Source organism: Myiozetetes cayanensis, unplaced genomic scaffold (genome assembly GCF_022539395.1).
Source record: "Myiozetetes cayanensis isolate MyiCay16 unplaced genomic scaffold, myiCay2020 scf76, whole genome shotgun sequence".
In the NCBI taxonomy this organism is placed as follows: Eukaryota; Metazoa; Chordata; class Aves; order Passeriformes; family Tyrannidae; genus Myiozetetes; species Myiozetetes cayanensis.
The window spans coordinates 57304-172585 of record NW_026088031.1 but is presented as its reverse complement, the minus strand read 5'-3'; the positions used below and the strand labels follow the sequence as shown (position 1 = coordinate 172585).

At 57.9% G+C, this 115282-nt stretch overlaps 6 protein-coding genes and 1 non-coding gene across 23 annotated transcripts; 4 read left to right on the top strand and 3 right to left on the bottom strand.

Moving 5' to 3' along the window:
* Positions 1-1448: 1448 nt before the first annotated feature.
* Positions 1449-4482, top strand: LOC126652313 (oocyte zinc finger protein XlCOF19-like). The gene is made up of 2 exons (XM_050339030.1): positions 1449-2292; positions 3033-4482. The coding sequence occupies exon 2, from the start codon at positions 3236-3238 to the stop codon at positions 4055-4057; it is 822 nt and encodes a 273-aa protein (XP_050194987.1). The 5' UTR covers positions 1449-2292; positions 3033-3235; the 3' UTR covers positions 4058-4482.
* Positions 4483-11798: 7316 nt separating this feature from the next.
* On the top strand, positions 11799-25123 carry LOC126652310 (integrin alpha-L-like). Its single transcript, XM_050339011.1, is given in 32 exon segments — positions 11799-11860; positions 12136-12244; positions 12932-13026; positions 13639-13697; positions 13803-13917; positions 14172-14302; positions 14703-14848; positions 15632-15776; positions 16782-16926; positions 17416-17483; positions 17575-17689; positions 18300-18448; positions 18611-18742; positions 19142-19345; positions 19456-19513; positions 19516-19582; positions 20137-20267; positions 20364-20509; positions 20976-21089; positions 21723-21935; positions 22070-22177; positions 22265-22344; positions 22433-22519; positions 22607-22627; positions 22629-22680; positions 22766-22885; positions 23568-23648; positions 23851-23963; positions 24031-24121; positions 24547-24654; positions 24745-24822; positions 24824-25123. Coding segments are annotated over 32 exon segments (3639 nt in total). The 5' UTR covers positions 11799-11802.
* Positions 25124-28768: 3645 nt separating this feature from the next.
* LOC126652309 (antigen peptide transporter 2-like) lies at positions 28769-35989 on the bottom strand. The gene is given in 12 exon segments (XM_050339010.1): positions 28769-28963; positions 30060-30190; positions 30521-30677; positions 31514-31671; positions 31674-31686; positions 31760-31948; positions 32032-32160; positions 32818-32972; positions 32975-33014; positions 34269-34474; positions 35624-35754; positions 35829-35989. Coding segments are annotated over 12 exon segments (1665 nt in total).
* Positions 35990-37577: 1588 nt separating this feature from the next.
* Positions 37578-47343, top strand: LOC126652308 (antigen peptide transporter 1-like; the record flags this gene model as incomplete). Its single annotated transcript, XM_050339009.1, is given in 13 exon segments — positions 37578-38004; positions 38466-38489; positions 39479-39584; positions 39660-40005; positions 41041-41238; positions 42669-42797; positions 43448-43573; positions 43575-43655; positions 45485-45658; positions 46237-46414; positions 46823-46944; positions 46946-46960; positions 47104-47343. Coding segments are annotated over 13 exon segments (1812 nt in total), but the record flags the coding sequence as incomplete, so codon positions are not given.
* Positions 47344-52177: 4834 nt separating this feature from the next.
* LOC126652311 (tenascin-X-like) lies at positions 52178-87065 on the top strand. Of its 17 annotated transcripts, XM_050339029.1 has the most exons (32): positions 52178-52279; positions 53219-53331; positions 53602-53755; positions 54486-55454; positions 56006-56095; positions 56342-56635; positions 57312-57668; positions 58426-58782; positions 59435-59788; positions 60824-61177; positions 62294-62578; positions 63461-63811; positions 64935-65288; positions 66104-66457; positions 67911-68264; positions 69720-70087; positions 71062-71350; positions 71889-72273; positions 73176-73450; positions 74317-74604; positions 75462-75815; positions 76369-76725; positions 77555-77905; positions 78740-79093; positions 80722-81093; positions 81981-82105; positions 83051-83183; positions 83732-83883; positions 84311-84407; positions 85178-85339; positions 86016-86212; positions 86975-87065. In XM_050339029.1, the coding sequence occupies exons 3-32, from the start codon at positions 53611-53613 to the stop codon at positions 87053-87055; spliced, it is 8958 nt and encodes a 2985-aa protein (XP_050194986.1). In that variant the 5' UTR covers positions 52178-52279; positions 53219-53331; positions 53602-53610; the 3' UTR covers positions 87056-87065. The 17 variants fall into 17 exon arrangements, with proteins under 17 accessions (XP_050194986.1, XP_050194970.1, XP_050194974.1 ...); XM_050339013.1 differs by lacking the exons at positions 62294-62578; positions 69720-70087; positions 73176-73450 and having other exon boundaries at positions 67911-67970; positions 71039-71350; positions 71889-72245; positions 74257-74604; XM_050339017.1 differs by lacking the exons at positions 62294-62578; positions 69720-70087; positions 73176-73450 and having other exon boundaries at positions 67911-67970; positions 71039-71350; positions 71889-72245; ... (1 more) ...; positions 76369-76586; positions 77767-77905.
* A 2119-nt stretch (positions 87066-89184) lies between these two features.
* On the bottom strand, positions 89185-89268 carry LOC126652316 (small nucleolar RNA SNORD45). Its single transcript, XR_007631949.1, has one exon. It is a non-coding gene; the product is annotated as a small nucleolar RNA SNORD45 (small nucleolar RNA).
* Positions 89269-105000: 15732 nt separating this feature from the next.
* On the bottom strand, positions 105001-111254 carry QPRT (quinolinate phosphoribosyltransferase). The gene is given in 6 exon segments (XM_050339008.1): positions 105001-105186; positions 105574-105680; positions 105683-105704; positions 106821-107097; positions 107099-107378; positions 111233-111254. Coding segments are annotated over 6 exon segments (894 nt in total).
* Positions 111255-115282: the final 4028 nt, after the last annotated feature.

The following is a 115282-nucleotide window of genomic DNA, read 5'->3' as shown; positions in this document are numbered from 1 at the left end:
CCCTGCCGCCCGGCATCCAGGCGCCGCCTAAAGGGGAGGGAATAGTGGCACATATAAAAGACCATTGCACGTTTTTGGCAGGAGGACCGTTGGTGGAACGGGAGTTTCCTCCGGTCTCCCAGCGCGCTGATTTGCTTATTTGCTTTTAATAAATTTCTACTATATTTTAAATATATATATGGTCTTTTGACTATAACAACTCGGGCCGCTCTGCGGGACCAGCCCGTGTTTGTCTCTGGTGGCCGAACAGCCCCCCATGAGGCGAGGGGACTGTGTGGGACTACGACTCCCGTGGTGCCTCGCGCGGGGCGGGGCCGTGGGGATCGGGGGTTGGTGATTGGCTGCGGCGGGTCCTGTGGAGGCGGAGCGCGGGAAGGGCGCTGTGGCGGCCGCGGGGGAGCGGGGGAGGAGGACGCTGCGCTGCGGTGTGTGAGCATCGAGAGCGGGGTTCTGGGGATTCCCTCGGTGCTGCGGGGAGCGCGGCTGTGGGTGGGGGGCTCAGGGGCTCCTGAGGAGCAGAGCACGGGGCCTTGGATCCTGCTCGGGGGTGGGTGGGGGGTGTCTTCCCGCCCTGGGTGCACCGCTATCCGCCATTACCCCTCCCGCCACAGCGCCCCCTGCCGGCCCGGCGGACCTACCGCAGGGAAAGGGGATCGGAATCCGCCCCCGAGCCCCAGAGACCCCGAACACAGAGACGCCACAGGAGGGGGTGTCAGGGGTCCCCTAAAGCCCACCAGTGCGCTTCAGGGGGTCCCCAGCCCCCAGGGGAGGGGTTCTGGGGGTGCCCCCCCAAGTCTGGGGGGTCGGTGTACCACATTCGGGTAAGGGGGACCCAGTGCCCCCAGTATAGCCCAGGGACCTCCCACTGCCCCTCAGTATGGCCCAGTGATCCTCCAGTGATCACCCAGTAACCCCAGTATGGCCCAGTAACCTCCCAGTGTCCTCCCATGTGTCCTGGCAATCCCCCAGGAACTCCCTAGTCCCTCCCATGGTCCCCCAGTAACCTCCCAGTCCCTCTGAATGCCCTCTAGTTCCCCCCAGTGTGTCCCAGTATCCCCTAGTAATCACCCAGTGCTCCCCAAAGCCCCCCAAGTGTCCCCAACATGTCCCCAGATGCCCTTGGCCTTTCTGTGAGTGTGGGGTGAGGGGCGGTGTTTTTGGGGTCAGAGGGTCCCAGGAGGGCTGCTGAGGGAAGATGGAGGGTTGGGGATCACAGGGATGGGGTTTGGGGACAGTGACATTGGGGTGTCAAGGGGGGAACTGGGGACACCAAGAGGGTCTTGGGGACACCAGGGGGATCTCAGGACTCACTTGCTCGTGGTGCTGCCCCTCCTCTCCCCCCCAGACCCCAATAAGCCCCCGCAAATGTCCCCTAACTACCTTTTCTCATTTAATCCCCTCTCCCCACATATCCGTTTGACCCCCCAGTGCCCCAAGATCCCTTTTAGCTCCCCCAAATACACCCAAAGCTCCCCAAATCCCTTCCAAACCCCCCAAAGAGGGATCACCTGGCACCCTGGGAAGGGAACAGAGTGGGCAGCACTGGGGTCACTGGGCTGTACAGGGAGGCATGGGGAGGCACTGGGTTGTACTGGGAGACCCCTAATCCCCAAAGCCCCTCCTCATCTCCCCCAGGACCCTTCTGGACCCCAAAGCCCCTCAGGCCCCTGACTTGGTCCTGCTGCCCCTTGAGCATCTCCAGCTCCTGCAGAACCAGCAGCATTTCATGAGCAAATTGGCAGCTGACACCAAGCTGGGGAGGGTTGATGTGCTGGAAGGCAGGAGGGCTCTGCAGAGGGACCTGGACAAGCTGGATCCATGGTCTGATTCCAAGGGTTCAACCAGGCCAAGTTCCGGGTCCTGCCCTTGGAGCTGGAGCTGCTGCCACCACCCCTGCAGCCGCTCCCCCAGCCAAGGGAGCAGCAAAGGCAGGGCCAGGAGCAGGGACAGGGTCAGGGGAGCACTGGGGGGCCGGGAACCTCTTGGCTGGGGCAGGAAAGAGCTGCTGGCCACGAGGATGGGGTGTTGGTCCCAGCCACTGATGGGGCCGAGCAGAGCACGAGGCCTCCTCGGCCACCTCATGGGGTGACACTGTCTCCTACCTCCAGGGCACTGCTCCCAAAATCTTTGGGGAGACCTTTTGTGTCTGTTGCTGGTTGCTGCTTCATCCTGGGGACCTGAGGGCCCCTCTGCAATCCCATCCCTGGGGCACAATCTGCTCTCCAGAGCTCGACTGACTCCCTGCAGACTTTGCAGGGCAATCTGTGCTCGCAGCTGCATCCTGAGCCCGAGGTCAGTTTGTATCCCCGAGTGCTGATCCAGCCTGGGGACCCAGGGGATCCTGTGCCATTCCATCCATGGTGCAGGAGTCACTCTGCTGCCCTGGAGTCCCTGCAGAGGAACAAGTGCCATCTCTGTGTTTGGGAGCTGCCGAGGGTGGAGGGCGGAGCGGGCGATGCCGGAGCTGGGGGACCCCCGGCAGGCTGGAGGGGGGAGCACGGAGAGGGAGGAGCCCCGGGAACCTGGGAGCCTGAAATGGGGGGAGTGGAGAAGGGGAAGCCTGGAGAGTGGGGACCCCTGGGATCCCTGGGACAATAAGGTGGAGAACCTGGAGAGGGGGAATGTGTGGGAAGGCGGCACCCCAAAGGGGAGAGTCAGAGGAGAAGAGACCCTTGGGACCCCCAACACTCCCAGCATCCCTAAGTGGGATCCCCAACATCCCAGACAGGGGGGACCCTCTGAACCCCAGAGGGGAGAGAAGAGAGAGGGGGAACACCTGGGAAAGTTTGTTTGGACTGAATATTCATATTTTGGAATATTTTTTAGCTGAATCTCAACGTTTTGCAGTTTGGGAGGGCAGGGGCCTTAGTTCTTTTTCTGAGTTTTTGTTTGCCTGAATCATGGTGGTTTTGTTTTTTCTGGGCTGAATCTTGGAGGTTTTTATGGTCCCAGGATGCCTGGTGAGTTCTAGAGACAGACTTGGGCAGGAGGAACCCCCAAGGCAACACGCTCAGCCCTTGTTTCCCCCTCAGCAGGATTTGTCCTTCCCAAAGCTTGGGCAGATGGAGGAGGAGGCTGCAAGGAACAGGAAGATGCCTTTTGCCACTCAGGCAGGTGAGGAGGAAGTCAGTGCCCCTTTGGCCCTGTCTTGTGGTTCCTGTGGCAGCCGAGCATCGCCCCCGGCTGCAGGACAACCCCGCTGGCGCCGCCGTCCTGCTGGGGCTGGATCTGGGGGATGTCCTTGGCCTTCCCTCTGGGCCGGAGGCAAATCCCCTGCCTGTCCTTCTTCCTTCCTGCCCCAGGCCCCGAGCTGAGGACGGAGAGCACGGAGGACAAATCCCCCCGGCAGAGCCTGGTGGGAGAGGCCGTTTTGAAGGGCTCCCCGGTGCAGGAAGGCAGCGGGGAGGAAAAGGCCCAGAGATGCCCCCGGAGGAGGGGCTGCAAAGCCAGCCCAGGGAGCTCTGAGGAGGAAAGACCCAGCCTGTGCCGGGAAGGCGGCCGGAGCTTGAGCCGGAGCTCCGAGCTGGTGGTCCCTGAGCAGCCTCCCAGCAGGGAGAAGCCCTTCAGGTGCTTGGAATGTAGGAAGAGCTTCAGCCGGGGCTCCCACCTCTTCAGGCACCAGCACATCCACACTGGGGAAGGGCCCTACAAGTGTGGGGAATGTGGGAAGAGCTTCAGTGACAGCTCCAGCCTGATCCGACACCTGGTTATCCACACTGGGTTACGGCCCTACACGTGTGGGGAATGTGGGAAGACCTTCAGTTACAGCTCCACCCTCCGCACCCACCAGCGCATCCACACTGAGGAACGGCCCTACAAGTGCTTGGAATGTGGGAAGAGGTTTCAGACCAACTCCAATCTCGTCCAGCACCAGAGGACACACACAGGGGAGAGACCCTTCCACTGCACCGACTGCGGGAAGGGCTTCAACCAGAACTCCACCCTCATCACCCACCGGCGCATCCACACTGGGGAGAGGCCCTACAAGTGTGGGGAGTGTGGGAAGAGCTTCACCCAGAGCTCTACCTTGACCAAACACCAACGGACCCACCAGTAAGAGAAGCCCCACGAGTGCCCTGACTGCGGGAAGAGCTTTGGCCTCTGCTCCTACCCCAAATGACCCCCTGATGGTGAGGCAGCCCCTGGAGTCCAGTGACTGTCAGTCCAGCCCTTTCTACCAAAAAGGGCCAGTCCCCTTTCCCAGGGGCAGGTTGTGCCAACAGAACCCTTCTTGGGGGGTGTGTGGAGATTCCTGCCTTGGCTGGGACCCCCCAAGGTCACTGCTGGAGGTTGAGAGCAGAGATCTCCCCACGAGTGTTGGTCTGGGGGAGTTCCATCCATCTGTAATTCATAATTCTTGCTTTGGTGCCAGCTTGAGTAGAATTGCTTCAACAATTGCTTTAGTGTAGACCACTGTCCTATCTTATGCTGTAGTACTGGTAGTTTTAGTGTTTCTGTTGTGCAGTAAATAATTCTGATGGAGATCTTTTGTCTGATCATTTTTAACCCCAAATAATTTATTTCTACCAATAGATGTGATTTTCCATCCTTAAAACCTGGGGGACAAAAGAGGTTCAGTCCCACCTCTGTAATTCCTGTGAACTGAAACTGTTGGCATAACCCAGCAGCCCCTACACCCCACAGTAAATTGGGACCTCAGGGGAGCCACCCCCTTTTCCCAGCCCCCCTGTGCCCAAAGACCCCTATGGGACCATCAGACCTGCCTGACCACCCCTCCTTTTCCACCCTTCTCCCTGTTCATCCCACTTCTCCATGGTACCCTGCTATAATCTGCTTAAATATTGCAGAAAGAACTTCAGATTCAAATACTGCCTTAAGGAAAACTAAACCTCACACAAATTATTTTTTGATACCAAAACCTGATTTTTATTAATTGCTAAGAGGTGCAAAGAGAGCGGAAAAAATAAGAAAAAGTTGGAAACTGCTAAGATTATTTCTAGAAGCAGAGAAAAGTTACCACTGAAAACTGCCTTTTCTCACTGAGCTGGTCTGTATGTGGGGGAAGAGAAGGAGTTTCTGCCTTTTTTTCTCTGTCTCTGCAGCTTTTGGATGTTATCTCTGTAGCTGCAGGGGGTCTGACAGCTTTAGTTCTCTGCAATGCACCATGTGTGGTTTCACCGCTCATGCCCCTGTCCCAGGCCATGCAGGGTCTCAGCTCAGCTGAAGCTTTGGGCCCTCAGAAATATGGTCAGGGTAGAAGGATAAGGTAGAACTCTCATATGGGGCACGGTGGTCTCAGCTCTCTCCAGGCTGGCACAGTTCCAGTCTCCGGTGGCAGGCAGGCAGCACGCGGTGGCGGAGAAAAGGTGAGGGGAGGTGGGCAGAGATTCTCGGCTACAGTCACCAGTTCTTCTCCCTTTCCTCTCCCTGATTTTCCAAAATTAGGCCTCAACTTTCATAGTGTTCAAAGGAGGTTGAATGTGGTTTCTTGGCACGTAGCCAGTTCAGATGTTGGAGGAGATATGGTAACCATAAACAATGGCAGGATCTTTTGGCAGGAAAAGTCCTGTGGGAAGTCCTGGTGGGAACTTGTGACAGAGAGCTGACAGAGAATGTTTGATAGGAAGTTTTTGACAGGCAGAAACAATGGAGTAACATTTTTTGGCATTTCTATATTATCTGTGTGTTACAGATGGTTGCCATGGTAACCGACCTTTAGTGATGTGAATGTATGATGGTTGCCATGGTAACCTACATAACAACAATAAGAATGCAGAATGGTTGCCATGGTGACCGCTTGTAAAAATGAGAATGCATAATGGTTGCCATGGTAACCGAGGTAACAACGGGAATGCATTATGGTTGCCATGGGAAGTGACGTAACAATGGGATTGCATAATGGTTGCCATGGTAACCCAGTCACAATGAGACTTCATAACGGTTGTCATGGTAACAACTTGTAACAATGAGAATGCATAATGGTTGCCATGGTAACTGACATAGCAATGAGAATGAATAATGGTTGCCATGGTAACCAAGGTAACAATGGGAATGCATAATAGTTGCCATGGTAACCAGCCTAACAATGAGAATGCACAATGGTTGCCATGCTAAGTGACATAACAATGGGAATGCAGAATGTCAGGGGAGCTGTGTTCCAGCCAGGCTCTGAGGCTGTGGGTGAGGCAGTGGCCTGTGCTGGGCGTCAGGATGGGGGCTGACTGTTCCCAAAGCCCTCCCTGCCAGGGTGGGGCCTGGTGGCTGCCTGACCAGCTGCCCAGGCACGGAACTTCTTATCAGATGGAAACTGTGTCTTTCCTCCAGGCCCGAAAAATGCAGGTCCTCTTGCCAGACTTGGTGAACCTCCTGTGGCACAAACATTCACCTCTTGCAGTGAAGGCCCTGGGGGTCCTCAGAAATGTGCTGGGGCACCTGGAGAGGGAGGAGGGCAGTGCCATCGCCATGCAGGAACAGGTTGCAAGGCTGAGCATGGACCCAAAAAGGTGTGGGGGGGGGCTGACACCCCATAGGGGCTCTGGGCATCGGGGCAGGCCTGTTGGCAGTGGGCAGCCCTCCCCCCCCTGCAGCCTGTGGGGAGGGTCCCTGCAGAACCCGCACGAGCAGGGGCAGAGACGCTGCCACGGCCCTTCCCAGCACCTGCCCTACCTGCTCCACCAGGGCTGGGCAGCAGCCCACGGCCACCCAGGCCTGAATACGCGTGTCCCCACAGGTGTTGAGGCCAGGGCTTTGAGCCTCAATCCCTGTCCCCCAGGGCTGTCCCCAGACAGAGAACCCCAGATGCTTTTGCGGGGCGTGTCCCAGCTTCGTAAGGGCAGGATCACTGCAGGTCACCTTGCCCAGGCCCTGGTGCCACCTCCCAGCTTCTGCTGTTCTGCAGGTCTCCAGGGAAGCCCTCCTGGCTTCAGCAAAGCTCCTCAAGTGGAAGGAGCTCAAGCACCTGGTGGAGACGTTGCAAACACGGAGGATCGGCGAGTGCTTGGTGAGGACAAGCCCCAGGGCCCAGGCTGGGCCATGGGCTCTCCCTGCTCCGTGCCTGGGCCGGGGGCTCTCCCCTGCCCTTCTGCAGCGCACACCCCACAGCCTGGAGCTGCAGCCTTGTTGCTGACCTCGAGCATAGAGCCCCAGGGGCTCTTCTGCAGGCTCATCTGCCTTCCCTGCCCCCACTGGGAGGGAGGACTGGAAGGGACACTGAGGGGCTTTGTCGACAACAACAAACTGGGAGGATGTGGGGGAGCCCAGCTGGTTCTGGGTTCTCAGTAAACTGAGATACTGAAGATGGAACTTCTTACGCCTGGCAGAGGGTTAACCACGGACAGTAGGACTGTAACGCAGAGTGGGTTTCCTGTGAGGAATGTCAGCCTATTGTGTTAGGACATGTGGCTGTATGTCCAATCATAAGTTGTTATGAAGTGCTAAACCAATGCTGTGTGTACATGTGTCACCCCAGAACTGTATAAAGGTAGCTGCACTGTTGCAATAAAAAAGCTGCTGGTATCCTGAAACCCATGTCACCTCCCCGCCTCGACCACACAGGAGGAGCTGTTGGCTCCCTGGAAGGCAGGGGGTCCCTGCAGAGAGACCTCGACAGATCAGAGGACTTGGCAACCACCGACCACATGAAGCCTGACAAAGACAAGCGCTGGATTCTGCACCTGGATGTACAGACATGCTGTGGAATGAGACATTGGAGAGCAGCCCCGTGGAAAATGACCTTGGGGTCCTGGTCAGTGGCCAGGTTGACACGAGTCAGCAGTGCCCTGGCAGCCAGGAAGGCCAACCCTGTCCTGGGGGGCATCAGGCCCAGCAGGGCCAGGGAGGGGATTGTCCCGCTCTGCTCTGCACTGGGGTGGCCTCTCTTTGAGTCCTGGGGGCACTTCTGGGTGACACAAGAAGAGAGACATTAGAGAGCGTCCCAAGGAGGGCCATGGGAACAGTGAAGGGCCTGGAGGGGTGTTTTTCCAGGGGATGAGGGTTGGCACAAGACACACAGACACCAATTTTAAGGAACAAGGGTGTAATTTTACTACTGTGCAAAACAGTGAAGAATTAAAAAGGGATCATCTTTAACAAAACTACAAAAACTCTTAGGCAAATTCATTATTATTCAAATTCACCTGAAAAAAACTCCTTAACAGACCTTTGAAAACTACGAAAAACCTTTAAATTAAAATTGCCTCTGAGAATTCAAACCAAAGAAATTCGGCTTTTGCGGTTGTTGTAGTTTAGGAATGGCATTCCCCAGTTTGGTGTTCACCAGTTTACTGTTCCCACTGGAACACCCCAGACCACGTGCTGCTCACCCACTCCCTTCCCCTGCCCTCCCTCTGGGGAGGGACTGAGAGGAGAACTTGGAGGGACAAAAGGGAAAGATCCCAGCTTGGGATAAGAACAATTCCCTGGGAACAGCGATGCAGTCAGAAAACGAGCAGTGACAGCAACAACACCAACAGCAGAGTGTCCAGGACAGGCAAAGGGGTCACTCCAGTCGCTCCCCACATGGAACCGGCACCACCGGAAGTCTCTGCGTGCACTGGGCAGACGAGGGGTGAGCACACACGTGGTGCTGGTGTGGGGAGATGAACCTGAGTGGGCACAAACACCCACAGCTCCCTGGGGAAGGGGGGGGCACGAGAGGCTGTGGGACAAACAGTGCCTTGGGCTCACCAACAGGAACATTTCCTGGGAAAATCCCCCCAGGGTGCAGCCCTGGGATGTGCTTCTGTGCACAGAGCTCCCCGTGCCCACTCCTCAGGCCTCGGGGGGGCATCTCAGGCAGGGACAGAGCAGGTGACACCCTGTAGGGCTGGGATGGTTCCAGCCTGTGGAACGGAGGACTCGTGACACAGAGGGGAAACCACCCCAAAAAGCTGAGCTGGAGCCGTGATCCTGCAGGGAGGAATCTCTTCTGGCTGTCTCCTAAACAGGCCCAGGGGCCTGGCTGCTCTTACCATGAGACCTCTCCTGACTGTCTCAGAAAAGACAGAGCAATCAGGGAGGTTTTCAAGCCCTCAGAGAAGGAAAATGCCCAATCTGGCTTCAGGAGGGGGAATTAGGGACTGGATAGCTCTCCCTCAGTCCTTGGGAAGGTGACAGGACAAAGCCCTCCCACAGTCGTCTCCAGGCGCTTGAGGGCAAAGAAAAATGCAGTAGAAAGTGCCCCATTCCCTCCTTTCATTTGCTTCATTTTGTCTTTCCTTTCTCCCTTTTCTCTCTGCTACTGCTGGAAGAGCGGTTTGAGGGATAACAGAGCTTTTCTTGGCACTGGAAGGAGAAGGAAACCCACAAAGTGCAATTTCATAGAATCATAGAATCATGGAATCATAGAATTAACTGGGTTGGAAGAGACCTCCGAGACCATCAAGTCCAACCCTTGATCCAACCCCACTGTGATTACCAGATCATGGCACTGAGGCCACATCCAACCTCATCCTAAAAACCTCCAGAGATGGTGAATCCACCACCTCCTGGGCAGCCCATTCCAATGCCTGATCACTCTCTCTGTAAAGAATTTCTTCCTAATATCCAACCCAAACCTCCCCTGGGAGAGCTTGAAACTGACCCTCTTGTCTTACTGATAGTTGCCTGGGAGAAGAGACCAATCCCCACCCGGCTACAACCTCCTGTCAGGGAGTTGCAGAGAGTGCTGAGGTCTCCCCTGAGCCTCCTCTTCTCCAGGCTCAACAACCCCAGCTCCCTCAGCCTCTCCTCACAGCATTTGTGCTCCAGTCCCTTCCCCATTTGGAATGTTCAGACTGGAAGCGAGGAAAAAGAATCATCACTCAAAAAAAAAGCTCTCTCTCTCCCTGCCTTTAATGATCTTCAGGCCTCTAAGGCTTGATTGGAGTCTGTTTGGGGCGTCGTTGAGGAAGATTTCAAAGTACACATCATGAAATACGTAATTTTTTTTTTTTTATGAAAGGGAATATTTTGTCACTTTTCAGTTCAGAGAGAGGTGATAGATACATTTTCCATGTTGATGTTGATGCTGTCTCCTTGGGAGGTCTGGACAGTCCCTCGAGGGGGCTGACCCTGCTTGGAACAACCTTCCTCCTCACCTGCCCCCCCCATCATCCTCACCCTGGCACTGACATTGCTGTTTTTGTCTCAGGCTTCTCCTGAGCTCTTCAGGTGGATGTGACAGGCCCGTGACACCACCTCCTACCCGCTCTCCTCAGAGATCTGCCCAGCAGAGCTTGTCCTGTCTGCAACAAAAGGAAATTTAGCAGGAAAAAGGAAATTTGGGGGTTCACAAACCCCAAAACACCCCTGGGAACCACGTGCTCAGCACCAGCTGTCTGTAAAGTTCTCATCTTCCTGCAAGGGGTGATCTCATCAGAAAGGTTTTAGAGAGAGAGAGAGAGATAGGAAATATATATGTGGGAACATGAAAAAGAGCTGTCTGGGCAGGCAGGAGAGATTTTAACTGCTGGGATCTCGAGCTGGGAGGTGTCTGAAGGAACAAATCATGGTAATACAGAATATCTCAGATTGGAGGAACAGCTGTTGCCCTTTGAGAGCCTGGGCTGGCCGTGCCTGATGTTGACATCGCCCTCCATGGTGCTTTTAGTAGCACCCACTATCAGAGGATCAAACTGGAGGGGTTCATCAGGGATCCTCGAGTCCCTGATTTCATTTCAGGACCACGTAAAAATGAAATCACAGGACTAAGAGCATCATCCCTGTGCTCCTTGAGATCTGGCAGGCTGGGAAAACACTTCTCTGGGGAGCTTGTTCCAGTGAGCAACCCCAGCCTGTGTTTAATTCACCTCAAGGAGTGCACTAAAAGCTCCCCCCAGTTTTGGATTTGTGCTTCATAATGCTCAGAAACAACTTCAATCAGAAGCTCCCTGTATTCTCTGGGCAGAAAGATGAGGAAAACCAGAAAAAAAAACACTTTCTTGTTCTTTTTTCTTGGTGATCTTTTGACTTTGACAGCCCCCACGAAACTGCTCCCCATCAACCACGTGAGAAATGAGGAAATGAACCCCAGAGCTGGGCTTGTTGGGGCCCTTTGCCTGTTCCTGGTTGTCACTGCCCCTGGACTGTCCTGCTGTTTTCCCTGTATGCTTTAACCACCCCCCCCTCGCTTCCCAAAATGGGATTGCCCCAGGATGGGCCAAGGTTTACTGGTGTCTCTTTGTCATCAGTGGTTGCTGCTTCAAAAACACGGTCTGTGGTTACCTTAGGACTTCCCCAAACCTCTGAGTTTCCCACAACCCATTCCAGCTCTTTTAAATCCCAATTCTCGCCATCTCCATCACCCAGCACATCCCAGCCCCAAATTCAACCCCAACCCACACCCCCCCTTCACCATCCCCCTCCCAGCGGTGACAGGCAAGTCCCATCTGCCTGGAGAGACCCCCAGGGATGGGTGTCCCCCCCACCCAGTGCTGGATCCTGGGTTGCTGGGTCTCCACCCACCCACTTCTGTCTCCCCTGCCCCGTTCTACGTCCCCCCAACCCAGTTCTGTGTCCCCCCCAACCCAGTTCTGTCTCTTTCCCACTTTTGGGTCCCCCCTAGTTCCAGGTTCCACCCCCCAGTTCTGTCCCCCACTGGTTCTGTCTCGTTGCCCAGTTTGGGTCCCCCCCAATTCTGGGTCTCCCCCCCCCACCCCAAGGTCATCACTCCCTAGTTCTGTGTCACCCCCGTTCTGTCCCCCTCCCCAAATTCTGCCTCCCCCAGTTGTGTCCCCTCCCGTTCTGGGCCCCCGCCCGGGTTCTGTGTGGGAAGTTTGTCACCCTCTCACCACAGGAAGGAAGTGGGGGGTGACCTGGGGTGGCAGCGGCAGTGGCAGTGGCAGTGACAGTGACAGTGACAGCATGGCGGCTGCGCGGCACGGTGGCATCATCGGCGTCGCCATCAGGGTGCTGGTGGCCGGTACTGGGGGGCACTGTCCCACAGCAGGGGGGTTTTTCGGGGGACCTGACCCATTTTGGGGTGGGGGAAGCCCACCCAGATCCTTCCCACGCTCAGAGGGGGAAGGAAGTGGAGCCCCCACGTTGGGCCTGGATGATGGGGGTGCCCCCCACTTAGGGGGCTCAGCCACCCCCCCCAGTTACGGTGCTGGGTCCCCCTCTGTGTGTGGGTTTGGGGGGGCCGTGGGGGGGCTCCTCTCACCCCTGGCCCCCCTATCTCTCTCTTTGCCCCCCCAGCCCTGCCCTGCGTGGGGACCTTCAGCATCCACCCGATCCCGCATCGGATCCTGAGCCCTGGGCGGGGCCGCAGTTTTGGGCACCAGGTCCTGCCGCTCGAGGGGGCCCGGTACGAGATTTGGGGGGGGGGCTGAGCACCCCCAGTTGTGGGACAACACGTGGGATTGGGGGTGCCGGGGGTGGCCGGGACAACCCCTGGGATTGAGGGTCCCAGGGGAGGTTGGGACCCCCTGACCCCTGGGACTGGGAGGTTACGGGAGTGGTTGGGACCCCCTGACCCCTGGGACTGGGAGGTTACGGGAGTGGCTGGGACCCCCCCTGACCCCTGGGATTGGGGGGTTACGGGGGTGGCTGGGACGACCCCTGGGATTAGGGGTCCCGGGAGTGGTCGGGATCCCCCCTGACCCCTGGGATTGGGGGTCCAGGGGGTGGCTGGGAGGACCCCTGGGACTGGGGGGTCCCGGGGTGGTCGGGATCCCCGCTGACACCTGGGATGTGGGGTGCTGGGAGTGGTTGGGACGACCCCTGACCCCTGGGACTGGGGACCCCGGGGGTGGCTGGGACGACACCTGGTATTGGGGATGCCGGGAGTGGCTGGAACCCCCCCGACCCCAGGGATTGGGAATCCCAGGGGTGGCCAGGATCTCCCCCGATCCCTGGGATTGGGGGTCCAGGGGGTGGCTGGGAACCCCTGGGACTGGGGAGTCTCAGGGTGGCAGGGACCCCCTCGACCCCTGGGATTGAGGAGGTCCCAGGGGTGGGTGGGACCTCCCTTGACCCACTCCTCTGTCCCCAGGGTGCTGGTGGGGGCCCCGGCAGATGTGGGAGATGGGGGGGGGCTGTTCCAGTGCTCGGTGCAGAGCGGGGAGTGCCGGGAGGTGCCACTGGAAGGTGGGATTTGGGATTTGGGGTCGGGGGGGGGTTGTCAAGAGGGACTGGGGTGGGATTAGAAGTGGATGTGGGGTGGGATTGCAGGTAGGGCTGAAGTGGAATTAAGGGCCATTTGGGTGGGGGTCAGGGTGGGAGTGGGGTGGGGGTGGATTGGGGAGAACTTGGGGTGGGTGGGGGGAGAGCGAGGTGGGATTATGGAGTGCTTTTAGGGGTGGGTTTAGGGTGGGACTGGGGGTGGGATTGGGGTGTGGGATGGGGTGTGGGTAGGGTGCTTTTAGGGGTGGGTTTAGAGTGGGATTGGGGTGTGGGATGGGGGTGTGGGTAGGGTGGCTTTTAGGGGTGGGTTTAGAGTGGGATTGGGGTGTGGGATGGGGGTGTGGGTAGGGTGGTTTTAGGGGCGGGTTTAGGGTGGGATTGGAGTGTGGATGGGGGTGTGGGTGGGCTTGTTTTAGGGGTGGATTTAGGGTGGGAGCAGGATGAGATTAGAATGGGTGGGGGGGGTTGGGAGCAGGTGGGGTGCGATTTCAAATGGAGGAGGGGCGGGATTAGGGCGGGATCGAGGCAGAATTAGGGCGGGACCGGGACAGGGTCACGAACAAACCCCACCCCCAGGGAACAGCAGCCGGACCCATATGGGAATGGCCTTGGCCCGGGACGGCGACGTCACCATCGTGAGTCCAACAGTCCCCTCACCCCGAGGGGGAAAAGGGACCAATCCCACCCCCTTTTCCCCTCAGCCCCAACCCCTACCCCTTTTTTATCCCCCCTCCCCCCAGGCCTGTGGGCCCGGCTTGACCCACGTGTGCGACCGCAACGTCTACACCAGCGGGGTCTGCGTCCTGCTGGACCCCCAGATGGGAACGGGGCGGGAGCTGCTGCCGGGGTACCAAGGTCAGGGGGTGTTCCCCCATCCCACCAGAAATGACCCCCCAAAACCCCACAACCCCCCAGAGAACCTCGTGGTGGTGTCCCCGTGACGATCGACCCACAGGGACCACGAAAAGTCCCACTAATGAGTTGACCCCACAAAAGGTCCATCGTGGTGACCCCACGGTGGGATGGGGGGTATTAAAACCTTTCCCTGCGGCCCCCCCACGGGGGTGCTGACCCCAAATGTGACCCCCCCCCCCAAATGTGCCCCCCAGGGTGCCAGCGGGGCCCGGTGGACCTGGTGTTCCTGTTCGACGACTCGAGCAGCATGAGCAGCTCCCAGTTCGGGGCCATCCGCGACTTCATGGTGGACGTGATGGAGAAGCTGCAAGACAGCCCCGTCCACGTGAGCCCCGCGGGGTTTTGGGGGGGCACTGGAGGGGAAAGGGGGAGGGAAATGGCACCGGGGGCAGGATTTAGGGGGTGGGGGTTAGAGGGGGACTGTGGGGGGATGGGGGCTATAGGGGGCACTATGGGGCGATGGGATCTATAGGGGGCACTATGGAGGGATGGGGACTATAGGGAACAGTGTAGGAGAATGGGATCTATAGGGGGCACTGTGGGGGATGGGGGCTATGGGGGCACCGTGGGGCTGTGGGCTGTGGGGACACTGTGGGGCTGTGGGGACACCATGGGGCTGTGAGGACACTGTAGGGGCTGAGGGGACAACTTGGGGGCTGTGGGGACACCGTGGGGCTGGGGGGAAACTGCGGGGTGGGTACTCAGATGATCCTCTCCACCCCCAGTTCGGGGCCGTGCAGTTCTCAGACCGGGTCCACACGGTGTTCACGCTGAAGGAATTCGCAGCCCGGCCGCAGCCCCAGGAGCTGCTGCGGGGGCTGGAGCAACGCGGGGGCCTCACCGACACCTTCGCCGCCATTGGCTTCGTCGCGTGAGACACGCCCCGCTGCTGCCCCACAGCTGCCCCACAGCTGTCCCAATGTCCCCTGCTGTCCCCTGCTGTCCCCACCCCTCCTTATGCCCCACACCACCCTCTGCTCCCTCTCCCCACCATCCCCCCCAGCGCTGCCCTCCTAATGCCACCTCTGTGCCCCCACTGCCACCACCCCCCACAGCAGGGCAGCAACTGCCACTGCTGGCCCCCCAGAACCACCCCTCAATCCCCACTGCCACTCCCCACTGCTCCCACTGCCCCACTTCTGCCTCCGCTGCCTCACTCCGCTACCTCACCCCACTGCCCCACCCCACTGCACCGCACCACCCCACACCACTGCACCCCACTGCCCCACCCCACTACTCCCACTGCCCCACTTCTGTCTTCACTGCCCCACCCCACTGCCCTACCCCACTGCCTCACCTCACTGCCCCACCCCACTGCCCCACACCCCACTGCCACCCTTCAGCACCCACTGTTGTCCCTTTGCTGCTCCCCACCACCCCCCACCCTCCCGTCCCCCTGCTGTCCCCCCACTGCCCCTCCTCTGCCTCACTGTTGCCCCTCAACCGATCCCCCCAGTGCCACCTACTGAGCCCCAGTACCCCCTAACCTGCCCACTCTGCTACCCAGAGCATCCCTGCAGCCCCCTGTCCTCAGAACCACCCCCCAGCCCCCTAAACTGCCACCCCCAACCCCCAGCCACCCCCCAGCCACCCCCATGCCCCCATGCCCCCCCTATGCCCCCTGCCATGGCCCCACCCGTGCCTGTGGCCGCAGGAAGGAGCTGTTCTCAGCCGAGGCGGGGGCGCGGCCGGGGGCGCGGCGAGTGCTGGTGATGATCACGGATGGCGACGCCACTGACCACGACCCGCAGGCGCTGGAGGCAGCCGAGGAGCGTGGGATCCACCGCTACGTCATCGGGGTGGGCGAGACAGGGGGCGTAGCCGGGAGCGTGGCCATGAGGCTGTGGTGGAGCTGGGTGTGGTCATGTGTGAGCGTAATTATGGTGGGACTGGTAGTGGTGTGGGTGTGGCCATTGTGTGGGTGTGGTCTTTGTATGGGCATGGTCTTTGTGTGGGTATGGCCACTGTATGGGCGTGGTCGTTGTGTGGGTGTTGTCCTTGTGCGGGCGTGGTTATGGTAGGACTGGTAGGGGTGTAGGCATGGCCATTGTGTTGGTATGGTCATTTGTGTGGGCGTGGTCATTGTGCAGGCATGGTCATTGGGTGGGCGTGGTCATTGCGTGGGTGGTCATTGCATGGGTGTGGTCATTGTGTGGGTGTGGCCACTGTGTGGGCATGGTCATTGGGTGGGCGTGGTCATTGCATGGGTGTGGTCATTGTGTGGGTGTGGCCACTGTGTGGGCATGGTCATTGGGTGGGCGTGGTCATTGCATGGGTGTGGTCATTGTGTGGGTGTGGCCACTGTGTGGGCATGGTCATTGGGTGGGCGTGGGCATTGCATGGGTGTGGTCATTGTGTGGGTGTGGCCACTGTGTGGGCATGGTCATTGTGTGGGCGTGGCCATTCCATGGGCATGGCCGTCATGTGGGTGTGGCCATGAGTGGGTGTGATGTTGAGTGAGTCAAGCGGGTGTGGTCGCAGCGGGTGCGACCAGCGGTGGGTGTGGCAATGTGTTGTTGGGGGGTGGGGTGGGCGTGGCCGGAAGCGGGGTCTGCTGGAGCTGGATGTGGTCGGGTGCCGGCAGATGTGGGCGTGGTCGCGAGCGGGGGGGCGTGGCCCTCTGAGGGGCAGGGCGAAACCGGACCACAAGCAGGTGTGGTGAACGGATTGCAGGTGGGCTCGGCCCCGGGTGGGTGTGGCCGTGAAGAGGCAGGATGGGGACGGGTGGGAGGTGGGCGGAGAGGGACGGAACAACATCCACGCCCCCTTCCCACCCCGGTAACACCCCACCATGTCCCCCCCAGGTGGGGAACAACTTCGACAGCCCTGACACGCGGCGCTACCTGCAGCAATTTGCCTCCGGGCCGGGCTTCGTGAAGGTGCTCGAGAGCTTCGAGCGGCTCCGCGGCCTCTTCCAGGACCTGCAGGCGCGGCTCTATGACATTGAGGGTACCCCGGGAACCCTCCCCCACCACCCGTTCCTTCCCCCTCCCTCACCTTCCCTCCCCTTCTCTGCCCAGAAACCCTGATGGCAACGAGGAAGGGATACTCCAAAACCGGCTAAAGGGGGATTGGACCCCACCCGCCACCCCCCAATTCACCCCTTTCTTTCCCAGTTAGCCCCTCCCTCACCCCAGTTAGCACCTCCCCACCCCCAAGCCCAGTATCCCCCGGTCCCCCTTTCCCCTTCCCAGTTAACCTACCCCCAATCCTATTTTCCCCACAGGTACCACCCCTGGTCCCCTCCTCCTCCCCATTCCCAGTTAACCTGCTCCCATCCTGTCCCCATCATCCCCCACCAGGTACCGCCCTGGTCCCCTCCTCCTCCCTTCCCAGTTAACCTGCCCCATCCCATTTCCCTCCAGATACAATCCCTAGTCCCCTCCCCTTCCCAGTCACCATGCCCCCATCCCATCCCATCCCATTTCCCCCCCCCAGGGACCACCCAGCTGCACAGTTTCCACCTCGAGATGTGCTCCAGCGGGATCAGCCTTGACGTCATCCAGGTGGGATTGAGGGGGGAGGGAAAGGCAGGGAGGGATGTCCTTGTGCTCTCCTGACCCTCTCCCCCCCATCCCTGACCCTCTCCTCCCCCAGGGCCGGCGGGTGACAGGGGCGGTGGGTGCCGATAACTGGGCGGGGGGGCTGCTGGAGCTGCAGGGGGAGAATGAGACCTTCGTGCCCAACCCCCACCCCAAGGAGGGGTACCTGGGTAAGAGGCGTTAATTTGGGGGGGGACGGGGGGCGTTAATTAGGGGCTATGTGGATTGGGGAGGGGTCGATGGATGTGGGGAATGGGAGTTAATTGGGGGGAGAGGTTAAGCGGGGGGAACAGAGCAGGAGAGGAGGTAAATTTGTGGGATTGGGGGAGTTGGGGAGGGGTTGAATTTGTGGGATTGGGGGAGTTGGGGGAGGGGTTGAATTTGTGGGATTGGGAGGAGTTGGGGGAGGGGTTGAATTTGTGGGGTTGGGGGAGTTGGGGGAGGGTCAATCTTGTGGGGTGGAGACTCTGGGGTTGGAGGGTTTGGGATGGGTGGGAAGCAGGATCCTGGTGTGGGGGTTTTGGAGGGGGAGGTTCAGACCCAACCAGGGGACCAGCATGACCATGGTGGCCCCATCTCAGGGGGTGGGGTGAGGAGGGGGTGACCCAGGTCACCCCAACTTGAGGAGCAGGTAACAACGGTGACCCTAACCTGGGGTGACCATGGGGGGACACCACCCCCCTAAACGAGCTCAGGAGTGACCAGGTCGTCACATCTCGGTGACCACCTTCACCGATGTGACCCCCTGAACCTGCTGGTGGCCCCCCGACCCCCCCCCAGGCTACTCCCTGGCAGGGCTGCAGGTCCCTGGGCGGGCTCTGGTGGCCGCAGGTGCCCCCCGACACCTCTACATGGGGGGGGTCGTCCTCTTCGAGGTCCCCGAGGCTGCTGGGGACTGGAAGGTGCTGCAGACCCTCCAGGGGGAGCAGGTACGGGGGCGGGGGGAACGACGACAGGGTGACTCCTGGGTGTCCCCACTGCCCCCCCAGGTGACACGTGTCACCCTGTAGGTGGGGTCCTACATTGTGGGGAGGGGTCCCCATGGGTGCTACCCACCCTCTCACTGACGCAGATGTCCCCCCCCTCCGCAGGTGGGGTCCTATTTTGGGGCCACCCTCTGCACCCTGGAGCAGGGCGGGGGGACAGTGGCTCTGCTGGTGGGGGCCCCCACCCATTATGACGGGCGCCGAGGGGGACGGGTGTACCTGTACAGGTGGGATCAGGTAAGAGGGGGGTCACCTGTCACCCCTACCCCCCTGGGGGGCACCACCAACGACCCCCAGAAATGTGGGGTGGGACAGAATGCCCAGGGACACTGGGGGTGACCAGGAGGACCCTGAGCTGGGGGAGGGGTAGGATGAAGGTGACCAGGGGTGACCCCAACCTGAGGGACATGGGACTGGAGGGACCAGGGGGTGACAACAGCCCGGGAGTGACCCCAACCTGAGGGACGTGGGGCTGGAGTGACCAGGGGATGACAACCCAGGAGTGACTGGGGTGACCCCCAAACCAGAGATGTGGGGTCACCGTGGTGGCCACCAGCTTGGCGACCCCACGGGGTGACCTCAGCCACCCCCATGGGATTGGGGGTTGCCCAAGGTGACCCCCCTTGTCCCCCCCAGGACTCCCTGCACCCCTCTGGGCAGCTTTGGGGTGCCCCCGGCCACCCCCTGGGGCGTTTCGGGGCATCCCTGGCCGCGCTGGGGGACCTGGATGGTGACGAACTGCCCGAGGTGGCCGTGGGGGCCCCGCTGGAGGACGAGGAGCGCGGGGCCATTTACATCTTTTGGGGGCGGCCCGGGGGGGTGGAACTGCACCCCCGCCAGGTGGGACCTTTTGGGGGAGGGTGGGGGGGACACGAGGAGGGGGACAGACCCCCACCACGGGGGGAGGGGACATCACGGGCTGAGGTGTCCCCACCCCCCCATCCACCCAGAGGCTGCAGGGGGCCGTGGTGGCCCCAGGGCGATTTTTCGGGCAGGCGGTGGCCGGGGGCTGGACCTGACGGGGGATGGGCTGGAGGACGTGGCCGTGGGGATGGAGGGACACGTCGTGGTGATGAGGTGACACCTGGGGGGGATGGAGGGGACACAGGAGTGGCATGGGGGACGTCGGGAGGTGGAGATGGGGACACGGGGTGGGGACGTGGAGACGTGGGGGTGGGGACACAGGGTGGGATCGCGGCGTGGGGTCAAGGAGGGACACAGCATGGGGTCGGGGAGGGGGATGGGGACACAGGAGGGGCACGGAGGGGAGTCGGAGAGGGGATGGGGACGTGGGGGTGGAGATGGGGACACGGGGTGGGGACACGGGGACACAGTGCGGGGTCGGGGAGGCGGGTGGGGGTGTGGAGACGTGGGGGTGGTAACGGGGTAGCGGAGGTGGCAATGTCAGGGTGGAGACACGGGACAAGGACGGGGGGACATGGATGGTGATGGCGGGGTTGGATGAGGACAAGGGATGGGGACAGGGGGGTGGGGACAAGGGACAAGGGCACGGGGGGGTAAGTCGAGGGGGAAGGGCACTGGGGAAGACACAGGGTGGTGACACTGGAGGGACACGGGGGTGGTGACACAACTGGTGCCACCCTTGACGTGTCCCCCCTCCCCCTCTGCAGGTCCCGCCCGGTGCTGAGGGTCACTGCCAACCTGACCTTTGACCCTCCCGCCATCCCCACCCGCGGGGTCGACTGTTCTGACGTCACCGTTGTCACCATCGTCACCCTCCAGCTCTGCCTGCACCGCCCAGGTCCGGGGTGGGGAGGGGGAAGGCAGGGGTGGAGGGGGTCTAGGAGGGTCTTTGGGTGGTTTTTGGCTGAGTTTTCACCCTGACCGTGACCTCCAGGTGATCCCGTGACCCCTGTGATGTTCCGGGTGGAAGTGGAGCCACAGCGAGACCAAATTCGGGGGGATTTCGGGGAGGGGCAGCCAAGCTGGGAGGGGGAGATGGAACCAGGGAGGAGCTGCCAGAGCAGAGAACTCAGGCTGATGGTAGGGACCGGCCCCTGGGGGTGGGATCCAATTTTGGGGGAGTGGGATCCACATTTGGGGGATGGGATCTACATTTTGGGGAGTGGGATGGACATTTGGGGGGTTTGGATTGACACTTTGGGGGGTAGGATCCATATTTGGGGAGTGGGATTCATCCCTGGGAGGTGGGATCCACATTTTGGGGGTGGATGGACATTTAGGGGAGTGGGATCCACATTTGGGGGGTGGGATCCAAATTTGGAGGGTGGGATCCAGATTTGGGGCCAAGGGATCCATAATTGGGGGTGGGATCCACAACTTGGGGGTGGGATCCACATTTTGGGATCCACATTTTGAGGGGGAGGGATCCAGATTTGAGGGGATGGGATCCAGATCTGGGGGGGTGGGATCCACATTTGGGGGGTAGGATCCACATTTTGGGATCCCCATCCCCCCCAACTTCTCCCCCCCCTCCGCTGTGCTTCAGCCGTGCCTCGAGGACATCATCACTCCCCTCCGTGCCACTGTCACCGTCTCTCTGCCCCACAGAGACCCCCCAGGGCCCATCCTGCCCCCCGGCACCGGCCCCACCTGGGTGGAGGTAACGCCCACGGGGAGGGTCCCCCCAATCCTGATTTAGCCCCTTTTAATCCTGATTTAGCACTTTAAATCCTGGTTTAGTCCCTTTAATCCCGTTTTAGCCCTTTTAATCCCATTTTAGCCCTTTTAATCCTGAATCAGGCCTTTTAATCCTGGTTTAGTAATTTTAATCCTGGTTTAGTCCTTTTAAATCCTGGTTTAATCCTTTAAATCCTGGTTTAGTAATTTTAATCCTAGTTTAGTCCTTTTAATCCTGGTTTAGTAATTTTAATCCTGGTTTAGTCCTTTTAAATCCTGGTTTAATCCTTTAAATCCTGGTTTAGTAATTTTAATCCTAGTTTAGTCCTTTTAATCCTGGTTTAGTACCTTTAATCCCATTTTAGCAATTTTAATCCTGGTTTAGCCCCTTTAATACTGGTTTAGCCCTTTTTAATTGTGGTTTAGCCCTTTCAATCCCAGTTTAGTCCTTTTCCTCCTGTTTCAGCTCTTTTAATCCTGGTATAGTCCCTTTCAATCCTGGTTTAGTAATTTTAAATCCCGTTTTAGCCCTTTTTAATCCTGGTTTAGTCCCAAATTAACACCCCCACCCCCCCAAATTAACCCATTTTCCCCCAAAATTCCCCCCGCCCCACAGATCCCATTCGAGCAGAGCTGCGGCCCCGACGGGCTGTGCGAGGCCGACCTGGGGGTCCGGCTGGGGCCGAGGGGCTTTGCTGTGCTGGGGGTCCCCGACGCCGAGCTGGGGGTCCTGCTGGTGGTGGAAAACTCTGGAGAAGACGCTTATGGGGCAACCCTACAAATGGGGCACCCCCAGGGGGTCTCCTACCGACGCGCCAGGGCCAGCCAGGTACATGTGGGGCACCCCATGCGGGGCGCCCCAAAATATCGGGATGTGGGGGTGGGAGGGACACACAGGGGGGCTTGGGGGGGTCGCAGATCCCGCAGATCCCACGGATTTCAGTCCAAAATTTCCCATTCAAGGGCTCGGCCCCTGTGCCCATCACCTGCCGGGACGCCCCTGGCGCTGAGGGGCAGCCGTGGGGCCTGTCCTGCCGCCTGGGCTCGCCCGTACTGCGCGCAGGATGGCAGGTGAGACCCGCGTGGGGGGCCGGCGGGGGTGGTTGTGGGGTAATTCACCCCACCCACCCCACCCGGAGTCACCCCAACCCACGGCAGGTGGCGGTGGAGGTGACCTTTGACCTGCAGCAGAACGCCTCGTGGGGCGAGTCCGTAGGGCTGACGGCGGCTGTGAGCAGGTGGGGGGGCATCTGTGGGGATCGAGGGGGGGTTTGTGGGGTGGGGGAGGTGACACCTGTGGGTCTCTCCCCCTCCCTGTCCCCACAGCGAGAACGAGCCCAACGTCACCCTCGGGGACAACGCGAAGTCCTGGGAAGTTCCCGTGCGCTTCGCCCTCCCCCTCGTGGCCTCCTGGTGAGCCCACCACAAGTTCCTGCCCCACCCGTGGGTTCCTGGGGGGTCCCCAGGTGGGTGGGCCCCACTGATATCCCCCACACACAGGCAGGAGGACTCCACCCCCACCTCAACTTCACCCCCCCCAGCCCCACAACAAGACGCTGCAGCACCGCTACCGGGTGAGCCCCCCTGAGTGACTCCCAAAACCCCCCAAACCCCACTCCCCCCGTGACCCCCAGCTCTGTGTCCCCCCAACTCCCACAGCTGGAGCTCCTCCACGCCCCCACCCCAGGCAGCCCCAAGCCGTGGGCGAGGCCCTTCGTGCTCCTGCCCCACCTCACGCTGCCCCACGGCGTGGCCGTGGATGCTCCACGAGTGCATGTGGTGAGTGAATGGGGGGGCTTGAGGGGGGTCTGCCCCCCGTGGGGTGTCCCACTGAGCCCCTCCTCCCCCCAGATACAGGGGACAGGACCCCCTCAATCCCCCCAACTCAACCCCTGCCCCCCAACTCAACCCCTGTTGAGGGACTCCATATCCCCCCAATTTCCCCCTCAAATTTCCCCTTCCCTTACTGACCCCCCATCCCTGCCCCCCACCCCCTACCCCCCAACTCACCCCTGTCCCCCTGACTCTCTCCTGCCCCCCAAAAGCCCTTCCTACCCCCAGCTCCACCCTAAAACCAAATCCCCCTGCCCTTACTGAGCCCCCGTCCCTGCCCCCCCAACTCACCCCCTAGCCCCCAACCAAGACCCTCATCCCTCCAACTCCCTTCTGCCCCTCAAAAGTCCTTCCTACCCCTCCGCTCCCCCTGAACCCCAAATCCCCCAATCCCTCCTGCCCCCAAAAGTCTTTCCTACCCCTGAGCTCCACTCCTGAACCCCAAATCCCCCGACTCCTCTCCCCCAAAAGCCCTTCCTGCCCCTCCGCTCCACCCTTAACCCCAAATCCCCCAAAAATTCCCTCCTGACCCCCCAAATCCCTTCCTGCCCCTCTGCTTCCCCCTTAACCCCAATTCCTCCCCCCAAATCCCCCTCTGCCCCCTCCGACTCACCACTTTTCTGTGCAGGATCCGGGGGTCCTCTGTGACCCCGTGGAGCCACATTTGGGGGGCTCTGTGGGGCGGGACCTGAACAGGAGCATCACCCAGGTGAGGGGGAAGGTTTTTTTTGGGGGGACACCCCAATATTGGGAGTTTTTTGGGGGGGGACCCCCATAAAGGGGCATTCCGAGGCAGGTAGACCCCACCGTGGGGGTCCTCTGGGGGGTCCCACAGTTGTGGGGTCTTGGAGTGTCGTCCCCCCACCATGGTGGGGGAGGGGCAGGGCCCTAATTTTGGAGTCCCTCCCCAGACCTGCTCCACCCCCCACCTGAGGCTGTTCCGCTGCCCCCCCACCCTGCTGACCCCAGGGGTCACCGTGGAAGTCACGGTCAGCGCTGCCCTGAGGCCCCTCCCCCACAGCCAGGTACACCTCGCCCCTCCCCACCCCCTAAAGCCTCTCCCCCTCTGTAACCCCTCTTCCCCCCACCGCAGGGCCCGCCCACTCCCGCTTTTGCTCCACCCTCTGGCTCGCACTGGCCCCGCCCTTTGTGGAGGCCACGCCCCAATTGCTCAGAGCCCAGGTAATGGTGGGGCGTGGGGAGGGGCTCTGGATTGGGGAGGGTCTAGAGAGGGAGGGGTCCCTGGGTGGGGAGGGGCTCTGGGAGTGGGAGAGGGGCTGGGAGGAGAGGCCAATAGAGGGAGGGTCTCTGGGTTGAGGAAGGGTCTAGAGAGGAGGGGCTCTGGAGTGGGGGAGAGTCTGTAGAGGGAGGGGCTCTGGGGTGGGGAGGGTCAATAGAGGGAAGTGCTCTGGGGTGGGGAGGGTCAGTTGAGGGAGGGGCCCTGGGATAAGGGAGGGACTATAGAAGGAGGGGCTCTGGGGTGGGGAGGGGCTTATTTGGAAGCCACACCCTGATTCTTCCTCTCGGAGGTCAATGTGGGGAGGGGCTCTCCCAATTTATGGGGCAGCCCCTCCCCCACCTGACCTCGACCCCTCCCCACATTTTAGGGGGTCACGGAGGTCGAGCTGCTGTGGGAAGTGAACCCCCTGCCCAGCTATGTGGGGAGGGGTGGGGGGTTGCTGCTCCTCCTCCTCATTGTCCTCGGTCTCGCCAAGGTGAGGTGGGGGAGGGGCGTGGGGTGGGGAGGGGTGAACCCCACTTTGGGCGCACCCTCCCCCTATTCTTACCCTGCCCCTCCCCCACAGTGCGGCTTTTTCCAGAGGAATTACCGGGAGCGGATGGAGCGGGAGGGGAGGGGCCAGAGGAGAGGGAGGGGCCGGAGGAGGGGAGGGAGAGGGGGAGGAGAGTCCCCCAAGTGGGGAAACCCCCAAAGAGGGGACTCCCCCTCCTGACCAGCCCCGCCCCCTCCTTCACCGGGTAAAAGCAGTTCTGAGCCCCTTCCCCACCCCCAAAGGGGTTTCCAACCCCTCCCCCACCCCAATAAAAGGTTCTCATGCCCCTCCCCTCCCCCACCTTAATGGCTCCTCCCTGTTTCTCTCCACTGGTTTTACTGGGAAGCCCCCAGAAGAGGCTGGGGGAGAGGGGGTCATGACCTTGCCCCTCCCCCTCTCACTCCAAATCTGAGGGGTGGGAGAGGGGCTGGAGCAGCAGGAGTGGCAACTGGGAGATCTGGGTGGGCAATTGGGATGCTCAGTGTGGGGAAACTGGGAGGTTTTATGGGGTCAAATGATGGGTGTGCTGGCCCACTGGGGGGAGAGGGGCAACTGGGAGATCGGGGGGGGGGGGGGCAACACCCCCCCGGGGGGGAACACCCCCCCAAAACCCACCCAGGGCACCGTGGGGTCCAGGATGCTGACTGGGGGCAGGGCCCCTCTATCACTGCCCTGGGTTGGGGCCATCAAAGCTTTGTCCCCTGTGAACACCCACGGGAAGAAAAACTGCCACTCCATAGATCGCGTTGAGGGTCCTGGGGTTGTTCCAGGGTGAACTTCCATGGCATCGGAGCAAATTCCTGGACAATTTTCCAAGGACTTACCCGTGTCCTCTGTAGTGGGTTTAGCTCACCCTCCCCTCTCCAGCTTGGCAGAGGAGGAGGGGGAGAAAAAAAAAACCCGTTAAAGAATTCGTGAGCAGAGATAGGAAGTGGGACACAGTCATTTACCAGCGGGCAAAACAGACTCAACGTAGGGAATACAACTTAAATTCATTGCCAACAGGATAAAAGCTAAAAAAGTTGCTTTCCACGGGGTGCAGGATGGTCCTCTGTGGTCTGCATTACCAGAGCTTTCACCACGGGCTGGGGTGGGTAAAATGGCTCTGAGTCCTTCCCCTGTTTCCGTGGGATCCCTTCCCATGGGAGACAGTCCCTGCTGGAGTTCCTCCCTGGGGCTGCAGCTCTTCCTGATCTGCTTCAGCTCCAAGTCTTTTCCCCCTGCTCCCAGGGGGAATGGGGAGGGGGGGTGGAAAAAGGCCCCCTCTACCCAAAAACTCAGCCTCATAACTAAGCAGGATATTTTTCCCTTCCTTCACCGCCCACTGTGCCCACTGCGTGGAGGGAAAGTTAAGTGGGCAGTTAAGGAGCACCAAAGAAGCTGCCGGTGAGGCCACATTCCCAGTTAATGGCCCTCAGAATTTTACTTTTGGGGAAGGGGGAGAGGTTTTTTTTTCCCCTCTCCTCTCCTGGGAAAAAGGGGGGAGGAGTTCAGGTGGCTGCTGAAGCTGGAACAAGGTCGGAGTAGAAGCTCTGAGTGGGTTTTTGTTCTCAGCATGGCTCTGTCAGCTGTGGGTTCTGCTGGGATATTTTTTTTTCCTGTGTTTGTTTATTGGTTTGTGGTTATAGGAATATTGTTTGGTTGTTTTACTTGTTTCCTTTCGTCGTTTCTTCCAATGCACAGATATCTTTAAATAGAGGGCTGTTATTTTTTCCCTTTTCCACATTTTTTTCCCCTTTCCACGTGTTTTCCCTTCAATCAGAGCCTCTTAATTTTGGATTTACAATTGCTTAGAGGGAGGAGTTTTGGGTCTTCCTCATAACTCGTATTCAGCAAAACACCTGGGTCTCATTTAAACTGGGACAGAGACCCAGAGCACTGAATTCCCAGTCCCAGCCAGTCCTTTCCACCATTCCCTTCCAGTCCATTCCCCGTCCCTATTTGTTCATTCTCAGTGTCCCCCCCCCGCCGTCCCTTCTCTCCCAGTGCCCCCCAGTCCACCCCAGTATCTCCCCCGTCTCTCCCAGTGCCCCCAGCCCATCCAAGTGTCTCCTCCGTCTCTCCCAGTGCCCCCCAGTCCATCCCAGTGTCTCCCCCATGATGATGAAGAGGAGGAGGAGGAGGAAGGGGTGGGGTTTTTTTGATTTTTTTTGTGACCAGGGGCTCAGTTCTGGGAGGGGAGTCTGAGGGACGTCCGGTGGGACTGGCAGTTTCTGGGGGGTGGGTGTAACAGAAGATGGAATGGCAGATATTTTAGTATATAAAACTGCTATAGCACCTCTGTTAACTCCATGTTCCTGCTTTGGAAATGCTGTAAATTAAGTATCAGTACTGAAAAGGGGTATTAGAAGGTTCCTTCCACTCTTTTGGGCAACAAGATGACCGTGAAATGTCCGCAGTGACAGCTGCTCTGCCACGTGGGAGATTTGGAGAGTGCTGGCCGTGTCTGCTGATCTTATTTTCTCTGAGGGACGTGGTGAGATTTGGTTTGCTGGTTCTTTATTTTGCCGGTTCTTGGCTTTGATTGTGCGTATCTGTTCTGGTTTTTTCCCTTTTTGTCCCTTTTTTCTCCTTTGCCTCCAAGGGGTGTTTGGATTCCCTGTGCTGTGTACGCAGCGTCTTAATTGTGTATAACTATAATATATGTAAAAATATTTATTTTTATATAATTAAATTGATTTCAGGGGTTTTTTTATAGTTTTTTTTCCTTTGTCCCAAGGGAGAAAGGGAGGGGGAAGGGGTTGTCACTGTGAGTTTGGGCATTGGGAAGGAGCCAGGTCCAAACCATCACAGCCCATCCCTCAGGCAGCAGTTCTTCCATCATCTGCTGTCCCTCAGGGCATAAATAAGTTTCACCAGCGTGGATTCCCCCACAGGGCCACGAGTCCTATCCAGGACAACTCACCCCAGCACAGGTTTCTCTCTCCACGGGCCACAGGTCTCCAGCAGGACTCTGTTTTATCTCAGGCCTCCCACGGAGTCTCAGCTTCCTCCTGCATCCCCCTGCCCCAGTGCAGGCTCCTCCATGAGCTGCAGAGAGGGGTCTCCTCACCCCAAAATCTTCCACAGGCATCAGGGGGGCTCGGCTTTCAGTCCTTCCCCTGCTGGAAGGGGAGAGGGAGGGCTTTCTGGGCCTCTCCTCCTCCCCTCTCCTGCCACACCGGCCTTGGAGTCTCCATTCCTATCTCATGTTCTCCTCTGCTCTCCTCCCCAGCTGGAATTTCTTCTGTGCCACAGAATTCTCTTCCTGAGTTCTTCAATATGTTATCACAGGAGTGAATGCCACTGGCTGGAAGTAGTAGGAAGCCCACCCTGGAGCTGGCCATCCTTGGGTTTTTATGGAACAGCAAAAGCTGCTCGTAAAAGCTTCTGACCAAAATCACCTCCACGGCCCTCCTGTTCCCGAAAGTTCAGCCCCCTTGAAACACGACAGTTCTGGTTGGTTCCCTGTTTTTAGTAAATCGTTATTTCCTTTCCACACCTTGCTCGTTAAGTGTCACATTTTCAGATTTACAGTTAAGTCTGGGAGGGAGGGGCTCCTGTTCCATCGGAGATCCCATCTCCTGGAAGATTAAACGGGGGGCAGCTGTGTGGAAGGGGCCTCTGTGGGTGTGGGCAGAGGGGTTTGCCATCAGCCTGCAGGTGGTGAGCAGTTGCATCTCTTTTTATCATCATTACTATCATCATCATTTGCCATTATTATTGCATTTTACTTTATTTACAAGTTATTAAATGCACAAGGTTTACTTTGGCCCCCGTGTCCCTGCCCACCACATGTCCCTCATGTCCCTGCCCACCATGTGTCCCTGCCTACCATGTGTCCCCCGTGTCCCTGCCCACCATGTGTCCCTCATGTCTCCACCACTGGGGTTTTAAGCCCAGCTGGAAATCGAGCACTTCACTCACCCATCCCTGCTTCCCATCCCCAGTGGAACTGGGGAGTAGAATCAAAGGGATACGGGGAGGGGGGATCCAGGGGATGGGTGGAGGGGGGTGAGGGACCCACAGGACACGAGGATGGGACACCAACACCGGGAATGGGGACACCAACGGCCCTTTATTCCCTGTCTCCTCCCCCCTGGAGCAGGCGGCTGTAGGCGCCGCGGCGCTCCCGCAGCTCCGCCGGCGTTCCCTGCTCGGCCACGGTCCCGCCCTCCAGCAGCACCAGCCGATCGGCCCCGTCCAGCACCCGCTGCCAGTGCGACACCACCAGCACCTTCCGTGCCAGGCCAGCATGCACCCAGCGCTGCACCTGGAGCGGGGAGACCGGATCCCATCCCGTCCCATCACTGTCCCACCCCATCCCACACCCAGTGCTACACCTGGAATGGGAGAGCTGAGCCTGGCCCAGTCTGTCCTGTCCCATCCCAACCATCCCATCCCGTCCCAACCGTCCCATCCCATCCCATCCCATCCCATCCCATCCCATCCCATCCCATCCCATCCCATCCCATCCCATCCCATCCCATCCCTTCCCATCCCATCCGACACTCAGTGCTGTGCCTGGAGCAGGAGAGCTGAGCCCGGCCCGGCCAGCCCTGTCCCCATGCCACGCTCATCCGTCCATCCCATCCCATCCACATCCCCCATCTCCATCCCATCCCCATCCCATCCCATCCCTCTCCCACTCCTTCCCACTCTGTCCCATCCCATCCCATCCCTGTCTCACCCCTTCCCACTCTGTCCCATCCCATCTCATCCCTGTCCCACCCCATGCCAGCCCATCCTGTTCCACCCTGCCCCGCTCTCATCCCATCCCACCCTGTCCCACACCATCCCATCCCGCACCCAGTGCTGCGCCTGGAGCGGGGAGAGCTGAGCCCATCCCAGCCCATCCTGTCCCACCCTGTCACATCCCATCCCACCCCATCCTGGTCCATCCCATCCCATCCCTGTCCCACCCCATCCCACCCCATCCCACCCCACCCCACCCCATCACCACCCTGTTCTCTATCCCATCCCCCCACCACTATCCTGTCCTGTCCCCACTGTCCCCATCCCCACTGTCCCATCTCACCCCATTCCCACCACCCCAACCCCTCCCATCCCATTCCATCACTCTCTCCTCATCCCAACATTCTCAACCTCACCATTCCCCTCCCCTCCCATCCCATCCCATCCCATCCCATCGTTTCCATCCATTCACCTCAACTTCCCACCATCCTACACCCCCTGGTTTCCACCCCATCCTCCCCATTCCCATCCCACCATCTCGTCCCATTTCCCCACACTCTTCCCCCACCCCCAACTCCCATTCCCTATTTCCCACCCCACCCCACCCCACCCCTTTGCCCCCATCCCATCGTTCCCACCCCATCCCAACCCCCTCACGTCCCCACCCCACTCACCACACCCTTGTCTCCCTCATTCAGCACCTTGTCGAGGATGAGGACGGTGGGACGGCGGAGCAGGGCCTGGGCCAGGGCCAGGAGACACCTCTCGCCTGCCGCCAGCTGCCCCCCATGCTCTCCCACCTCTGGGGGGATCCCATGGGATCAGGGGGATCCAGACCCGGGGTCCCCCCCCACACATCCCACTTCCAGTCCCATCCCCCCTCCTCCGGCTCGCCCACCTCTGCAGGGGATCCCATGGGATCAGGGGGATCCAGACCTGCAGTGTCCCCCCCCACTTCCCACTGCCAGTCCTGTCCCCCCTACCAGCTCACCCACCTCTGCCAGAGGATCCCAAAATCTTCAGGATCCATTCCAGGGGTGCCCCCTGTGCCCCCAGATCCCACTGGTGTCCCAGTCCCACTCCAGCCCCTGGATGCAGCCCCTGGCCCCAGGATTCCTCCGGGATTCTCCCCTGGTGTCCCAGCCCTGCTCCAGCCCCTGGATGAACTCCAAGGCTCCAGCAGCAGCGGCCGCTTCCCGCAGCTCTGACTCCTCACAGCCCTCCAGCCCCAGCACGACGTTCTCACGGATTGTTCCAGAAAACAGGATGGGATCCTGCTCCACCAGCACCACCTGCCCCGGCCCCAAGCCCGTGAGCTGTCCCAGCTCCTTGGTGTCCCCACCCCTGTTCCACGGCCCGATCCCAGTCTTGGGGGTGTCCCCATCCCTGTTCCACAGCCCGACTCCAATCTTGGGGGGTGTCCCCATCGCTGTGCCCACTGTGTCTCCATCCCTAATCCCACTGTCCCTAACCCCATCCCTTGATGTTCCCAATCCTATTTCCCAGTGTCCCCATTCCTACACCTGATACCCCCATCCTTGTTCCTACTGTCCCCATCCCTGTACCCACTGTCCCTATCCCACCTCAATGTCCCCATCCCACATGAATGTCGCCAACCTGTCCCTGTTGTCTCTATCCCTGTACCCAGTGTCCCCATCCCACCTCAGTGTCCTCATCCCACCTCAGTGTCCCCATCCCACCTCAGTGTCCTTACCCTGTTCCTGGTGTCCCCATCTTTGTTCCTACTGTCCCTGTACCCAGTGTCCCTATCCCACCTCAGTGTCCCTATCCCAGATCAGTGTCCCCATCCCGTCCCTGGTGTCCCCCCCCCTTTTCCCAGTGCCCCCACCCCTGTCTCCCAGTTCCCAATTCCACTTCACCACCCATACCCGTCCCCGCTGTCTCTATCCCATCCCACCCCACCCCATCCCATCCATCCCATCCCATCCCATCCCACCCCATCCTGTTCCACCCCATCCCACTCCATCCCATCCCATCCCATCCCATCCCATCCCATCCCATCCCATCCCATCCCATCCCATCCCATCCCATCCCATCCCATCCCATCCCATCCCTATCCCACCCCACCCCATTCCTGGTGTTCCCATCCCATCCCTGCTGCCCCCACCTGCCGATGCAGGTAGCATTGCTCGAATTCCTGCAGGGGGATCCTGTCCAGCAGCACCTCCCCGCTCCCGGGATCCCGCAGCCGCTCCAGCAGCGCCACGGCCGTGCTCTTCCCACTCCCGTTGGGCCCTGCCAGCGCCGTCACCTCCCCAGGATACCCTCAAAGGACACATCCTGCAGGATAGGGGACGGTTGACACCTCAATTCCCACTCCTGGGAATCCCCACCCTCCCCACCGCAGACCCACCCTCAGCACGGGGCGCTCGGGATTTCTGGGATAGGTGAAGGAGACCCTCCGGAAGGCGACGTGGCCCTGGAGCTTGGGGGGCTCCAGCGTCCCCCCAGTGTGCCTGGCAGGTTTCTGATCCAGGTATTCCCAGATTTTCTGCCCGGCAGCCACGTTGGTGGTGAAGTCGTTGAAGACGAAGAGCAGCACCTGTGGGGGAGGGGAGGGGGTGGCACCAGCAGGGACTGGGAACAGGGCATGGATGGACGAACACGTGGATTCCATGGGATCACCTTGACATGGTGGCCAACCGTGTCCTGGTACAGCAGGAAGGTGACGAGCACCCCCGGAGTGATGGATCCATCTCGGAGCTGCTGGTGGCTCTGGAAGAGCACCAGGACCCGGATGGCCAGCTGGAGCATCTGCAGGTGGTAACATGGATACTGGTGTCCCCATCCCAGTCCTGGTGTCCCCATCCCAGTCCCAGTGTCTCCATTCCTGCTCCTGGTGTCCCCATTCCAGTCTCGGTGTCCCCATCCCAGTCCTGGTGTCCCCAGCCCGGTCCTGGTGTCCCCATTCCCCTTGTCTCCATGACTGCTCTTGGTATCCCCATCCCTATCCCCACTCCCCCCACTTCCTTTCCTGGTGTCCCCATCCCAGTCTCAGTGTCCCCAGCCCAGTCCTGGTGTCCCCATTCTCGCTCCTGGTGTCCCCATCACAGTCTCGGTGTTCCCAATCCCGCTCCCGGCGTCCCCATTCCCATTGTCTCCTTAACTCCTCTTGGTATCCCCATCCCTGTCCCCACTCCCCCCACTTCCTTTCCTGGTGTCCCCATTCCTGATCCTGGTGTTCCCATCCCTTGTCCCAGAGTCCCCATTCTGCTTCTGGTGTTGGCATTCCCATTCCCGGTGTCCCCATCCCTGATCCCAGTGTTCCCTGTTCTTGTCTTCCCATTCCTCTTCCCAGTGTCCCCATCCCTGATCCTGATGTCCCCATCCCAGTGTCCCCACCCTGCTTCCAGCACCCCCATCCCAGTAGTGTTCCCATTCCCGGTGTTGCCACTCCCGTTTTCCCCTGACCCTCTGGATGAGAGTGAATCCCGCCAGCTCCAGCTCCATCCGCTCCTTCAGCCTCAGCTCCTCGTCCAGGTTCCAGCCGTGCCGCTCCTCCTCCTCCTCCTCTGCCGAGAAGATCCAGATCATCTCCAAGACAGCAACAAATTCCTGCACCCCGAGGCCGTCCGGGTGGATGCTTCCAGCATGGAGCGCTGCAGAGCCTGTGGAGCCACAGGCAGATTCTCAGCTTTCCCAGACTACCTTCCTGGCCCACCGTCCACATCCCATCCCCACCATTCCCATCCCATCCCATCCCATCCCATCCCATCCCATCCCATCCCATCCCATCCCATCCCATCCCATCTCCCAGTCCCCCTCCCAAAGTCCTCATTTTCACTGTCCCATCCCCACCATTCACATTCCCAACATCCCATTCCTCTGGTCACCTTCCCCAGTCCCATCTCTCTGATCCCCATCCAGCCATCCCATCCCATCCCATCCCATCCCATCCCATCCCATCCCATCCCATCCCATCCCATCCCATCCCATCCCATCCCATCCCATCCCATCCCATCCCATCCTGTTCCGTCCCATCCCATCCCCACCATTCCCATCCCATCCCTCTTTTCTCATTCCACTGTCCTGTCCCCACTGCCCCATCCTGTCTCCATCCCATCCCATCCCATCCCATGCTCCCATCACCCTGGTCCTCCCTCATCCCAGCATTCCCACCCCCACCATCCCCACCATCCCCATCCCATCCCATCCCACCATTCTGTCCCATCTCCATGGCCTCATCCCACCACTCCCAAATCCACCAATTCCATGCAGTCTCTTCCCAGTTATCCCCATCCTGTCTCCACTGGCTCATACCCTGACACACACCCCATTCCACCATCTCATCCTATTCCACCCCATCCCTCTGTCCCCATCCCACCCTTCCATCCTGTCCCCATGCCAGCATTCCCACCATCCCATCCTATCCCATCCATCCTAACCCATCCCATCCCCTGTCACACGATCCTGCTCTCTCTCCCATCTTGGCCATCCCATCCCATCCCATCCCATCCCCACCAATCCCATCCCATCCCATCCCATCCCCATCACTCCATCCTGCTCCATCCCCAGCATTCCCACCATCCCCATCCTATACACCCCGTCCCATCCCATCCCACCTCATCCCATTCCACCATTCCCATCCCCACCATTCCATTCCCCTGCTCTTCATCCCATCCCATCCCATCCCATCCCATCCCATCCCATCTCATCCCATCCCGTCCCGTCCTGCCCCATCCCATCCCATCCCATCCCATCCTCACCATCCCGTTCATCCCATCCCATCTCACCCCATCCCACCATTCCTATCCCCACCATCCTATTCCCATCCCCACCATCCCCTTCCCCCACTCTCCATCCCACCCTGCCATTCCCACCCCGTTACCCCCCTCCCGCCCATCCCGTCCCGTGTTCCCGACCCATCTCCGGGTGCTGTGGATGCGCTGGGCGGTGATCCCAAGGGGCAGCTCCAGCAGCGCCAGCAATGCCAGCCCCGGCACCAGCCGGATCATGGCCATGCCCTCCACCAGAGCCATTCCCAGGCTCCGGAGCAGCAGGTTGGTCCCCCTCGGCACCGCCATGGACACCAGCGGCACCTCCGCGGAGAACCGTGCTGACAGCTCGGCTGCAGGGTGGGAAGGGAGGTTGGGATCATGGACACAAGGATGGGAATGGTGGGGAAAGATGGGACAGGTGGGATTGGGATGGTGGGAATGGGGTGATAGGATGAAGGTCAGGAGATGGAATGGGATGGCAGGATGGGATGACGGGTGGGATGGGATGGGAAAGAGGATGGTGGGAACGGGAGTGGTTGGAATGGATTGATGGGGATGGGACAGTTGGGATGGGAGTGAGAATAAGGACAGGACAGTGCGATGGGATAGTGGGATCAGGATAGTGGGAACGGGACCAGGGAAATGGGATAGGATGGAAAGGGATGGGATGGTGGGATGGGAATTGTTATAAGTTAGTATAAGAATTTAGACAACTCAATTCCAATTAAACATTGATAAATTTATTAAGCAAGCGATAATAAAGCAAAACAGTGCTGGGTGGCCTGGAGGGCAAGTGCCCTGCCGAGACACACATAAAATGTAGTAAGTGTTCCTTTTTATACATTTCCAAGTTCCGAGCTTTGAATGTGGCTGCATTGAGGCTTGAGTTCGTGGCTCATTGTTAAGTAGTCATCTGGCATTTGTCAGAGATGAAAGGTGCAGTTTCTTATCAGTTGTAAATTTTACTGATACTGATACTTGTTTGTTTAGCAAGATGCCTGCAATTATTTTTACTGACGCTTGCTTGATTAACAGGATGTCCATGAAACTTATCTTGTTGAATTATAACAACAATTCCTTATTCCCTCATACACATAAGATTTTATGAACAAAGTTAACCCTTCTATTACAGGAATGACGGGGATGGGATGGTGGGATGAGATAATGGAGAGGTGGGATAGGATGGGATGGGGATTAGGGTAACAGAATGACAGGGAAAGGATGGAATGGTGGGATGGGAACTGGAATAATGGGATGGGATGGGAAGGATGAATGGGTGGGGTATGATGGGATGGAGACTCGGCTAACAGGATGACAGGGAAAGCGTGGAATGGGAGGATGGGGACTGGAGTGATGGGATAGGATGGTGGGATGGGATGGTGGGATGGGATGGGGACTCAGGTAACAGGATGACAGGGAAAGGATGGAATGCTGGGATGGGGACTGGCGTGACGGGATGGGATGATGGGATGGCACCGGCCTGAGCCACGCCCCGTTACCTGCTGGCATTCCCTGGAAGAAATCCAGGTCCTGGTGCAGCAGGTGGGAGAAGAGTTGGAGGTGCAGGCTCTGCCGGAGACGCACCGCCGCCAGCAGGAAGAGCCACCCGTGGCACCCGGAGAACAGGACGCTGTGGGGACACGGGGACATCAGGGACGCTGGGGACACTGGGGACATGGGGACACTGAGAACGCCATGACCCACCTGGCTGCAGCCAGGAGGGGCAGGCGCAGGGCAGCCTCGAGCCACGCGCCTGCCAGGCCCAGCCACGCCAGCTCCGGCACCAGCGGGCCCAGTAAGGACAGGTCCAGGGCATCGGCCGCCAGCAGCGCCCCCAGGAGCAGCAGGGAGGGAGGCAGCGCCATGGGGGGATTGGCGAGGACCAGTGCTCCCAGTATGAGTCCCGGTATGGCTCCCAGTACAGCTCCTGGTGTGGCTCCTGGTGTGGCTTTCAGTGGGGTTCCCAGTAGGGCTCCCAGTAAGGCTCCCGGTATGGTTCCTGCTGGGGCTCCCAGTATGGCTCCTGGTTGGGGTCCTGGTATGGTTCCCAGTACAGCTCCCAGGGGGGATCCCAGTACAGCTCCTGGTCGGGCTCCCAGTACAGCTCCCAGTACGGCTCCCAGTAGGGCTCCTGTTGGGGATCCCAGTGGGGGTCCCAGTACAGCTCCCAGTACAGATCCCAGTACAGCTCCTGGTGGGGATCCCAGTACAGCTCCCAGTGGGGATCCCAGTACAGCTCCCAGTGGGGCTCCCAGTATGCTTCCCAGTGGGGGTCCCAGTGCGGCTCCTGCACTGGGGTTCAGCACCCTGTGAACTCACCAGTTAACACCAGTTAGGGTTTGGGTGCTCCCCAGTCCACACCAGTGCTCCCAGACCAACTCCCTCAGCTCCCCAGTCCACGCCAGTGCTCCCAGTCCAGCTCCCTCAGCTCCCCAGTCCACACCAGCCCCCTCAGCTCCCCAGTCCACACCAGTGCTCCCAGTACAGACTGGGCCACTCCCCAGTCCACACCAGTGCTCCCAGTAAAGCCTCCTGAGCTAACCAGTCTAAACCAGTGCTCCCAGTACAGACTACAGTGCTCATGAGTAGAAATCAGTGCTCCCAGTACAGCCCTTCAGCTCCCCAGTCCACACCAGTATCTCCCAGCATGGACCCCTGAGCTCACCAGTCCACACCAGTGCTCCCAGTACAGCTGTGCCAGCTCACCAGTGCACACCAGTGCTCCCAGTACAGACTCCTGAGTTCACCAGTCCACACCAGTGCTCCCAGTATGGCTCCCTGAGCTCCCCAGTCCATACCAGTGCTCCCAGTTCAGACCGGGGCACTCCCCAGTCCACACCAGTGCTCCCAGTTCAGACCGGGGCGCTCCCCAGTCCACACCAGTGCTCCCAGTACAGCCCCCTGAGCTCACCAGTCTGCACCACTGCTCCCAGTACAGCTGTGCCAGATCCCCAGTGCACACCAGTGCTCCCAGTACAGCTCCCCAGCTCCCCAGTCCACACCAGTGCTCCCAGTACAGCTGTGCCAGCTCACCAGTCCACACCAGTGCTCCCAGTACAGACCGAAGCGCTCCCCAGTCCACACCAGTGCTCCCAGTCCAGCTCCCTCAGCTCCCCAGTCCACACCAGTGCTCCCAGTCCAGCTGTACCAGCTCCCCAGTCCACACCAGTGCTCCCAATTCAGGCTCCCAGAACGCTCCGTTCTCCCCAGGCCACGCCCACTCCCGCCCAGGCCCCGCCCCCTTTTTGATCCCGCCCCTCCATTTCACAACCTGCTCCGTCTCCCTCTGCCCGGTAACCGATGACGTCAGTGAAACATTGACCAATCAGCGCCGCAGTGGCGGGCTGTGGGCGGGGCCAGCCTGGGATTCCCGGGGATTCCCGGGGCGGAGCCTTCGGCTTTCCGGGAAACGGCGGCGGCTGCCGGGAAAGGACCGGGAGGAACCGGCGGGAAACACCGGGGTACACCGGGATACAGCGGGATACACCGGCGTACACCGGGATACACCGGGGTACATCGGGATACACCGGGACTCGTCAGGATACACCGGCACTCATCAGGATACAACGCAACCGGGACCGGGACCTACTGGGAGCGGGACCGGGACCTGCCGGGAGCGGGACCGGGACCCACCAGGACCCACGGAAACCCACTGAAAGCAGAGCCAGGACCCACTGGGACTCACGGGGAAGAGAACCAGGACCAACCGGGAACCACCGGGAGGGGACCGGGACCCACCGGGACCCACCAGGACCCACTGAAAGCAGAACCAGGACCCCCCGGCACCGGACCGGGCCCCCCCCCGTGATGTTGCCCCCCGCCAGCCGGCGGCTCCTGGCCCTGCTGCTCCCCGAGCGCGGGCGGTGGGTGCTCGTAGGGGTGCTGATTGTAATAGAAGGGTTAACTTTGTTCATAAAATCTTATGTGTATGAAGGAATAAGGAATTTTTGTTATAATTCAACAATTCAACAAGATAAGTTTCATGGACATCCTGTTAATCAAGCAAGCGTCAGTAAAAATAATTGCAGACATCTTGCTAAACAAACAAGTATCAGTACTAGTAAAATTTACAGCTGATAAGAACTGCAGCTTTTATCTCTGACAAATACCAGATGACCACTTAACAATGAGCAACGAACTCAAGCCTCAACGCAGCCGCATTCAAAACTCGGGACTTGGAAATGTATAAAAAGGAACATTTACTACATTTTGGTGTGTGCCTCAGCAGGGCACTTACCCTCCAGGCCACCCAGCGCTGTTTTGCTTTATTATCGCTTGCTTAATAAATTTATCAATGTTTAATTGGAATTGAGTTGTCTAAATTCTTATACTAACTTATAACACTGATGGCGGCCACGGTCCTCGGTATGGGGGGACTCCGGCTCAAGGGGGGGGCAGGACCCGATTTGGGCGGTCAGGGCTCAATTTGGGGGGGGCAGGGCCTGACTGGGGGCGGCAGGACCCACTTTTAGTGGGGTAGGACCCGACTGAGGGAGTGGCAGGACCCCACTGGGGGGAAAAGACCTAATTTGGGCAGGGCAGGACCCGATTTAGGAAGGGAAGGACACGACTTGGGGGGGGGCAGGAGCCAATTTATGGGGGAACAGAACCCGACTAGGGGGGGCAGGAGCAGATTGGAGGGAGCAGGACCCAGTTTGAGGGGGTAGGACCCAACCGGGGGGTCGAGACTCAATTTGGGGGGGGTCAGGTCTCAATTTGTGGAGGTGACAGGGCCCAATTTGGAGAGGCAGGGCCCGATTTTGGGGGACCAGAAACCAATTTTGGAGTGGGTCAGAACACATTTTTGGCTGGTCAGGACCCATTTTGGAGACAATTTTGGCAGGTTGGGAGCAAATTTTCAAGGGTCAGGACCCAATTTGGGGGGATGACACCCAATTTTAGAGAGTCAGACCCAATTTAGTGGCTCAACACCTAATTTTCAGGGGTCTACAGATAATTTTAGGTGTGCAGGACTCAATTTGGGGGCTCATTACCCAATATGGGGGATCAGGACCCAATTTTCAGGGGTCAACACCCAAATTTGGGTTTTCCAGACCCCAGCTTTGGGAGTTCAACCCCCAAGTTTACGGTCTTAACCCGCAAGGAGGGGTCAACACCCAATTTTCAGGGGTCAACACCCAATTTTCAGGGGTCAACACCCAACTCTGGGTTTTCTGGACCCCAATTTCAGGAGTTCAACCCCGGGTTTAGGGTCTTAGCCCACAACAGGGGGGGTCAGCACCCAATTTCGGGGCTGAACCCCCCGTTTTGAGTGTGGTCGGTACCTAAAAAGTGGGGCACGCCTTCACGCCGGGGGCTGTCCCCCCCACCCTGGGGGTGTCCCCTCTCCGCAGGTGAGGTGGCCGGCCTCTACTTCACGGGCCACGTCGCTGACCGGGTGATGCGGGAGGAGGACGCGTGGGCGGCCGTGTGGCCCTTGGTGGCGCTGGGGCTCGGCAGGTGGGTGACAATAGGACCAGGGAGGGGACACCCCCGGAGGTGGCGGTGCCCGCTGACCCCGCGCTGTCCCCGCAGCGCCCTGGCCGAGCTGGGCTGTGACGGAGCGGCGGCCGCGGCGCTGACCCGGGCTCGGGGGCGGCTCCAGCGCGGCGCGGTGGCCGCGGTTCTGCGGGGGGACGTGACCGGCCCGGGGGGCGTCCTGGGGGACACTCCGGCCGCGGTGGCAGCGCGGGTGACGGGGGATGCGGCGGCGGCCCACGGGGCTCTGGCCGACGAGCTGGTGCCGGCGCTGTGGGCGCTGGCCCGGGCAGGGGCTCTGCTGGCCGTGATGGGCTCGCTGGCCCCGCTGCTGGCCCTGGGCACCCTCCTGCTGCTGCCCCTGCTCCTGCTGCTGCCGCACCGCGTGGCCGCCACCCAGCAGGTACCGGGGTGTCACCCCTGTGTGCCCAGTGCCACCTTCCTGCACCCCCTGTCCTCGCCAGGCTTCCCCTCAGCGCTTCCCCCGAGCCTTTTAGTCACCTCCCTCTGTAACCTGTACCTTTGTCCCTGCACACCCCGCCCCACGCCGGTCACTCTTCTTGTCCTCTCCTCGCAGCCCATGTCACCTCCCTGGGCCCCTTGTCCCCTCCCCTGCACCCCTGGTCACCTCCCTGCGCTGTGTGCCCCATGTCACCTCCCAAAGCTGCTTGTCCCCTCCCCGCGTCCTGTCCGAGTCCCTCCTGTCCCCTCCTGGTGCCTGCTGTCACCTCCCTGCGCCCACTGTCACCCTCTCCTGTCCCCTGTGCCCTCCCTGCCTCCCATCTGCGCGTGTGGTGACCTCGAGGTGACCTCCCTGTCCCCAGGGTGACCCCCCCCATGATCCCACGTGGTGACCCTGCAGTGACTCCCGTGTAACCCCCGTGTGCTCTCTGTGACCCCCCTATGACCTTGTGGTGACCACTCTGTCCCCCTCCTTGTACCCACCCTCCATGCCCTCCATCCCTGTGGTGACCCCCCTGTCCCCCATGTCCCGAGGGTACCCACTGTCCCCCCTGTGGTGACCCCTGTGGTGACCCCCATGTGGTGTCCACTCTGTCCCCTCCCTGTCCCCACCCTGTCCACCCTCCATGTCCTCCATCCTTGTGGTGACCCCCATGTCCCCAGAGTACGCAGGGTACCCACTGTCCCCCGTGTGGTGACCCCAGTGGTGACCCCCCGTGGTGACCCCATGTCCCCAGGGTACCCCCTATCCCCCGTGTGGTGACCCCCCGTGGTGACACTGTGTCCCCCATGTGGTGACCCTATGTGGTGACCCCCGTGGTGACCCCGAGTGGTGACCCCTGTGGTGACCCTGTGTCCCCAGGGTACCCCCTGTCCCCCCTGTGGTGACCCTCCGTGGTGATGCCGTGTCCCCCATGTGGTGACCCCATGTGGTGAGCCCCCGTGGTGACCCCTGTGGTGTCCCCCATGTCCCCAGGAGCTGGCGCGGGGGGCGCAGGAGGCTCTGGCCGGTGCCACCGCAGTGGCCCTGGAGTCGCTGGGGGCCCTGGGGACTGTCCGGGCCTTCGGCCACGAAGCCGGAATGACCACCCGTGTCCGGCAGCGCCTGAGCCACGGTCACCACCTGGAGAGCAGAGAGGCCCTGGCATACGGGGTGGCACGCTGGGCCAGCGGGGTACGGGGACACGGGGGGAACACGGGGAGATGGGGACACATTGGGGGGACACACGGGGACGGGGGGCACGGGGGGACGGGGACACACGGCGGGGAGGCCCTGGCGTACGGGGTGGCACTCTGGGCCAGCGGGGTACAGGGACACAGGGGACACACGGGAGACAGGGGGCATGAGGGGATGGGGACACACGGGGGACACATGGGAGACAGGGAGGGACACGGGGATGGGGGCACAGGGGAGGGGACACACGGGGGGACACAGGGATGGGGGCATGGGATATTGGAGACCAGCGGTCTGGAAATGGAGGACTTGGTGGCAGAGGGATGGGGACACGGGGGTGGGGGACATGGAGGTGAGGGGCGGACTCAGGGGTGAGGACAGGGTGGCAGAGGGGTGGGGTACATGGGGATGGGGGACACATGAGTGGAGGACATGGGGTTGGGGGGGACACAGGGGTTGGGACAGGGTGGCAGGGGCCCGGGGGCACAGGGGTCGGGGACACATGGGGGGGGACATGGGGACGAGGGACACAGGGGGATGAGGACCAGCAGTCTGGAAACGGAGGACTTGGTGGCAGAGGGATGGGGGACACAGGGCAGGGGGACACGGGGGTGGGGGACGTGGGGGTGAGTAGGGGGACACAGGGTGAGGACAGGGTGGCAGGGGACATGGGGACACGGAGATGGGGGACACAGGAGGGGAGGACGTGTTGGGGGAGGGGACACAGGGTGAGGACAGGGTGGCAGGGGACATGGGGACACGGAGATGGGGGACACAGGAGGGGAGGACGTGTTGGGGGGAGGGGACACAGGGGCGAGGACAGGGTGACAGAGGGAGGGGGACATGGGGACGGGGGACACAGGAGGGGAGGACGTGGGGGAGGGGGACACAGGGGTGAGGACAGGGTGGCAGAGGGGTGGGGGACAAGGGGCAGGGTGACACGGGTGTGGGGACATTGGGTGTGTCAGCAAAGGGCCGGGGGACACGAGGGCGTGGTGATCCAGAGACAAGGAATGTGAAGACGGGTGGCACGTGGGGCTGGGGGTCATGGGGACAGGGTGGCATTGTAACAGGGGACATGGGGACATGGCAGCAGGGAGCTGGGGGACACTGGATGCAGTGGCATGGGGATGGAGACACGGGGACAGGGAACACAGGGAAAGGGGGCACTGGGATGGCGGACATGTGGCAGGGGGCTGAGGGACATGGGGGACAGGGGACATGAGATTGAAGTGGCAGGGGGATGGGGGACATGGGGACAGGAGGTTATGGAGACAGGGGACATGGGGACACAGAGGTGGGTGGTCCAGGGATGGGAGATGTGGTGACAGGGGCTGGGGACACAGGGGTGTGGTGGCATGGGACTGGGGGACACGGGGACACGGGGCTGGGGTGACACCCTGTGACCCTGTGTGTCCCTGTGTCCCCAGTTCCCCATGCTGGTCCTGAAGCTGGGGTTGCTCCTCGGAGGGGGACACTTGGTGGCTTTGGGGACCGTGACCCCTGGGGAGCTGGTCACCATCCTCATGTGCCACCTGCAGTTCACCAGGGCTGTGGAGGTGAGGAGCGTGTCCCCACTGTGTCCCCAACCCCTTCCCACTGTGTCCCCAACCCCTTCCCAGCGTGTCCCCAACCCATTCCCAATGTGTCCCCAACCTGTCCTCCCTGTGTTCCCAGTATGTCCCCACTGTGTCCCCAACCCCATTATTCCCCATGTCACTGTCCTCCCATGTCCCCCTCCCATGTCCCCGTGCCCTCCCAGCCGTGTCCCTGTGTCCTCCTGGCCATGTCCCCATCCCTGTCCCCTCTGTCCCCACCCTAACCCTGTTGTGTCCCCTCTGTGTCCTCAGGTCCTCCCCGTGTCCCCTCACTGTGTCTCAGCGTGCACCTGCCGTGTCTCCACTGGGTCCCCCCGTCCCCTGCCATGTCCCTGTGTCCCCATCCCTGTCCCCACCCCCATGTTCCCCCAGCTCCTCCAAGCCCCCCGATGTCCCCGTGTCCCCCCATGCCCCTCAAATCCCCCCAATGTCCCTTTGTCCCCCCATGTCCCTCAAAGCCCCCCTGATGTCCCCGTGTCCCCAGTCTGTGCCGTGTCCCTGTGTCCCCACCCCTGTCCCCACGCCCATGTTCCCCCAGCTCCTCCAAGCCCCCCGATCTCCCCGTTTCCCCCCATGTCCCTCAAATCCCCCCAGTGTCCCCGTGTCCCCAGTTGCTGCTGTTGCACCTCCCGGTCCTGGCCAAGGCCGTCAGCTCCTCTGAGACACTCCTGGAGCTGCTGCACGAGGCCAAGGAGGTGGCAGTACTGGGGACACCATCCCCTGTCACCCCCGGGGGCCAGGGGGGGCTCCGGGACGGCGGGACTGCATCTCGAGGATGTCTCCGTGACCTACCCTGGGCGGGCCGAGCCCGTCCTCAAGGTGACACCACAGAGGGGGTGTGGGGGGACATGGGGGGACACGAGGGGACGTGGGGACATGGGAGGACATGGATGGGACATGGGGGGGCATGGATGGGACATGGGGGGACACAGATGGGACATGGGGACATGGGGGGACATGGATGGGACATGGGGACATGGGTGGGACATGGGGACATGAGGGGGACACAAGGGGACATGGGGACATGGGGGGCATGGATGGGACATGGGGGGACATGGATGGGACATGGGGACATGGGGGAGCATGGATGGGACATGGGGACATGGAGGGACACGGATGGGACATGGGGACATGGGGGGGACACAGATAGGACATGGGGAGGACATGAGGGGATGTGGAGGAAGATGGGGAGATGAGGGACACGGGACATGGAGGGGAGGTGGGGGAGATGGGGGACATGGGGGCACGAGGGGATGTGGAGGTGTTAAGGAAATGGGGGAGATGAGGGACACAGGACATGGAGGGGAGGTGGGGGACATGAGGGGACACGGATGGGACATGGGGGTGTAGGGGGACATGGAGACAGGGTAGGGATATTGGGGGACACAGCGGGATAGGGGGATGTGGGGGGACATGGATGGGACATGGGGACATGGGGGGTGGGGGGACATGGGAGGTGTGGGGGGACATGGGGACAGGGTGGGGATATGGGAGGACACCGTGGGGATATGGGGGACATGAGGGGACAGGCTGGGGACACAGGGACAGGGTTCACATGGAAGTGCTGGTGCCATCCCCTATCCTGGTGCTCTCCCCATTCCAAGTGGGATCCCCTCTCCTGGTGCAATCCTTGTCCCGGTGTGATCCCCTTTGTTCCCAGTGAGATCCCCTTTGTTCCCAGTATGATCCCCTTTGTTCCCAGTGTGATCTCCATTATTCCCAGTGAGATCCCCTTTGTTCCCAGTGTGATCCCCATTATTCCCAGGGAGGTTGCCATTCCCACTGCGATCTCCCATTGTTCCCATGGCCATCCCCTCTCCCATTGATCCTGGTGCAATCCCTGTTCCTGCTGTTCCCATTCCCAGTGCGATCCCCATCCCCTCTCCCACCGTTACCATTCCCAGTATGATTCCAATCCCATTCCTGGTGCCATCCCCATCCCATTCCCAGTATCATCCCCATCCCCTCTCCTGCTGTTCCCACTGTTCCCATTCCTGGTTCCATCCCAGTCCCATTCCCAGTTCCATCCCATCCCCTCTCCCGCCATTCCCGGTTCCATCCCCATCCCATTCCTAGTTCAATCCCATCCCCTCTCCCGCCATTCCCATTCCCAGTGTGATCCCAATCCCATTCCCGGTACAATCCCGTTCCCATTCCCTGTAGGATCCCAGTCCTATTCCCATTCCCAGTGCGATCCTGTTCCCATTCCCTTAGAATCCCGTTCCCATTCCCGGTACAATCCCATTCCCAGTTCCATCCCCTCTCCCACCGTTCCCAGTCCCATTCCCAGTATGTTCCCATTCCCAGTACAATCCCATTCCCATTCTCAGTTCGGTCCTGACCCCTCTCCCACCATTCCCATTCCTGGTTCCATCCTAATCCCATTCCCTGTTCCATCCCATCCCATCCCCTTTCACGCAGTTCCCATTCCAGTGTGATCCCAATCCCATTCCCGGTCCGTTCACATTCCTGGTTCAATCCCCATCTCATTCCCATTCTCGGTCTGATCCTGTTCCCATTCCCGGTCCCGGTCCCATTCCCGTTCCCATCCCCATTCCCATTGCCATGCCTGTTCCCATTCACAGTCCGATCCCATTCCTGTTTCGATCCCATTCCCGATCCCAATCCCATCCCATTCCCGCCGCCAGGGGGTGTCTCTGTCCGTGCGTCCCGAGGAGCTCGTGGCGGTGCTGGCGCCCCCTGGCGGCGGGAAGAGCTCCCTGGCGTTGGCCGCGCTGGGAGTGCGCCCCCTGGCGGCCGGGGCCGTGCTGCTGGACGGGGCCCCCCTGGGCCCCCGCGCTGACCCCGCCCTGCGGCGACAGGTGACACCCCCGGGTCACTATGGCCACCCCCAGGTCACCCCCGGGTCCCCACTGCCACCCTCTGTCACCAAACACCCCCTGAGCCCTCCTGGGCAGGTCCTGCCTTGCAGTGACAAGGTGACACCCCGGGCCAACCCTTGAGTCACCCCCAAGCCCCCAGTGCTGTGCCCGGGTCACCCCTGGGTCCCCAGCAGGTTCCCATGGCCACCCCTGCATCACCCACATGTCCCCTGGGCCACCCCGGGTCATCAGTGGGTCATCAGCGGGTCTCCGTGGCCACCCCTAGGTCTCCAGTGGGTTCCCAACGAGTCCCCAGTGCCACCCCAGGGTCACCAGTGGCTCCCCCTGTGTCACCGTGGTCACCACCACGTCACCCTCTGTCCCTCACGGGTCCCCACGGCCACCCCCAGTGTCCTCTGCTGCCACCCCTGGGTCACCGCTGTGTCCCCAACAGGTCCCCGTGGCCCCCCCGTGTCCCCAGACGTTCCCTCCTTGTTCCTGCCACTGTGTCTCCCCCGTCCCGATGTTCCCCGTCCCCACGCCCCCCCCGCAGCCCCCCATGTCCCCTGTCCCCACAGGTGGCCGGTGTCCCGCAGTCCCTGTCCCTCCTGTCCCGCTCCCTCCATGCCAACATCGCGCTGGGCTGGGGACACGGGGAGGGGACGCAGGTGACACAGGTGACACGAGTGACGGCGGCGGCGCGGCGGGTGGGGGTGCACGCCTGGGCCACGCAGCTGCCACATGGCTATGACACGGGTAAGGCGCAGGTGTCCCCCCCGGTGTCCTCGCCACTTCCCTGTGGTGTCCCCAGGGTGTCCCCATAGCATCCCCGTAATGTCCTCTCACCGTCCCCAAGGTTGTCCCTGTGATGTCCCCAAAGCCTCCTCACCACATCCCACTCTCTCCCCTCCCCTCCCTGTTCCCTTGCTGTCCCTGTGGTGTCCCCTCACCATCCCCGTAGTGTCCCCAGTGTGTCCCCACTGTGTCCCCATAACGTCCCCTCATCATCCCTGTAGTGTCCCCTCATCATCCCCACACTGTCCCCTTGTTGTTTCCTCGCTGCCCCCTCCCTCTCCCCAAAGGTGGGTGCAGGGTGGGTGCAGCTCCCCGGCGTGTCCCCAGCGTGTCCCCACGGTGTCCCCAGTGTGTCCCCTCTGTCCCCAGAGGTGGGCCCGCGGGGGATGCAGTTCTCGGGGGGGCAGGCGCAGGGGGTGGCCCTGGCCCGGGCCCTGCTCAGGACCCCCCGCTTGCTGGTGCTGGACGAGCCCACGCGGGCTCTCGACCCGTGTGACCCGGCGCCAGGTGGGTCACAGCGCTGTCCCCGTGTCCCCTGGGTCCCCATGTCCCCCTGTCCCCTGGACCTCCCATGTCCCCTGGTTCTCTGTGTCCCCGTGTCCCCTGACTCCCCATGCCGTGTCCCCCCGTGTCCCCCCGTGTCCCCGCAGGTGGAGCGGGAGGTGCTACATCTCAGTGGTCCCGGGGCGGGGGAGGGGCCGGCGGTGCTGTTGGTGACAGGGCAGGTGGCCCTGGCCCGGCGGGCACCCAGGGTGGCCCTGCTGGAGGGGGGGCGGCTGCGGGAGCTGGGGGGGCCCGGGGAGCTGGGGACACCCCCCTGGGACACTGCAGGGGACAGCAGGGACACCAGGGATGGGGAGGGGGACTCTGGGGACACCGGAGACGGGGAGGGAGACACTGGGGACATTGGGGATGAGGAGGGGGACACTGGGGACAGGGATGGGGACACTGGGGACACACAGTGACCCACGTGTAAAATCGATCGATCAATAAATCAGCGAATCGATAAATCAGCGGATCAATAAATCAGCGGATCAATTGACAAACGGAGCGGGGGTGGAATCGGGACCCCTGTTCCTCCCCCCGCAATGGGGCCCCTCCCCTTCTCCCCCTTCCCCGCCCAGCTGGGCCCCCACGCCTCCTCCCCCCAATGAGCTCATCGTGTTGATGGAGAAAATTCCTTGGCGGGGGCGGGGGGACACGGGGGTCACAGGGTGGAGGGAAGGGGGACATGGGGGTCACGGGGTGTGGGGGACACGGGAGGAGACACGGGGGTCACGGCTTGGGGGACACGGAGGGACACGGGGAGGTGGAAATGAGGAGGGGGACACGGGGGAACACGGAGGGGACAGGGGTGGTCACGGGGTGGGGGGACACGGAGGAGTCACGGGGGGATGAGAAGACACGGGAGGGACACGGGGTGGGGGGAAGGGGGACACGGAGGGAAACGGGAGGGGACACGGGGGTCACGGCGTGGGGGGACACGGGGGAAGGGGAAGACACGGAGGGACACGGGGGGTCACGGCGTGGGGGACACGGGGAAGGGAAGACACGAGGGACACGGGGGTCACGGCGTGGGGGAAGGGGGACACGTGGTGGGGGACAAGGGAGGAGACACGAGGGGGTCACGGGAAGGACACGGGAGTGGACACGGGTGGGGGACACGGGAAGGACACGGGGGACACGGGAGTGGACACGGGTAGAGGGGGACGCGGGAAGGACACGGGGGGGACACGGGAGTGAACACGGGTGGGGGAGGGCCGCGGGGGAGGCTCCCCCAAAAGCGCTGCCCCCGCCCCCTCCTCCCCTCAGCCTTTGGGGGGTCCCAGGGGGGCCCCCCCGCGCCCTCCCCCCCGCTGTTGTTGTTGCTGCCGGAGCGGTGAGTCACGGCCACACCCGCACTGGGAGCACTGGGAGGGGCCGCACCGGGGCACTGGGAGCGCTGGGCGGGGCTGTGCTGTGTTACTGGGAGCACTGGGATGGGCTGTACTGGTGTTACTGGGAGCATTGGGAAGGGCTGTCCCGCGTCACTGATGTCACTGGGAACACTGAAATAGTCTGTACTGGGATGACTGGGAGCACTGGAAGCTGTAGGGCAGGTGGCACTGGTGTTACTGGGAGCACTGGGGTGGGCTGTGCTGCATTACTGGTGTTACTGGGAGCACTGGGCACAGTGGGATGGGCCACACTGGTGTTACTGGGAGCACTGGGAAGGGCTGTCCCACATCACTGGTGTTACTAGGGGCCATGGGTCAGGCTGTGCTGCATTACTGGTGTTACTGGGAGCACTGGCATGTGCCATACTGGTGTTACTGGGAGCGCTGGGATGGGCTGTCCCATGTCACTGGTGTCAGTGGGGCTCTGGGGGTGCTGTGTTATGTTACTGGGAGCACTGGGAAGGGCTGCCTCACATCACTGGTGTTACTGGGAGCACTGGGATGGGCTGTCCCATGTCACTGGTGTTACTGGGAGCACTGGAATGGGCTGTCCCACGTCACTGGTGTCACTGGGAGCACTGGGATGGGCTGTGCTGGTGCACTGGTGTTACTGGGAGCACTAGGACAGGCCATACTGGGCTTACTGGTGTTTCTGGGAGCACTGGGAGAGAGTATACTGGGGCTACTGGGAGCAGTGGGATGGGCTGTCCCACATCACTGTTACTGGGGGCCATGGGTCAGGCTGTGCTGCATTACTGGTGTTACTGGGAGCACTGGGACAGACTTTACTGGTGTTACTGGGAGCACTAGGCCAGGTCATACTGGGATTAGTGGTGTTTCTGAAAGCACTGGGACAGACTACACTGGGGTTACTGGGAGCACTGGGATGGGCTGTACTGTGTTACTGGTATTACTGAGAGTGCTGGGATGGGCTGTGCTCTTACTGGGAGCACTGGGATGGGCTGTGCTGTTTTACTGGTGCCACTGGTGTTACTGGGAGCGCTGTGACTGACTATACTGGGATTACTGGGAGCTGCGGATCATCCTGAGCTGCCTTACTGGGAGCACTGGGATGGGCTGTGCTGTGTTACTGGTGTTACTGGGAGCACTGGAATGGGCTGTGCTGTTACTGGGAGCGCTGGGACTGACCATACTGGGGTCACTGGGAGCTGCGGGTCATCCTGAACCTCCTTACTGGGAGCACTGAGAGCACTGTTTGGTTTCCATGGCGACGCCCCAAACACGGGCGGGGGCAGCTCCCCGGGAGGGGGCGGGGCGGGTGGGGCTCAGGCCACGCCCCCGGTTACACCCTCGGCCACGCCCCCTCCCCCGCGACCCCGCCCGGCCCAGAGCGAGAACCCAGCGGGACCAGGCAGAGGTACTGGGAGACCCTGGGGGAGTCTGGGGGCACTGGGAAGCACTGGGAGCGACTGGGGGAGACTGGGGGGATCTGGAAGGGACTGCGAGGGACGGGGGGCAACTGGGGAGACTGGGAGAACTGAGAGGGACTGGGGGGCACTGGGGGGACCTGGAAGGGACTGCGAGGGACGGGGGGCAACTGGGGAGACTGGGGGAACTGGGAAGCACTGGGAGAGACTGGGGAGGACCTGGAAGAGACTGCGAGGGACTCGGAGGGACGGGGGGTGACTGGGGGAACTTGAGGAGACTTGGGGAGACTGGGAGAACTGGGGGAACTGGGGACAGTGAGGGGCACTGGAGGGACAGGCAGCAACTGGGGAGAACTGGGAGGCACTGGGAGAGACTGGTGGAACTGGGAGGGACTGGAGGGGGGCACTGGGGAGAACTGGAGGAACTGGGAGGGACTGGGGGGCCCTGAGGAGGAATGGGGAACTGGGGGGCACTGGGAGGAGATTGAAAGGACTGGGAGAACAGGGAGGGACTGGAGGGCACTGGGGGAGGACTGGGAGGGCACGGAGGGGACGGGGGACTGGAGGGGCACGGAGGGGACGGGGGGACTGAGGGCACGGAGGGGACGGGGGGACTGAGGGGACGGAGGGACTGGGGGAACTGGGGGACACTGGTGGGCACAGTGGGGGATTGTAGAGGACTGGGAGGACTGGGGGGGGCACTGGGAGGGGTCACTGGAGTGAATGGGGTAACTGGTCTTGCCGGGGCAAGTGGTGCTACTGGAAGGGGTTACTGGTGTTACTGGGAGAGGGTGCTCATGTTACTGGTGTTACTGGGATGTGTTACTGGGGTTGCTACTGGTGGTCAGAAGGGCGGGGGTTACGGGGATGTGTTACTGGTCTTACTGGAGGTGTTACTGGAGTTACTGGAAGGTGTCCCCGGATGTCCCCACAGCTGTCCCTGTGTCCCTCGGGTGTCCCCACAGCTGTCCCTGTGTCCCCAACGGTGTCCCCACAGCTGTCCCCGTGTCCCTCGGATGTCCCCACAGGTGTCCCCGTGTCCCTCGTGTGTCCCCAAGCTGTCCCCGTGACCCTCGAGTGTCCCCACAGGTGTCCCTGTGTGCCTCGCGTGTCCCCACAGCTATCCCCGTGTCCCCCTCGGTGTCCCCACAGCTGTCCCCGTGTCTGCCTGTGTCCCCTGTGGGTGTCCCACGGATGTCCCTGTCCCCACTATGTGTCCCCCCGGTGTCCCCCTTCCCCTGTGGTGTCCCAGTGGGTGTCCCCCAGGTGTCCTCCAGTGTCCCCACGCCCCATGTCCCTCACGGGTGTCCCCCGGGGTATCCCTGTGTCCCCCGCGTGTCCCCTTACATCCCCAGGTGTCCCCCCAGTGTCCCCATATCCCCCTGTTCCCTCCACAGTGTCCCCACCCCCCGTCTCCCCAATGTCCCCACACGTTCCCTGTGTGTCCCCGTGTCCCCCCCGTGGGCGCCCCTCGGTTCCCCACTCGTGTCCGCCCCCTCCACGATGTTTCCCACCACCATGGGGGTTGTCCCCATGTCCCCCCGTGTCCCCATCGTGTCCCCCATCATGTCCCCCTCAGGACGATGTGTGTGACGCTGGAGCTGCGGCTGCTGCTCGTGGCGCTGGCGCTTCGGGCCGGGGGCCACTCCGCCGTGTCCCCCTCCACGCGGTGTCCCCCCCCACGGGGACGCCCCCACGAGGACGCCCCCGTGTCGTGCGCGGCGGCGCTCGCGGCCGTGCTGGGCCGGCTGCGCGAGCTCGAGGGACACGTGCGGGCCCTGCGGGGACACTGCGGGGACACCGCGGGGCCACAGGCGGGGACAGGTAACGGGGGACACGGAGGGGTACACGGGAGGCACACGGCAGGGCCACAAGCGGGGACAGGTAACAGGGAGGGGTGGAGACGGGAGGGGAGAGGGGGAGCCAGGACAGGTAATGGGGAAATGGGGAGGGGTCATTGAGGGGGGTCACAGGGGTCGTTGGGGGTCAGAGGGGTTCTTTAGGGGGTCGTTGGGGTCCTGGGGTCTTTGGGGAGGGGTCACGGGGGTTCATTGGGGAGGTCAGGGGAGGGTCACGGGGGTCGTTGGGGGGGTCACAGGGGGTCATTGGGCGGTCGTTGGGGGTCCTGGGTTCATTGGGGGTCGGGGGAGGGTCACGGGGGCCTTTTTGGGGAGGGGGCTCACAAAGGTCATTGGGGGTCACTGGGGGTCGTCGGGGACTCCCGGGGTCATAACCTCGTGTGCTTTCCCCCTCATCCTCTCCGTGTCCCCCCAGGCCGCTCGGTCCAGCTCTGCGCCCCCTCCCGGGGTTGGGGCTGCGCCTGCCCCGCCCCTCCGGCCTCGGCCCCGCCCCCGGCGCCCCCGCACTCCCGTGCCCGCGGGGCTGCAGCGACCAGGGCCGGTGTGAGCGGGGCCGCTGCCGCTGCTTCCCGGGCTTCGGGGGGCCCGACTGCGGCACCCCCGCCTGCGCCCCCGGATGGGGGGGCGTCCGGTGCGACATCGGTGCGTCCCCGGGGCCCCCGCGGCGTTCCCAGAACTGCCAGAGCCCTCCCAGTGCTTCCAGTCCCCCGCTCCCAGTGCTCCCAGAGCTGCCTCCCAGTGCTCCCAGAGCTGCCTCCCAGAGCCTCCCAGAGCCCCCCCAGTGCTCTCAATGCTTCCAGTTCCCCCCTCCCGGTGCTCCCAGTGCTCCCAGAGCTGCTTCCCAGTGCTCCCAGAGCTGCCTCCCAGCGCTCCCAGTGCCCTCAGAGCCCCCCGTCCCAGTGAGCCCAGAGCCCCCCAGTGCTCCCAGAGCTGCCTCCCAGTGCTTCCAGAGCCCCCCAGTGCTCCCAGAACCCCCTCCCAGTGTTCCCAGAGCCCCCAGTGCTCCCAGTGGCCCCTTGTGACCCCACAGTGCTCCCAGAGTCCCCCAGTGCTTCCAGAGCCCCCCAGTGCTCCCAGAACCCCCCCTCCCAGTGTTCCCAGAGCCCCCCAGTGCTCCCAGTGGCCCCTTGTGCCCCCACAGTACTCCCAGAGTCCCCCTCCCAGTACTCCCAGAGGCCCTCCCAAGTTCTCCCAGAGCCCCCCCCAGTGCTCCCAGAGCTGCTCCCCAGTGCTCCCAGAGCTGCTCCCCAGTGCCCTGACTCCAACCCCCCCGGATGTCCCCCCTGGTGGGGGGGGGAGGGGGGGTGGTCCACGGCAATATTAGTGGGTCCCAGTGCCCCTCAGTGTCACCCCAGTGCCCCTCAGTGTCACCGCAGTACCCCCCCAGTGCTTCTCCCTCCTTCCCCCTTCCGTGGGGGGCTCTTGAGCCACCTCAGCGGGTCCCCGAGGGTCCCCTCGTGCCCCGTCCCTGGGGATCCCCTGGGTGTCCCCTGGGTGTCCCCAGGACATCTCCGCCCCCCCGCACTGTCCCAGCGCTGTCCCCCGCGGTGCCCTCACGGTGTCCCCGCGCTGTCCCTGCAGAGGTGCCCGCGGTTACACCGCGCTTAGCCACGCGCACCTCGACGTCCCTGCGTGTCACCTGGCCCCGGCCCTCCCCCCCTCCGGACGGCTACCGGGTGACACTTGTCCCTCTGGTGAGTGGGGGACACGGGGGGGACGTGGCCGGGGGGGACACGGGGGTACAGGGACATTGTGGAGGGGTGAGACACTCCCCCCCCACCCTCCACCGCCCGTGTGGCTGCGGTGGGCTGGCCCAGATATGTCCCCTGCGTGTCCCCGTGGTGTCCCCAGCGTGTCCCCAACACCTCCCCGAAGTGCCCCCCGTCCGCAAAGTGTCCCTGCAATGTGTCCCCCTTTTCCCCCCCGGTGTCCCCCTGGTCCCCTCACGCTGTCGCCGTCCCCAGGATGACCCCATGGCCATGACGACGCACGAACTGCCAGGCTCCGCTGTCGCCTTCTCGGTGACGGGGCTGTCCCCAGGCCGCCCCTTCGAGTTGCTGGTCCAGGCGCGGCGGGGGCCACACCTAGGGGCGGCGGGGACGCTGCGGCTGCGCACGGGTGGGGACACGCGGGGGAGGGGCACGGGGTGGCACGGGGGGACACCTGGGACAAATGGGGACACCGCGGGAAGAAACTGGAACACCGTGGGGGACAAGTGTGGGAGGGACGGAAGCGGGGATGGGGACATTGTGTGGACGCGGATGGGAGTGGGGAGGGAGGGACAGAGGGTGGGGTGGCCTGGGGACGGGGTGGGGACAGGGATGGCACAGTGTCACAGTCGGGGAGACAGGGATGATGGGGACAGCCCAGACATGTGGCTGGGCTGTGGCTGGGGTGGCACAGGGGTGGCACAGGGATGGGAATGGCACAGGGGTGGGGATGGGACAGGGGTGGCACAGGGTGACACGGGGTGGCACAGGGTTGGGGATGGGACAGGAGTGGGGGTGGGACAGCTGTGAGGACAGCGTGGCACGGGACAGGGACAGGATGGCACAGGAATGGGGTTGGGGACAGTGATGGCACGGCCGTGGGGGTGGGGACAGGGATAGAGACAGGCACGGCAGGGGGACAAGGAAAGAGGGGTGGCATGGGCGTGGGGACAGGGGTGGGAATGGCACAGGGGTGACAGGCGTGGGGACGGGGCTAGGGACACACAAAGGGAGAGCGTGGGGATGGCCCAGGGATGGGGACAGGGTCGGGAATGGGGACAGGGTTGGGAATGGGGACAGGGGTGTCCTCACAGGACTCTTGGGATGGGTCGGTGACCCCGGTCCCCTCTACTCCACAGCTCTAGTCCCCGCTGTGCCCCCCCACGAGAAGTCCCCTCAGGGCTCCCTGGGGTCCCCAGCGGTGGCACCATCGACCCGAGGGTCCCCAGGGTCGCTGGGGTCCCCGGGGTCACCAGCATCGCCTGCATCACCAGACGTGTCCCCGGGGTCACACGTGGCTCTGGGGTCACCGGCGTCCCCCAGGGTCCCAGTGTCCCCCATGGATCGAGGGTCCCTGGGATCCCCAGCACCCCCCAGGTCACCGGAGTCACCAGAATCCCCAGAATTTCCGAGGTCCCCAGTGTCACCAGAGCTCCCAAGGTCACCGGTGTCACCAGAATTCCCAGGGTCACCATTGTCACCAGAACTCCCATGGTCCCCCATGTCACCAGCATCCCCAGAATCTCCGAGGACACCAGTGTCACCAGAGTCTCCAGGGTCCCCGGTGTCACCAGAGCTCCCAAGGTCACCGGTGTCACCAGCACCCCCGGAATCTCCAAGGTTCCCAGTGTCACCAGAGCTCCCAAGGTCCCCCGTGTCACCAGAATTCCCAAGGTCCCCAATGTCACCAGAATCTCTGGGGTCAGCGGTGTCACCAGATTTGTGGCCAGCATCCCCAGAACCCCCAAGGTTCCCAGAGTCTCCAGTGTCCCCAGGGTCACCTCCATCCCCAGAGTCCCTGGCACCCTCAAAGTCGCCGGTGTCCCCGGAGTCCCCGTGGTCCCAACTGTCCCCTTGGTCCCCGCTGTCCTCAGGGATCCCCTCCCTGCAGGAGCTGCTGGCTCGGCTGTCCCCATACGGAGGGTCCCTCCTCCAGCGCCTCGAGAGCCACCTCCGGGCCACCAACTACCCCCTCCGGGGCAACCAGACGGTGCCGGCGGTGGCCAAGGCCATCCTGGAGTATGTCCTGCGCCGGCACCGGGCCCTGGGGAAGGGACAGGGACACCCCCCAAAACCCCGAGAGGACGGGACCCTCCTGGAGACCACAGGTGGGTGACACGTTGGGAATGGTGGGGGGACGTTGGGAAGGGGCATCCTGGGGGGAAGGGACGGGAGGGGGACAGGGATGGGGAGAAAGGGACACTCCAGTGAGGGGTCAGGGGGTGGTGGCAGAGACACCACCAGGGGAGGGGAAGGGGGAGAAAAAGGAGATGAGGTTGAGGGATGAAGGGGACAGGGGAGAAAGAGGGCGATGAGGTTGAGGTGTGAAGGGGATGGGGGAAGGGGGAGAAGGAGGGAGATGAGGTTGAGGCGTGAAGGGGGAGAAGAAGGGGGATGAGGTTGAGGGATGAAGGAGAAGGGGGAGAGGAAGAGGGATGAGGTTGAGGGGTGAAGGGGACGGGGGAAGGGCTAGAAGAAGGGGGATGAGGTTCAGGGGTGAAGAGGATGGGGGAAGGGACATCTCGGGCATTGGGGGTGGTCAGGGAAGAAGGGACATCTGAAAAGTAAGAGGACGGGGGAGGGACAGGGGAAGGAACATCCTGGGGAAGGAGATGAAGGAGGTGGGGTGGAAGAGGAGTAACGCCTGCTGTGGGGGAAGGGGAGGATGGGAATCAGGAGCCGGCACTGCCGTGGGGGGACACGGACGGGATGGAGCTGATGGAGCCGCGGAGGGATGTGAAGAAAACAGGTACCCCATGGGGGGTGGGAGATGGGATTGGGGGACAGGGGGGTGATGGCTGAAGGGGGGGTGGGTAGAAGGATGGAGAGACTGATGGTTGGAGACATGAAAGGAAGAGGGGATCAGTGGAGAGAGGGAGGGATAAGGGGGGGAAGGTGATGGAAGGGCTGGAGAGAGGGATGATGATGGGTGATGGATGGACATGTGGATGGAGACATGGATTGCCACGCGCACACCGTCTCCACTCCACTGCAGTTGCAGCCGAGGCAGAAGAGCCACCCCAATCCAAACCAGTCCTGGGTGAACTCCGTGTCACCAGTGTCACCCCCAGCTCCGTGGGGCTGCAGTGGAGTGTCCCCGAGGGCCCCTTTGACTCCTTCATGCTGCAGTACCGGGATGCCCAGGGCCAGCCCCAGGCCCTGCCCATGGATGGCGAGTCCCGCTGGGTGACGGTGCCGGGGCTGTCCCCGTCCCGCCGGTACCGCTTCCACCTCTACGGGCTGCGGGGTGGGAAGAGGACCGAGCGCGTCTCCATCGATGTCTCCACAGGTGAGGGGGAAGGTCAGAGGGAGGAAGGGTTGGAAAGATGGAAGTTGGGATGTAAAGAGGGATGGATGGGTGGAGGGTTAGAGGTAGGGATGGAGCAATGCAGGGATCAAGGGATGCCACCACCATCGCATCCCTATTGGCTAATGAGCACCCACCGAACCCGGCACCATCCAGTCAACCATCAACCCTTCCACCAGCCTAGTGAGCAGCAGCCACTGTCAGCCACCATCATCATCATCATCATCCATTCACCATCATTACTTGATCATTAACTCATCATCCATCGTCATCCATCCATCACCAATCCCTACACTCCCAGCTGGTCCCAAATTCCACCCCTTGTTTGGGAATGATGGGTGAGGAGATAAGCATTGGGAGGGTGAGGGGATGGATGGAGGGATGGATGGATAGGTGGGTGGGTGGATGGGTAGATGGATGGGTGGATGGATATGTAGGGCATTCTTTGGTGATTTGGAAGATCAGATCAATGATTTGATGGTTGGATGATCCAATGGAGGGAGAAGTTAAGGAGCTGAAGGAGAAAAGGAGTGAAAAGACGTGATGGGAGGGTTGGGGAGATGGATCATGGACAGATGTGTGGTTTGGTAGATGATGCATGGACAGGTGAATGGACAAACAGATGGCCACGCCCATCACCATTCCCCCTCTTTCACAGCCACAGCAGAGCCAGAGGAACCACCCCAGCACTCAGAGGAGCCCCAACCTGAGCACCCCCAAACTAAGACTCCCCCACCTGAGGCACCCCCGGCACGGGCGGTGCTGGGGGAGCTGAGGGTCTCCAGCGTCACCCCCAACTCCGTGGGGCTGCAGTGGAGCGTCCCCAAGGACCCCTTTGACTCCTTCATGCTGCAGTACCGGGATGCCCAGGGCCAGCCCCAGGCCCTGCCCATGGATGGCGAGTCCCGCTGGGTGACGGTGCAGGGGCTGTCCCCATCCCGCCAGTACCGCTTCCACCTCTACGGGCTGCGGGGCGGGAAGAGGATCCACCACATCTCCACTGAGGCCACTACGGGTAAGGGGGAAGGCCAGTGGGATGGCCTGATCATGGGATCCCATCCCCATCTCAGTCCCACCCGCCGTCAAGGAACCACTGAGCTCGGTACCATCCAATTGATCATCGACCCTTTGACCACCCATTGACCAACACCTGTCATCATCCCCTATCGTCTTCATAATTCCCCATCACCACAATGATCTTCACCCATTATCATTATTCTCATTCACCATCTGTCGATACAATGATCATTATCCATCTTCATCCATCATCATCATCATGATCATCATCCATCCATGATGGATCAGGAATGGAATGGCTGAGTGGATTCCGGACTGGATGGTGGGTGGGTTCCTTCCCAGATGGAGGGATGACATTCAATGGATGGATGAGTGGTTGGATGGCTGTGGGGCAACTGGGATGGAGGGAGTGTTCCTGGTGGCCAGATGCAAGTCCTAGTGAATAGAGTATTGTCCAATGGAAGTGGGGCATGTTGGGGGGAAGGCCTAATGGGATGTGGGGAGAACAATCCCAAGTGATGTGTGTGGGATTGGGTGGGGTTTGGTGTTTGGGGGTTGACTGACTGAATGGATAAATGGATTCTTATGGATGAATGGAGACATGAATGGATGAGTGGATGTTTCATGTCAGCTTGGAAATTGCTGATGGAAACATGGATAGATGGATGGATAAGTAATGACTGATAGTTGATGGATGGACATGTGGATGGAGACATGGATGGTCAATGACCAGGATCATCCCCCATCCTTCACAGCCCCGGCTGAGCCAGAGGAGGCGCCCCAGCACGCAGAGAAGCCCCAACCTGAGCCCCCCAAAATTGAGGCTCCCCCACCTGAGGTGCCCCCAGTGCGGGCAGTGCTGGGGGAGCTGAGGGTCTCCAGCGTCACCCCCAACTCCGTGAGGCTGCAGTGGAGCGTCCCCGAGGGCCCCTTCGACTCCTTCACGCTGCAGTACCGGGATGCCCAGGGCCAACCCCAGGCCCTGCCCATGGATGGCGAGTCCCGCTGGGTGACAGTGCCGGGGCTGTCCCCGTCCCGCCGGTACCGCTTCCACCTCTACGGGCTGCGGGGTGGGAAGAGGATCGAGCGCGTCTCCATCGATGTCTCCACAGGTGAGGAGGAAGGGCATAGGGAGGAAGGATTGGACAGATGAATTTGGGAAGAGAGAAGGAGGGACAGAAAGATAGACACAGAGATGGACGATGGATGGACGGGTGGGTTGAGGAGTGGAGGATTCATGAATAGAAGGATGTGATGATTAACACCAAGATCATGGGAGAACTGGACAATGATAGAATGGATGGAGAGTTGGGTGGATGGAGGACAAGTGAATGAACGCGCCGGTGGGTAGGTGGGTGGAAGAAGCCTGAATGGATGGAAGGATGGAAGGATGGATGGAAGGATGAAAGGATGGACGGGATGAACAGAACAAGAGGAAGGAAGGAAGGAAGGATGGATGGAACATTCGAAGAAGAGGAGGGATGGAATAATGGGGTTGTGGCAAATGGATAGATGGGAGGGTGGGGGTCTCCAGGATTGGATGGATGAAATGGATGGATCAATGGACAGATGGGTAGACTTGTTTTTGGATGGGTGCAGGTTGGGATGAGCCCATGGCTGGTTTGTGCCCTGGGTGAGTGGGGCAGGAGGGTGGGGGTGGAAGGACTGACATGGGGGCTGTGTGAAGTGGGACAGATAATGGGTGGAAAGAAGGACAGGTAGATGGTTGATCTCCACATCCTGCCTTGTCCCATCTCCGCACAGCACCAGCCTCCCCCTCAGAGGCTCCCCCAGCTGAGGACTCCCCGTCTGAGGAGCACGAACAGGAGCCTCAACCAAGTGCAGCGCCCGCGGCACGAGCGGTGCTGGGGGAGCTGAGGGTCTCCAGCGTCACCCCCAACTCCGTGGGGCTGCAGTGGAGCGTCCCCGAGGGCCCCTTCGACTCCTTCATGCTGCAGTACCGGGATGCCCAGGGCCAGCCCCAGGCCCTGCCGTTGGATGGCGAGTCCCGCTGGGTGACGGTTCCGGGGCTGTCCCCGTCCCGCCGGTACCGCTTCCACCTCTACGGGCTGCGGGGTGGGAAGAGGATTCACCACATCTCCACTGAGGCCACCACAGGTGAAGGGGAAGGGCAGGGTGATGGGTTGATCATGGCATCCCATCCCCATCTCATTCCCACCCACTGTCAAGAACCCACTGAGCTCGGTAACATCCAATTGATCATCGACCCTTCGACCACCCATTGACTAACACTTGCCATCATCCCCCATCCTCTTCATCATTCCCCATCATCACAATGACCTTCACCCATCAACGTTGTTCTCATTCACCATCCATCGATATGATCATCATCATCCATCTGCATCCATCATCATCATCATCATCATCATCGTCCATCCATGATGGATCAAGAACGGAATGGCTGAGTGGATTCCGGACTGCATGGTCGTGGGTTCCTGCCCAGATGGATGGCAGGAGGTGGATGGGTGGATGAATTGTTGAATGAATGTGGGAAAGCCAGGATGGATGGAGGTTTCCTGGTGTCTATATGTATGTTATTATGGTGCAAGACTGTCCATGGGAAATGGGAATGGTAAGGGTGGAGACCTGGAGTGATGTGAGGAGAAAGAGCCAGAGATATGGATGTGGGATGATGTATTGAGTTGGGATGGGTGCGAGACAGGAAGGAAGCAAGGGATGGATAGATGGATGGTTGGATGGATGGAGGGATGGATGGATGGAGTAAGTGATGGATGGATGGTATGAACAGAATAAGAATGGGAAGGAAGGATGGATGGAACAAGTGAAGAATGGGTGGGATGGAGTAATGGATCGGTTTCTGGAGAATGGATAGATGGATGGCTGGGTAGGTGACTGGAGGGATGGGAGTGTCCAGGGTGGGATGGCTGGGTGGATGGATGGATGGATGGATGGATGGATGGATGGATGGATGGATGGATGGACGGACGTGTTTATGGATGGGTGCAGGTTGAGATGAGCCCATGGCTGGTTTGTGCCCTGGGTGAGTGGGGCAGGAGGGGTGAGGGGTGGTGTGGAAGGACAGAGGGGAGGCTGAATTTGGCCTTGATGGGTGGATAGAAAGACAGGCAGTTGGTTGATCTCCACATCCTGCCTCGTTCCATCTCCACACAGCACCAGCCTCCCCCTCAGAGGCTCCCCCAGCTGAGGACTCCCCGTCTGAGGAGCACGAGCAGGAGCCCCAACCAAGTGTGGCACCCCCAGCACAGGCAGTGCTGGGGGAGCTGAGGGTCTCCAGCATCACCCCCAACTCTGTGGTGCTGCAGTGGAGCATCCCCGAGGGCACCTTCGACTTCTTCATGCTGCAATACCGGGATGCCCAGGGCCAGCCCCAGACCCTGCCCATGGATGGCGAGTCCCGCTGGGTGACTGTGCCGGGGCTGTCCCCATCCCACCAGTACCGCTTCCACCTCTACGGGCTGCGGGGTGGGAAGAGGATCGAACTCGTCTCCACTGAGGCCACCACAGGTGAAGGGGAAGGGCAGGGTGATGGGTTGATCATGGCATCCCATCCCCATCTCATTCCCACCCACCGTCAAGAACCCACTGAACTCGGTACCATCCAATTTATCATCGACCCTTCGACCACCCATTGACTAACACTTGCCGTCATCCCCCATCCTCTTCATCATTCCCCATCAACATTCCCCAACAATGACCTTCACCCATCAACGTTGTTCTCATTCACCATCCATCGATATGATCATCATCATCCATCTTCATCCATCATCATCATCATCATCATCATCATCATCATCCATCTTGATCCATCCATGATGGATCAAGAAAGGAATGGCTGAGTGGATTCCGGACTGCATGGTGGGTGGGTTCCTGCCCAGATAGTTGGCAGGAGGTGGATGGGTGGATGAATTGTTGAATGAATGTGGGAAAGCCAGGATGGATGGAGGTTTCCTGGTGTCTGTATGTATGTTATTATGGTGCAAGATTGTCCATGAGAAATGGGAATGGTAGGGGTGGAGACCAGGAGTGATGTGAGGAGAAAGAGCCAGAGATATGGATGTGGGATGATGTATTGAGTTGGGATGGGTGCGAGACAGGAAGGAAGCAAGGGATGGATAGATGGATGGTTGGATGGATGGATGGATGGATGGATGGAGTAAGTGATGGATGGATGGTATGAACAGAATAAGAATGGGAAGGAAGGATGGATGGAACAAGTGAAGAATGGGTGGGATGGAGTAATGGATGGGTTTCTGGAGAATGGATAGATGGATGGCTGGGTGGGTGACTGGAGGGATGGGAGTGTCCAGGGTGGGATGGCTGGAGTGGATGGATGGATGGATGGATGGATGGATGGAGTGGATGGATGGATGGATGGACGGACGTGTTTATGGATGGATGCAGGTTGAGATGAGCCCATGGCTGGATGATGCCTGGTGAGCGGGCAGGAGGGTGAGGGGTGTGTGGAAGGACAGAGGAGCTGCATTTGGCCTTGATAGGTGGATAGAAAGACAGGCAGTTGGTTGATCTCCACGTCCTGCCTCAGTCCATCTCCACACAGCACCAGCCTCCACCTCAGAGGCTCCCCAAGCTGAGACTCCCGTCTGAGAGCACGAGCAGGAGCCCCAACCAAGTGGCCCCCAGCACAGGCAGTGCTGGGGGAGCTGAGGGTCTCCAGCATCACCCCCAACTCTGTGGGGCTGCAGTGGAGCATCCCCGAGGGCCCCTTCGACTCCTTCATGCTGCAATACCGGGATGCCCAGGGCCAGCCCCAGACCCTGCCCATGGATGGCGAGTCCCGCTGGGTGACTGTGCCGGGGCTGTCCCCATCCCACCAGTACCGCTTCCACCTCTACGGGCTGCGGGGTGGGAAGAGGATCGAACTCGTCTCCACTGAGGCCACCACAGGTGAGGGGGAAGGGCAGGGTGATGGGTTGATCATGGCATCCCATCCCCATCTCATTCCCACCCACCGTCAAGAACCCACTGAACTCGGTACCATCCAATTTATCATCGACCCTTCGACCACCCATTGACTAACACTTGCCGTCATCCCCCATCCTCTTCATCATTCCCCATCAACATTCCCCAACAATGACCTTCACCCATCAACGTTGTTCTCATTCACCATCCATCGATATGATCATCATCATCCATCTTCATCCATCATCATCATCATCATCATCATCATCATCATCCATCTTGATCCATCCATGATGGATCAAGAAAGGAATGGCTGAGTGGATTCCGGACTGCATGGTGGGTGGGTTCCTGCCCAGATAGATGGCAGGAGGTGGATGGGTGGATGAATTGTTGAATGAATATGGGAAAGCCAGGATGGATGGAGCTTTCCTGGTGTCTGTATGTATGTTATTATGGTGCAAGTTTTTCCATGGGAATTGGGAATGGCAGGGGTAGAGGCCTGGAGTGATGTGAGGAGAAAGAGCCAGAGATATGGATGTGGGATGATGTGTGGAGTTGGGATGGGTGCAAGACAGGAAGGAAGCGAGGGATGGATGGATGGATGGGTGGATAGATGGAGGGATGACACATGTAGGGCAGTTTGTGGTGATTTGGAAGATCAGATCAATGATTTGATGGTTGGATGATCCAATGGAGGGAGAAGTTAAGGAGCTGAAGGAGAAAAAGAGTGAAAAGATGTGATGGCAGTGATGGGAGTGATGGATGGATAAGAGAGATGGATCATGGATGGATGGGTGCTTAGGTAGATGATGCATGGACAAGCAGATGGCCACGTCAATCACCATTCCTCCTCCTTCACATCCACAGCAGAGCCAGAGGAGCCGCCCCAGCACTCAAAGGAACCCCAACCCGAGGCCCCCCAAACTGAGTCTCCCCCACCTGAGGTGCCCTCAGTGCAGGCAGTGCTGGGGGAGCTGAGGGTCTCCAGCGTCACCCCCAACTCCGTGGGGCTGCAGTGGAGCGTCCCCAAGGGCCCCTTCGACTCCTTCACGCTGCAGTACCGGGATGCCCAGGGCCAGCCCCAGGCCCTGCCCATGGATGGCGAGTCCCGCTGGGTGACGGTGCAGGGGCTGTCCCCATCCCGCCGGTATCGCTTCCACCTCTACGGGCTGCGGGGTGGGAAGAGGATCCACCACGTCTCCACTGAGGCCACCACAGGTGAGGGAAAAGGGTAGAGGGATGGGTTGATCATGGCATCCTATCCCCATCTCATTCCCTCCCACCACTGGGAACCACTGAGCTTGGTACCATCCAATTGATCATCGACCCTTCAACCACTCATTGATCAACACCTGTTGTCATCCCCCATCCTCTTCATCATTCCCCATCACCACAGTGATCTTTACCCTTCATTGTTATTCTCATTCACCGTCCATCGATACAATGATCATCATCCGCCTTCATCCATCATCATCATCATCATCCATCGATCCAATGATCATCATCTGTCTTCATCCATCATCATCATCATCATCGTCCATCCATGATGGATCAAGAACGGAATGGCTGAGTGGATTCCAGACCTGATGGTGGGTGGGTTCCTTCCCAGATGGATGGCAGGAGGTGAATGGGTGGATGAATGGTTGAATGAATGTGGGAAATCCAGGATGGATGGAGCTTTCCTGGTGTCTGTATGTGTGCTCTTATGGTGCAAGATTGTCCATGAGAAATAGGAATGGTAGGGGTAGAGGCCTGGAGTGATGTGAGGATAAAGAGCCAGAGATATGGATGTGGGATGATGTGTGGAGTTGGGATGGGTGCGAGACAGGAAGGAAGCGAGGGATGGATGGATGGATGGATGGGCGGATGGATGGATGGATGGATGGATGGATGGATGGATGGGTGGATGGATGGAGTAAGTGATGGATGGGTGGATGGATGGAGTAAGTGATGGATGGATGGTACGACCAGAATAAGAATGGGAAGGAAGGATGGATGGAATAAGTGAAGAATGGGTAGGATAGAGCAATGGATGGGTTTCTGGAGAATGGATAGATGGATGGCTGGGTGGGTGACTGGAGGGATGGGAGTGTCCAGGGAGGGAGGGATGGATGGATGGATGGATGGATGGATGGATGGATGGATGGATGGGTGGGCGTGTTCATGGACGGGTGCAGGTTGAGATGAGCCCATGGCTGGTTTGTGCCCTGGGTGAGTGGGGCAGGAGGGGTGAGGGTGGTGTGGAAGGACAGAGGGGAGGCTGAATTTGGCCTTGATGGGTGGATAGAAAGACAGGCAGTTGGTTGATCTCCACGTCCTGCCTCGTTCCATCTCCACACAGCACCAGCTTCCCCCTCAGAGGCTCCCCCAGCTGAGGACTCCCCGTCTGAGGAGCACGAGCAGGAGCCCCAACCAAGTGTGGCGCCCCCAGCACAGGCAGTGCTGGGGGAGCTGAGGGTCTCCAGCGTCACCCCCAACTCTGTGGGGCTGCAGTGGAGCGTCCCCGAGGGCCCCTTCGACTCCTTCACGCTGCAGTACCGGGATGCCCAGGGCCAGCCCCAGGCCCTGCCGTTGGATGGCGAGTCCCGCTGGGTGACGGTGCCGGGGCTGTCCCCGTCCCGCCGGTACCGCTTCCACCTCTACGGGCTGCGGGGTGGGAAGAGGATTGAGCGCGTCTCCATCGATGTCTCCACGGGTGAGGGCGAAGGGAACAGGGAGGAAGGGTTGGAGAGATCAATTTTGAGACAGAGGGAGGGATGGAGAGACAGACACAGAGATGGATGATGGATGGATCGATGGGTGGAAGGGTGGAGGGTTCATGAATAGAAGGGTGGGCCAATTAACTCAAGCATCATTGGAGAACTGGACAGTGACAGGATGGATGGAGAGTTGGGTGGATGGAGGGTGAGTGAATGAATGCACCAGTGGGTAGGTGGGTGGAAGAAGCCTGGATGGATGGAGGGACGGTTGGATGGAGCCTGGGTGGATCCCAGGATTCATGGATCAATGAACTGGTGTGAGGGAGAAGCATCATGGAGAGGGGATATGAGGAGGGAAGTGCGATGGAGGGAGAACGAATGGGGGCTCCTAGATTGGATGGGTGAATAGGTGGAGTGGGGTTCTCAGGATGGGTCAGTGGATGGCCGGGTGGATGGATGGATGAAACAATGGATGAAGTGATAAATGGATGGAGGGATGGATGGATGGATGGAGGGATGGTATGGAAAAAGTGATGGTTTGATGGGTGGATGGTTGGATGGATGGATGGATGAGTGTATGGGCGGATGGATGGATGGGTGTATGGATGGATGGATGGATAGGTGGACGTGTTCATGGACAGGTGTAGGTTGAGATGAGCCCATGGCTGGTTTGTGCCCTGGCTGAGTGGGGCAGGAGGGGTGAGGGTGGTGTGGAAGGACAGAGGGGAGGCTGAATTTGGCCTTGATGGGTGGATAGAAAGACAGGCAGTTGGTTGATCTCCACGTCCTGCCTCGTTCCATCTTCACACAGCACCAGCTTCCCCCTCAGAGGCTCCCCCAGCTGAGGACTCCCCGTCTGAGGAGCACGAGCAGGAGCCCCAACCAAGTGTGGCGCCCCCAGCACAGGCAGTGCTGGGGGAGCTGAGGGTCTCCAGCGTCACCCCCAACTCTGTGGGGCTGCAGTGGAGCGTCCCCGAGGGCCCCTTCGACTCCTTCACGCTGCAGTACCGGGATGCCCAGGGCCAGCCCCAGGCCCTGCCGTTGGATGGCGAGTCCCGCTGGGTGACGGTTCCGGGGCTGTCCCCGTCCCGCCGGTACCGCTTCCACCTCTACGGGCTGCGGGGTGGGAAGAGGATTGAGCGCGTCTCCATCGATGTCTCCACGGGTGAGGGGGAAGGGCACAGGGAGGAAGGGCTGGAGAGATCAATTTTGAGACAGAAGGAGGGATGGAGAGACAGACACAGAGATGGATGATGGATGGATCAATGGGTGGAAGGGTGGAGGATTCATGAATAGAAGGGTGGGCCAATTAACACAAGGATCATTGGAGAACTGGACAGTGACAGGATGGATGGAGAGTTGGGTGAATGGAGGGTGAGTGAATGAATGCACCAGTGGGTAGGTGGGTGGAAGAAGCCTGGATGGATGGATGGACGGATGGATGGAACCTGAGTGGATCCCGGGATTCATGGATCGATGAACTGGTGTGAGGGAGAAGCGTCATGGAGAGGGGATATGAGGAGGGAAGTTCAATGGATGGAGAATGAATGGGGGCTCCTAGATTGGATGGGTGAATAGGTGGAGTGGGGCTCTCAGGATGGGTCAGTGGATGGCCGGGTGGATGGATGGATGAAGCAATGGATGAAGTGATAAATGGATGGAGGGATGGATAGATGGATGGAGGGATGGATGGAGGGATGGATGGAGGGATGGAGGGATGGAGGGATGGAGGGAAGTGTGGATGGATGGATGGGTGGATGGAAGGATGGAGGGATGGATGGATAGATTCATGGAGGTATGGATGGATGGATGGATGGATGGATGGATGGATGAATGAACAGATGGATGGATTGATGGATGGATGGATGGATGGCTGCATGGATGGATGGAGGGAGGGAGGGAGGGAGGGATGAATGGATGGAGGGATGGATGGATGTAGGAAGGGACAGATGGATGGATGAACTGAAGGATGAATGGATGGAATGATGAATGGATGGATGGATGGATGGATGGATGGATGGGTTGATGGAAGGATGGATGGATGGATTGATGGATGTGTTGATAGATGGATGGATTGATGGATGGATGGATGATTGGATGGATGGATGGATTGATGGATGGATGGATGGATGAATGGATGGATGGGTTGATGGAAGGATTGATCGATGAATGGATGGATGGGTTGATGGAAGGATTGATCAATGGATGGATGAATGGGTTGATGGATGGAGTGAGTGAGGGATGGATGGATGGATGGAAGGATGGATGGATGGATGAACAGAAGAACAAGAGGAAGGAAGGAAGGACAGATGGAACATTCGAAGAAGAGGAGGGATGGAATAATGGTGGGGGTGGTAAATGCATAGATGGGAGGGTGGAGGTCTCCAGGATTGGATGGATGAAATGGATGGATCAATGGACAGATGGGTAGACTTGTTTTTGGATGGGTGCAGGTTGGGATGAGCCCATGACTGGTTTGTGCCCTGGGTGAGTGGGGCAGGAGGGTGGGGGTGGAAGGACTGACATGGGGGCTGTGTGAAGTGGGACAGATAATGGGTGGAAAGAAGGACAGGCAGGTGGTTGAACTCCACATCCTGCCTTGTCCCATCTCCGCACAGCACCAGCCTCCCCCTCAGAGGCTCCCCCAGCTGAGGACTCCCCGTCTGAGGAGCACGAGCAGGAGCCTCAACCAAGTGCAGCGCCTGCGGCGCGAGCGGTGCTGGGGGAGCTGAGGGTCTCCAGCGTCACCCCCAACTCCGTGGGGCTGCAGTGGAGCGTCCCCGAGGGCCCCTTCGACTCCTTCATGCTGCAGTACCGGGATGCCCAGGGCCAGCCCCAGGCCGTGCCCATGGATGGCGAGTCCCGCTGGGTGACAGTGCCGGGGCTGTCCCCATCCCACCAGTACCGCTTCCACCTCTACGGGCTGCGGGGTGGGAAGAGGATCCACCACGTCTCCACTGAGGCCACCACAGGTGAGGGGGAAGGGCAGAGGGATTGGTTGATCATGGGATCCCATCCCCATCTCAGTCCCTCCCACCGTCAAGGACCCACTGACCTCGGTACCATCGAATTGATCACTGACCCTTCAACCACCCATTGACCAACACCTGCTATCATCCCCCATCCTCTTCATCATTCCCCATCACCACAATGACCTTCACCCATCATCATTATTCTCATTTACCCTCCATTGATATAATCATCATCAACCATCTTTATAGACAATCCATCTTCATCCATCATCATCATCATCATCATCATCATCATCATCATCATCATTGTCATCGTCCATCCATGATGGATCAGGAACAGAATGGCTGAATGGATTCCAGACTGGATAGTGGGTGGGTTCCTGTCCAGATGGATGGAAGAAATTGGAATGATGGATGAGTAGGTGGATGAAATTGGATGGGTGGATGAGTGTTTGGATGGCCGTGAGGCAGCTGGGATGGATGGATGGAGGGTTCCCGATGCTAATTCTGTTGGATGGAAAATGTTGTGTGTAAAACGGGGTTAGTGGAGGGGGAGACCTGAGGGAATTTGTGGAGAAGGAGTTGGAGAGACAGATGTGGGCTTGGGAGAGGGTTGGGTTGGGTGTTGGGTGGGTGATGGGATGGATGGATGGAAGCGTGGATGGATGGGTGGATGGATGGATTAATGGAGTGAGGGATGGATGGACAGATGGACAGATGAATGGATGGATCAATGGAGGGATGGATAGATGGACGGATGGCTGGCTGGATGGATGACTGGATGGAAACCAGGATGGATGGGTGGGTGCTCAGGTGACTAATTGACCATTGAATGACTTAATGTGTGGTTGGAGCCTGAGTGGATCCTGGGGTTTAATGATCCATTGATTGGTGTGAGGGAGAAAGGTCATGGAGAGGGGATGCGGGGATGGAAGTGCAATGGATGGAGAGTGGATGGGGGCTCCTGGATTGGATGGGTGGATGGGTGATGTGGGGCTCTCAGGATGGGTCTGTGGATGGCCGGGTGGATGGATGGATGGGTGGATCAATGGATGAAGTAATGGATGAAGTAATAGATAGATGGATGGAGGGATGCATGGATGGATGGACGCATCCATAGATGGATGGATGGAGAGAGGGAGGGATGGATGGATGGATAGTTGGAGAGATGGAGGGATGGATGGATGGAGGGAGGGATGGATGGATGGATGGGTGGGTGGATAGAGGGATGAATCAAGGGACGGGGGGATGGACGGAGGGACGGAGGGATGGATGAAGGGATGGATGGATGGATGGATGGATGGACAGATGGACAGATGGATGGGTGGAGGGATGGATGGTTGATTGTTCATGGATGGAAGGAGAAACTGATGGATGGATGATAAACAAAAATTGGGTAAATGATGGATGCAGACATGGATGGCCACGCCCATCACCATCCCCTCTCCATCATAGCCCCGGCTGAGCCAGAGGAGCCTCCCCAGCCCTCAGAGGAGCCCCAACATGAGCCCCCCGAAACTGAGGACCCCCCACCTGAGGCGCCCCCAGTGTGGGCGGTGCTGGGGGAGCTGAGGGTCTCCAGCGTCACCCCCAACTCCGTGGGGCTGCAGTGGAGCGTCCCCAAGGGCCCCTTCGACTCCTTCATGCTGCAGTACCGGGATGCCCAGGGCCAGCCCCAGACCCTGCCCATGGATGGCGAGTCCCGCTGGGTGACGGTGCCGGGGCTGTCCCCATCCCGCCGGTACCGCTTCCACCTCTATGGGCTGCGGGGTGGGAAGAGGATCCACCACGTCTCCACTGAGGCCACCACAGGTGAGGGGGAAGTGTAGAAGGATGGGTTGATCATGGCATCCCATCCCCATCTCATTCCCTCCCACCACTGGGAACCACTGAGCTTGGTACCATCCAATTGATCATCGACCCTTCAACCACTCATTGATCAACACCTGTTGTCATCCCCCATCCTCTTCATCATTCCCCATCACCACAATGACCTTCACCCATCAACGTTCTCATTCACCATCCATCGATATGATGATCATCATCATCATCATCATCATCATCATCATCATCGTCCATCCATGATGGATCAAGAATGGAATGGCTGAGTGGATTCCAGACCTGATGGTGGGTGGGTTCCTGCCCAGATGGATGGCAGGAGGTGAATGGGTGGATGAATGGTTGAATGAATATGGGAAAGCCAGGATGGATGGAACTTTCCTGGTGTCTTTATGTGTGTTCTTATGGTGCAAGATTGTCCATGGGAATTGGGAATGGCAGGGGTAGAGGTCTGGAGTGATGTGAGGAGAAAGAGCTAGAGATATGGATGTGGGATGATGTGTGGGGTTGGGATGGGTGTGAGACAGGAAGGAAGCGAGGGATGGATGGATGGATGGATGGATGGGCGGATGGATGGATGGATGGAGTAAGTGATGGATGGATGGTACGACCAGAATAAGAATGGGAAGGAAGGGTGGATGGAATAAGTGAAGAATGGGTGAGATGGATGGGCGGATGGTTGGATGGATGGATGGATGGATGGGTGGACGTGTTTATGGACGGGTGCAGGTTGAGATGAGCCCATGGCTGGTTTGTGCCCTGGGTGAGTGGGGCAGGAGGGGTGAGGGGTGCTGTGGAAGGACAGAGGGGAGGCTGAATTTGGCCTTGATGGGTAGATAGAAAGACAGGCAGTTGGTTGATCTCCACGTCCTGCCTCGTTCCATCTCCACACAGCACCAGCCTCCCCCTCAGAGGCTCCCCAGCTGAGGACTCCCCGTCTGAGGAGCACGAACAGGAGCCCCAACCAAGTGTGGCGCCCCTGGCACGGGCAGTGCTGGGGGAGCTGAGGGTCTCCAGCGTCACCCCCAACTCTGTGGGGCTGCAGTGGAGCGTCCCCGAGGGCCCCTTCGACTCCTTCACGCTGCAGTACCGGGATGCCCAGGGCCAGCCCCAGGCCCTGCCGTTGGATGGCGAGTCCCGCTGGGTGACGGTTCCGGGACTGTCCCCGTCCCGCCGGTACCGCTTCCACCTCTACGGGCTGCGGGGTGGGAAGAGGATTGAGCGCGTCTCCATCGATGTCTCCACGGGTGAGGGGGAAGGGCACAGGGAGGAAGGGCTGGAGAGATGAGTTTTGGGACAGAGGGAGGGATGGAGAGACAGACACAGAGATGGATGATGGATGGATCGATGGGTGGAATGGTGGAGGATTCATGAATAGAAGGGTGGGCCAATTAACACAAGGATCATGGGAGAACTGGACAGTGACAGGATGGATGGAGAGTTGGGTGGATGGAGGGTGAGTGAATGAATGCACCATTGGGTAGGTGGGTGGAAGAAGCCTGGATGGATGGACGGATGGACGGGTGGATGGATGGAGGGAGGGATGGATGGACGACACATGTAGGGCAGTCTGTGGTGATTTGGAAGATCAGATCAATGATTTGATGGCTGGATGATCCAATGGAGGGAGAAGTTAAGGAGCTGAAGGAGAAAAGGAGGGAAAAGATGTAATAGGAGGGATGGGGGCTGGATGGATGGACAGGATGCGAGGTTTGGTAGATGATGCATGGAGAGGCGAATGAACAAGCAATGCTCACGCCCATCACCATCCCCTCTCCATCACAGCCCCGGCTGAGCCAGAGGAACCGCCCCCACCCTCAGAGGAGCCCCAACTTGAACCCCCCCAAACTGAGGCTCCCCAACCTGAGAAACCCCCGGCGCGCGCAGTGCTGGGGGAGCTGAGGGTCTCCAGCATCACCCCCAACTCCGTGGGGCTGCAGTGGAGCGTCCCTGAGGGCCCCTTCGACTCCTTCACGCTGCAGTACCGGGATGCCCAGGGCCAGCCTCAGGCCCTGCCCATGGATGGCGAGTCCCGCTGGGTGACGGTTCCAGGGCTGTCCCCGTCCCGCCGGTACCGCTTCCACCTCTACGGGCTGCGGGGCGGGAAGAGGATCGAGCACGTCTCCATCGATGTCTCCACAGGTGAGGGCGAAGGGCACAGGGAGGAAGAGTTGGAGAGATGGAAGTAGGGATGTAAAGAGGGATGTATGGGTGGAGGGTTGGATGTAGGGATGGAACAATGCAGGGATCAAGGGGATCCCACCACCATCACATCCCTATTGGCTAATGAGCACCCACCAAGCCCAGCACCATCCAGTCAACCATCAACCCTTCCACCAGCCTAGTGAGCAGCAGCCACTGTCAGCCACCATCATCATCATCATCCTCCACCTCATTACTTTAATATCAACTCATCATCCATCATCATCCATCCATCACCCACCATCAATCCCAACTGTCACCCACCATCATCATCATCATCATCCATTCACCATCATTATATGATCATCATCTCATCATGCATCATCATCCTCCCATCACCCACCACCAGTCCCTACACCCCCAGCTGTTCCCAAATTCCCAACCCTGTTTCACAGTTTGGGAATGATGGTTGGGGAGATGAGCACTGGGAGGGTGAAGGGATGGAGGGATGGATGGATGGATGGATGGATAGATGGAGGGATGGATAGATGGAGGGATGGATGGATGGATGGATAGATGGATGGATGGATGGATGGAGGGATGACACATGTAGGGCAGTTTCTGGTGATTTGGAAGATCAGATCAATGGTTTGATGGTTGGATGATCCAATGGAGGGAGAAGTTAAGGAGCTGAAGGAGAAAAAGAGTGAAAAGATGTGATGGCAGTGATGGGAGTGATGGATGGATAAGAGAGATGGATCATGGATGGATGGGTGCTTAGGTAGATGATGCATGGACAAGCAGATGGACAAGCAATGCTCACATCACCATTCCCTCTCCTTCACATCCACAGCAGAGCCAGAGGAGCCGCCCCAGCACTCAGAGGAACCCCAACCCGAGGCCCCCCAAACTGAGTCTCCCCAACCTGAGGTGCCCCCAGCTGCAGGCAGTGCTGGGGGAGCTGAGGGTCTCCAGCATCACCCCCAACTCCGTGGGGCTGCAGTGGAGCGTCCCCAAGGGCCCCTTCGACTCCTTCATGCTGCAGTACCGGGATGCCCAGGGCCAGCCCCAGGCCCTGCCCATGGATGGCGAGTCCCGCTGGGTGACGGTTCCGGGGCTGTCCCCGTCCCGCCGGTACCGCTTCCACCTCTACGGGCTGCGGGGTGGGAAGAGGATCGACCGCGTCTCCACTGAGGCCACCACAGGTGAGGGCGAAGGGCACAGGGAGGAAGGGTTGGAGAGATGGAAGTAGGGATGTAAAGAGGGATGTATGGGTGGAGGGTTGGATGTAGGGATGGAACAATGCAGGGATCAAGGGGATCCCACCACCATCACATCCCTATTGGCTAATGAGCACCCACCAAGCCCAGCACCATCCAGTCAACCATCGACCCTTCAACAGCCTAGTGAGCAGCAGCCACTGTCAGCCACCATCATCATCATCATCCCTCCACCTCATTACTTTAATATCAACTCATCATCCATCATCATCCATCCATCACCCACCATCAATCCCAACTGTCACCCACCATCATCATCATCATCCATTCACCATCATTGTATGATCATCATCTCATCATGCATCATCATCCTCCCATCACCCACCACCAGTCCCTACACCCCCAGCTGTTCCCAAATTCCCAACCCTGTTTCACAGTTTGGGAATGATGGTTGGGGAGATGAACACTGGGAGGGTGAAGGGATGGAGGGATGGATGGATGGATGGATGGAAGGATAGATGGAGGGATGGATGGATGGAGGGATGACACATGTAGGGCAGTTTGTGGTGATTTGGAAGATCAGATCAATGATTTGATGGTTGGATGATCCAATGGAGGGAGAAGTTAAGGAGCTGAAGGAGAAAAAGAGTGAAAAGATGTGATGGCAGTGATGGGAGTGATGGATGGATAAGAGAGATGGATCATGGATGGATGGGTGCTTAGGTAGATGATGCATGGACAAGCAGATGGCCACGTCAATCACCATTCCCCCTCCTTCACATCCACAGCAGAGCCAGAGGAGCCGCCCCAGCACTCAAAGGAACCCCAACCCGAGGCCCCCCAAACTGAGTCTCCCCCACCTGAGGTGCCCCCAGTGCAGGCAGTGCTGGGGGAGCTGAGGGTCTCCAGCGTCACCCCCAACTCCGTGGGGCTGCAGTGGAGCGTCCCCAAGGGCCCCTTCGACTCCTTCATGCTGCAGTACCGGGATGCCCAGGGCCAGCCCCAGGCCCTGCCCATGGATGGCGAGTCCCGCTGGGTGACAGTTCCGGGGCTGTCCCCGTCCCGCCGGTATCGCTTCCACCTCTACGGGCTGCAGGGTGGGAAGAGGATCCACCACGTCTCCACTGAGGCCACCACAGGTGAGGGGAAGGGTAGAGGGATGGGTTGATCATGGCATCCTATCCCCATCTCATTCCCTCCCACCACTGGGAACCACTGAGCTTGGTACCATCCAATTGATCATCGAGCCTTCAACCACCCATTCATCAACACCTGTTGTCATCCCCCATCCTCTTCATCATTCCCCATCACCACAATGACCTTCACCCTTCATTGTTATTCTCATTCACCGTCCATCGATACAATGATCATCATCTGTCTTCATCCATCATCATCATCATCATCATCATCATCATCATCATCGTCCATCCATGATGGATCAAGAATGGAATGGCTGAGTGGATTCCAGACCTGATGGTGGGTGGGTTCCTGCCCAGATGGATGGCAGGAGGTGAATGGGTGGATGAATGGTTGAATGAATGTGGGAAAGCCAGGATGGATGGAGCTTTCCTGGTGTCTTTATGTGTGTTCTTATGGTGCAAGTTTGTCCATGAGAAATGGGAATGACAGGGGTAGAGGCCTGGAGTGATGTGAGGATAAAGAGCCAGAGATATAGATGTGGGATGATGTGTGGAGTTGGGATGGGTGCGAGACAGGAAGGAACCGAGGGATGGATGGATGGATGGATGGATGGATGGGCGGATGGATGGGCGGATGGATGGGCGGATGGATGGGCGGATGGATGGGTGGACGTGTTTATGGACGGGTGCAGGTTGAGATGAGCCCATGGCTGGTTTGTGCCCTGGGTGAGTGGGGCAGGAGGGGTGAGGGGTGGTGTGGAAGGACAGAGGGGAGGCTGAATTTGGCCTTGATGGGTAGATAGAAAGACAGGCAGTTGGTTGATCTCCACGTCCTGCCTCGTTCCATCTCCACACAGCACCAGCCTCCCCCTCAGAGGCTCCCCCAGCTGAGGACTCCCCGTCTGAGGAGCACGAGCAGGAGCCCCAACCAAGTTTGGCACCCCTGGCACGGGCAGTGCTGGGGGAGCTGAGGGTCTCCAGCGTCACCCCCAACTCTGTGGGGCTGCAGTGGAGCGTCCCCGAGGGCCCCTTCGACTCCTTCACGCTGCAGTACTGGGATGCCCAGGGCCAGCCCCAGGCCCTGCCGTTGGATGGCGAGTCCCGCTGGGTGACGGTGCCGGGGCTGTCCCCGTCCCACCGGTACCGCTTCCACCTCTACGGGCTGCGGGGTGGGAAGAGGATTGAGCGCGTCTCCATCGATGTCTCCACGGGTGAGGGGGAAGGGCACAGGGAGGAAGGGTTGGAGAGATGAGTTTTGGGACAGAGGGAGGGATGGAGAGACAGACACAGAGATGGATGATGGATGGATCGATGGGTGGAATGGTGGAGGATTCATGAATAGAAGGGTGGGCCAATTAACACAAGGATCATTGGAGAACTGGACAGTGACAGGATGGATGGAGAGTTGGGTGGATGGAGGGTGAGTGAATCAGCGCACCAGTGGGTAGGTGGGTGGAAGAAGCCTGGATGGATGGACGGATGGACGGGTGGATGGATGGAGGGAGGGATGGATGGATGACACATGTAGGGCAGTCTGTGGTGATTTGGAAGATCAGATCAATGATTTGATGGCTGGATGATCCAATGGAGGGAGAAGTTAAGGAGCTGAAGGAGAAAAGGAGGGAAAAGATGTAATAGGAGGGATGGGGGCTGGATGGATGGGAGGGATGGATCATGGACGGATGCGAGGTTTGGTAGATGATGCATGGAGAGGCGAATGAACAAGCAATGCTCACGCCCATCACCATCCCCTCTCCATCACAGCCCCGGCTGAGCCAGAGGAACCGCCCCCACCCTCAGAGGAGCCCCAACCTGAACCCCCCCAAACTGAGGCTCCCCAACCTGAGAAACCCCCGGCGCGCGCAGTACTGGGGGAGCTGAGGGTCTCCAGCATCACCCCCAACTCCGTGGGGCTGCAGTGGAGCGTCCCCGAGGGCCCCTTCGACTCCTTCACGCTGCAGTACCGGGATGCCCAGGGCCAGGCCCAGGCCCTGCCGTTGGATGGCGAGTCCCGCTGGGTGACGGTTCCGGGGCTGTCCCCGTCCCGCCGGTACCGCTTCCACCTCTACGGGCTGCGGGGCGGGAAGAGGATCGAGCGCGTCTCCATCGATGTCTCCACAGGTGAGGGCGAAGGGCACAGGGAGGAAGAGTTGGAGAGATGGAAGTAGGGATGTAAAGAGGGATGTATGGGTGGAGGGTTGGATGTAGGGATGGAACAACGCAGGGATCAAGGGGATCCCACCACCATCACATCCCTATTGGCTAATGAGCACCCACCAAGCCCAGCACCATCCAGTCAACCATCAACCCTTCCAACAGCCTAGTGAGCAGCAGCCACTGTCAGCCACCATCATCATCATCATCATCATTACTTTAATATCAACTCATCATCCATCATCATCCATCCATCACCCACCATCAGTCCCCAACTGTCACCCACCATCATCATCATCATCATCCATTCACCATCATTATATGATCATCATCTCATCATGCATCATCATCCTCCCATCACCCACCACCAGTCCCTACACCCCCAGCTGTTCCCAAATTCCCAACCCTGTTTCACAGTTTGGGAATGATGGTTGGGGAGATGAGCACTGGGAGGGTGAAGGGATGGAGGGATGGATGGATGGATGGATGATGATGGAGGATGGATGGATGGATGGAAGGAGATGAGATGGAGGATGAGATGGATGGAGGGATGACACATGTAGGGCAGTTTCTGGTGATTTGGAAGATCAGATCAATGATTTGATGGTTGGATGATCCAATGGAGGGAGAAGTTAAGGAGCTGAAGGAGAAAAAGAGTGAAAAGATGTGATGGCAGTGATGGGAGTGATGGATGGATAAGAGAGATGGATCATGGATGGATGGGTGCTTAGGTAGATGATGCATGGACAAGCAGATGGCCACGTCAATCACCATTCCCCCTCCTTCACATCCACAGCAGAGCCAGAGGAGCCGCCCCAGCACTCAAAGGAACCCCAACCCGAGGCCCCCCAAACTGAGTCTCCCCCACCTGAGGTGCCCCCAGTGCAGGCAGTGCTGGGGGAGCTGAGGGTCTCCAGCATCACCCCCAACTCCGTGGGGCTGCAGTGGAGCGTCCCCAAGGGCCCCTTTGACTCCTTCACGCTGCAATACCGGGATGCCCAGGGCCAGCCCCAGGCCCTGCCCATGGATGGCGAGTCCCGCTGGGTGACAGTTCCGGGGCTGTCCCCATCCCGCCGGTACCGCTTCCACCTCTACGGGCTGCGGGGTGGGAAGAGGATCCACCACGTCTCCACTGAGGCCACCACAGGTGAGGGAAAGGGTAGAAGGATGGGTTGATCATGGCATCCTATCCCCATCTCATTCCCTCCCACCACTGGGAACCACTGAGCTTGGTACCATCCAATTGATCATCGACCCTTCAACCACTCATTGATCAACACCTGTTGTCATCCCCCATCCTCTTCATCATTCCCCATCACCACAATGACCTTCACCCATCAACGTTCTCATTCACCATCCATCAATATGATCATCATCATCATCATCATCATCATCATCATCATCATCGTCCATCCATGATGGATCAAGAATGGAATGGCTGAGTGGATTCCAGACCTGATGGTGGGTGGGTTCCTGCACAGGTGGATGGCAGGAGGTGAATGGGTGGATGAATGGTTGAATGAATATGGGAAAGCCAGGATGGATGGAGCTTTCCTGGTGTCTTTATGTGTGTTCTTATGGTGCAAGATTGTCCATGGGAATTGGGAATGGCAGGGGTAGAGGTCTGGAGTGATGTGAGGAGAAAGAGCTAGAGATATAGATGTGGGATGATGTGTGGGGTTGGGATGGGTGTGAGACAGGAAGGAAGCGAGGGATGGATGGATGGATGGATGGATGGATGGGCGGATGGATGGGCGGATGGATGGATGGATGGATGGATGGATGGATAGGTGGACGTGTTTATGGACGGGTGCAGGTTGAGATGAGCCCATTGCTGGTTTGTGCCCTGGCTGAGTGGGGCAGGAGGGGTGAGGGGTGGTGTGGAAGGACAGAGGGGAGGCTGAATTTGGCCTTGGTGGGTAGATAGAAAGACAGGCAGTTGGTTGATCTCCACGTCCTGCCTCGTTCCATCTCCACACAGCACCAGCCTCCTCCTCAGAGGCTCCCCCAGCTGAGGACTCCCCGTCTGAGGAGCACGAGCAGGAGCCCCAACCAAATGTGGTACCCCCGGCACGGGCGGTGCTGGGGGAGCTGAGGGTCTCCAGCGTCACCCCCAACTCTGTGGGGCTGCAGTGGAGCGTCCCCGAGGGCCCCTTCGACTCCTTCACGCTGCAGTACCGGGATGCCCAGGGCCAGCCCCAGGCCCTGCCGTTGGATGGCGAGTCCCGCTGGGTGACTGTGCTGGGGCTGTCCCCATCCCGCCGGTACCGCTTCCACCTCTACGGGCTGCGGGGTGGGAAGAGGATTGAGCGCGTCTCCATCGATGTCTCCACGGGTGAGGGGGAAGGGCACAGGGAGGAAGGGTTGGAGAGATGAGTTTTGGGACAGAGGGAGGGATGGAGAGACAGACACAGAGATGGATGATGGATGGATTGATGGGTGGAAGGGTGGAGGGTTCATGAATAGAAGGATCATTGGAGAACTGGACAGTGACAGGATGGATGGAGAGTTGGGTGGATGGAGGGTGAGTGAATGAACGCACCAGTGGGTAGGTGGGTGGAAGAAGCCTGGATGGATGGACGGATGGATGGGTGGATGGATGGATGGACGGCTGGATGGAGCCTGAGTGGATCCCGGGATTCATGGATCAATGAACTGGTGTGAGGGAGAAGCGTCATGGAGAGGGGATATGAGGAGGGAAGTGCAGTGGATGGAGAATGGATGAGGGCTCCTGGATTGGATAGGTGAATAGGTGGAGTGGGACTCTTGGGATGGGTCAGTGGATGGCCAGGTGGATGGATGGATGAAGTAATGGATGAAGTGATAGATGGATGGATGGACAGATGGAGGGATGGATGGAGGGATGGATGGATGGATGGATGGATGGAGGAATGGATGGATGGATGTAGGGAAGTGTGGATGGATGGATGGATGGGTGGATGGTTGGATGGATGGATAGATGGATAGATGGGTGGATGGATAATCTAGGAAATAGAGTTACGTTGGGAAGGATGGATGGATGGACGGATGGAGGGATGGATGGATGGATTCATGGTTATATGTATTGATGGATGGATGCTGCAGGAGATGGAGTATGTTGGGAAGTATGGATGGATTGATGGATGGATGGATTGATTGATGGATGGATGGATGAAGGGAGGGACAGATGCATGGATGGATGGATGGATGGATGAACTGAAGGATGGATGTGTGGATGGACTGATGAATGGATGAATGGATGGATGGATTGATGGATGGATGAATGGATGGATAGGTTGATGGAAGGATGGATGGATTGATGGATGGATGGATTGATGGAAGGATTGATCGATCGTGGATTAATGGGTTGATGGATGGATGGATTGAGGGATGGATGGATGGATGGATGGATGCTCCAGGAGATGCAGTTATGTTGGAAAGAATGGATGGAGGACGGATGATGGTGATTGTTGGTCAATGGGAAGATGTGAAGTATCAATCATTGAACAGATGTTTCTTGGGATTGGTGGGTGCTTGATGATGGGTGATGATGTCATTGGGGAGAAGGAACAGCGAGTGGATCTGGGCTGGGAAACTGGAGACTGGAGGTGGGGGGATGGCTGGTACAGTGGGAGGGTAGAGGGAGGGATGGATTGGTGGTTGGTTGGGTAGCTGGATGATGGATGATGATGATGAAGATGATGATGATGGATGATGAATGGATGATGATGACGATGGTGGTGATGGTGGATACGATGGGTGTTGGTCAGTAGGTCAGTGGAAGGCTCGAAGGTTGACTGGACAGTGCTGAGGTCAGTGGCTGCTCCATGGTGGGTGGGGATGGGATGTTGGGGAGAGGGTGGGGGCAGACAGTGGATGACGGATAAAGGATGGTTGGGTGGATGTTGGATGGGCATGTATATGGACACGTGGCTGCAGATGTTCATCACCTTCCCCTCTGCATTGCTGCCACAACTGACCCAGATGATCTGCTCCCGCCCTCGATGGACCCCCAAACTGAGGCCCCCTCAACTGAGGCACCCCCAGCTGAGCACCCCAAAACTGAGAACCCCCCACCTGAGGTGCCTCCGGTGCGGGCAGTGCTGGGGGAGCTGAGGGTCTCCAGCGTCACCCCCAACTCCGTGGGGCTGCAGTGGAGCGTCCCCGAGGGCCCCTTCGACTCCTTCATGCTGCAGTACCGGGATGCCCAGGGCCAGCCCCAGGCCCTGCCGTTGGATGGCGAGTCCCGCTGGGTGACGGTGCCGGGGCTGACCCCGTCCCGCCGGTACCGCTTCCACCTCTACGGGCTGCGGGGCGGGAAGAGGATCCAGCACATGGCCACTGAGGCCACCACGGGTGCGGGGCTGCAGGACACCCCCGGGGCCTGTCTTGGAGTGGGGCTGTGTTTGGGGGGCTGGGCTGTACTGGAGGGAACTGGAGAACTGGGGGGACTGGGAGGACCCGGGCCCTGGGCAGGACTGGAGCTGGTGAGGGAGGGGATACTGGGGGCAACTGGGGGGCAACTGGGGACTGGAGGGTACTGGAGGATACTAGAGGGTGAGGGGAGCACAGCACTGGGAGGGACTGTGGGCAACTGGGAACTGGGGCAAACTGGGGACAGCTGGAAGGGACTCAGGGCATCTGGGCACTGGGGGGAACTGGGGACAGTTGGAAGGAACTTGGGGGATCTGGGCACTGGGGGGATCTGGGAGGAACTGGGGGCCTAATAAAACTGATGGGAACTGGGGAACTGGGGGAACTGGGGATTCAGGGGGAATGTGTACAACTGGGAGCTGTGGAGAACTGGGATGAACTGAGGACTGGGGGAACTGGTGGGAACTGGGGACCAGGGGGAACTGGGAAAACTGGGCACTGGGGAGATTTGGGGGAAACTGGGGGGAAGTGGGGGCTGCAGGGAACCAGAGGGTTGGGGGGATGGGGGAACTGAGGGGACCTGGAGCAAAAAGCAAACTTAGGGGGACCGAGGGGAACTGGGGGGACTGGAGATTAAGGGAAATGCAGCACTGGGAAGAGACTGGGGGAAGAACTGGGGGAACTGGAGAGAACTTGGGACGACTGGGAGGGGAGGGGGTGGGAAACTGGGGGGAAAAGGGGATTTGGAGGAACTGGGGAGAACTGGGGGGAAACTGGGGCTTCTCCACTGGGGTGCAGTGGAGAGGTTTTGGGGTGTAAGCACAAGGGTTTTGGGGTGTAAGCTGTTCCCCCCCTCCAACCCCCCACAGGTGCCCCAGGAACCCTCTGGGTGGGCTCCGTGTGGCCCCGCAGTGCCCAAGTGCACTGGGACCCCCCCCGTGTCCCCCCCAACGGCTTCGAGCTGGTGTATGGCCCCCCTGGGGGGCCCCAGCAGGTAATGGGACCCCTCCTAAGCACCCCAACACCCCTCCCCCCCGGGGACCTCTCAGGGAGACCCCAGAGCAAAATTCCCAGGGGCTCTCCAAAAATCCCCAGTAATCCCTCCGGTGGGGGCCCCAGCAGGTAATGGGACCCTCCCCCAAGCACCCCAACACCCCCCTGAGGACCTCCCAAAATCCCCAGGGGACCCCCCCAGGGTATCTCCAAAAATGCCCAGGAACCCCCCCCGGGGAGGGGGGGGGGGCCCAGCAGGTACCAATCCCCCCGAGCCCCAAAAATCCCCCCACTGAGGGACCCCAATAACACCACGGGGGCCCCCAATAACTCCTTGAGGGACCCCAAGAAAACCCTCGAGAGGATCCAACCTCCCCTTGGAGGACCCCAATAACCCCGTGGGGACCCCAAAAACCCCATGGGGGTCCCAACACCCCCCTGAAGGGCCACAAAGCCCCTCAGGGAACACGAATACCCTGAGGACCCAAATAAGGCCTTGGGGAACCCCAATACCCCCCCGGGGGACCCCAATAACCCTTGGGGCACCTCAATAACCTCCCAGGGGACCCCAATACCCCCCCGGGGGACCCCAATAACACCTCAGGGGTTCCCACTTACCCTCCTTCGGGCACCCCAGTACCCTGGGGAACCCCAATACTCCTCCGGGGGGACCCCAATAACCCTCGGGGCACCTCAATAACCTCCCAGGGGACCCCAATACCCCCCCGGGGGACCCCAATAACACCTCAGGGGTTCCCACTTACCCTCCTTCGGGCACCCCAATACCTTGGGGAACTGCAATACTCCCCTGGGGCACCCCAATAACCCTCGGGGCACCTCGATAACCCCCCTGGGGACCCCAATAACCCTTGGGGCACCTCAATAACCCCTCAGGGAGCCTCCAATCCCCCCCCGGAACCCCCAACCCCTCTCCGTGCCCCCCCAGACCCTGCAGTTGCCCCCCGAGGCCAGGTCGCAGCAGTTGTGGGGGCTGGAGCCGGCGGAACGTTACGGGGTGCAGCTGTGGGGCCGGGGGGGGCACCCCCAAACCGCACCCCTCGAGGCCACCTTTGACACCCGTGAGTTAGGGGGCGGGGGAGGGGGGATGGGGGGCTCATTTCGGGAGCACCCGGACCCCGGGGTCCTTTTGGGGATGGGGGATTGTGTCTTTTTGAGGTCACATGGACCCCCGGGTGGGTTCGTTGAAGCGGATCCTTTTGGGGAGGGGTGTGAGTCTTTGTGGACCCCGGGGTGGGGGGTTCGGTGAAGGGGTCCTTTTGGGAGAGGAGTCTGGGTCTTTGGGGATCAACTGGACTCCAGGGTGGTGGTGGGGGTTCGTTGAAGAGGTCCTTTTGGAGGGGAGTCTGGGTCTTTTGGGGTCAAATGGACCCAGGGTGGTGGGGGTTTCGTTGAAGGGGTCCTTTTGAGGGGCAGGGGTTTTTTGGGGGTTGGGGGAGTTTGCCCCTCAAGTGGGGTCAGTGGGTCTTTTGGGGCCACCGGGGCCCTGGTGGGGTTGGCGTCGATGGCGTGGGGAGGGTCTGTGTCCTTTTGGGGAGGGGGCACCCGCACCCCCGGGTCCCCAGAAGCCCCCGCGGTGCCTGAGGGACCCCCCCGTGTCCCTCCCCAGCCCCTCTGCCGCACCCCCACCCCCGGGACTGCACTGAGGAGCAGCAGAACAGGCCAGGCCCTCACGGGGAGACCCTCGTGTTCCTCGGGGGGGACGCGGCCCGGCCCCTCAGGGTCTTCTGTGACATGGAGACCGACGGCGGCGGCTGGCTGGTGGGACTGGGGGCACTGGGAGGGACTGGGAGGGGCGGATATGGGTAGTTCTGTGCGAGCAAGGGGGTCTTGGGGGCAAGGGAGGGGGTTGGGGGTGACAGAGGGGCACTGGAAATGGGTTGGGGGGCTTCCACAGGACACTTTATGGGAGGAAATCGGGGGTCCTGGGGGACAACAGAGGGTTCTGAGGGAGCATAATGGGGGTGTGAGGGGGCATTGGAGGCACTGAGAGGGGACTGGGAGGTTTTGGTGAGGAACTGGGGGGGCACTGGAAGGGAAAGTGGGGGGCACTGGGAAGCTACTTTAGGGGTTTCGGGGGGGGGAAGGTTTGCAAGAGGCTGTGGTGTCACTGGGGAGTCTGGGGTGGAACTGGGGGGCCCCTGGGTGGACTTTGGGGGTGCCCCTGACCCCCTTCACCCCCCCAAAGGTGTTCCAGCGGCGCCAGGACGGGGGCACGGATTTCTGGCGGGGGTGGGAGTCGTACGCGCGCGGCTTCGGGAACATCAGCGGCGAGTTCTGGCTCGGTGAGGGGGTCTGGGGGGCCCAGGAGGGTTTGAGGGTCCCCGGGGTTCGGGAGTCCGGGGGTCTTTGAGGGGGTCCCAGAAATTCGAGGGGACACGGGGGAAGCAACCCCACAGGGGCACCCCGGAATTTGGGGGGGGCCCCCGAGACTTCGAAGGGCTCCCCCCAGCACCTGAGGGGGCCCAGGGTAACTCGGGGAGGGGGGTCCGGGTGGTCCCCAGCAGTTGGAGGGGCAGGGGGAATGTCTTGGGTGGGTTTCGGGGCACAGAGGATGAGGCGCCGACCTGGGAATGCGGGGGGAGGATCTGGGGGAGGAATTCGGGGGGAAGAGTCGGTCCCCAGGAGTTTGGGGGGGGTCTCCAGGAGTTGGGGGGGTCCCCGGGAATATGGGGGAGTCCCCAGGAGTTTGGAAGGTCCCCAGGGGCTTGGGGGGGTCCCCGGGAGTTTGAGGGGACTCCAGGAGTTTGGGGGGGTCCCCAGGGGTTTGGGGGGTTTCCCAGGAGTTTGGGGGAGTCCCCGGAAGTTTGGGGGGTCCTCAGGAGTTTGGAGGGGTCCCCAGGAGTGTGGGGAGGTCCCCAGGGTTTGGGGGGTTCCTCAGGGGTTGGGGGGTTCCTCAGGAGTTTGGGGGGGTCCCCAGGAGTGTGGGGGGGTCCCCAGGGGTTTGGGGAGGTCCCCGGGAGTTTGGAGAGGTCCCCAGGCTTTGGGTGAGTCCCCAGGGGTTTGGGGGGGGCCCCAGGGGTTCAGGGGGTTGCCGGACGGTTTCGGGGTGCAGGGAATGAAGCGCTGCACGCGCTGACGGCCGGGACCCCCACGGAGCTGCGTGTGGACCTGCGGACCCCTCGCGACTCCGCCTTCGCCCACTATCGCGACTTCGCCGTGGGCGGCGCCGAGGAGCAATATCGGCTGCGAGTCGGGACCTTCAGCGGCACTGCCGGTGCGGGGCGGTGGCTGCGGGTTGGGGGAAGGGGGTCCTTGCTGGGTTTTTGGGGTCCTGAGATGTTTCGGTGTTGCTGGAGGGTTCTGGGGAGTCTCCGGTGGATTTTTTGTGTCCCTGACAGGTTTTTGGGGTCCTTGAGATGTTTTGGTGTTCCTGGAGGGTTTTGGGGTTCCCTGGTGGATTGTTTTGTGGCCCTGCTGGATTCTGGGGTTCCTCAGGGTCCTTGTGGGTCCCTGCTGGGTTTTGGGGTTCCCCAGGGTCCCTGCTGGGGTTTGGGTGTCCCTGGTGGATTTTTTGTGTCCCTGCTGGGTTTTCAGGTTCCTCGAGGTCCCTGTGAGTCCCTGCTGGGTTTTGGGGTTCCTCGGGGTCGCTATGGGGTTTTGGGGGAGTCCCTGGTGGATTTTTTGTGTCCCTGATGGGTTTTGGGGTTCCTCGGGGTCACTGTGGGTTTCTGATGGGTTTTGGGGTTCCTGGGGGGGGTCCCTGTGAGTCCCTGCTGGGTTTTGGGGGGTCCCTGGTAGATTTTTTGTGTCCCTGCTGGGTTTTGGGGTTCCTCGGGGTCCTTGTGGGGTTTTGTGGGTCCCTTGTGGATTTTGGGGTTCCTCGGTTTCCCTGTGGGGTTTTTGGGGGCCCCTGGTGGGGGTGTTGACACTACCACCCCACCCCCCCGCAGGCGACGCCCTCTCCTACCACTCGGGAAGCCCCTTCTCCACACGGGACCGGGACCCCCGGGACCCCCGGGGTCCCCGTGAGCCCCCGGGGCACCCCCGGCCCCCCCACTGTGCTGTGGCCTACGGGGGGGCCTGGTGGTATCGGAACTGCCACTACGCCAACCTGAATGGGCGCTATGGCACCACCCGCGACCACCAGGTATGGGGGGCTTGGGGAGGATTTGGGAGTCTAGGGGTCTCCATGGGGTTTGGGGGTGTAGGGGAGATTTGAGGGGATCCCTGGGGTCTATGGGGTTTGGGGGTGTAGGGGGAGATTTGAGGGGATCCCTGGAGGGTCTATGGGGTTGGGGGGGGATCCCTGGGGGTGTATGGGGACCTATCTGTAGGGGTTTGGGGGGGTCTGTAGGAGCCTACAGGGTTTATGGGGTATTGTAGGGCCTGTGGGGATCCACAGGTGTCTGTAGGGTCTTGAGGGGGGAGGGTATGAGTGCCCATGGGAGTCTCTGGGGTTTCTATAGGGTCTGGGTGGTTCTATAGGGTCTGTAGAACCTGGAGTGGTCAGGATGGTCTGTGGGGCTCTCTGAGGGGGTTATGAGTGTCTGTGGGAGTCTGTGGGGTTTCTACAGGCTCATGGCTGTTCTATAGGGATCCACAGGGTCTGTGGAACCTGGGGGGGGTCAGGATGGTCCATGGGGTTCTTGGGGGGGGGGTTATGAGTGCCTATGGGGTCTCTATAGGGTCTAGGCAGTTCTATAGGGTCTGTGGAATCTGGGGGGTCAGGATGGTCTGTGGGGTTCTCTGAGAGGTCTCTGGGGGGGGGTTATGAGTGCCCGTGGGAGTCTGTGGGGACTCTATAGGGTCTGGGCAGTTCTATAGGGTCTGTGGAACCTGGAGAGGTCAGGATGGTCTGTGGGGGTCTCTGGATGTCCTGACCCACCCCCCAACCCCCTCCCCCTCGCAGGGCATCCACTGGTTCCCCTGGAAAGGCTTCAACGTCTCCATCCCCTTCACCGAGATGAAGCTGCGGCCGCAGCGCCCCTGAGGGGGCTTTGGGGACCCCCGGGGGGGGGAATTTGGGGTGCAACGGGGTCTTCTGGGGGCTGGGGGGGTCCCAGGTGGGACTCGGGGAGAGATTGAAGGTGAAAGTTTTATTGGGGGTTAATAAAAGCTGACAGTGATCCCCCCACCCCCCTGTGCCACGGTGATCCCGGTGTTTGGGGGGGAGGGGAGCAGGGAGAGGGGTAAGGGGGCAAACCCATCTCCCCCCAGACTTTTTAAAAGCCTTAAAGGTTTTAAAAGGCTTTAAAAAGCCTTTAAAAGGGTGGTTATGAGCTCTCATGAGCGCCCAGAGAAAGAGCCACACGCTCTGCTCTGAGAGAAATTCTTTTTAATGCAGTGGGAAAAAGATAAAAAAAAAAAAGATTAAAAGAGAAGATAAAAAGAGAAGATAAAAAATTTAAAAAATTATAAAAAAATATTAAAAAAAGATAAAAAATAAGATTAAAAATATAAAAAGAATATTAAAAATATAAAGATAAAAAAGAAGATAAAAATATTAAAAACTATAAAAATTATAAAAAAGATTAAAAAATAATAAAAATAAAAAGAAGAAAAAAGAGATAAAAATATAAAAAAAGAAGATAAAAAGATAAAGAATATTAAAAATTTTAAAAATATAAAAATAATATATAAAATATAAAAATATTAAAAATACAAAAATAAAAAAAGAAGATTGAAAAAAAACTTTGAAAAACGTTTTTACAAAGAGTAAAATACAACCAAGAGAAGAGCACTTCACTAAAACACTTAGCACAAAGATCCATCCCAAAGGAAACCCCCACTAAAACACTCCATGTACCAGCTTTAGTAAAACACAATTCATTGGTTTTAAGTTACCCACAAGAGGAAAAGTAAAAGGAAACAGATTAAAAGGGGTAAAGAGAGAGAGGGAGAGAGAGAAAGGAGAGGAACAAAGTTACCAACAGGATTCCTTGACTCACATGGTGCCGGCTGGAGAGGGAGAGGAGAAAAAAAAGCGTGTGACTGACTCACAGGGTTCAGGCTGCAGGAGGGAAGGAGAGAGAGAGACCACATGGAGTCTTTATTATAATAGAGTTCAGTTTTCCCTCCCAGGGAACGAGCCTTGCCACGTTCCTGCAGCTCCAGGCCCAGCCCTTCCCCATCTCCTCCCTCTCCACTCACAATGAGTTGTTTCCCACCCCCCTGTCAATAATTCAGCGAAATTCCCACCCAGGATCTCACACACCCACCCCGTGGCCCGGGACCTGCACCCCGGGCAGAGGGATGGGCAGCGCCCTCCCCTCGGATAGAGCCCCAAAACACCCCTGGGACCCCCACCCTGCTGCACAAACCTCCCCGCAGGAGCAACCCGGGGCTCGGGAGCTTCTCCCCGCCCCAGCAATGTTCAAATCCTCGTTATAAATACGGAACCAACGGCCAAACCTGCATTTTACAGGCACAAAGGACCCAACCCAACAAGTGCCCCCGGTCTGGTTTCTTTCCCAGTCCCTTGGGAGCTGACAGGACCTGCCAGGGAGCTGAACACACGCACCCACACCTTTCCAGGGGGCTGGAGACCCACCTGGAGATCCAAACCCGCTGCAAGAGGGACCTTTTTGGGGTTTGGGTCCCCCCCAAACCTCACCTGTCGTGCCCCACCATAACCTGCAGCGCTGGGGATACTCTCTGAAATGCCGGGGCACAGCTCTGGGACATCCAAAATGGGACAGTCCTGGCCCGTCCCAGAGACCTGGGGAAGGGACAGAAAACATCCTGGTTTTAGGGCCAGGCTGATGGGACGCGTCACTCCCCTCCTGCCCCACTCCCACCCGCGGCACCGCAGAGCTCTGCCGGCACACGTGGGGCTCGGGGACACCCCCCGAGCCAACATCCCCACCCTGGACGTGGCCACAAAGCCCCCAACGAGAGACTTCAGGCCAGGGGAGAGGCCCCCCCCGGCCACAACATCCCCCACTGAGCTGGAACTGCTCCTGCCCCGCGTGGGGAACGAGCAAAGCCCGACCCGCCCCCCGCTCCTGCTCCTCCTCCCGCCGCCTCAGGGATTGGGATCGACGGGAACTCGATTGCCCAGAGACTGGAAAAGCTCCACGCCGACCTCTCCGCCCCACAGAGGGACCCCGGGGGCATTCCTGGGCCTCAGAGTAATTCTAGAGCTAAAGCGGTGAGAGACATCAGCTCGGCTCAGATAATACATGCCAGCACTCATCCACGGCCCAGGCGGGGCCCCGGGGGGACTCCTTCCCACAGCCCCGGCCCGGGGGGAGCTCCAGGGCCGGGGCCTTCGTGCCCGGGGGGCTCCGTGCCCGCAGCATCCTCCCTCTGCAGGGATCCAGCCGCTCCCCCAGGCCCCCCCCCTCCGAGACCCCCAAATCTGTACACCCCCCCTAGTCCCGCATCACACGTCCGCTCCTACCCTCGGTTCCGCTGGAAAGGAGGGGAGGAGCTGCCGGTACAGGATCCACCCCCGAACGGCTCCGTGCTCGTCCATCCCCCCTCTCCGATCCGCCCAATTCCCGTCCCATCCTCATCCGTCAGCCTCCACCCCTCTCCAGTCCGCCCAATCCCCATCCCATCCTCTCCCATCCGCCTCCATCTCCACGCGTTCGTCTCCATCTTCCTTCGGCCGCCTTAATCTCCGTCCGTCCCAAATGCCATCCATCCGCCTCCATCCCCGTCCCACCCGCCCCCATCCACCTTCTTCCACCTCCACCTGCATCCATCCCCGTCTCGTCCACCTCCATCCGCATCCCATCCGCCTCCATCCGCCCCATCCCCGTCCCTTCCGCCTCCATCCGCATGTATCCCCATCCACCCGCTTTCATTTTCCCGCCTCCACCTCCATCCCATCCGTCCAGTCTGCATCCCATCCACCTCCATCCGCCTTCATCCACATCCCATCTGCCCAATCCCCGTCCCATCCACTTCCATCCGCCTTCATCCCCATCCCATCCTCCCCAATTCGCCTCCATCCCCGTCCCACCCATCTCCATCCACCTTCATCCCCCTCCCGTCTCTCCAGTCCGCATCTCATCCACCTCCATCCACCTCCATCCCCATCCCATCCGTCTAGTCCGCATCCCACTCCCCTCCATCCGCCTTCGTCCCCGTCCCATCCGCCCCATCCCCATCCCATCTGTGAGAAATAAGAAAACCGGTTTTATTACAAGCAAATGGATTAAACAGGTCACTAACTTAAGAGTTTTTCTTTACTGACCTATAAGGCGTCTCGGGAAGCTGTAAGATACCTGCCCCTGCCTGGAGCTGGTATCAGGGAACCATGTGGACGGGAGTAGGGAAACTGTAACATGAATATTGATAAGGAAACCCCTCGTGCCACACGGGTTAGACCGGGGGGCCGCCGTGCTGCTGCAGGCCCCACCTCCCAGCACGGCACAGCGAACCAAGGAGAGGGGAATGCCTCTTCTGCTTGGTATATACGAGGCGAGACCTTGGGAACTTTTAAAGGTGCAATTTTTTAATAAAGAGGTGTTCTCGGGACCCTCGGGACCTGGGCACCCGGCGTGCGCTGTGTTAGAACTTTCCTTGCTCGTTTTATTTCCTTGTTTCACAGATATTCTTTCTACCTTTTTTTTCCTAAAATTAATAAATGAGATTTTTCTCGCACATCCACCTCCATCCCTGTCCCATCTGCCCCATCCCCATCCCACCCACCTCCATCTGCCTCCATCCCCATCCCACTCACCTCCATCCACCCAATCTCCATCCCATCCACCTCCATCTGCTCCCATCCCATCCCCTGTCCACTCCCAGCCCCCCCAGCCCCACCGGGTCCCATCACCCCTAACAAAGAAATCCATCTCAAGGCACAAAAAACGGAGTCACTTTTTGTTTTTCTCTCCAACCAACTGGGGTTGATGAAAGGCCCCAAACCCACCGTGTTTCCCACAAATATCAGGAACTGGGGCCCTGCATTCCCTGTACCAGAGCCAAACAAAAAATCAGAAATAAATTTAAAAATCCAAATTTTGGGATCCTGCGGGTTTGCCAGGGATCCCAGGGACACAAACATGGGTGGGACTGGCACAGGAGGGATCCAGGGATCCACCAGGCACAGCCTGGGGCGGCTCCAGGGCAGGAGAATTTGGGGGTTTTTAGTGTTTCAGCTCCCAATTCTGCCAGAAGTAGCTTTGGTAAATTGCTCCCACACCTGCAAATCCACTTTTCTCTGCAGTCTCAAAATCGGGATAATCTTCCCCAAACTAGTCGAAACTTCTCCAGGTGGAGCTGCTGGAATTGTGCTGCCCAGAGCCTTTTCTTGGAGGAGTGGAGGGAGCAGGGAAAACACCCCAAAATTCACGCTAAATCAGAGTAATTGGAAAAATTTCGAAGTTCCAGCCTCCCTGGCCGTGCAGGAGGATGGGAGATGGATCTGTGTGATGGATGTGTGTCATTCAGATCCTGGCAGGACTGAAACTGGGACTGATAACTTTTAGGTTGTAAACAGCTGCTTTCTGTCCTTGGAGAGGGAAAAATTCCTGGCTAGTGAGAACAGTTGGAATTTTAAAATCAGCTGTAGAAGGAATGTCAACTCCCCCAGGATCAGCAGTGACACAACAGCAGCTGTGACCCCTGTTCCCTGAGACCTGTTTGGATCTCCTCCATCCAGCCACGGGGAATGCTGGAAAGATGGGAAAGGTGAAGGTCCCTGGGTTTGCTCAGTGGAATTCAGCCTTTCCCGCTGACTAATGAGCTGGAGCCAAGAGAGGAATTCTGGCCTAGAGCAATTTCTTGGCGACGACACTGCAGGAAAAGTGCTGGGGATTAGGGGCGTCCGTGGAACAAAAATGAGGAAATATGGCCACATTTGTTCTTTTGGAAAAAAAACCCAATAAATAACTAAATACCTAAAGAAGTGAATCATCGCAGGCTGAGCCTCACAGCTGTTCCTGCAGCCCTTGCAGGGTAATTAACGCTGATTAATTAACCCATGTGCCTTAAGTGCTGGTGAGAGCTCAGCCAAAGCACCTACCTGGCACATGACAATTTGAGGCTCTCCCCGATTTAAGGGGAAGGACTGTTGCTCTCAGCCTCCAAACCTTCCCATCCCGTGCCCATCCTGACTGCCAACTGGATCCAGTTGCAAGCTGTTGATCCTGGCTGCAGTTACTCAGCTCTAAACTGTGTCCCCAAGTGATTCATCCACACGGTGAAACCCCCCCAGGGACGGGGATTTTCCCCCCACAGCCCTGTGCCAGGGCAGGAGAAACCTTTCCGGGAATAAATTTTCCCGAATATTTGTTTTTTACACCTTCATCTGCAAATTTAACACGCTCAGGGAGCTGTGCTTGAGCAGTTCTACAGAATTGGAATCCATCCCTCAGCTCCATGTCGAATTAAGGCTTTGCCATTTTCCACCCCCCAGCCCCTTGGACTCAGCTCCACGTCCAATTAAGGCTTTGCCATTTTGAAATCCCCCACCCCTGGCTCATGTTCAGCTCCTGGGGAAGGGAATTTACAGAGCTCCTCTGGAGTTTCCATCCTTTAGTTTACTCAAAGAATAAAAGAAGCTTTTTTTTTTTTTTTTTTTTTAAGCTAAAACTTCAGTTTTAGCCAAAACCAACCACAGAGACAAGAAATAGCAACTCTGCCTTCCCAGCCCAGCAAGGCCCCTGACCTGTCCTGCTGGGCAGGTCATTTGCCTCCCTGTGGGAGATCAATCCTGAGGCTGGAATCTCTCCTTTGGCTTTTTCTGGTTCAGTTTATCCTTTGAGAGGGTTCAGTCACATGTGTTAATTCAATTCTACCCCCGACACTGGGGAGGGGAAACAGCCAGGAAATACCTGGGGGAGGGAAACAGAGACTTTGGCTTCATCCTCAGCAATCCCTGCTGGGTAAAAAGTGTCCCATGGTTTTATCTGTGTTTATACCACACAGGAAACCTTTTCAATTGGCCCTTCCAAAAAAAAAAACCACCCCCTCAACCCACAAGGAGGGAGGAGTGCGAGGGATGTCGGTGTGGTCGGGGTGTCCCTTTCTGCAGTGAAATTCCCTCAGATCTTCCTGCAAAGAAGGAAGAAATCCTCCTCCACGAGTTGTGGGTCTCAACAGCACACTCAGTCTCACAAACAGCCCCAAATAAGCCAATGCCCAGGATTATTGCTCGGGGAATTGTGTGCAAATCCCCATCCTCTCAATTGCGAATATCTCGATTTTACTCCGTGCCAGTTGTAAATGCATTTTTTTTTGCTGTTAGCAGTTGCTGAAATCCCATTGCTGGGGGTCAGGAATGTGCTGGGAGAGCCTCTGTTGATTGTTCTGCTTCAAGCAAGGAATCAAGCAGTGAGAAAACCCCCAACTTTTATAGGTAAATGCATAAAGTTTTTCCTCTTGAACTGCAAAGCCTTTGTGTGTGTTGGGGTGGGGAGGGATGAGCTGTGATCCCTGGGGAAGGGCCTGTGCTGCTCCACCACGCTGGGCAGGCTCTGGGACTCCTGGGAAATGCCTTCCCTGGAGGAAATCCAGTGGAACTCCCCAGAGTTTTCCTGTTTTCCCTCGGGGTATGGGGGGGGAAGGTTGGTGGCTGAGTCAGGAGCAGCTGATCCCTGTCCCAGAGCCAGGGCAGGGCAGGGTAACCCTGAGTAACCCCCCCTGTCCCCTCAGGGGGGAAAGCAGAGCGGATTTGGTTTGGTTTCAGCCCAAATCGAGGGCACAGGGGGACACATCCCAAAGGATCAGCAGCCACATCCCGGGGGGGGATCAGCAGCCCCAGGGTCTGGGCAGCCAATTTGGGATCGCTGTGGAATGGTGGGCACCGACCAATCCCCCCCTCCCGGCCACGCTCACACACATCAAGGGCTCCTCTGCCATCAGTTAATTAATTAATGATTAATGGGATTGCCTGGTCACACACACACATCAGGGGCTCCTCTGTCATTAATTAATTAATTAATTAATTTGCTGCAAGGGAACGGTCAGGGCTTTAATCCGTCACTCCAGGGCCCAGATCCCAGTTTGGAGGGCCCAGATCCCAGTTTGGAGGTCCCAGATCCCAGTTTGGAAGCCCCAGATCCCAGTTTGGAGGGCGGAGATCCCAGTTTGGAGGGCCCAGATCCCAGTTTGGAGGCTGCAGATCCCAGTTTGGAGGGCCCAGATCCCAGTTTCTTTTTCTTTTTCTTTTTAATTTATTTTTATTTTAAATTTTTTATTATTTTTATTTTTAATTTATTTTTATTTTAATTTTATTTTTGTTTTTCTTTTTCTTTTTATTTTTATTTTTAATTTCTTTTTATTTGTATTTTATTTTTATTTTTATTTTTATTTTTATTTTCTTTTTCTTTTTCTTTTATTTTTATTTTTATTTTTACATTATTTAATTTAATATTTTTATTATTTTTATATTAATTATTATTTATTTATTATATTTGTAACACCATTTTTCTTTATAGATTAATAATATGTTATATCAATAATATATTATTTATATAATAAATATATTTTTATTAATTATTTTTATTTTTGTATATTCATTATTATGCTTATTACTTATACGTTTATTTTTATATGTTTATTATATTTAGTATATATGTTTGTTATTTTTATGTATATATGTTTATTGCTATATTTATTATTTAGTTGTTTATTTTCATTTTTATATGTTTATTATGATATTATTTATATGTTTGTTAATTTTATTTTATATGTTTATCATTATATTTATTATTTAGACGTTTGTTATTTTTATTTTTATGTGTTTATTATTGTATTTATTACTTATTCATTGTTATTTTTATATTTATGTTTATTAATATATTTATTATTCAGAAATTTCTATTTTTATATGTTTATTATTATATTTCTTATTGATACACTTGTTATTTTTATATGTTTATCATTATATTTATTATTTATATGTTTGTTATTTTCATTTAAAAATGTTTATTATATTTATTATTTATATATTTGTTTTATTTCTACATTTTACAATTCGGGTTAAGAGACAAATCTATTTTTCATGGATTTACCTCCCCAGTCTTGTCATACTGAACAGCAACAAGAATAATCTCCTCCAGGGCGAATTTCCTGGCGGTGGCTTGGAATTCCTTCTGCTCATCCCTCAGTTCTGGTGGGAAAAAAAACAGGTAAAAAAGTCACAAAGATGCTCAATTTTCCCTCCTGAAACTCCCCTGAGCTCTGAGCAATGCCCACAGCACCATTAATTACCAAATTATTCCAAAGCTACTGAAAATGGAGCAGGAAAGTGCCAGGTAACAAAATGTTTGACTAAAAATACCCATCAAACTTCTGCTGCTGCCCCACAGAATTTGCTGCCCCGCAGAATTTGCTGCCCCCCAGAATTTGCTGTAATGGCTCCAGTGAGGAGGAATTTGTGTGTCACATCCCCACGTTCCTCTGATGCTGCACGGGGTTATTTTAACAAAGCCAGTGCAGGATCATCGCTCCGTGCTGAGTTAACTCAGGCAGTGAAAAAAACCAAAACCTCAAGATAGTCAAAAGAAGAAGAAAGTCCCAGAAATACCACACGGGTCCCCCTCAGCAGTCCTGAGCTGGAAAGGGAAGAGGGGATTTGGGATTTCAAATAGTTTTTTATAAAAAAGAACAGAAATCTATTCCAAATAAAACACCTACCTTGAAATTCCTCCTGAACTGCAATGCTGGGTTTGGGTTTTTGGACGTTGCTTGGGGGTTTTTTTGGGGGGGTTGTCTGTTTTTTTTTTGTCTCGTTTGCTGCCGTTCGCCCCTCCCCGTTCCCTCCGTTATAAGTAAAATGAAACTGACTTGAAATATAGTAATAAAAATTTATTGAAGATTTATAGAAAATGCAAATAAGCAAAAGAGCATGCTGGGCAGCCGGGGAGACTCCTGCTCTGAAACAGGAAGGGTTAATCGAAACACTTTTACTGTAAACCCACAAGAGCCCCCCTTACCCCCTGTATTTCGTTTACTGTAAGCTGTACTTTTACAAGAAGGCTATGTTCTCTATTAAGAGCATTAGACCTTAAAAGAACCACAACAAACACTAGACAAAGAACTCAACACACATAAATCTCATCCAGAGGAGCCAAGGTAGACATTTGAATAGGTAAAGTAGGCCTAGAGCCAAAGGTCTCTTCAAGCCTGGACGATCAGGACACGAGAACAATGGATAGAACAAAAGGTCCCGGATGTCACCCGAGGAAGATGAGTAAAATGCAGACCCCAGGATGAAGGCAGGCAGGAACTCCCACCATAATATTCCTCAAAATAGAGACCACGCCTCAATCTCCACCCTGACTCCACCTGCTATGAATATTGTAATCTAATGATGCAATAATATGAATATGCATGTGATTATGTTGTAATCATGATTAGAAACTGTATAAATTGCTTGTTTTTACTGAACCACTTTGGAGCTTTTTGTCCAGCCTGAGCTGGAAGCTACCCCGACGTCGTTAATCATTCAATAAATACCTGCTGTTTATGGGCTCAAAATTCTGCCTTTAAGCAGTTTTTTTATCTGCCTTTTTTTGGGCATCAATTTGGCACCCCAGATGGGACATCTATCCCTTGGCTATGAAATCCATTGAAGGTCAGGACCCCTTCCCAGGCACGCTCAAGGTAAGCTTTTACCTATAAAGGGGGGGCTCCTGTCTTCGTTGGCTTCTCACAGTAGTGGATAAAGTTCCCATAATCAAAAGGTATTTATTCTGGTTTTTAACTTGCCTGCATTGGTGTCTGTAATAAGGTGTTGTATCACATGGGCAGGACGCTGCTGTTATCATGTAGAACACGCCATAAGAAGGATGCTTCTTTGGTCTGTAGTTGTATTTAGCTAAACACTTGGCTGAATATCTGTTTGGGAGAACTGAGGAATCGGTCTCCTTCTGTCTGGGAGAACTGAGGAATCGGTCTCCTTCTGTTTGGGAGAACTGAGGAATCGGTCTCCTTCTGTTTGGAGACTACCCCCATAGTTTCCTTCTGGTTTCTGGTTTAAATAAGGATTCTGGGCCTGGAACGTGCCATATTGTCTTGTCTTATATGTAGTTATTGTGCTGAGTTTATTTAGTATTACACTGTCATTTGTTATATGTAGTTTGTTATATGTACCTGTGTGTGTGTTAGCTGCAACAAAAAAAAAAAAAAAACGGGTTCTGGCATTTCACGGTCTGTGGCCAACAAAGTAAAAAGGTAAAGTTATAAAAACATCTCATTAAGAGTTTTTTTTTTAGGTTTGAGTTATTATATGAAGGGCAGTTTTGAACAATTGACAAACCACCCTATGAACTGGGGTTTGGGGCACTGTTATTGTGTTAATAGTTTTGTGTGTATTTATTGTCATTTTGTATTGTCTCGTTATTTTTGGATAGTTGTGTGTGTGTGTGTTTATTGTCATTTTGTATTGTCTTGTTTGTTTTTTGGAAAAATTATTATATACCTGGTATATCTTGCTTACCTTGAAACATCCAGGTACACATAGTTAAAGGTCTTATCATGCCAAGAATTGCTATATGGGTTAACTATAAGCACACCACATTGAATAAGACCTAGAATTGTTTATTTTGTAATTGTTGGTACAAGCCTTGTGTAACAGATGTAAAGTTTGCCTCCCCGACAAACAAGGTTGGGTCAGAACCAGTGTGCATGTTGTAGAATGCCCTGGATTAACAGGTAGAGATACAGGCACAGGAGGGGCTGTTGTTGCTTACAGGGTACTGAGTGAGGGAAGGTCGGCAGGCCTGCCCTGAGGGGACCCACTGGTAAAAATTAAGCTAGGGGAAGAAAAAGAAGAATTAGATTTTTTAAACTGATACTGGGGCTATATTTTTTGTTTTGAATCAAAAATTAATACCTAAAAGTGATAAACATGTCCAAGTAATGGGAGCTACAGGCCAATCAGAAAAAAACTTTCTTTTTGAAACCCCTAAAATATAAAATTGGAAAACAAACGGGAGTCCATCAGTTTTTGTATTTACTAAATTCACCCAAACCCCTATTGGGCAGAGACCTACTAGAAATTCTGGGAGCTGTAATAGAATTTAAACAAGGTAAAATTGGACTTAAGGTAAAGAAAGAACAAATAATAGCAGCTCTGACTTTAGCAATGAACTATGTGCAGCCAAACCAGGATCATTTAAATGTCAATCAGATTCCTATTCAAACATAACTACAACCAGGAGCCAAACCAGTGGCTAAGAAACAATATCCACTGAGACTAAAAGATTGGACAAGGGAATTGAACCCATAATAGAGAAATTTTTTAGAATTAGGATTTTTAGAATTAGGATTATTAATAGAATGTGAATCAGACGGTCTTACCTCAAGGTTTTTAAAAACAGTCCCACAGTATTTGGAAATCAATTATCTAAGGAATTGGAACAATGGGAACGGCCACAGGGAGAGGGTATTCTTCTACAATACGTAGATGATTTACTCATAGCAACTGAAACTGAAGAAAAATGTATAGAATGGACAATTGCATTGTTGAATTTCCTGGGATTAAACAGATAGCCTACTTCTCTAAACAATTAGATGAAGTAAGCAAAGGATGGCCTACCTGTTTGAGGTCAGTTGCTGCTGTGATAATGAATATAGAAGAAGTCAGAAAACTTACTATGGGTCAGAAAATGACTGTTCTGGTATCCCATACTGTATCATCAGTACTGGAACAGAAGGGTGGCCATTGGCTGTCATCTTCCAGATTCCTGAAGTATCAGGCAATCCTAGCTGAATCAGATGATATAACCATTCAAGTGACTAACGTTGTCAACCCAGCTTCATTCCTAGAAGGAAGAATGTCAGCAGAGCCTGTCGAGCATGACTGCCTGGAAACCATCGAAGCTGTGTATTCCAGCCGCCCGGACCTTACAGAGGAATCGCTTGAAGATGTGGAAGACTGGTTCACAGACGGCAGCAGCTTTATGAGGCATGGAGTGAGACTGGCAAGTTATGCAATAACCACAACAGAACAGGTAATCAAATCAAACCCTTTACCTGCAGGGACCTCGGCACAAAAAGCAGAACTGATAGCTCTGACCCGAGCTCTTGAACTAGCAGAAGGACAACGAATTAACATTTGGACAGATTCTAAATATGCTTTCTCCATTGCAATTCTCATGGAGCAATCTGGAAGGAGAGAGGACTGCTGACGACCCACGGGATAGCTGTAAAACATGCTGAAGAAATCCTACGATTGTTAGAAGCTGTCCAACTCCCAAATCAGGTGGCCATAATGCATTACAAGGGACACCTAAGAGGTAACACTATTCCAGAAATAGGTAACCGAAAAGCTGATGCAGAAGCTAAATTAGCTGCTGCAAGAACTGACGAGGTAATTGTATCAGCCCTAGTCCCAGAGGAATTAGATACTAATTTTAAGCCAGAGTACCATGACTCAGATCACAGGTGGATACAAAGGAACAAAGGTAAGATGCTGGATAACTGATGGGGCCAGCTAGAGACAGGACAATTAGTACTTCCAGAAAAATTAATCTGGCAATTTGTAAAAGCAGAACACGAAAAGGCTCACTAGGCCTTAGAGCCCCCTCTATCAGTACTTAAAAGCTAGGATAGCAGGACCAAAGCTTTTCACAGCAATAAAGCAAGTCACATCTCGATGTGAACGTTGCTTGAAGAATAACCCTAACACAGAAACTAGAATACAGAAAGGGGCAATAAACAGGGAAAAATTCCCCGGAGAAGTATGGCAAATTGATTTCTCTGAACTCCCAAGAAAAGGGGGGGATATAGATACCTCCTTGTTTTGACAGACACATTTTCTGGGTGGCCTGAAGCATTCCCATACAGAACAAATGTAATAGCAGTGGAAAACATTTTGATAAAAATGCTACAGTGGTAATAGACAACCAACCCAAACAACCTGACTGTAAATTGCATCCATTATATCCTGGTGACCGAGTATATGTTCAGAATCTTTTAGGAAAACCTCTGCAAAAAAAGTGGGAAGGACCATTCCAGATACTACTGACCACCTTCACGGCAATAAGGATTAAGGAGCGACCTGCTTGGATCCACTACTCTCGGGTCAAGAAAGCTCCAGAGAACCCCCAAGAGAATTCCTGAAGGAACCCCTACCATGGACTGGCAAATCCCAGCATTACTCTGTGAACTCTTGATAAGTATAATCTCCACACAAAACACTACCATGGAATGGCCATGGTCAAATGCACGAGTTATCACATCAATATTTTCGGGTGAAACAGCACCTCGACCAGGCATGGCCATTTACATCCTACACAATAACATACCATGCACACACCAGGACTGGATTAAACCCCAAAGTCATTGTACACTAAATTAGAACAAACAGGACAGCATCACTGGTGGGATATCTTTACAGGACAATCCCCTTTGACATCCACAGTTTCGACTACCTAATAGATCCAATGTTAATTACAGTGATAACCATGCTTTTATTATCCCTTTTAAATATATGGCTGTGGTATAGGTTACACTCCATAGTCAAAAGAACCCAAATATTATGGGCAATAATACACACTCACACTTCCCTGGAACTTGACGAAAGAGTTCGTAAGTTCTAAGAAAAGGGGGGAATGAAGCAGGAAGGGTTAATCGAAACACTTTTACTGTAAACCCACAAGAGCCCCCCTTACCCCCTGTATTTCGTTTACTGTAAGCTGTACTTTTACAAGAAGGCTATGTTCTCTATTAAGAGCATTAGACCTTAAAGGAACCACAACAAACACTAGACAAAGAACTCAACACACATAAATCTCATCCAGAGGAGCCAAGGTAGACATTTGAATAGGTAAAGTAGGCCTAGAGCCAAGGTTTTCTTCAAACCTGGATGATCAGGACATGAGAACAAAAGGTCCCGGATGTCACCCGAGGAAGATGAGTAAAATGTAGACCCCAGGATGAAGGCAGGCAGGAACTCCCACCATAATATTCCTCAAAATAGAGACCACGCCTCAATCTCCACCCTGACTCCACCTGCTATGAATATTGTAATCTAATGATGCAATAATATGAATATGCATGTGATTATGTTGTAATCATGATTAGAAACTGTATAAATTGCTTGTTTTTACTGAACCACTTCGGAGCTTTTTGTCCAGCCTGAGCTGGAAGCTACCCCGGCGTCGTTAATCATTCAATAAATACCTGCTGTTTATGGGCTCAAAATTCTGCCTTTAAGCAGTTTTTTTATCTGCCTTGTTTTGGGCATCACTCCACTCACGGCACGCAAGCGCAGTGAACAAAACCAGTAACTTTTATTCCCTTATCGGTTTCCCTCCCATTGTCACTTGTTGTTTTTCTATTGGATCTGAGCTTTGCAGGTCTGATTCTGGTTGGCCTCTCTGCATTCTCGCTTTGGTTGCCAGGTGCTTTCTCCTCCCATAGTTCCAATCAGTCCCTAGACCTTGAGGCCTGGCGTGCAGGCATCTCCAGATGTCCATCTTGGATATTCTGTATTGTTTCAGTTCCTGACTCTTCAATCCTTGTCCTTCTTTCCTTTACTTTATGCGTGTTGTGAGACAATAAGCTTTTTAGAAAAATAAGATATAAAAATATTTACTTAACAAGGCACAATGGTTTGTCTTTCTAGCTTTAGAACTGCAAACTTCATGCTTTTTCAGCTTACAATGCTGATAGATTAATGAACCATTCTACAACTTACAGTTTCTTACCCGTAACAGAACAGTGATTATAATGACATATATATATAAGAATATAACATGCACTACAGTTTAATGAGTAAGCCACTATTACTAATTTGATGAGTAAATTTAACTACTACTACTACTTATTACACCTCCCTTCCAGCCCTGCCACACTCACCGAAGCTGAACCCGGCCCCTGGTTTGCTGGGCTGCACATTTGGGGCAGGTTTGCTGGATCTCGACCTCCAGCCCTGCCGTACCACGTTCTGGAGCAGCTGCTGCGGGAAAAGGAGCGTGAGGGATGAGGGAACACCCCGGGATGGAACCTTTGGGTTCTTCCATGGGGTTTTCACAAGCCACAAGTGCTTTAAAATGGTGTTTTCCCTTCTTGCCTGAGCTTTCTACCAAAGCGATGCCACAGGGTAGGAAAACAAAACAAAAAATCCTGGGAAACCTGCAGACAAACCTCAACCCGCCCAAGCCTTTTACACCTTGTTTGAGCTTTAACTGACAGGAAGGTGACACAGAAAAAAAGACAGGGAGCTGTAACTGTGGAAGCTTTGTGTGTTTGGGGTTTGTTTTCCTTTGGGATTAGCTGTGGATATTGGTTTTTTTCTTTTTTTCCTTAAGGGTGATCCAGTCCTATTGCAGCTTGTCCACCAAAAAGTTTAGAGAAAACCAGGAAAAGCCCTGAATTCCCAACAAGGCCGAAGGTGACACCCTGTGGAGAGAAACTGCCGGGTTTGTGTTAGAGACGTTCAGCCTCGTGATTCTCCTGTCCGAGGGCTGTGCAAGGTCAAGGACATTGCTGAGGTGACTCTGGAAACACCAACACCCCCAGACAGGTGGAGGTGAGGAATCGACACGGGGGGGATCACAGCAGGAGGGGCACAGAGGAGGCACAAAGGACCAAAGGTCACACACACAGAGGCTATTGTAGGTGCCCCATCCCTGCAAGTGTTCCCGGGCAGGTCGGACAGGGCTTGGAGCAATCTGGTTTGGTGGAAGGTGTCCCTGCCCGTGGCAGGAACTGGCGGAACTGAGTGGTCTCTTAAGGTCCCTCCCCACCGAGACCAGTCTGTGATTCCGTGTAGGGATCTGGGCGAGCACCTGCCCGCTCTGTCACCTCCCCTGTACTCTGAGCTCAGCCCCTCGTGCCTTCCCCCTCGCTCTTCCCCCGCTGCCGGGGGCCAAACCCCAAATCTCGGAGCATCCCTTGTGAGATCCGCAGCCCCCGCCGCTCGTGGGCGGAGCTCCCCCCACGCTGTCACCGTGACACTTAGGGCAGGTGGCCATGGGGACACTGGAGTGGTACCGGAGGGACAGCGGGAGGGACACGGCCGGGCCGGCGCTCTTCACCTTTCCCCTAATTCGGGAATGACGGGCAGAACTGGAAGTGCCCGTGCAGTTACCCCAGGGGAGGGGGCCTGGTGGATGCCAACTTAAGGGACGTTCCCAGCTCCCAACGGGACCGGCAGCACTCGGGGGGCAGCGGGCACCGACCCCTGGGGGGGGGCAGCGGGGGCAGCAGCTCCGAGGCCGCCCCCGAGACGGGACCCCCAGCCCCAGCCCGATCCCGGTCCTCCCCGTCGAGCCCTGTGGCTCCCGACCTCCCCTCCGCGGCTGGCGCTGAGCGCGGACATCGCGACGGCGGCTCCAGTAGTGTCCGGCTTGTTTTTTTTTTTTGTCCCCCCAAACAGCCCCGTGTTCTCCTGAACATCCTTGCCCCCCGAACACCCCCGTGCGGGTTCACAGCAGCCGATCGCGATCTCCCACGGGCTTTGTTCGGACCGCGGCCGGTTTTTCTTTTCGGTGTGGGTGGAGCGGCGAGTCCAGAGACGGGAACGGAGCTGGGGAAGGGGCTGGAAGTGAGTCCTGTGAGGAGCTACTGAGGAAACTGGGGGGCTCAGCCTGGAGAAAAGGAGGTTCGGAGGGGACCTTCTGGCTCTGCAACCCCCTGACAGGAGGGGGGAGCCGGGGGGGGATCGGGCTCTGCTCCCAGGGAACAAGGCACAGGACAAGGGGAAACGGCTGCAAGTTGTGCCAGGGGAGATTCAAGCTGGACGTGGAGAGGAATTTCTCCATGGAAAGGGCGGTCTGGCATCGGGAGGGGCTGCCCGGGGAGGTTTGGAGTCCCCACCCCTGGAGGTGTCCAAGGAACGACTGCACATAGCACCCGGTGTTTTTGTCTGGTTGACAAGTGGGGTGATTGGTCAGAGCTTGGACTCGATGACCTTGGAGATCTTTTCCAAACCTCAGTAACTTGATGATGCCGTGACTTTTCTCCCCTGCAGCTGAGTAAAAGTTAATTTGTAACTTCACATTATTCTGATGTTTAACGAAGATTTTCACGTCCCTGTTTTAAATCCCGTTTCAAGGACCCCCTGGGGACATGTGACTTCAGAGCTGGTAAACACCCACCCTGTGTCCCCTGCACGGCAGGTTCTGCTCCACAGGTCACATTCCCGGGGCAGGAATGAGCTGCTGTGGGGAGGGCTCCAGAGGGTCGAGCTGCCGAAGGGAAGGGGTTAATGTGGTTGGAAATGGGAATGCCGGGGGGATGGGTGCTGGTCCTGGGATAAGAGATCACACTCATGAGATGGGTGCTGGTCCCAGTTTGGGATCCTTAAACTGGGCTCTAGGGCCCTCAAACTGGGGTTTGGGATCCTTAAACTGGGCTCTGGGGACCTCAGACTGGGGTTTGGGATGCTTAAACTGGGATCTTGGCCCTCACACTGGGGTTTGGGATCCTTAAACTGGGCTCTGGACCCCTCAAACTGTTGTCCTGAACTCCAACTCGTTCCCCGAGCGCCAATTTCCAGAAAATTGGTGGATCCCATTCCCCAATCAGCAGAACTTCCACTCTTTTTGAGGAGGGGTCTCCCCCCCTCCCCATTTTTTTTGGTATGAAGTGGCTGTTTTTGCACTCAGCGATGGGGTCTGGGGTGGGCAACGCCCCCAAAAATTTCGGGCACACGTGGGCGGGGAGGTGTGGGAGGGGTTTATTTGGGGGTACAGAGAGAAAAGGGGGGTGGTGGGACCCCGGGAGGGAGACCTGGGGTCACCCCTGGGAGGGAGGAAGGGTTTGGGAGGACCCCAGGATGGGTATTGGGGTCCTCCCTGGGCAGGGGAGACCCCAGGGTGGAAATGGGGGGTCCCAGCAGGTGCTTTGGGAGGCCCCGGGATGGATTTTGGGGTCCCCTGGACATTGGGAGGGTTGGGGGTGCTCAGGCGTTGGCGCCCCCTGGTGGCTAGGAGGACCCACTGTCGGATTTCAGGGTGCCCCTCCCAAAGGGGGGATTTCGGGGGGTCCCAGGGTGGCTTTCCGTTCCCCTCTGGACGGATTTTAGGGTTCCAGCACCCGCAGCGCGAAGTCCAGGGCGGGGGCGCTGTGGGTCAGGCACCCCATGGACACCACGTCGATGTGGGGCCCCAAAAACTGGGGGAGGGTCCCCAAAACGACTCCCCCGCTGGCCTCCACCGTCACTCCGGGGTGCGCAGCCTTGACCTGCGCCGCCGCCGAGTGCAGCTCCTGGGGGGCACGGGGGGCACCCCGTCAGCGAGGAGCCCCCCACCCCCAAAACTGGGGGCATGCAAGGAGGACCCCCCCCCAAAAAATTGGTGGTTTCCCCACCCCAACCCTCCCCCGATCCACAAGCTACCCACCCACTGACCCCCAAAATTGGGGTCCCTTCCACTCAGAAACACCCCAAATTGGGGGCCCCCCAACCGAACCCACGAGTTATCCACCCACTGACACACAAAATTGGGGTTTCCCAACCCACCGACCCTCAAAATGGGGTTCCCCCCCCACCCCTCCTTATCTCTGAGGCTGCCCCACAATTCATACAGGGGTTTCCCCCTTTTTGGGGGTCCAGCCCCACGCCTGGGGCTGCCCCCCCAGATTTTGGGGGCTCACCTCGGGGGGGAGGTTGTCGAGCAGGACGATGTCAGCCCCCGCCCCCGCGGCCTCCAGCGCCTCGGCCGCGCTGGAGCACTCGACCCCCACCCGGCGGGTGAAGCCCCAGCCCGGCGCACCCCCAAAACCATCTGGGGGCGGGGGGGAGAAAGGGTGAGGGGGAGGAATCCCAGAGGGACCCCCCCAAACCCCAATATGAGGTGAGGGGGGGGTAAAACAGGGGGTGCCCCACCCAGAACCCCCCAAATGGGGTCCCCCCTACACTCAAAACTGGGGTCTCTCCCATTGACCCCCCATCCGCAGTGATCCCCCAAATTGGGGTCCTCGCCTCCCAAATCCCCCAGTTCAAGGGTGTCTCCCGTTTCCCCCCCAAAATTAGGGTTCCCCCACCCCCACCTATCGTCCTCCGAATTTAGGATCTCCCAGCCCAGGTGTGACCCCCATTTCCCTCCCAAACTGAGGTTCCCCCACTCATCCCCCAATCCAGGGGTCCCCCCACATCACCCCTCACACAGAACCCTCTAATCCCCCCTCCCCCAGTTCAGGGCCCCTCTCAAATATTGGGTCTCCTCCTCCCAATATCAGTGTTCCCCCACCATCCCCGAAATTTGGGGTCCCCCAAGTTATTACCCCCAAAATCGGGCCCCCACCCGTCCAGTTCAGGAGTCCCCCTATCCAACACCCCCAAAAACCGAGGTTGTCTTTCCTCCCACCCAGAACCCCTCAATTCAGGGGTCCCCCCATTTCCTCCCCAAACTGGGCTCCTCCCCCCCAAATATTGGGTTTCACCCACCCAGTCCAGGAGTCCTTCTGTCTGCCCTCCACCCACTGTCCCCCAATCGGTGTGTCCCTACCAAATTCGGGGGCCCTCCCCCAGAACCCCCGATTTAGGGGTCACCCGTCCAAATCCACTTTTCCCCCCTCCCCCCGAATCTGGGGTGCCCCGCCCACCTTCTACCCCAAATCGAGCCCCTCCCCCCAAATACGGGTGCCCTTTCCCACAAAATTTCAGGGCGCCCACCTGCTCCAACCCCTTCTTCCCCCCCCGAATATACCGATGCCCCTCCCCTAAAATTTCGGGGTGCCGTTATCCAGACCCCCCAGTTTATGGATCTCTCCCCGCCACATCAGAGTCGCCCCGTCCTCTCTCTCCCCCAGACTTTGGCACCTCTCCCCGAACCACCCGCCTCCAACTCAAGGGTCCCTCGACCCCTTACCCCCCCCACCAAAATTTTGGGGGTGCCCACCTTCTGGAGTCCCCCCGCCGCCGCCGCCAGCGCTCGGTGATTGTCCTTGAGCAGGAGCAGCCCCCCCCCCAGCCCCCCGCGGTGGGGGTCGGCACCCCCCACGCCCAGCGCGTATTTCTCCGCCACTCGGAAGCCCGGAGTGGTTTTTCGGGTGCCCGCCACGACCCCGCCCCACCCGTGACCGCGGGCCACCCCCACGGCCCTGGCGGCCATCGAGGCCACCCCGCTGCAGCGCCCCAAAACGTTGAGGGCCACCCTCTCCCCAACCAGCACCCCCCGCGGGACCCTCCACCTCGGCCACCACCGCCCGCCCGGGGCAGCGAGCCCCCTCGGGGACCCTCCAGGTGACGCGGCACCCCGACACCCCCAAAACCGCCTGGGCGAAGGGGGTCCCCGCAAGGACGCCCCCCCCGCCCTTGCTGAGGAGGTGGGCGCGGGTCGGGGCGTCCCCCGCGACCCCCAGGGTGGGGTCGGGCCAGGGCGCGTCCTCGTCCAGCCACGCGCGGCGAGGCACGCGAGGCGGTGGGGCGGCGGGGGTCCCAGTGCAGGGCGGGGGGCCTGCAGGTCATCGTGGAGGGGGATCCTGGGGAGAGGGAGGGGTTTATTGGGATTTGGGGCCGGGTGGAAAATTTTGGGGGCCTTTGAGGGGCAGCTGGAGAATCACGGGGCGGAGGGGGGTGATTTAGAGGGTTGTTGGAGTCGTTGGAGGGGTTTTAGGGGAAGTTGGTTTTTGGCGGGGGTGGGGGGTTATGGAGTGCTAGAGAGTTCCTGGAGGGTTTTGGGATCCTTGGAGGGATTTGGGGGGTAGGGGAGGGGGCCTGGGGACATTTGGGGAGGTTATTTGTGTCCGGGGGATTTTGGGGAGGTTTATTGGGATGTTGGGAAGGTCCTTGGGCTGCTACAGGGGCCCTGGAAGGAGGAGTTTTGGGGTCTTTCCAGGGATTTTGGGGAGATCCTGGGGCGATTTTGGGAGGCTATTGGGGTCCTGGGAGAGGGGTTTGGGGGGATATTGGGGGATTGGGGAGGGGATTTTGGGGGGTTATTGAGTGCTAGGGAGTTCCTGGAGGGTTTTGGGGTCTTTGGAAGGATTTTGGGAGGTTATGGGGCTCCTGGTGGTGTTACTGGGACGATCTTGGGGAGTTATTTGGGTCCTTGGGGTGATTTTGGGGTCCTGGGGAGTCCGGGGAGGTTCTGGGGGGGATCTGAGGGTTGGGGAGGGGAATTTGGGAGGGGGTTGGGGGTCCTGGAATTGGTCTTGCAGGGGACTCTGGGGTTCTGAAGGGATTTGGGGGGTTTATTTGGGTCCTGTGGGGTATTTTGGGGCCCTGGGGGGGGGACCAAATGTGGGTCCTGCCTCATAAAGACCCCCAAATGTGGGTCCACCCCCAAATGTGGGTCCCCTCAGCTGTGAGTTCCCTCCCCACAAATGTCCCTCCCTCCCCAAATCCAACCCCCTCCACCCCCAGATGTGGGACCAACCCCCACAGACAACCCCCGGTATGGGTCCTGCACCTCCCCAACCCCCCAAAATGTGGGTCTCCCTCCTGCCCCTCCCCCCCCAGCCCAGGGGGGTCCGAAGTCCGGCCCTGATTGGCCACATCGTCCACCCCTCCCCCACCCCCGCGCCCAAGTGGGGGGGTGGGGGAGGGGCACCCCACTGACCTGTTGTGACTCTGGGGGAGACTGAGAGGAATTTGGGAGGTGGTCAGAGGAGTTCTTACCTGCAGGGTGTGGCCAGCCCCGCCCCCAAAGCCCTGCCCCTTTGCTGTGATTGGCTGTCCCAGGGATCCCCACCCCCCAAAAAAAGACTAGGCGGGTTTTGGGTGGGGGAAGGTGAAATTATTGACAAAAATTAAGCAACGGGGAGGGGGACAGGGAGGCTGGGGGGGGGAAACTTGGGGGGCACCCCAAGGTGCTGAGGGGGACTTAGGGTTCTTGAAGGGCACTTGGTGCCTCTGGCAAGGAAGGGAACAGCCTTAACAGACTGTTAATGAGACACTCCTTGGATGAGCTTGGCCCCAAGGTGGTGTTCCTGTGGTACCAGGTAGGGAAGGGCATACAGAGATGGTCAATGGCAGGAAGTTGGGAGCAGAGAAGAAGAAAAGAAAGATAAGATGAAGCAAAGGAAATGCTCAGGGCTGTTTTTGGGGGGGAGCTGCCAGGCAGCCCTGGGGCTGAGCAGCAATGCCTGCAGTGGAACGAGAGACTCACCTAAGCAAACCTTCCTGTGGGCTTCAAAGGCCACCGGGAACCTGAGTGGTTTTCCTTCCCTCACCAAGGGAAGGTCTGTGGTCAACGGGCAGAGACAATTGCTCATGGGCATCCCAGTAATGTCCCAGTGCTGGGCACAGAGGGATGACAACAGTGACTGAGGGGCTGCCAGGACAGCTCCAGACCCACCGGTGACTCCTGGGCCTGGTCATCCAGCCAAACTTCCGTCCTTTCATCATCATCCCCTACTTCAGTCTGGCTGGGAGATGATGGGAGGCCCAGGGCTAAGGCCTTCCCAAAGTCCAAGGGTGCCTCATTCCCTCCTTTCCCCTCCCAAAAAACACTTTCTACTGCATTTTTCTTTGCCCTCAAGCGCCTGGGGACGACTGTGGGAGGGCTTGTCCTGTCACCTTCCCAAGGACTGAGGGGGAGCTGTCCAGTCCCTAATTCCCCCTCCTGAAGCCAGATTGGGCATTTTCCTTTTCTGAGGACTTGGAAACCCCCCGATTGCTTTGTCTTTTCTGAGACAGTCAGGAGAGGTCTCATGGTAAGAGCAGCCAGGCCCCTGGGCCTGTTTAGGCGACAGCCAGAAGAGATTTCTCCCTGCAGGATCACGGCTCCAGCTCAGCTTTTTGGGGTGGTTTCCCTCTGTGTCACGAGTCCTCCGTTCCACAGGCTGGAGCCATCCCAGCCCTACAGGGTGTCACCTGCTCTGCCCCTGCCTGAGATGCCCCCCCCGAGGCCTGAGGGGTGGGCACGGGGAGCTCTGTGCACAGAAGCACATCCCAGGGCTGCACCCTGGGGGGATTTTCCCAGGAAATGTTCCTGTTGGTGAGCCCAAGGCACTGTTTGTCCCACAGCCTCTCGTGCCCCCCCCTTCCCCAGGGAGCTGTGGGTGCTTGTGCCCACTCAGGTTCATCTCCCCACACCAGCACCACGTGTGTGCTCACCCCTCGTCTGCCCAGTGCACGCAGAGACTTCCAGTGGTGCCGGTTCCATGTGGGGAGCGAGCAGAGTGACCCCTTTGCCTGTCCTGGACACTCTGCTGTTGGTGTTGCTGCTGTCACTGCTCGTTTTCTGACTGCATCGCTGTTCCCAGGGAACTGTTCTTATCCCAAGCTGGAATCTTTCCCTTTTGTCCCTCCAAGTTCTCCTCTCAGTCCCTCCCCAGAGGGAGGGCAGGGGAAGGGAGTGGGTGAGCAGCACGTGGTCTGGGGTGTTCCAGTGGGAACAGTAAACTGGTGAACACCAAACTGGGGAATGCCATTCCTAAACTACAACAACCGCAAAAGCCGAATTTCTTTGGTTTGAATTCTCAGAGGCAATTTTAATTTAAAGGTTTTTCGTAGTTTTAAAAGGTCTGTTAAGGAGTTTTTTTCAGGTGAATTTGAATAATAATGAATTTGCCTAAGAGTTTTTGTAGTTTTGTTAAAGATGATCCCTTTTTAATTCTTCACTGTTTTGCACAGTAGTAAAATTACACCCTTGTTCCTTAAAATTGGTGTCTGTGTGTCTTGTGCCAACCCTCATCCCCTGGAAAAACACCCCTCCAGGCCCTTCACTGTTCCCATGGCCCTCCTTGGGACGCTCTCTAATGTCTCTCTTCTTATGTCACCCAGAAGTGCCCCCAGGACTCAAAGAGAGGCCACCCCAGTGCAGAGCAGAGCGGGACAATCCCCTCCCTGGCCCTGCTGGGCCTGATGCCCCCCAGGACAGGGTTGGCCTTCCTGGCTGCCAGGGCACTGCTGACTCGTGTCAACCTGGCCACTGACCAGGACCCCAAGGTCATTTTCCACGGGGCTGCTCTCCAATGTCTCATTCCACAGCATGTCTGTACATCCAGGTGCAGAATCCAGCGCTTGTCTTTGTCAGGCTTCATGTGGTCGGTGGTTGCCAAGTCCTCTGATCTGTCGAGGTCTCTCTGCAGGGACCCCCTGCCTTCCAGGGAGCCAACAGCTCCTCCCAGTTTGTTGTTGTCGACAAAGCCCCTCAGTGTCCCTTCCAGTCCTCCCTCCCAGTGGGGGCAGGGAAGGCAGATGAGCCTGCAGAAGAGCCCCTGGGGCTCTATGCTCGAGGTCAGCAACAAGGCTGCAGCTCCAGGCTGTGGGGTGTGCGCTGCAGAAGGGCAGGGGAGAGCCCCGGCCCAGGCACGGGGCAGGGAGAGCCCACGGCCCAGCCTGGGCCCTGGGGCTTGTCCTCACCAAGCACTCGCTGATCCTCCATGGTTGCAACGTCTCCACCAGGTGCTTGAGCTCCTTCCACTTGAGGAGCTTTGCTGAGGCCAGGAGAGCTTCCCTGGAGACCTGCAGAACAGCAGAAGCTGGGAGGTGGCACCAGGACCTGGGCAAGGGGACCTGCAGTGATCCTGCCCTTAGGAAGCTGGGACACGCCCCGCAAAAGCATCTGGGGTTCTCTGTCTGGGGACAGCCCTGGGGGACAGGGATTGAGGCTCAAAGCCCTCCAACACCTGTGGGGACACGTGTGTTCAGACCTCGGTGGCCGTGGGCTGCTGCCCAGCCCTGCTGGAGCAGGTAGGGCAGGTGCTGGGAAGGGCCGTGGCAGCGTCTCTGCCCCTGCTCGTGCAGGGTTTTGCAGGGACCCTCCCCACAGGCTGCAGGGGGGGAGGGTTGCCCACGATGCCCAGAACCCCCATGGGGTGTCAGCCCCCCCCACACCTTTTTGGGTCCATGCTCAGCCTTGCAACCTGTTCCTGCATGGCGATGGCACTGCCCTCCTCCCCTCTCCAGGTGCCCCAGCACATTTCTGAGGACCCCCAGGGCCTTCATTGCAAGAGGTGAATTGTTGTGCCACAGGGGGTTCACCAAGTCTGGCAAGAGGACCTGCATTTTTCGGGCCTGGAGGAAAGACACAGTTTCCATCTGATAAGAAGTTCCGTGCCTGGGCAGCTGGTCAGGCAGCCACCAGGCCCCACCCTGGCAGGGAGGGCTTTGGGAACAGTCAGCCCCCATCCTGACGCCCAGCACAGGCCACTGCCTCACCCACAGCCTCAGAGCCTGGCTGGAACAGAGCTCCCCCTGACATTCTGCTTTCCCATTGTTACGTAGGTTACCATGGCAACCATTAACTATTCCCATTGTGACATCGGTTACCATGGCAACCATTATGCAGTCTAGTTGGGACGTCATCTACCATGGCAACCACTATGCATTCCCATTGTTACCTTGGTTACCCTGGCAACCATTATGCAATCTCATTGTTACAAACGGTCATCATGGCAACCACTATGCAGTCTCATTGTGACGTCGGTTACCATGGCAACTATTTTGCATTCTCATTGTTACATTGGTTACCATGGCAACCATTGTCCATTCTCATTGTTCCAGTCGGTTATCATGGAAACCATTGTGCATTCTCATTGTTATGTTGCTGCCACGGCAACCATTGTGCATTCCCTTTGTTTTGTTGGTTACCATTACAACCATTTTGCATTCTCATTGTTACGGTCGGTTACCATGGCAACCATTATGAAGTCTCATTGTGATGTCGGTTACCATGGCAACTATTTTGCATTCTCATTTTTACCGCGGTTACCATGGCAACTGTTACACATTCCTATTTTTACCTCGGTTACCATGGCAACCATTATGCACTCTAATTGTTACATCAGTTACCATGGCAACCATCATATATTTCCATCTCTAGGGTCAGTTACCATGGTAACCATTATGCATTCCAGTTGTTATATTGGTTACCACGGAAACCATCTGTAATGCCAAAGATTATGTTTCTCTATTGTTTCTGACCATCAAAATCTTCCTATCAAACATTCTCTGTCAGCTCTCTGACAGAAGTTCCCACCAGAACTTCCCACAAGACTTTTCCTGCCAAAAGATCCTGTTATTGTTTATGGTTATCATATCTCCTCCAACATCTGAACTGGCTACGTGCCAAGAAACCACGTTCAACCTTCTGTGAACACTATAAAAGTTGAGGGCAAATTTTGGAAAATCAGGGAGAGGAAAGGGAGAAGAACTGGTGACTGTAGCCGAGAATCTCTGCCCACCTCCCCTCACCTTTTCTCCGCCACCGCGTGCTGCCTGCCTGCCACCGGAGACTGGAACTGTGCCGGCCTGGAGAGAGCTGAGACCACCGTGCCACATGTGGGACTTCTACCTTATCCTTCTACCCTGACCATATTTCTGAGGGCCCAAAGCTTTGGCTGAGCTGAGACCCTGCAGGGCCTGGGCCAGGGGCGTGAGCGGTGAAACCACACATGGTGCATTGCAGAGAACTAAAGCTGTCAGACCCCCTGCAGCTACAGAGACAACATCCAAAAGCTGCAGAGACAGAGAAAAAAAAGGGACAGAAACTGCTTCTCCCCTGCCCCACACACCAGCTCAGCGGGTAAAACTACTTTTCAGTGGTATCTTTTCTCTGCTTCTAGAAATAATCTTAGCATTTTCAACCTTTTCTTATTTTTTCCTTTCTCTTTGCACCTCTTAGCAATCAATAAGATCAGTTTTTGGTATCAACTAATAACTTGTGTGAGTTTTGATTTTGTTAAGGGAATATTCGAATCTGAAGTTCTTTCTGCAATATTTAAGCAGATTATAACAGGGGACCATGGAAAAGTGGGAGGAACAGGGAGAAGGATGGAAAAGGGGGGGTGGTCTGGTGGATCAGACGGTCCCATGGGGGTCTTTGGGTAGAGGGGAGTTGGGAAAGGGGGGTGGCCTCCCTGAGCTCCCACCTTACTGTGGGGTGCTGTTGGGGAGCCCAGCTGGTTCTGGGCTCTCAGTAAACTGAGATACTGAAGATGGAACTTCTTACGCCTGGCAGAGGGTTAACAACATACAGTAGGACAGTGACACAGTGGGTTTCCTGTGAGGAATGTCAGCCTATTGTGTTAGGACATGTGGCTGTATGTCCAATCATGAGTTGTTATGAAGTGCTAAACCAATGCTGTGTGTACATGTGTCACCCCAGAACTGTATAAAGGTAGCTGCACTGTTGCAATAAAAAAGCTGCTGGTATCCTGAAACCCATGTCGCCTCCCCGCCTCAACCGCGACATATGGTGAACTCCCGACGTGATTGCGAAGGAAGATAGAAGAGAACTTGACGACAAGAAGCGAACGAAGAATCGCTCGGGCGGGACCTCGAGAAGCTGCTACCCGGAGGGATCAGACGGCCGCTGATTCCCCCGTTTCGTTTCACCGCTTCTCAGCCTGAGAGATCGCAGGCTGCTGAGCTGCCTATCGCTACTACTGAGAACTTTCTTGCTGCTGCTGAAACTTTTTCACGGCTATGTAAGTTACTGAGCGGTCCATTATCAACCCTCCTGCCGCGCTGCCCCGTTCTACCTCGGAGCATTCGTAATCTCGCTCCGCTCCCAGCCTTCCCGCAGGGCTGCCCCGCTCCCCCCCTGGAGTATTCGTTATCTCGCTCCGCGTTCCAGCTGCAGCCCTACAGACACTGTGTGGCTGCGTACACAACCTGCGTAGCCCCTCTCCTGACATCCCAGCTCCGTGCAGCGCCTCAGCCCGCTCCGTGCCCGGTTCGCGTCCCTCTGCTATCACCGGACGTCCCTGACTGTGCGTGGAGCAGCTGAGACCGCACCCCGAACGTGCCCTGACTCAGCAGTGCTGTTTGTTCTGAGCGACCCTGCCTTCGTTACTCTCGCAGCTGTGGGGCAGGCAAACTGCTGTGTGCCACCTCCTCCGCTTGGCTCGGACTCTTGCGAAATCTTGGTATCCCGGCAACTGCCTTTTATCAGCAGTCGGCTGCCTAAAGCAACATTCCAGCCACAGTTCGTCTTCGCTTTTATTATTACTCTGCTTGTAACTTACATTAGTACCTCCTGAAGCAATCTAAAAGGTTTTCACGTCCTGAACAAGGACGGAGAGAGACAGCTCCGAGAGAGCTGTTGGAGGCGGGAACTCCGGTGTAGTTTTAAAAGCGACAAAAAAGTCGCAGGGGGCCGGCCCAGATCTTTTGGAGACACCTGTCTAGAACCGGTGAACCACCGGAATATAATAAGTTCCATGTTATCTAAAGAGGATGACTCTGTCGTCCCAAGTGGCAGTTACTGCTAAAGAGAAACATGGAACAAAGCTAGATGCCCTGCTCCTGCAACAATGCTAATTTGGAGCAGAGATCATGGATACCAGGACTTCTAAAGTTGCTTTCAGGGGAGTCATGGAATTATTAACTTCCTGACACCTGCTTTTTGAAGCACTGAAAGACTTTAAGAAGTCAAAACCTACCAATTATAATATGAAAAAGAAAAAA

Bases quoted from the DNA above. Each gene is read 5' to 3' on its own strand.
- LOC126652313 (XM_050339030.1), top strand. From the start codon at position 3,236: ATGTCCTTGGCCTTCCCTCTGGGCCGGAGGCAAATCCCCTGCCTGTCC.
- LOC126652311 (XM_050339029.1), top strand. From the start codon at position 53,611: ATGGCCATGACGACGCACGAACTGCCAGGCTCCGCTGTCGCCTTCTCG. The intron at 77,906-78,739 runs GTGAGGGAAAGG...ATCTCCACACAG, and splicing joins CTCCACTGAGGCCACCACAG to CACCAGCCTCCTCCTCAGAG. The intron at 85,340-86,015 runs GTGCGGGGCGGT...ACCCCCCCGCAG, and splicing joins GACCTTCAGCGGCACTGCCG to GCGACGCCCTCTCCTACCAC.